The 128,116-nt window shown below is 43.9% G+C and overlaps 1 protein-coding gene across 5 annotated transcripts; it reads left to right on the top strand.

Moving 5' to 3' along the window:
- The first annotated feature begins 32,515 nt into the window (after positions 1 to 32,515).
- On the top strand, positions 32,516 to 127,785 carry Cpped1 (calcineurin like phosphoesterase domain containing 1). 5 transcript variants are annotated; one of them, XM_027940723.2, is made up of 4 exons: positions 32,516 to 32,666; positions 49,850 to 50,068; positions 97,777 to 98,199; positions 125,538 to 127,785. In XM_027940723.2, exons 1-4 carry the CDS (start codon positions 32,597 to 32,599, stop codon positions 125,762 to 125,764), a joined length of 939 nt encoding a protein of 312 aa, XP_027796524.2. In that variant the 5' UTR covers positions 32,516 to 32,596; the 3' UTR covers positions 125,765 to 127,785. The 5 variants fall into 5 exon arrangements, with proteins under 5 accessions (XP_027796524.2, XP_027796526.2, XP_027796525.2 ...); XM_027940724.2 differs by having other exon boundaries at positions 32,546 to 32,666; positions 49,855 to 50,068; XM_071605243.1 differs by lacking the exon at positions 32,516 to 32,666 and adding an exon at positions 32,684 to 33,226 and having other exon boundaries at positions 49,855 to 50,068.
- The last annotated feature ends 331 nt before the right edge of the window (positions 127,786 to 128,116 follow it).

Genomic DNA, 128,116 nt, shown 5'->3' with positions numbered 1-128,116 from the left:
GTTCAGTGTATGGACCCATCTTAATCTCTCTGTTAAGAAGCACCGGAGTCCAGGCTCAGTGGCAGAGGGCTCGCCTGGTGTGGCGTCCCATTCCCAGTGCTGCAAAACCAACAACCAAAGGGTCAGAGTTACAGCAAAGCAAGTGGGTTTTTATTGTAAATGTATCTAGGACACCTGAAAAATCTTTTATAAACATAATATTAAATGTATCATATTTTATATAATATTTACTCAATGCTGTGTTTTCGCCTCTTGAACTGTCAAGAGACGTTACTAAAAATACTTTTGTCCATTTTGGGCAAAGATAAACTTATACCAAGGAATCTTTTAAAGAAAGAATAACTCAGGAAAAACAACACGAGAAAAGCAGAGGCTTATGGTCTTTCCACTGCCTTCAAAATCCTAAAAATGTGCCTGGTGTGGCATTTATAGAGTAGCGAGAGACTATGACATCAACAGTCAGTTCTTATTAAGATGCTTTAATAAAGTTCAGAACTTCATTATCATTGCTTCGTGCTGACTTTTTAAAAATTACTTTTTCCTTATAGTGTTTTTGTGGTACAGGAAACATCATCTTGAAATGTGAAAACAGCATTTGACTTTGAAGTTTTCTTATTTTAAAAATTAAATGAGACTTACAAAACCACTTACTATCTCCTTTAGGCTTGACATTAATTTCTTAAGCCTGGTTCTCCTGGAAATTTCTAATTAGCAATGACCTCCAAATGGGTCATTTTGACTTAATTTAATCTCATTTTTTTTCCTTAAGCTATTTTTCTTGTTCTTTTTTAGTTTTGCTCTGGAAAAGAAGAGGGATTTTTCTTTTTTTTCTTTTTTTTTATTAGTTGCTCAAGACAATACAATGATCTTGACATATCATACATTTGATTCAAATAGGGTATGAATTCTCATTTTTCCAAATGTACAGATTGCAGTATCACATTGGTTATACATCCATGTGTATACATATAGCAATCCTAGTGTCAGTTGTATTCTGCTGCCCTCCATATCCCCCCTCCCCTCCCCTCCCCTCCCATCACTATTCTCTACCCATTCTACTGTAACATTTATCTCTCTCTCTCTTTTTTTCTTCCCTTCCCCCTCACACCAGCGTATGTGTATTTTGTGAACCCATGAGGGTCTCCTTCCGTCTTCCGTGCAATTCCCCTTCTCCCTCCCTTTCTCTCTCTCCTCTTTTCTTTGTTTTGTGGTTATCTTCTTCTTATGCTCTTCCTTCCTACTCTGTTTTGAGTCACCTCCCTTAAATAGAAAAAGCAATCATGAAATTCATCTGGAGAAATAAAAGACCCAGAATAGCTAAAGCGATTCTAAGCAGGAAGAGTGAAACAGGTGGTATAGCCATACCAGATTTCAAACTATACTATAGAGCAATGGTAACAAAAACAGCATGGTACTGGTACCAAAACAGGTGGGTAGACCAATGGTATAGAGTAGAGGACACAGAGACCAATCCACAAAATTACAACTACCTTATATTAGTCAAAGGTGCTAAAAGCATGCAATGGAGAAAGGATAGCATCTTCAACAAATGGTGCTGGGAGAACTGGAAATCCATATGCAACAAAATGAAATTGAATCCCTTTCTCTCACCATGCACAAAAGCTAGCTCAAAATGGATCAAGGAGCTAGAAATCAAACCACAGACTCTGCATCTAATAGAAGAAAAAGTTGGCCCTAATCTCCATCTCGTGGGGTCAGGCTCCAAATTCCTTAATAGGACACCTATAGCACAAGAGTTAAAATCAAGAATCAACAAATGGGACATATTCAAACTAAAAAGTTTTTTCTCAGCAAGAGAAATAATAAGTGAGGTAAATAGGGAGCCTACATCCTGGGAACAAATTTTTACCCCTCACACTTCAGATAGAGCGCTAATCTCCAGAGTATACAAAGAACTCAAAAAATTAAACAACAGAAAAACAAATAACCCAATCAACAAATGGGCCAAAGATCTAAACAGACACTTCACAGAGGAGGATATACAATCAATCTACAAGTACACCAAAAAATGCTCACCATCTCTAGCTATCAGAGAAATGCAAATTAAAACCACTCTAAGATACCATCTCACTCCAGTAAGAAAGGCAGCCATTATGAAGTCAAACAATAACAAGTGCTGGCGAGGATGTGGGGAAAAAGGTACACTTGTACATTGCTGGTGGGACTGCAAACTGGTGCAGCCAATTTGGAGGGCAGTATGGAGATTCCTTGGAAGAGGGATTTTTCAATAGCAAACAATAAACCCAAACCAACTATGGGCCTATGCAGGTCGGTCCCTCTCTACTTGTTCCCCAGGAACAGATCCAAATATTAGATCACATGATCGCTGTTTGATCAATTTTTGTCATCAAGATCCTTGAAAAATTATTCTAATTATGGACCAACATTCTTTTATTAATAACTTTATTTTTTGCCCTAAAACACACCAAATAAATAAATATGTTATGAGAAGTGACAAGAGTTGGGTGTGGTGGCACACTCCCATAATTCCAGTGACTTGGGAAGCTGTGGCAGGAGGATTGCAAATTTGAGGTGGCCTCAGCAACTTAGCAAGACCCTGTCTCAAAATAAAAAAATAAAATTAAAATGGCTGGGGATGTGGCTCAGTGACAGAGCACCCCTGGGTTCAATTCTCAGTTCCACAGACTTAAAAAGTGATAAGAAATAATATTTGGACATGTTGGTTTCAGGCAAAGACACACTCTCTGGTTGGAACAATACGACTGTTTCAAATCAGAAAATATAAGTGGCTTCAACCCGAACCGTGAGCCACATCTGAACAAGGCCAAAAGATTCTCTTTGTGTGCATACACCAAGACAAAGGGATGGAGAGGTGCTATTTGCTGAAACTTCTCCTGTGTGCTGCTTGCACACTGACCCTACCCACACTCATGTTCACACACACATCCTCGATGAGTTTTCTGAGCTCTATCTTTTTTTTTTTTTTTTTTTTGGTGCACAGTGAGTGCAAGATCACCAAGCCACAGGTCCCCAAATGGTTTGACAATTACTGCAGAAAATGGTGCAGAGCCTGAAAATGCCTCTTTCAAAGAATGCTGCCCTTGGGTACCTACTCTAGCAACCAGCACCCATGATGAAGTCTTCCCTCCCTCTTTTGGCAAGAACAGTACACCATTTTCATGTTACAACTTATATACAAACTGTGTTTATTTACTTTCCATTTTTTATTTATAATCTTTATTTATAAATGTATTTTTATTATTTGGCTGATAAACTTTTCCATCTCTGAAAATGGTGAGGATATGATGGATTGAAATAGAATACATCAGAAGTTTTTCCCATTCAGACTAGAACCTTAAGAATTCCCGTCTCACTGATGCTCGTGGCTTGCATGATCTCCAGTTCTGTGAAGATGAAAATATTGACCCCCATGATTATATCGGGAGGCAGAGCTATCCTTGAGAGAGGGAGTAAGGGGACTGAGCCTTGAAATGCAGGGTGTCTCCTCTGGCTAGCTACAGAAAGGAAAGTCGAGTGACTCCCAGCAACAGAGGACTTTAGCCCGAGGGAGGTCTGCCCTGCTGGGATGGAGGGGCACACGAGAACCTGTAAAGTGACTGCAGAAATTGAGAGTGGTCCAGGGCCAACAAACTCGCAGGATGGCAGGAACCTAAGTCACAGAACCACAAGGAACTACATTCTTCCAATATCCAAGGGGATTTGAAGTGGCTCTTTACCTAGTTGAACCTCTAGATTGGGGTGCAGCCCTACAGACACCTTGATTTCAGCCTTTCGGTATCTCTTGCAGAGACCCCAGCTGTCTGTGCCAGACTTCCGATTCACAGAACTGTAAGCAAAGGAAAGGGTTCATGGTAATATAGCACACAGTAATATAAAATTAATACGCCCTCTATCAGCCCAGATAGGCCAAGTTGTACTGCCTTATAAAGATTTTGATAGTCACAGAATCTCTGAATCAAAAAACAACAAAGGTACCCTTCTCACTCATACAGCATTCAAAACTGACGCTCAGGGACCAGGATGCTAGAGGCCCTGGTTTAGGATTGGCTCCCACAATTGCAGGGGGAATAACAGGATAGACGGTTTCCCACCAGCACCTGGCAGTGGTTTGGGTCCCTTCCGCCCACAGACTATTGACCGAGCTGAGTCCTGTGGCCCTGCCCAAGGTGAAGGAAGCTGGGAAGCACAGTCATCCTGGGTACTTAGAAGGAAACAGAGATCACTGTGGGCAGTGGTGATCTCCACACAGCTGGCTGGGTCTCCCCCTTCATCTCCTGACTTCCAGACCTGCATAGATTCCCACCAACAGGATGCACGTGGGTGTAAACTAAAAAGTATACCTTTCAGAGTTCTCACACTAGTAGTCTGCAGGAGGAGTCAAACCCACAGGCCTATCCGGGAAGGCTACACACTGTTCTCCAAGTTTTTGCATCAGTTGCCAACATTGATCAGAACTTTTTCCATAGAAATCTGAACCTGTGGCTACTCTCAAAATACCTGAGAGATCTTTGCAATGATACTTTTAAAAAAAGATGAGGTCAAGTCATGTTTTCTAAAGAGTACTGTTATGTTAAAAAATGAAATAAAAATTTTATAGTATAAATTCCCACATATGAATGTATAAAAAAGAACTAGAGGAACATGCACATCAAACTATAAATCAGGTACATTTGGGATATAAATAAGATGTGTGTGTGTGGGTAGGGGGAGATTCCACAGCAACCTAGAATTTAAATGAAGTATTTTATCTGGCAAGGAAGATGAGCCAAGTTTAGATGCCACCTTAATAAATATGAGAACCAGTTTAATGCCTTAAATTGAGGGAAAAATCTTACTATCATTTATTTTAAGAATATTTTATTTTCTTTAACACAGCAGAATGAAATTTCAATGTACTAGTGCCCTCATATAACCACTTTTATGAAACCTACACTCCACTTTTATAAGGAAAGTAGAACCATAAGAGAATGTCTTAGGCAGGGATACTTCAGGGTACTTTACAAGCCAGGGCAAATCTACTGTCACTCGTATTTCTGCCGGTTTAGTGCCATGTCCACTTGGTAGTCATCACAAGACTGGGCTTGGCACGCTGGAGGAACAGGAAACATCCAAGAAAGATCTGACTTCAATTTTGATCTGCCACAAACAGCAGACACAGTGGGGCTATTGTGTCTGCCCAGCAGCTGCCACATCTTCTGGAATTACTGGCCCTCCCCCTCCCCCCCCCCCAACACTTCAATTGTCCTTTGGAAATTTACTCCTCGCCCTTTGTGGTCAATACAAGCATGTGCCTCTGTGCAGGGCAGGACAGTGATGCCCCCGGAGATGTCCATGTCTAACTCCTGAATGGCACGTGGGATGCAAGGCGCAGGAAGCGAAGGCTGCAAATGGCATCACAGTGTAATTCAGAATGGAAGAAGAGACAGAAAGAGAGACTCGGAGGGAGAGGTGAGAAATGGAAAAGCAGAGACGCAGTGCTGATGGCCTGGAAGGGAGGATGGGAGAACAGGTTCAGGAGCCAAGGAGTGCAGGAGCCTCCAGAGATGGGAGTAGGCAAGGAAAGGGGTCCTAGCCTGGGTCCTGCAGGTGGACCGAGGCCCTGCCACCTGGGTTTTAGCTCACTGAGACTTGTGTCAGACTTTGGACCTCCAGAACCTGAAATAGCAGATCTGTGTGGCTCTAAGCCTGTGGTTCATTGTCAAAGCAGCCATAGGAAAACCGCCCGTGAACACCCTCTGTGCTGCAGTGTAGCCAGGGCAGTCTTTCTGGCAGAGCGCGCCTCTTGCCACCCCCGGCAGAAGCTCAGCAGCCCCCTACTCTGTTCCCACCTCCTCCTATGCAGGACTCTCAAGAATCCCTTTAAAACACAGATTTTATTAAATCTGGTTGGGATTGGACTCCTGTCCCGCCATTAAGAATCCTGATCACATCTGGTGAGTCAGATGGAGGACAACTTTTCAATAGATTTTTCATTTTCAAGGATGAACGTAAAAAGAAATGTGTGTCCTTAACCCTTGGCTAACGAGACAGTGACAGTAGTCAAGCCAAGATGGAGATGGAGGACACTTGTTTCTACAAGATGTCCTGCTTTTTTTTTTTCTTCATTATTTCTCTGAAAAAGAGAAAGGGGGAGAAGACAGTGTGATAGGTAAGCATTTGGGCTTTGGAGTCAAGTGGATCACAGTTCAAATTCCACCTCCTCTGCTTACCAGTTGTGTGACCATGAACATGGGACCTGTTCCAAGGGAGCCTGCATTCACTCAGCCGCCGGTTTCCCACATGGTGATCTGACCTTCCATGTCTATGCCAGCTGTCTCTTGATTCTCTATTTGTTTCAGGAGGGTTCATCTATTGGTCCTCAAAGACTGTAGAAGTTCCAACATTTTTCTAGCCTCACTTTCCTCATCTGTGAAATAGAGATGATGTTGCACAGGTTTTGAAGACAAAATTAAATAATACCCATGAACAAATTGTGCAGGTCCTGGCACAGAGTGGGTACTCAATAAATGCTAGTTAACCAGATGAAACAAACCAAGGACAAGGAAGCCTCTTTGAGCTTCAAAACAAGGTTGGCATCTTTCTCAAATGCAATGTTAGGATTTAAAAAGATGAAGTATTTAAAGTGCTTGCCTGGCACAGAAATCTTGGTTTCCTCAGCCCTCCTCTTCTCAGAGAAAGATAAACGTGACAGCATCAACATGAGCTGGTTTTTTTCCTTCCCTTGGGCCCAAGAGCATCTTCCTGCTATTTCTAGACTGGGGCAAGAGAGAGATCTGTGAAACAGATCTGGGCTCGCCTCTGAAGCCATTTGTCAAATACACGATCATGTAGTCTTGATGACTTTGTCTTCCATTTGAAGAACTAGAGACAATAAATACTTTCTGATTTTCCAGAGAAGCAATTCCTTAAATCTGTTCTATTCCTGCAGTTTCCTCAGAACAGATCACTTGTGGGTGTGTCTGGATTAACTGTATCTCTGAGGATGGGAGTTTAAGTACCTTGTTTTCCAATCACCGTTTTGCTGAAATTTATATAAGCTCTGAATATGAAGGTAAAGGAAAGATGATTTAAAGAAAAAAAAAACAGAAGATTCCCCATTGAGACATATTAAAAACAGTTTTTCTGGGTTAGTATCATCTTTTGCTGGCACATAAGCTATGTGGATAGATAAGATGCATCTCAAATCTATAATTACATCTTTGAGGGAAACTAAATATGTTTCATTGTACATGTATTGAAAGTGATTTTAAAATAGTTTTTGTTGGGGAAAATATTACTTTTGTTTTATTTAAGAATATTTTGCTGTGTATTAAAATACAATATAAAATTATTAGCTCTAAATGTGCAATAATATTGCACCAACTCAGCAAAAACATATGAAATTAACTAAAAGAAATATTTTGCAATCAGTGATTAATGTTCCAAAGCTAACTTAGAGTAATCATAAACTTAAATCTAATATATTAAGGAATTAACCATATTTCCCTCAGATAAGCTGTGTAGTCTGTGGCTTATTATTTTCGTTAAGAAATCTACCTTATGAAATATCTGTGCTTTAAAATAAATGGTCTCCCATCTATGGGGAAAAAAAAAAAGTGTTTCTGGGCTGTGGCGGCTTGTACTTCACAGCTCTACCACTAGGGGCAGCATAGTCTATTATTTTACACTGATTGCTGGGTAATTGGGGTGTAAAATTGTGTGTAGGGAAAATACAGAAGTTTGCTCTGTGACTTGGGAAAATCACTTCTCTTTCGGTCTCAATTTTCTTCAGAAAGTGGACTAGATAGGAAGGGCTCTAAGGTCCCATCTCGGTTAAGATTCCTTGGCTCAATAATTGGTGATTTTAAGATGGAGGAGCAGAGAAGGAAACAGAATAAAATTTTCAGATATGACATTAACTTCATTCTGTGTCTTAGAGCAAGTCAATTACTCTCTGTGTGTCTTAGTCCATTTGAATTGCTGTAACAAACGATCACAAACAGGGTTTATGAGCAACAAAATTTTTTTTTTCTCACACTTTTCTGGAGGCTGGAAAGTCCAAGGTCAAGACACTGGCAAGATTTGTAGTCTCATGAGGGTTGGCTTTCTGGTTCACAGGTGGCTGCTTCTTACTGTGTCCTCATGTGCTGAAAGGGGCTAGCTAGCTGTCTTTTATGAAGGCACTAATCCAATAAAGTCACCCCCATCTCCTCTGTGCCCCTGTCTCCAAATCACCCTGTCCTTCCTCTTGTAAAGACTCCAGTAGGTCATACTCCAACCCAAGTTGATCTCATCTTAATCGATAAGATCAAAGACCCTGTTTCTGAATAAGGTCACATTAACAGGTGCCAGGACTTGAGCATACCATATGGGTAGGGGGGTACAATTCAATCCAGTAGAATGATGATGACAAGAAGAGGAAGAAGGAAGGAAAGAAGATGACTTCTCAATTTAAAAAAAAAAAAATCTTGGGCTCTGGGAGGTTAAGACTGGTCTGAGGTCTATTTCCTGGTAAAATGAATTTGTGATTCCTTCGGTTTGGTGGGACTCAGAGCCTAGGCTAACCACGATGCTATCTTGTCCCTTACAATAAACTTAAATCTAATATATTAAAGAATTAACCATATGCATATGCTACACATTGCTCTTGAGGGGTCCACAGCCTGATTAATAAGTCTTTTAAAGTTTTGTCCCTGGAAAATGATAAACCAATTTATATGTGAAATGCTTAGTATACATGTGGATTTTAGATGGTACACAGATGCAGGCCACATGAGGGGGGCCGACATTCCCCTCCTGTTTTAACACTTTTTATTTTGAAATCACGTGGACCCACAGGAAGGTGCTGCAAAAATAACACAGAAAGTCCTATGTACTCTTCACCCAGCTAAATGATCACATCTTATGTAACTGGGGTGTCATATCAAAATCAGGAAATTGACATTGGTACAACACTTTTAACTGGATTACGGATCCTATTCTGAGTTTGTTTTTACGTGTGTGCACATGCATGGTGTGTGTGAGAGAGAGATTCCATGTAATTTCATCCCATGAATAACTCAATCTTGATGCAGAATAGATCATCACAAAGGAGCTCTTCATAGGTATTTGCATTTCAATTTAATTCACTACTTCAGAGAGAAAGCCAGCATTGGCCTTCACTATTTCTTCACCCTTAACCCTCTTCACCCTCCTCTCTTGTCAGAAAGATCTCAAGTCCTCGCCTCAGAGTTCTTAGCAGACAGCAGGAGCTACAAACACATATTGACATTATTCTGTTTTCTCCTCTAATTTTACCCAGGTCTGCGGCAGGAGATACTAGTTTGCCAGAATCATAAACACTGAGGCAATCTTTTTTTTTTCTTTTATTTGAGTAACAAAGGTGAGTTACCATGAAGAAAACCAGAAAGTGAAAAATCGCACAGGTGGTACACAGGCAGAGAGCGCAAAGAGATGAGAGAAAGGTGCCGGCAGAGACTTGAAGTCTGCAGAGCTGGGTGTAAAGACATAACTCTGAACCTTGACTCAGAGGTGTTTTAGGACATACAACAGAAGAAGGGAAGCCAGGCGAAGTCCCTGAAAATGCAGAGCATGCCCATGAAAGATGGGAACAAAAGGAGTGCGTTTTTGTTCCTGTATCATTTCAAGCCCTCCGTGTTAAAGGACATTTCGGTTTGGCTGGTTACTCACGACAGTGACTCATCCTGCCCATCTCTGTATTCCTGTATTCCTCGTGTTATTAATTATTGCTGCTGTAGGGGTGGGTGGCGCCCCAGGCTACAACCAGGCCGATGCTTTATTGCATAGGCGGCGGCCTATCTGAAAAGAGGTGATGTCACCAAAGGGCATCTTCTCTGGGAGCTGGGAGGGAACGGGGAGAGAGCTCATTGAATTGGTCCCTCCAGAACCAGATGTGCATACTGAAAGGCAAATAAACTGCAAAGGCCCGTCAGGTGCTGAACTCATCATCCCAGCTCTCATGTCTCCTAGAGTCATTCAAACAACATATTATGGTGCCTCTGGATAAATGGTTTAAGCCCACACTGCATCAGAAGAATCGATTAATTTGTAAAACCTTGCTGCTGGAAATAATGTCAGGTCTGTCCTCTTTGGGGCAGCAGATTTTTCAAGGCGATTTGGCTTATGGCCTTTGGAGATTCGCTTTGTATGTGAAATGATAGAGTTGGTTGTATGCTCACCTCATTCATCGATTTCCTTGTTTGTTCAATAACTAGTTGCTGAGACCCTACAATAACCAGAAACAGCACTGAGCCTACAGGCAAGGGGTTTCAACAAACACAAGTTCTTACGCCTGCAGCTTACATTTCATGGAAGAGGTAGAACATAAACAGATAAACCACCCATGTCATATCACACAGTGATACATCCTCCAAAAACAAAATAACAAATATACAGCAGAAGAACCAAGGAGAGAAATGAAAATCCTTCTTTTTGTTCAGATGGCAGTCTAAGGGATAAGATACTAAGCATTTATTAAGCACCTACTCTGTGCTGGGCATTCCATTAGTGGGGGAGGAGGAACAGGTCAAATAAACAGATTTAGAAGGCATCTACCCAGTGGGAAAGACATAACATAGGAATAATGAAGATTACAAAGAATCAGGTCCAGCACTTCTGGTGTCCTTCTAAGATAGGTGTTGGTATTCCTACCTTACAGTGAAGATTTGGGGATAGGAGATTTTAGATTACTTTTCACAGTAGCGAATTTGCCAGCACCAAGAATCTAACTCAGGTTTGTTTGGTTCCAAACATGTTCCCTTTTCCACCCAGACGGAACTGGTGCAGGGGTGTTGTGGATTTTGAACATTCCCAACACCCAGAAATGGTAACTGTCTGAGGTGACAGATGTGGCAATTACCCTGATCTAATCAATCCACATTGTATACATGTACTGAATTGTCAAACTGTATCCTGTAAATATGTGCAATTAGTATGCGTCAGTGAAAAGTAAAAATATAGTTAAATAAATGTCCTTCAGGTTACAGCTACCATAGGAGAGCATCAACTGTCAAATATAAACTGAAACAAAAGGCTGACCTTCACTGATAAATCGGAATATACTAAGGATCTTATGGATCTTGGGCTCGTCATTCTGAATATCAATCATTATTGACTGTAGAGGTGGGGAAGTACTGACCATTTTTTTGAAGTTGTTTAATATTCCTCTGAAAAACAGAAAATTTGACTCCTAAAAATAGAAGAAAAAGCCTGGCCTTTTGAGGATATCAAACCCAGACCTCCATCCTGAATCTGAGGTGTTCTGTCCAGCTGCCTACTGCAGTTCCACCTGACACCTAGCAGGTCCCTCAAATTGCAAGTGCCCCAAACTGAGCCTCTTCCTCCCCAGTGAACTGCCCCTCCCACTACTGTTCCCACCTCAGGTCCTGGCAACTCTGTTCTACCAGTCCCCAGGACAGAACCTCAGAACGAACCTTTCCTTTTCCTTGGCATCTAGGGTATCAGAAAATCATGCTGACGTGCTTCTTACGTAGATTCAGAATGCAACCACTTCTCACTCTCTCTACCCACTCTCACCTTGATGCCCGCAACAGCCTCATAACGGGACTCCTGGCTTCTCTCTCTCCCTCTCCAGAAGTTCTCACATGGCAGCCAAAGAAAAGCTTTCAAAATGTAAATCAAACCATGCCACTCTTCCACTCGAAATATGCAGCACCCAAGCTCAAACAATGCAAGAAAGGCCTTCTTGTTCCCACCACCTCTTGGCCTGCCCCTCCTCTCCCCTGGCCCTTGGCTCCAGGGTACTGCCTCTTTGCTGATCCTGAGCAGGCCCAGCACGCACCCAGGTCCTTGCCCCCTCTAGAGCCTTTCTCTCTACATTCTTCACCCAGATATCTTCCTAACTCTCCCATCTCTTTCAACTTTTTGCTGAAGTTTTACCTTCTCAACGAGGGTCACTCTGACCATCCAATTTAATAATGCCTGCCACCTGCCTTCTCCCTGGCCCTCTTCAATTTTGTCTTTTTTCTTCATAGCATAAATATCATCCCCCGATCCTGCTGTAGCGTCTATCTATTTTGTGTCTTGTCTGAATTTCCCTTCCAGAATGGAAGTGCCTGAGGGCAAGTGTCTGCTTTGATAATTCACATAACCCAAATACCCAGAGCATTGCCTGGCACAAGGAGACCTGCAGTTATGTTTTATAAAATGGATGAAATTACCTTCCAAAGAGGAGACATCACCCCTACTCTTCGCTCTACCTTAGGGGTTTCTGCATATTTAAGTAAGAATGACTCCTTCAGCTCCGTCTGAACAGTGAGACAATAGGATTCTACCTAGTCCATGTACTCTTTCAATCACATGCATGATAAGGATCCTGAATGTCAGACTACCGACACCTCTGGGTGCCAGAAATGGAGTCACCATGCGTAGGTAAAAAACTCACAACTTCTGTGCACACTGGGCAACATGGGCCACGGGTCCTTTGTCCCACAGGCAAAACCTCCAGCAGGACAGGACAGCTGCAGCTCATATTTCAAAGGGCCCTGGAGTCAGTTAGAAAATTTGGCAAGATGTTGCACCATGAACTTTTAAAAATTCTCTCCAGAGAATGGAAACAAGACACCTTCGTGGGGAAACTTTGGCTGTAACAAAAATCCGTCTACCACTGTGTGCCAAGTTTGGGTAGGAGAAATCCTGCCTGCTACGTGGCTGCAGAGAGCAGGATGCAGTGTGCCAGGTAAGTGGTCTATTGTGGCCATCACTTCTGTCCCCATGTTATCGCTGAGGGAGCAGGGAGGGGAGAGTGGTACAGGCACCGGGAGATGACCAATGTGTGGTATTGGTGGGAGGGAGGCAACAGAGACAGAGAAATAGTTCATGGCCTTGAGGAGCAGGAGAGAATTCACCAGGGAGTCCCCTCCATGTACCCTCCCAGGCTTGGGACCAGTTCAGGTATGTAATCCTACAGGTAAAGAAACCCCCCTAAAAATAAAGCAAAATGCTAATTGCTAAAAAACAAAACAAAGGGCTGGGGATGTGGCTCAAGCGGTAGCGCACTTACCTGGCATGCGTGCAGCCTGGGTTCGATCCTCAGCACCACATATAAACAAAGATGTTGTGTCCGCCGAAAACTAAAAAATAAATATTAAAAAAAAAACTCTCTCTCTCTAAAAAAAAAAAAAAAACACAAAACCAGCTTTCCCCACCAGTATTAACAGAGCTTCCTCATTTCCTATTTGGATTTCCCTGGTTCCTCAGTTGGCCCTGAAGAAGATGTTCAGCAGTTCATATCCCCTCACTTCTCATGTGCAAAACAACCAGAATCCAGCACAAGCCCTAAAGGAAACAAATAGGAATTGTGCCAGCATGCACCAACAGCCTGAGAAATGCCCAAGCCCTTCACCCAGTCATAACACTGTGAAGTCTTTATCTTAAAGAAATAACCCTCAATTACCCTCAAAGCTTCAGCCCGGTTGACTGCAATGCCAGTGCAGGTACCATAGCAAGAAACTGGAAATGGTCCATGTATCCTGTCCAATTGTAGCAGAATGGCCAAGTGGGTTAAGATATATCCACCAGGGGCTAGGGTTGTGACTCAGTGGTACAGCACTTGCCTAGCACATATGAGGCCCTGGGTTCCATCCTTAGCACTGCATAAAAATAAATAAATAAAGGTATGTGTCCATCCACAAAAAACAAAAGAAAACAAAACTTTTTTTAAAATGATGTATCCACCAGCATGCCTGTGATATACAGGGCTCAAAATACTGGCATGCTGATATCTACTGCAAGCTTGTTTTTAACATGCAACAAGCTGGGGACAACTTGAATATTTGTAAATGAAAATATAGTTAAATAAGTTATAGTATATCCATACCATAGAATAATAGGCATGTGTTAAGAATAAGGATAATACTGATAAATATCTAGGTACAGACATGGATGAATATCCATGTAAATGAACTCCATTGAGGGACAGATGGATGTTTTTTTTTCTGACATAGCATCAACATCTGGAAAAGTTCAAAGACATGATAGATTCTCAATCAACAGCTTTTGAATAGTAAATATATTTCTTACCAAAAAAAAAAAAAGCAAAGAAACAAAAAAGGTTACAAAAGAATGTATAGGCTACAGTCAATTAGTCTATGTGTGTCTGCATGTGTGTGTGTGTGTGTGTGTGTGTGTGTGTGCATACTTTCTTGGTAAGGAAGAACTACTTTCTTGGTAAGGATAGGACAGGTTATGCTGCTGTAATAGACAACACCTAAGTAAAACAATACATATTATTTTTCACTTATTCCACATGTCCACAGATCTCTGCTCTGTGGCACCTTCTCTCCAAACTTCTCTGATGACCAGTCACTAATTGGAACATTTCCAGTTGTTATAGCAAAGGGAACACAGGGCCCACAGGGTCTTAGATCAACTTTTAAATACTTATAGCTCATTGGCCAGAACTTATCACATGGTCTATCCTTGGGATATGACACTAATGAATACCACAAATACAACCTTGGAAAGTACACATGGAATTGTTAAGAATTATTAAAACTGAAGAAAGAGAATTTCTTTAGTGTCAATGGTTAACTTTTTTATTTTTATTTTGTATAAAAATACATTTTATATTTTTTGGTATTTTACAACTGATTTATTCAATAATGAAATGTTTTAGGTTTATAAATTTTACAAATATGCATTAATATGCTGAAATATTCTCCCACTCTAAAAATGTTGAGGAAGCATTTTTATAACATAGAGAAATTGTCATGCTGTGGTGTTAAGTGGGAAAGGTAAGATAAAAGTTTTTACATAGTCTCATTCCAAATGCTTAGCAATGCTTAGAGACAGAACACTGGGGAGAAATGTGCCAATATGTTAATAGTACTTTACTTGAGCCAATTTGAGTGGCCGGAGGATGCCCATTCTCCTCATCCCCTTCATCTCCTCAATATTCTTTAGACTCTGCAAGTTTTCCACAACGATTAAGTGTTGTTATTATGAAAGGAAAAAAATATAAACAACTAAAAAGGCTGATCTCCAAGGGAAAAGATGGCCTCATAGGCTCACTTTAACACTGAAAAATGTAAGTTTACAAATTTGTCCATAACTGTAACTCTTCAGAAAAAAAAAATCAGTGATAATTGGACATTTCCCATCTAAGAAAACCTTGAGTTTTATAAATCCCTTGGAAATAGGAATGGGATTATAGCCCAAATAGTTTCACTCTAGAGTTTTTCTTGTAATATGAAATGGGAAAAGCCAGCTCTTATAGACTATTGTCAGCTAATACTCTGAAGTATGACTTCTGCCAAACTTCAAGCTAAGGGAAAAAGATTCTTCCCTTGCACCAAAATAGATCATTGTTTTCAACTAGTCTTTGATGAAAATACTTAGAAACAAGTATTTATATCCTTGTGGCCTCACATATAGAGTTATATCTATGAGTCAAATCAGAGAATCTTAAAGCTGGAAGGACCCTTCAAAGTAATGGGGGAAAAAAACAGATGCTCCAAAAGACAGAAAATAATAATTGCTAGCATTTCTTGGACACCAGTTCTGTGTTAAGTGCCCACTCAGCAGGATTTCTCAGTGTTGGGACTACTGACATTTGGGGTCAAATGATCCCAGTTGTAGGGGGCTTCCCTGCTCACTGTGGCATATTTAGTAGCACTCCTAGTCTCTGCCCACTATGTGCCAGTAGTACCCCCATCACTAACCCTCAACTCTGACAGCCAAAATCGCTCTTGACATCAACAAGTGCAAGTGCCTCCTGGGTAACATCTGAAATTATTTCCATGCAATGTTTTAGAAGATCCCTCACAACAAGGGCAATATTAGGATGCCCATTTTACAGATAGGAAAATTGACTCTTAGAGAGAAAAGTGCCTTTCTCCTCACTATGAAACTAAGAAGTGACAGAACCAGGGCTTGAATCCAGCACTGTGTAACTCCACATGATGATTATGGTGAATGTCAGTAGATAGACAAGTGTCCATCAGGTCAGTCACTGTGTAAGCACTGTAGTTGTGCACCCACGTGAAATCCTCAGGCCAACTGTAGGAAATGGGCACACTCATTATTCCTGTTTGCTATAAGTGCAAACTGAGACTCAGCAAAGTCATATAACCTTGGCCAAGGTGACATAGCTAAAAAGCCGCAAGTCAGAACTGGATTACGACTCTGATTCCACAGTGCGCGTCCCTCACCAACATAAATACCCACAAAGCCCGAGGTCTTCTTATACTATACTCTGCCAGGGAAGGGAGGGAGAGAAAGAGAAAATACAATTTGTTCATACAACTAGAGACCTCTACTTGAGCTCATTGGTCATTTACTCATTCATTTGCCCAGACACCTGGAAGGCAGTATAACATAGTCTAAAGAGCAGGGTCTCAAATCCTGCTCTACTCGTAGTTACCTGGGTGACCTTGGGGAAGTTACTTAAGTTCCCTGCTTCATTTTCTTCATGTGTAAAATTGAAATAATTACCTATTTTTTTCAGGATTACTATGAAAACAGAATGAAATACTGCATGTATATATCAGTACAGGATAGAAGGAGCCCATAATAAGAGATCGATAAAAAATGTTTACATGCATGTTATTATTGTTATTGTTACTTCCCAGAAGAAATCGAGCTGGCTAAGTTCTGAAAGCATGCAGAGTTGAATAATACGAAAACAGCCAAAGAAAAATCACCATGCAAGGGAGAAGCAATTGAAATGCCAAGGCAATCCCCAAGCAGTGTGACATGATAGCATTTACCTGCTGCTCCATATGTTAGCTTTTGGGGGGGTGAAAATCCACATTAGCTCGTGTTTGTCATTACCTTAAAAAAAAAAAGATTTTGACTTTATGTTGGCAAATGCAATGAAATACATTTACAACACAAATTGCACTCCAAAGAAACTAAAATACACCTACAATTTTCTAGATTTCTTGTCATCATTTTTGCCTGTTTCTACTTTGAGGATTTGGGGGCGAAAAAGAAAACTACTTCTGTTGCTAGGAAAATTTCAATAAATGAAGATATATCTCTGCCCACAAAGATGCCCCATCAACCAGTCCTCCTGCTCTCCTGAAAACCAAATTACACGCAGATGTATGGCTGAGTCTAAAGATGTTTGTTAAGGCTAGTCATTTCAATTCTGAATTTAGTTACAGATTCATAACACAAAAGGGAAAAAAAAAGGTTGGATGAATAATATAAATTCTTTTCCCAAGGCAGTTTTGCTTCTCTGCTTTGAATTTAATCATCTGCCCAGTTTGTATTTATCCTTATGTAAATTGGCCAGATTTTCTAAAAATCATATGGGAAGGTTAGATCTAATAGCTAGGGGTCAGGATTTAGCATTGGAAGTCTTCTGGTCATTAGTTTTACTTTCTAATGTTACCTCTAAATAAAATCCATAGAACTTATAAATTCACCCACCTCAAAATGGCTCTTTCAGGTTCCCACTTGGAAGATTAAATTTAAAAGGATAATGCATTTAGAAAAACACTGGAGTCTATCTTAGAATAACCAGATTAATCATTCTGAGAAGGAATCAGGTTAATTTGTCGAGGAAGCAATAGAACATATCCGTTAACTGTGGGGAGTTACTGAGTGTGATGGTACTGACTTCAAATACTAGTTCTGCTTTTTAATTGCTATGGCAGGTAGACTCCTTATGACCCCCAATGATCCCTGCTTCCTTGTCTTTGTACTCTTGTTTAATCCTCTCCCTAAAATGTTGGCTAGTTTGGTGATGTCCTTCTAATCAATAGAATATGGCAAAGTTATAGGACACCACTTCTGTGATTAGGCTCCACAAAGAAGTAAGTCTTGTCCCTCACTGGCTTGGATGAAGCAAGCTTCCACATTTGAGCTGCCATGTTGGAGGGGGCCTGGGACAAGGCACTATGATAGCCTCCAGCCAACAGCCAATAGGGAACTGAGACCCTCAAGCTAACAGCCCTTGAGGAGCAGAATGCTTCTAAAAACCATATTAGTGAGCTTGAAAGCAGATCTTTACCCAGCCACATCTTCAGATGAGACCCCAGCCCTGGCTGATGCCTTGATTACGGCATCTGGAAAGCCCATGAGCAAATACATAGCTAAAGCCATACCCTGACTCCAGACTCACAGAAACTGCAAACACACACACACACACAGAGCATCAACTTATTAAGTAAAGAAAGCAGCTTACAAAATTGTTCCCCTAAGCATTTCCAAGGAGCTCTATGGCTCACAGGAAAGACTTGGGAAAAAAGTAGACAAATTTGAGTTTTGTACTAGGTCACATGTCCACGTGGAGGAATTTCTGTTTTAGCAACATTTCTGACCAATCTCCATCTTTCCCATCTGCCCCAGGAGGGGTGCAATTTCTTCTATTGGTCCCTTGCCCAGAGTGAACTGGGCATTCTGTGGCCCAGGCCCTTCTGTTTTGCCTCAGTGGGTCAGTCTTCTTCTGAAGATGGCCTGCTCTTGTGGGCTTCCTGAAGCCAGGCAAGTTTAGAAGGACAGGCCTGCTGGCCACGTCATGGCCAGGTGGGAAAGTATGTCTAATCACAGGTAGAGTGCATCAGAATATTGGCTTGGCTACCACACCAGCCACACCCTTCAAACTTTCTTTTATCAGTAGTAAAAAATATATTGATCTCCAATGTATTGATTTCTACCTGCCCGATTCCTGAGCCTACATCTCAACTGTTTGTGAACTGAAATATGTAAAAGTAGTTTTATTTCTTGGACCTTAAATTATACATGCACACACACTCATGCACACACATTCCTATAGGCATTAAAAATGTTGGGAGATAGATAGATAGATAGATATCTCAAATTTTAATGTCTTTGGAAAATTGAACTACAAGAAACTTGCATTTTCTCTTAATTTCTTTAGTATTTTATATAGACCATGACTTTATTAAGTAATTAGACATCCCTGGAAGTTCAAGAAGTCGGTTAAATTTCACACAGGCTACTACTGTATTTCCTGCAATGTTAGATTATTCAGCAGACAAAACATTAACAGAACACTAGAAAAGAAGGGTTAGAAAAGGAGGTGGGAGAGGAAATAATATGATGTATAATATTTCAAAAATCTAAACATCCAAATGCCAGTGCTACCATCAGAATGCTACCTAATCAGAATTTTGGGGGGTTTTCTCATTCTAATTTTGGAATTATTTTCAATGACAAATAAATGAGCACTATGATTTTGGTTTTCAGGCCTCAGAGTCTGGAGCCAGCAAGAGTTTCCTGGATTTTTTTCTTTTTCTGTGCTGGGGACTGAACCCAGGACCTCACACATGCAAGTGCTCTACCACTGAGTCACATACCCTGCCTGCTTCCCATGATTTTTACATAGATTTGATTTATTCAGGACACATAGTTTACAAAGAGCAGTTTCCCCTAATAAAGCAGTGTGGGATAAAACAGAAAAGGAAGGAAGGAAGGGCAGAGGGAGGGAAGGACAGAGAGGAGGAAGAGGAGGAAAAGGAGGAGGAGGTGGAAAGAAGAGAAGTAGCTACCATTATGCTGTGCTGTGCTTGAGGCTCTTTTGCACATGTTAACAGAGACAACTGGACTGTGGGTACCACAGCAGAGCCTTGGGCCAGGGAGCCAGTGCCACTCAAGAATATGACCAAGCAGCTGATCTGTAGCCAGGCCCCACCCAAGGCCTTTCATGAAACAGTCCTCAGTGCTCCAGCTTTCCTGTCCATCTGACAGGTGCTGGTGGGAAGGAAATCCTTAGGCCAGGTGGGACTAGACTCCCTGACTCTTTCCTCCCCTTCCCTGAGGCAGCTTGGTACAGTTGCACTTCCCTGCGTGGCAGAGCATCTTAGTAGTCTATGGCTGCTGTAACAAATGACCACAGATCTCATGGCTTAAAACAAGGCAAATATATTCTCTCACAGTTTTAAAGGTCAGAATGCACAGAAGGGTCCTCCAGGCTAAAATGGAGATGATGGAGGAACTGAGCTCCTTCCGGAGTCTCTGGGGAGTCTTTTCCTGCCTTTGTAGCTTCCGGGGGCCATCTGCATGCCTTGGCTTCGTACCTGTTCTCCATCTTCAGTGCTCTCTGAGTCTCTGACCTCTGTGTCTGTCCTCACATCACCTTCTCTTTCTGTATTTCCATCTTCTAGGAACCCCCGTGATTACACTGGGCCTACCTGATCATCTAGGACAACCTCCTCCTCTTGAGAGCCTTAACTCATTCACATCTGTCAAGTCTCTTTGACTAGGTAAGATAGCATATTCACAGGTCCTGGAGATTAGAACACGGACATGTTTGAAAAGCCTTCATTCACTCTACCATCGATATACAACCCAATTTTACACTCCAATGTCATATATCATCAAATCTTATAGAATGCTATTCCCTTCTCCATTCTCTTTCAACCAGGCTGATGAAACCAGGGGGAAAGTCCCAGGTAGTACTAGCATCCTTAGGTACCTGACACTTGCCAATCTTCCCGCTGTGCCCAGGGCAGGTCTCAAGCTCAGTACTTCCAGCCAGCAACATGGCCACCTGGATATCAATAATGTTTTCACCGTATTTCTTTTTGTGGTTCTTCAAGTATAAGAGTTGATAAGGATTTTGCATTTTTAGTGGTGACCATAAAATTCCTTTCAAATGTAAGTTGTTTTTTTTTTTTAAAGTCTCGACCCAAAATTATATGGAGAGGGGGGAAAGAGGAAGAAAGAGAGGGTGGGGAGGGAGGGAGGGAGAGAGAATGAGTGAGAGAATAGATCTTCAAGGAGGCAAATACAACAAAACTTGTGAAGGCTGTTCCCAAATTCCTGAAGTTTGAGAAACTAGTATAGCATAAACCCCTCTCCAAGCCAGGCATGGTGGTACATGCCTGTGATCCCAGTGACTCAGGAAACTGATCTAGGAGGATCACAAGCTCAAAGCCAGCCTCAGCAACTTAGCAAGGCCCTAAGCAACTTAGTGAGGCACTAAGCAACTCAACAAGACCCTGTCCCTAAATAAAATATGAAATAAAAGGGCTGAGGATGTGGCTCAAACAAAACAAAACAAAAGGCGGAGACATGGGGAGGGCTACATGGTACCTCCTCTGGGTGGCCTTGTGTAGCCCCATTCAGAATGTGTTTCCTACTCTGTTAAGACTTGTGTGATGCATGAAGATAATGTATGTAACCCCCAGTGGCCACCAGTTACATTATATCTCTGGTATTGATGGCTTGTCTCCTTTAGAAGATCTCTGTTACTGTATCCATTTTCCTTTGTCAGTCCAAGTACACAGACTCAATAGACAAGCTTTTCTTGGTGAAGAGTGGACTGAAATTATCCTGAATTCCCCTAGGAAACTGGTAAGGTAATTTAAAATGGAGTTTACTTAAGACATTCTCCAAACATCAGGCCTCCTGAGTAACCCTTCCCCTGGTCTGACTCTGGTGGGTTGAGATGTGAAGCTCCCATATCACCTGGTTGGGCTCAGCCAATGATGGCATCCATGGGAAAATTGGGGTATTTCTCCCCCTTCTTTTCTATCTTGAGCAATGTTTCTGGCAGGGACTATGTCTTCTCTGCGGCTTTGACTTCCAACTAGACATGCCCACCTTGGGACCCCTTTTTGCCAGGTGACCTCTGTGGGCTCTGGTAACACTACTTCTTCCCTGTGACCCCAGCCCAGGGGTGGGAATGTCTCCCTTCTGTTGAAACCTCCAGTTGCCTCACAGTTTCTCTAGCTTCTCAGCTCTTCCCTCCCCTGTTCAGTCAATGTCCTGAATTAAATTCCCTCTGTTAAAAATATTGGGAGAATGCTGTTTTCTGCTTTGACTCTTATTGACACAATGATGTCAGAAAGAAGAAAAGCAAGTCACACACTCATGTGAGATGGGACAATGTCACCTGCTGTCAACCAAAAAAGGAAGAAAATCTTGGTGTCTTCAGAAATTTACCCAAGCTTCAGTCAGAAAAATCAAATGTGTGATTAATAACTGGTGACTTGAAAATACCTCCATCAGTTATCTTTTTAAGATTAGTTATTCTTCATAGACAGTGGGCACCAGTTACCTCCATGCTTTCTTTTGCCCTCAACCCTTGGTTGGGGTTTTTTTGTCCTTGAGGACTCCTCATTCAAAAATGAGTGTCATGTTCTACTAGTTCTGGATTTCCAAGAATTGATGGGATTATATTTGACTTTTATTCTAAGAATTCTATTCTTATTTTATAGGACTTTGGGCAAGTTATCCAAATAACGTCCCCCCACATTGGGTTGCTGCAAGCATAAAATGAGCACATGCAGATGCTCAGACTGTCAGCAGTTGCTATAGTTACTGCACTGTCCCTAGATTTCCTGAAATGTCTTTGACATCCATGTCTCCTTGAGACTTCTTTTGCTTCCATCATCCTGCACTATTCCTGTTCATCTCAACTCTTCTGTCTCCTTTATTGCCTTTCACCCTCCCCATGTTCTTAACCTTAACTATCCTTAGCATGGGTGAATATGTTACCCTTGGTTCTCTGATCTTCTTTTTCTACAATTATACCCATGGTGGCTCAAGGGTGTAGCCATCATCTCTACTCATATAATCCCCAAATATGTACCATTAACTTTGACTTCTCCCCGGCCTTGTACATCCAACTAAATATGGAGGTAAAATATAGATCTATGGACCTGCTAGGACTTTAAAGAACACTGAACCCAGGGATCTCATTTTAGTCTGTTTTGTGATGCTATAATAGAACACCTGAGGTGGAGGAGTAATTTAAAAAGAACAGATTCATTTCTTACTGGAGGCTGAGATTGCCAAGATGGAGGGAACCACATCTGACTGGGGCATTTGTGCTCCTTCATCCCATGGCAGAAGGTGGAAAGCAGGAGACTGTGAGAAAGCAACAGGGAGCTGAACTCACTTTTATAATAAACCCCCTCTTGTGATATGAACCATCCTGCTACAGTGGCCCCACCTCTCCATACTGTTGCATTAGGTACTGGTTTTCAACATGTGAGCATTGGGAGACACGTGTAAAGCACAGAAAATCTCAAACTCAACTGCCTAGGGGGGTCAGGAAGGTAACCTGAAATGTGAAGCAGGCTGTATAGAGATGGCAAATGGCCCCTGATACTAGCGTCAACATCAGGAAGACAGTGGGGCATGGTGGGAGCTGTGAGAAAACAAACATGTGTCCATCTAAAGGGGGGCAGCTAGTGCTCAGCTTCCTCCAACTGCTGGAGGCTCAAATCTGGGCTTTTGTATAAAATCTCAATTTTGAAATGTTTGTAGCAAATTAAAATGTAAAACAATGTGTAAAATAAACCACATCTGCCAGTTTGCTTACTCTGGTCTAATGCAGTGCCCTTAATTCCTGAAAATCCAGGAGCTGGGGCTCAGGAGGGATATGCAATGGATTGGTACCATTTGGCATAAGCATAACCAGAATCCAGGTTTTATGATTCTTAAATTCCTCCAATTTAGCCTGTCTGAAAACACGTTTTCTTGGGCTGGGGATGTAGCTCAGTGGTCAAGCACATGTCTAGTAGGTACAAGGCCTTGGGGTCAGTCCCAGCGCTGAAAAAAAAAATTAACTTATTTATTTTTGAACCTCAAACTCGGTCTCACCTCTAACTAATTTCTAAAAGAAGAACCACTTTTTCTTCCGTTTTCTCAGACTAAAAGCCCAAGCCCTTGATTCCTAGAGTCCCTGTATTCATCAGGCCCTCTTTTCTATAACATCTTTCCCCTTGGTTTTTTCTTTCCCATGGTGTCTGCCGGGACCTTATGCCCAGCCAGTCCTCTGGTTTCAATTGTCTTCCTGTCTGTCTTGAAACCACTCCTCTGCCCAGCATCCCAGGTCCACTACCTTCTGATCCCTCTTTCCCAGTCTTTCTTCATCTTTCCCAGACGCACTCTTCCCGCTCTCCCCTTGCCAGCTCAAGGAGTGTAACCCACTCTCTCCTCTAGGGGGCGCTCAAGACCCTCCTCCCCGCCCTCCAATTGACTATTGACCAAACATAAGAATTGAGCCACATAAGAGGTGAAGCTTCAGTACAAAATCAGAATTAAATTCTGATTCCTCCTCCTTTTGAGAGCATCCCAGCCAGCTCTATCTGTTTTTTAATGCTGACAGTAATAGCAGGAACCATATCTGAGTTAGGGACCACTGGAAGATCAAGGTTTTTTTTTTTCTGTTGTTTCTCATTGACTTCTCCCCAAAACTCTTATTTTGAAGATGAAAACACTGGCTCACCAAGACTAAGGCTTGCCCAAGGTCATGTGGCTAGTGAGTAGGGAGCTGCTACCCAGGTCTGTCTGCCTCCAAGGCTCTTGAACAGCACATGACACTTTCTGACAGCCCTGGTATAAAGTCAGGTGCTGGGCCCACATCTAACTTCTTCACATCCTTCCCACGGCCTCAGTTTCCTCATCTGTCAAATGGCAAGAGCAGAAACCTGTATTCATTTCCTAGGCCTGCCATAACAAAGTACTTCAAAGTAGGTGATTTTTGCTCTGGTTTGGAGGCCAGAAATCCAGAGTCAGGGTGGCAGCAGGGCCATGCTTCTTCTAAAGGCTCCAGGGAAGAGTCTGTCCCTGTCTCCTCGCAGCTTCTAGTGTTGTGGGGGCAAGCCTGGGCTTTTCTTGGCTTATAGACTCATTGCTCCAATCTTCGAGTCTGTCTTCACCTGGCCTTCTGTTTTTGTCAGCTCTTTCACTGCTGTGATTAAAAGACCTGACCAGAACAACTGTAAAGGAGGAAAAGTTTATTTGGGGGCTCACGATTTCATTGGTCTCTGCCCATCGACAGACAGCTTCATTCCTCAGGGCTCCAGGTGAGGGAGGAACAACATGGCAGAAGAGTGTGGCAGAGGGAAACAACTCATGTGCTGATCAGGAAGCAGAGAAAGAGACTCCATTTGCCAGATACAAATATATATCCCAAAGCCATGCCCCCGATGCGCCACCTCCTCCAGCCACACCCCACCACTTCAGTTACCACTCAGTTAATCCCTATCAGGGGAGTAATGCACTGATTGGGTTAAGACTCTCACAACCCAATTATTTCTCCTCTGAACCTTCTTGCATTGTCTCACACATGAGCTTTTGAGGGACACCTAACATCCAAACCACAACACCTTCTCTATGTGTATCTCTGCATGTCCTCTACTCTCCATAAAGGGACAGATGTAGGCCTACAGCTTTGGATGTAGGCCCTACCCTAATCCAGTGTGACCTCATATTAACTCGATTACGTCTGCAAAGACAGTATTTCCAAATAAGATCATGCTCACATCAGGTTCTAGGTGGCAGGAATTTGGGGCAGGGGACATCATTCAACCCAGTGTGCAATCTTCAAGGTTGTAGTGAAACTAACATGGGACCCTGTGTTGAAAGGCTCACATCCCGGTGCTGAGGACTCAGCAAAGATTCCTTCACTCCTGTCATTGCACCTGCAGCCGCAGGTGTAATGTTCACATGCCATTGGCCTGAGTCAAGTATTGGCCTCATCATAGAGCGAACAAGCAGTTCTTCCCAGGGGCATATCAAAATCATCCAGGACGAGTTAAAGACTAGTGCTGAGGTCTCACCCAGGACTTATCAAGCAGAAACTCCAGGGTGAAGGCCAGGGGATGGATATGTTTGAAAGGTTCCCCAGGTAATTCTAACGTGCAGTCAGGCGCTAATTGAGACCGATGTGTTGAAGTCTCGAGAGAGAACATCCAGACTCCTGCTGCTGGAGTGCATCCGGGTACAGCCCTACAGCCCTCGTTTCTCCAGAACATTAACTCAATAAAAAAAACCAGGCTAGCGCTTTGAGAAGATAAAAACCAGTAAAACTTGTCGAATTCCAACTTTTGTGTGATTGTTCCTTCTCATGGGAAACAAAGCATTGTTATGACATTAGCTGTGCCCAGCAGGGGGGAAGATGGAAACACAAAATAAGGAAAGGCTGAGCTGTGAAGAGTATTTGCCAAGGAAACCAGGGATTTACCCCTTTTGTCCTGAGCCCCCCAATAACAGAAATGTCATCCAGAGAGGGCCAGGAACTGACTGCAGGTACTTTATGTGGACACATGACAAATTAAAGAAAGATGCAAGATGCGGGGGATGAAGCATGTAAAATCGTGTAGCTGTTGTTTATTGTAAAATGGTGCAACACAAGGAAGGGGGAGAATCAGATAGAATTTGAAATCTGCCCTCAGAACACTCAACATTAGCAAGTTAAATTGAGAGGCAAACTCAATCTATCACATGTTAATTAAGGGCACTACATGGATCAGGTCCTGCTCTGGACACTTAGTAGGTCCCAGTGGATATATAAGCCTCGGGGAGCTTCTATCTCTACAAACAGCTTCAACTGTACACTTAGTGTACACTTGAATCAAGAGGACTACAGCTTTAAGGAGAAAAAAAACACATTTTCTCCTTATTGAGAAAGAGGGAGGCTTTTCTTTAACAACTAAAATAAAGAATTGTAAAAATATGTAAATATTTCAGGAGGCTGGGATCGCTATCCAGATTAAGAAAATGAAGATTGGAAAGTACCAGTAACCTCTACGATCATCCAGAAGCTAATTTACAAGAGGGTGTTAATCAATGCAGGGGAGATAGAGAAGAAAGGAGACAGATGAACACAAGCCCAAGTGGATAAATGAAATCCAAGTCACTGGGTAAAAAAAGAATTGGGATGATTAGTATTATAGGATTTAAAGACCCAGGACTTCATTAGGAATGTTTGTTTGCGTTTTTGGGCAAGCCAATGATGTGCCAATGAACAGTGGAAGAGAAGTAACAGATACAGGATCATCAACTACATACAAGTTGACCATCGATGTTCTGAATCAGCACCATAGAGTAGCAATCTCTGCACAATGGAACCTTCCCTATCTCTGTTTAAGATGGCAGCCACCAGCCTAGGGTTTCCAGACATGATACAGATGTCCAGTTACATAGAATTTCAGATTATCATCCAATTATTTTTTAATGTAAATATTTGTTTAGTTATTTTTTCATCATTGTAACCATAGACCTGACAGGAGCAATGCTAGAGAAGGAAAAGTTCAGTTTGGCTGATGGTTTCAGAGGTTTGGTCCGTGGTTGGGTGACTCCATAGCTCTGGGCCTTTGGTAAGGCAGAGCATCATGGCAGAAGGATGTGGTGGAGGAGAGCAGCTCAGGATGTGACAGCCAGGAAGTACAGAGAGAGCTCTGCTTACCAATAATGAAACACAAACCCCAACTGCACACTCCCAGTGACTCATATGCTACCTGCCTACAGTTACCACCCAATAAATTCATATCAGTGGATCAATCCACTGATTAGGTTAGAAACTCTCATAACCTAATCATTTCACCTCTGAACATTCTTGCATTGTCTCGCACATGAGCTTTTGGGGGACACATATCTAAATCATAATAATGCTGGAACATAATTTATTTCATTCAAATTTAACTGGGTGTCCTGTACTCCACTCCCCCAAACTCCAACTATATAAACAGGGCCATTAAGCACTTGAAATGTGCTAGTGTGACAGAGAAACTGTTACTTAAATTTTATTTAATTTTTATTGATGGAAGTAGTCCTATGTGACCAGTGGCCACTGCATTGGACAATATAGTCTGAATAAACAGGACACAAGAAAGGACTCTGGACAGATACGATTTCTTTTCTTTTTGGTATCAGGGACTGAACCTAGGGCCACTTTCCCACAGAGCCACATCCCCATGCCTTTTTTTTTATTATTATTTTATGAAGAGACAGGGTCTCACTGAGTTGCTTAAGGCCTTGCTAAGTTGCTATGTTTGGCTTTGAATTTGTGATCCTCCTGCCTCAGCCTCCCAAGCTGCTGGGATTACAGGCATGCACCACTGTGCCCAGCCCAAGGGACAGTTGTTGAACTCAAGTTCTCTATTCCAATCTGGGTCTGCCTTTGAGCTTGAAGGTTCTGCCTAGTTGGGAAGTTGTCAGTGGCTTCTCTGAAATAATAGCCACTATAATATTAACAAGCTCTTTATTGAGCAAGTAGTATGTGCTGTGAGATATACTTTAAACAGTCTTTGTCACTGAATTCTGCCAACAACTCTGTAGTCAGACATGAAAATCCCCACTTTACTAGTGAGGCCAAGGAAACTCAGTGAAGTCCAAAGACTTGCCTAAGACCACAGTGCTAGCAACTGGACCAGTTACCTCGAGTCACATGATCTGATCTTAAACCAGGTCAGCAGTCTAACCTCTGAGTCAACTCCCAGTTGTTTCCTGAACAATGATGTCCAATGGGAACAAGTGTTCAAAGTCAAGTCATAAGAAACTCCTGAAGCCAGATGGCAGGCAGCACAGGGAGGCCTGGCAGAGTTCTAAAGAACACCACAGGCACGGAAATCAATGACCAGGGACAGAAAGCAGCAGGGAGAGAATCTCAGCTTGGTCATTTTGGAACATAGTGGGATGGTTCCTCACGGAGGCTCCATGATCTCATCTTGAAAATGAGGCGAAACTTCATTTTGTTTTTGGAATAAAAAGAGAATGTGCAGGAAACATCTTGGCGGGTGCTTGTAGGGAATGATTCTATATTGATAAGGTGTATAATTATTTTATTTCCAATAATGAAAACAAAAGGTGAGTTGGATACAACTCACTGATGAGGGACGTAGGGATGTCTGAAAGGTCCAAGGTCGTGAACCCGCTTTCCGCTGCACAGCACAGGTCTAGTTGGAATTTTCCATAAATTTTTCCTATCATCTCGCACAGAGAAAAAAGAATTGTAAGTCTTGTTTCCACCCAGTCTATGATGATATCAGCTAAGCTGGTAATTTTTTAAAAATAACATTCACATTTTGTTGTTTTGAGAGTACACATGGCATTTTGTCCTAGTCTAAAAACTCAGCCATTTAATTTTCAGGTTTTTTTTTATTTAAAAAAAAAAAAGGTAAAACACCCCTACTTTTCAGGGGCTGCCCTTTCTCCCAGACCCCTTCCCATCCCCAGCCCATCCCAAGCCTCACCTTCACAGGTGCTGGTCAGGACTAAGTAGAGGTGAGGGGCATCTGACGCCCACAGTGCTTAGCTACCTAGTGCCCTCCAGGTCCCACAAGCTCAAAGGCACTACATGGGAATATTATCCTTCCCTTCCGAACACAGATAACTATGAGCTCAGCTCTGGACACTTCCAAAGAAAGACCTCCCAGTCTGTATTAAGGTTCTCCAGAGAAACAGAATCGATGTGCTGTGTCTACATCTACAGCAAGAGGTTTAATTTAAGGAAGTGGTTCACATGATTATGGAGGCTGCCCAGTACAAAACCTGCAGGGTGGACCAGCAGGCCGATGACCCCAATATTAGCACTGATGCTCCAGTTCAAGTTCAAGGGCAGTTGGCTAGTTAAATTCCCACTTTCATCTGGGAGGTCAGGCTAATGTTCATTCAGACCTCCAACTGATTGGATGTGGCCCACCCACATTATGGAGGATAATTTGCTTGACTCAAGTCCCAATGTAAATACAAATCTCATTCAAAAAACATCCCTACAGAAATGTCCAAATAATGTTCAAACAAATATCTGGGCCCTGTGACCCAGCTAAGGTAACAGAGTCTCAGGAGGAGTGACTACACCCATTAAAGCAAAGCACCATTCTCTAAAAGAGACCTCAGGCACTTATGCCAAATTCACAAGTCACCCTGGCTCATAGTTCTGACAGCCTTAGTCATCTGGCCTCACAAACCTGGGCAGATGAGAAGCAAGGGAAGGAGGCGGGGTGGTGGGGATTTGCTAGTGGGAGATGCCAGAGCAGCCACTCATAGCCCGAGTGCAAGGAGACAGGTGATCTATGAAGGCAGACGGAAGAACTATAAAGGTCCAACAGCCCAAGGCCTTCGAGTGTGTGGACAAATTACTCTGCTCGTTTCATGGAGTGAGACTGTGCTAAAGCCCCAGACAGCAACTGATGCTCTTAATAGCAGAGCCACGTCTCCAGATAACAGAACACTCGGATTTGGTCACTGTATAAGTGTCGCTGCTGCAGGGACCAGGTGGGAGAAAAGGGTAGAGGGGGCATGGGAGTCATTGGCTGACAGCCTCCTCACTGTGCTCATTCCACACGAGAAATGGAATGGCTCGTTTCTGTCAGCTTTTTCATCACTGTGACCAAAAGACCTGACAAGAACAACTTGGAAGAAGAAAAGTTTATTTTGGCCATGATTTCAGAGCTTCGGTCCACGATCAGCCAATTCCACTGCTCTGGGCCCAAGGTGAGGCAGGGCGTCATGGCAGAAGAGCATGGAGGAGGAAAGCACCTCAGGACAGGGCACCAGGAAGCAGAGAGAGAGAGATCCGCAGGCCCTTGTGACCCACCTCCTTCAGCCACATCCTGCTGCCTACAGTTACCACCCAATTAATCCACATCAGGAGATTAATCCACTGATTAGGTTCCAGCTCTCATGACCCCATCATTTGACCTCTGAACCTTCTTACATTGTCTCACACATGAGGTTTTGGGACAGTTCATATCTAAATCATAACATGGCTTTTCTTAAAAATCAGCTTTCTCGGGGCAACAGCCTCCAGATCTCATTTTAAGAGGACTCTGCTCCTCATTCCCAGCAGTGGCTGGGGTGAGATTGATGCCCCTCCATCTCCTGGGTAGCCCTGATGGCTCGAGCCAATCTAAGTGCACCATTTACCCTTCTGACCTTGAGTCAGAGAGGAGCATGTATCTACTGGCATGCAGGGATGAACAGATGTTTGCTGGGGGCTTCTGAGAAAAAAGAGACTTCTTTCCTCTCCTCCCTGGGTGGTGTCTCCAGAGGATGTGTTCTGGAACCTCTGCAGTCCTTTTGCTCCTATGGAGGAGACAGGAGCTTACAAGTGATGAGAGGGAGTCCTTTCTGTGAAGAGCAAAGACAAAGCCAAAGTTACAAAAGGCAGAGAAGGCAAATAGAGAGAAACTGGTTTCTAACAACATCATATGGGTAACGGGGTCAAACTGCTCCTGAAGCTGCTGTCATGTTTTAATTTATGCATGCCAATGGATTTCTTTTTCCAGTTAAGCCAATTTGAACAAATTTTTTATTATCTGCAATGAAATGAAGCTCGATTGATTTAAAATGTTATGCCTGAAGAGAACATTGAAAGAGGAATAGAATTCCAACTAGAAAATAATGAATTGGAGGATATTCCAACATTAACAATTATAATGACAATAATACCAACAGTCCTAATGATATCAGCTATAGCAAAAATGTATCAGGCACTTAGATTGATCTGGAAATGCGGACTACAGATTTATTTAATCCTCAAGCAAACCGTGCAAGGTTGGTGCTATGATCATATTATTTTATATGAGGAAACTGAAGCTCAGAGAGATTGAGTGACTTGCCCAAGGTCACACTAAAAGAGAAGTGCACTAAAAACTGTATCTGCCCAATGCCCAGGACTATGCTCCTCTCAGGCTGCCTGTGTGCCTCCTCTATACCTCCAGACTGGCAAACGAAAGGGAGAACTGAAAAAGCACCTCCAGAAGACAGTGTAATCACTGCCCTGTGTAGTGATGAGAGGGCAGGTGTGAGGTTAAAGGTTGGTGCTGGGACTCAGTGGGGACAAGGTTTGGTCCCAGAGGTTATTATCATTTACCCTTGTGACCTTGGTTCAGAGAGGAGCATGTATCTACTGGCACTGCAGGGATGAACAGATGTTTGCTGGGGGCTTCTGAGAAAAATGAAATTTTCATATCTTCATCCATTTATTTATTCAAGCAACAGCAAGACAGTCACGCTAGCTACCCCCACAGATATTGAGTTGGGAAAGAAGATATTAAAGAACTCCACCTATTAACATGGAACTATCAATTATGCAAAGTTCAACGAGGGACAAGAACGGGGGAGGGGGGGCATAATGAAGCAGGAGAGAGACTTGGTTTAGAATGGGAGAGTGTTGTGAATGTGTGGGGTAAGGCCTCACCATGGCAGTGTCATTTCAGGACAGGCCTTGATCTTCCAAGGGGCTCAGCAGGAGCAGACAGAACTGCATATGCAAAGAGGGGCCTGGATTTACATGTTTAATGAACTGAAAGGCTGGTGTGGCTGCAGTGTTAGGGGGAGACAGGCAGGCTGGGGCAGAACCAGGCAAAGGTTTTTTTGTCACCTTTAGGGCTGTGCTGGGACCTTGTGATAGCGTGGCCATCAGGATACAAACCAAGACTTCCAGTTAAAATGTATTTTAGATAAACAATGAAAAACAAATTGAGCATAAGTATCTCTCAAAATTACATGGGATATACTTACACTAAATTTAAAAAAAATATCTGAAATTCCAAGTTAACGGGGTGATGGGGGGAGGGTTGCTGGACTTTTCTTTGTGAAACTTGGCAACTCTACCTTTATCCTTAAAGGTATCCTTAAAGGTATCTAACCCCAAAGACTGAAGCCAAAGGCAGCGGCTGTGCGTGGGGGCTCCAGACACCCGGCCTCCTCTCCCTAGGCGCCAAGATCGATCCCAGAGGGGCGGCTCACGCCTCGGTCCCGCCCAGGCAGCACTAGAGGCGCCCCGAGGGGCCGAGCCCCGCCCCGCCCCGCCCCCAAGAAGAGGGCACCGCCCAGAGTCGGGCACGCAGCGGTTGGGCGCTGTGGGGTTGCCGCTCCCTCCCACGTAGCGTGCGCCGGACTGGCCAGAAACTCGCTCGCCATGTCTGCTGAGGAGGCTGGGGATGTTTTCCACAGAGCCCGGGGCAGGACCCTGGACGCGTTTTCCTCAGGTACCGCTGGCCTTCGCCCAGGAAAAGATCTGCCGAGATGTGGAACCTTCCGCCAGGGGAGCCTTCGGTCCCGGCGCGCGCGCCTCCAGCCGGATCCCATCGCGGGCTGCACTCGGGACCGGGGACCGCAATAGGGGCCGCACCGCCCGCTCTCACGGCTGGAGAGGCGGGTCCGAGCGAGGCGTTCGCGCCGGCGTCCTCGGGTACCCAGGCCTGGCAGTGCGAGAGGGTGAGAGTAAGAGGAAGCGGCCGAGCGGAGTTAGAAGTAGCTCGGGCTCTGCAGTTCCAAGCCCTGCCTAGTCCACGGCCCTCAGCGGACCCGGCCTCAGTTTCCCCGTCTGTAGGACGGGAGGCCTCGTGAGGTCGTGGGCGGCGCTGGAGGAGCGCTCCTGGAGGCCGTGCCCTTCCGGAAGTCGTTCACCACGGGGCACCGTGCACCCCGCTGTAGGGGTTGCTTACTGAGATGGAGTCATTCGCTGCTGTGTTAGCAGCAGCTATCCATGCTAACTGTAGAGTGGCAGGCCGTCCAGACTCGTGGTCCCCCAGGATGCGGGACGGAGGTAATCTGCCAATTAGAGCTGTTAGGAATGTCCACAGATCAGAGTATCGGTGTAACCCACCGTCACTACATGCTAGGCGCTCAGCGAACGTCAGCCATAAGTCAAGAGGAAGCCAGGTTCCCGATTCCCCTTCCCCCCGCCCCCAGCTTTACAACCCCAGGGAGATCACCCAAATGCCCAGCATGATCTGGCTTAATGCCCATTCACCCTTGCCCAGTTTTCCTGCCTCACTGGTTTTCTTGATTTGTGCTTAAAAGGGCCAAGCCCTTTTCCTTCTGAGGATCTTGGCACCTGCCCTTCCGAGCTACCACAGACACTGGTAGTTCTGGTGGACTGGCTCCTTCTCAACTTGAAAGTTCATTTGCTTCCTTGGACTTTCCTACCTCCCTATCCAAAATAGGTGTGTCCTGTAATTCTCTACTTGAACTTCTTTCTTTTCCTTCTTTGCAACTCTTGGTGGGAGAGTGGCAAGATTCTGGAAGTTGTGTGCAGCCAGAAATTCATGTGTGGCAGATTTGGGAAAACATGCCTGCTATGGTGCCATTCTGTAGTGGGGCTTGACCTTGTTCATCAACATGACATCTTTGAGATTTATCTGTAGTGAAATAAGTACTTCCACTTATCTCATTTTCCTACTGGGGAATATTTATGTATTTATAAATGGATGCGTATATTTATAAATATATGCTTTATACATTTTATGGATGGATGTTGAGAGTCTTCAAATTTGCCTCTCTTTATTCTACCTTTGCCTTTCCAAATCTCTCCCCCTTTTCCACAGTGCTCCAGCAGGTTGACTTCTATGGGCTATTACCAGTAGACTCCCTGCACTTTAGCTTCCCTTGTGTTCAACCATCATGAAGCCCCAGCTAGAGACCAGAGGGAGGGGAAAGCCCAAGTCAGCATATTTGTTACACCACTTCCTGTGTAGTTGTGTTGCACTGGCTGTATTCCTCCCTTGAAGCTGCTGCTTCTCTCAATAGTCTTTTTTTTTTTTCTCAGACTCTTTTTCCAGATTTGGGTAGCAACACTCCCTCCCTTCTTCCTTGTAGTTATACGAGTGATAGCAGGTCTGCTTTTCTGTTTATGGAGTACTACACTGTTGTAGTTTCTCCATGCCCAACGTATCCCAAATAATTCCCTTTAAAATCTTCCTTTATTTATCCTAGTTTGAGTATGCCAGCAATTTCCTGCTTTGATCCTGACTGATACAATGTCCATTTAGTTGTTTTTTCACTCTTGTTAACAGTGCTGTTAGGAACATTCTTGTACAAGTCTTTCTGTGGACGTGTGGGAGAGTTTCTCTAGGATGTATACCCAGGAGCAGAGTTCTGGATTGTAGGATATAATCATCCCTAGCTTTACCAGTTATTATCAAATGGTCTTCCAAAGTGATTGCACCAAGTATATGTCCCCCACCTCAGTATAGGAGAGTTACGGATTACTCTGCTATTTTTCTCCGTTTAGGTTGGAGAAATATATATTATGTTCTGCGGTGTCTTGTAGAAAATAGAAAATGGCAGGGAGTGGGGTCACATACCAAACTTTCAGGGGCTCAGAATCCAGGTACAAAGCTATTACACAAAAAGTAACCCATGAGCTCTGAGAGCACTGCAGTGAGAGTTGGGATTTTAAGTACTGGTCCTGGGTGGTGGCAGGATGTTAGCTGATGCCAGGGAGGAAGGAACAGGCTTACATTTGATGAGATGGATTTGAGGTGCTGGCAACTTGTGGGGTGCAGTGCACAGCTAGTGATAAAGGTATGAGTACCATCACAGAGAGGGGAGTAAATGATATTCTTTTAGGATTCAAAGGCGTTGCTAAGGGGAACAGTGTGACATAGTGGACGGTGCATGCATAACTGTCTGTGACTTTAGTGTACATCAGTATTTAAGGTTAAGAGGACCACACTGGAGGGTTAAGAGCAGGAACAGCCAGAAATTCTGAAAGATAAAGCCAGGAGCTAGTGTGACAACATCGCTGGGTGGGAGGACATATGCAGAATGTTTTACAGGATCAGATGTTGCAGAGATCTGGGTGAATGTAAGCTGAGCCCGGCAGCTTTGATAGGTTAGAGGTATCTAAGGCCATATTGGTTCTGCAGAAACACAGCCTCTAGCCTATGGAGGTGGACTTGCCAGAGAACGCAAAGGTACTGGCTCTTCCCTTCTTTTAGAACTCACACTGCCTGTCAGAGGGGTTCATTTATCTCAAACAAGTGTCCCTAAAATCACAGCTTTGCTGACCCTGGCCTGCACTACTAGAAATCCCCTTCAGAATCAGCCATTTTGTTTCTCAAGTGAAACCTGTGCACGGAGTGAAAGAGCAGTTGCTCTGAGGCCCTTTCTCCCAGCAGTGATTTACATGAGTGACATTATTCTCAGCACTTCTTCCAGTAGTGTGATAGGTGAGGCTCTGTTTCAATCATCTGTTCCTTGTTAATATAATGGGCTAGGCTCTGCGGATGGATGTTTATAAAATATAAATTGTGCATGTCTCACCTGAGAAGAGTTGCATTCCTAAGGCATGTTCAGATATTCATTTTAATTAGACAAATTGATAATTATATTTCCTTGACACATATCCTAATTAGGACTACTTTCTCCTAGCAAGTATCTCTTTTGAGAGGCTTATCACATCTGTTCTGCAGAAATTCTCAAAGGGAAAAATATCAAGATAAAATATGTTTAAAAAATTGTGTGTAATTGTTTTTAGGTCCTAAGTCTGATTTTTCCCAGTTCATTTTACCACCAGAGTATTTTCCCCCTCAGAGAACAGGGCTCCTGGGTGGTAATCTTAAGAAGATTATTTCCCTGGACATTTTAAACGTCTGCAGCTGTTCAGAGGAGCTGACTATATTTGCTAATCCTGACTGTTTCTTCGTCTTCTCTGGAAATCCTCTCACATGGCAAGAATAAATGAATTCTCATTAAACTATAACTTTTCCCATCTCTTGCGGGTCTCACCTAAAACTCTTTTTAGAAATAGACCTGGAAATACTTACCCAGGTTTGAACAGGGTTAAAAATAATGTGATTTAAGCAAGTCTAACAAGATGAAGAAGATGATGAAATGAATGCTTCAATTGTGCTGTATGTTTAGTTGTCTTTATTTGAGGAGGCTTCTGTTAAATAAAATTTGTAGGGGGCCATGGATTTGGCCTTGGTACTTGGAATAGGCCCAATAGGCCAAATCAGCACAGAGTTTAATCACAGTAGCTAAACTTTGGTTGATTGCAGGAGGCCCTATAGCCAGTTAACTTGAGTTGTAAATAGCTAAGCTGTAGCCAACTGATTGCATGGTTGACTAAGCTGTTTTCTGTATTCCACTTATGTCTTCTGAGAATGCTGTATGATCTTCCGAGTATGCAATCTGATTTGTTGTTTGGGGTTCTCAGAACCTGCTTTCCTTCTGGGAGCTGCCCATTCACGAATCTGTTTTGTTTTGCTCAGATAACTACCAAATTTAATTGGTCTAAGGAATTTTCCTTTTAACAGTCCCTGTGATTAAACTGGAATGTTTGTTATTTTTTTATCACGTTATTGGAGTTATCAGTTAGCAGGTAGAGAGACTAGTGCATATTAGTATGTAAAAAGTTTACACTGACATTTTCAAAAGACAAACTTGCTTTTATTTCTGGAGTACATTTTTTTGCCTTTTTATTTTTTAGTAACTATTAAGATATAATTTATGTACCGTAACATGCACTCATTTTCAGTTTATAGTTAAATAGCTTTTAGTAGGTTTATAGTGATGCAGTCACAATCTAGTTTTAGAACATCTCCTGTGCCCCCCCAAAAAAGCCCATTTGCAGTCTCTGCATGTTCCCACTCCCTGCGCAAGCAGCTACCGATGACCTCCAGTGATGTGCCTCTTCTGGACCTTTCATATAAATGGAATTGTAATCTGCGGCCTTTGTGGCTGTGTCTGTGCCTTAGCATAATGTTTTTGAGTTTCCTCTACACTGCAGTATGTATTTTTTTTTCCTTTTTACTGAGTGCTGTTTGCTTGCATCAGTAAGCACATTTTGTTTATCCATTCACCCACTGCTGAACTTTTGCCCCTCGCCCTTTGATATTGATAGACATCCACCCATTTGGACCATTTTTTCTTTGTCTTTTATGAATAAAACTGTGAACAGTCACAAGGCTTTAGATGGATATATTTTTTGTTGCTGTTTCTTTAGGTAGATGCATAGGATTGAAATTACTGGGTCATTTAGTAACATTTTGAGGACATGGCAAGCTGTTTGCCAAAGCACCATGTTATATTCCAGCAGTAATGTATGAGTTCCAATTTCCCCACATCCTTGCCAATGCTTGTTATCTGTTTAATATGCCATCCAGTGGACATGAAGTGGCATCTCATTGAGCTTTTGATTTGCGTTTTCCTAATGACTGATGATGTTGAGCATCATTTTGTGTGCTTAGTGTCCACTTGTACATCTTAGAAGAAATATCTCATTAGAGCCTGTGTCTATTTTTTAATTGTGTTTTTCTTTTTATTGTTAAGCTATAGGAGTTCTCTGTGTATTCTGGATATAAGTCCCTTGTCAGATATACGATTTGCACGTATCTTTTTCCATTCTGTGGACTGTCTTTTCACTTTCTGAATGATATTATTTATAGTACCAAAATTTTAAATTTTGATGAAGTCCAATTTATCAACTTACTCTTTTATTGTAAGTTGTGCTTTTGGTGTCATATCTAAGAAATCTTTCCGTAACCCCATCGCACAAAGATTTACTCTTATGTGTTTTCTTATTAAGAATTTTTTAAAAAACGTTTTTATTTTATTTGTTTATTTTTATGTGGTTCTGAGGATTGAACCCAGTGCCTCATTCCTGTGAGGCATGCGCTCTACCCCTGAGCTACAGCCCCAGCCTTCTTATAAGAGTTTTATAGTTTGAGTTCTTCACCTTTAGATCAAATTCTCTTTTGAGTTAGTGAGTTGTATATAGAGAAAGGGTCTAATTATCGGAACATTTCCATTGTTGCTTGTTTTTTAACCACAGTGGAAACCTTATAATTGGTAAGAAAAAAAATAGTTAAAGAAGGGAACCATAAAGAATTATATTATTGCTGAGTGTAGTGGTGCACACTTGTAATCCCAGTTGGGAGGCCGAGGCAAGTTCACAGCCAGCCTCTACAACTAAGTGAGGTCCTACACAATTTAGTGAGACCCTGTCTCAAAATTCAAAAAAAAAAAAAAAAAAGGACTAGAAATGAGGCTCAGTGGTTGAGCACCTCTGTGTTCATTATTCAATTTCTGGTACAAAAAAAAAAAGAATTACATGGTTACTTTTAACATTTCATTTTAGTGTAGCCCATAAATGTGCATCTATGTACCAATCTTTAGGGGTCACCAAGGGCTTGCCTTGGGGTATGGGTTCACAGATAGGCATGCTTGTAGCTTTTCTTGCATGAACACCATACACCCATAATGAAGCTTTTCCAGTTGGGTTTTTTCCAAGGGACAGATAGTTCGTAATCACCTGGGAAACATTCCCAGTGAAGGATTCCTCTAGGCTTATATTTTCTCCTTAAGTGTTTAACACTTCTCCCTAGCACCTAATTTGATGGTATTTTATTTTTGCCAACTCGCGTTTATTGAGTCTTCCCAAAGCATTTATATTGGTTTTATTAGAAACGACCTGTTACATTCACATTTCACTGGTTTATACATTTCATTAAATCAGGTGATTAAAAAATATGTGGCAGCATCAACAGATTTGGAGACAACTCATAACAGACGTTTGGCGATCAAGCTCCTTGAGGGACAGGTGCAGAAGTTGGGGAGGGTGTAGGGCAGCCCAGCTGCCCCTGCAACGGTGCCTTTTACAGAGGCTTGGAGGCTGGTCAGAGCTTCAGGCAGCCTATTGCAAGTCTGCTCAAAGGCCTCTGCTGGAGGAGGTTTGGCTTGCAGCTGCCTGGAGGAAGGGTTCTCTCTGCATCCAGGCCTCTGTTTGCCTAGCCTTGCACCTTTAGGGCTGCATGTGCCCAGAAAGCACACCTTCCAGTTCTCCCCAAGGTCTGCCTAGGCTGACAGCCTGGGAATGGGGCAGGGGAACATGGGGAATGGGGCAGAAGTCATAGCAAGCATCCACCATTAACTCCCCAAATGGAGTCCTGCTTTTGAAAAGCCAAAGAAGGTTCTGGAAATGTCTTTTTCCCCTTTAACTATTGTCCAGAATAGTGTTGACCGAAGCCAGTGATGCTGAAAGCCACCTGGCCAAGAAGTCCTGGCCCATCTGCTTTCTTGGTTCTCTGAAGGGTTGCAGATAAAGATTTTGGCAGGTCCTCCATCCCCGGATGGCAACTGTGGCAGCCAAGCTGTGACTCAGAAGCTTTTGTGTATCTTAAAAACCACCTTTTGGATTCATTTGGACTATGAAAAGAGGCTGGGTAAATTCACCTTGATGCTTAGGACACGTAATTTAGAGACTCTGAAGGTTGCTGTCATGGTTAATTATTAGGGATAGGTATGGTTTTTAAAAACCACTCTTCTCATACCACACAATTCACCCTTTTAGAGTGTTTAATTCGATAGCTTTTAAGGTATTCAGAATTGTATAGCCATCACCACAATCAATTTTGGAATATTTCTATAACCTCAAAAAGGAACCCTGTACCCCGATAACTGTCACCAGCCCCCAAGGCCTAAGCACACACTAATGAAGGGCACTGTCATCTTCTGCATTACGTCTGACGGTTTTACAGTGGGGCTTTTAGCTTGTTAAACCAAGAAGAGTCCCAGAGTGGTAAATATTGTTTAGCTACTGGTTTTTTTTTAGACCACTAAAATAAGATTAGTCCCCTGAGAAGATGAAGGGTATTGCCGAAGACTTTTAGATTGTGATTCACTGTGCAGATTGCTACTGTGAGGAACTGCAAAAATTGCATTTCGTTGGCATTTGCTCTTTAGCCAGAAAGCCTCCAGGCAGCTGTAAAGCTACCCATCTTTGCTGTTTTGTAACCAAAGCAATATCCACAGTGTATGAAGGGAAAGATGCTAAGACAAAGCATGTAAACATGTAATCTCATCAGGTATTTTCTGAGCCTTGCTTTGTGGGAACAAAAAAATAGGTAAGACTTCAGTAGCCTTGACTTTGCTAAGACAGGGTCCAGGTGACTGAATAGTTGTCATGGTAACTACCTTTACATTTGACCACTTATCCTGTGCCTAGTCTAAATGCGTTATAGGTACTCACTCATTAATTCTTCAGAACAAGCCTTTTGAGAGAGGGGTGCTGTTATTTTTACTTTACCCATAAGAAAACTAAAGGCCAGAGAGGTTAAGGAACTCGCATGGTGTCACATAGTTGGTAAAGGTTGAAATGGGATTTAGAATGTAAGACTCAGTTCTGGACTAGGACCAGGTGAGGGTTTGGGAGTTGGAGGCCCAAAGTTGGGCAGGGGCTTTAAACCCCTCATCAAGCCTGCATGCCCTGGTGTGAGCTTATCCCTGTCTCCTCCTCCAGCCTCATATTCACACAGGGTCTGGGCACTTGTGGGGCCCCCTCCCTGGGGTGCAGTTCCAGAGGCCCCCCTGCCAATCACTGTGTCCTATGTCATCCTGATGGGTTCTGTGATCCCAGCAAGCCAGTGTGTCACTAGGCTATTTAGTTGTTTCCTGCTCGTCTTCCTCGCTATTCTGTAGGATCTTAGGGAATGGGACCCGTAACCTGCACACTGCTGAATGTCCACGACTGGCATAGCATGTGTTATAGAGCCTGAGTGGCATCTGCTCACAGGAAGGGGGCAGTCTCTGTGGTAGAGTCGGTATGGGCTGGACTGGCCTGGATAGATGTAATTTCAGCAGGAAGTTGGTAGAGTAGAGTACCCGAGGGAAGGGGTGGAAGTGGTGGGGTATGTTTGGGGAGCAGATTGTGGTTCATTCTGGAGGGATGGCGTGGCATGTCTTGAGCAGGGTTTCTCAGCCTCAGGTTTGTTGGCGTCATTGGCTGGATTGTTCTTTGTCATGTGGCTCTGCCTGTGTATTATGGGATGTTTAGCAGCATGTCTGCCCTCTACCCACTGGATTATGGTAGTACTACTCATCTCCCAGTGATATCCAAAAATGTCTGTAGACATTTAATGTCAAAATCACCCCCACTGATTTTGGATGTCCCTTGTCTAATGGGACCAGTGATACAGCTGGAAAAGCTTTAGGCTCATTTTAGCCCCCAGCGTCAGAATGAGCAGGGATTCAAGGACCTCTCCATCTGGTCAGCACATGTTTGCTGCCTGCCTGCCTCCTGCCAGAGCTGGATGATGTGGCTGGTGATATGCTGGAGTGGGCAGCAGACATGAGCCTGTCCTCGTGGAGATTCAAGGCTAGTGGCTCTTTAGCAGGGAAGAGGTTTTGGTGATCAGCGTGGGGGCAGTGCCTGCTGTGGGCAGGGGCTGCCATGAACAGTGTAGGGAGCTGTCCCCCTTGCTGGGAGTGTTGAAGACCTGACCAAAGAGAATGGCAGTGTGGGACAGGAAGTGGGACTGTTGCATGGGTGTTGTAGAAGTGGAATGCTACAGCTTGGCTGGCTGTGTGTATGTAGTGATGCACGATCCCAAGATCTGTAGATTGGGAGACTGGAGATGATGGTGGCAAAATATGAGACATCTGCAGAAGGAACCAGGGTAAATGAATGAAGGATGATGAATTTGCTTGTGAAAATATTGAATTTAGGGTAGAAATTCCAAGCTTGGAGCTCAGACCAGTCCAGAAAAATATACCTATTTTTAATTTTTGAGTTAATTCTTTAGCTTTCTACTCAAATGGAGAAATGTGGCTTCCCAGTATTCCCAATTCCTGTATTGTTTTGAATCAGACAAATTAATAGGAGCCAAAACCTTGAATTGTTAAGTATTTGTACCCTGTAATGATGTGATGTGATAATGATAGGAGCCTACTAATTAGATTGCTAAACCAATATCATTTTAAATCTGTGTTCCCAAACTGGACTTAGAAAGTGTGACTTTCTGTTACAAAAATTAACTTAAGAGAGCCATTTATCACTGTGTTCCACCTTGAACTATTTTTGGTTCTATGTAGGTAACAGGTATAGCTCTTCACAAGAGCACAGATATGACTGTTTTAGTTGTTAATGGCATGGTGACTCTCCTTGGTCTTTTCCTGGTCAGTGATGAAAACAGTGACTCATTTGCTTTGGGGTATGCATTTATTATAGTCTGTGATTAGCTGGTAATATGGAAAGGATCAATGAAATTTCTAATTCTTGGTATATATTAAAAAGTCAGCTTTCATTAACAATTGACAAATATGCCTGAGAGGTATAATAAAAATGAACGAGAGGAAATATATTGGCAGAGACAAATCCAAGAAAACATTAGTTTGTGATATTGAAACTGCAAACTGTAAAGAGAATTGCAATTGGAATGTCTGTCCTTCAGGCAGGATTTTTGGCATATAAACAGAGTCTCATAGGGAGGATTAATGGTGAGGCATTGTATGAATTCTTACAGGCTTTTAAGATTCTTCTCTGTATGCAGTTGCTTTGCACCTGATTAAATTGTTTAAAGAAAACTCACAAGTCTTTTCTGCACATAGTTTAATATTACTCCAAATCCACTGTTTAATTTCTCAATTTTGAAAGATGGTAGCTATGATAGTCTCTTAATAGTAGAAATTGGAAGTGGCCAATCTTATTTTTCAATGAAACAGATAAACAGGATTTCTAAGGCAAATTATTTCTGAAAATATATTTTAAAGTTAATTTTAAAACTTGATTTAGAGAATGGTGGTCATTCAGTATGTTTTTTTCCTGGCCTGTTTAGACAGACATAGACGCTCTAGCTAGACATGGCTTCTCTGTAATTGTGCCAGTGTTGTCATCTTGTTCTGAAATCAGCCTTGTGGCAGAATGGGCATTTCGGGCCTGTTTCTGCCCAGTTTCTGCCCCTGGCTCTTTGTTAGTTCCACTCATTTTATTTGCATTTGTTGGGTCTTCTCTTTCCCACCTTGAGCAAAAGGGAAGGGTTACCATAGATAAGGGCTATGGTTGCAGGTGCCTGCAAGGGCCAAGTGTAGTCTATGTCAATTTCAAGAGCATAAGCCCCATGTAAAGAGCCACATAGCCCCAGCCAATCCTTGGCACTGTCCATTTGGGCCCAGTGTAACCAGATTTTCCACGAGAATCCAGAAATCCAGGCATATATCAAACTCATGAATTAAAAATGTTGGCAACAAATTAAGAATTTTATAAACACTGCGTGGGCCCAGCAGAACACATCTGCTAGCCAGACCTTGAGTTTGTCATGTCTGGAGGAGATCACCAATTAGCACTCTCCAGAGATAGGTGTCTGGACCCCAGCCTGTACCCTGAATCAGCCTGTGTTTTTGGCAGAAACTGTGGACATCACAGGCGACCAGGAGAACACTCTGGGCCTTGTCAGCATTATCTTTATGAGAGTATCATTTAATTTAACAAAAAGTTCCATTTGAAAGAATATTTTTTGGAGACAAAAATGCCTGCAACAAGATGGACAACTTTTGGGCAGCCAGGGGCCTATTCCTTCTTCTTTGTGGCTCTCTCCAGCTCAACAGCACTGAGATCATGACTAGCCCTTTGGTAAAAGCTGCTGCTCACCAATAGTGTGATCTTGAACTTGAGCCCTGGGACCCCTGGCCAGGCCTCAGTATCCCACTTTGGTTAAGTGAAAGGCTGGTTACAGCAACCCTGCCAGTCTTTCCCGTAATGACAGTGTCCAGTGCCTTCTGTGAGTTAAGCTCTTTAAGGTGGTTTACAGTAAGTGGGTTACTTTGCTCAGTACTAGAATGTCAGGAGCAAACTCGGAGGTCACCTGAGTAACTTATGTTGCCATCTGTGGCTGACTCTTATCTGTGCCCCATAATCCTACCTCCTGGTGTTCAGGCCCTGTGTGTTAGAAGGAGCACAGCAGAAGTGAGGGGATGTCATATTCATCTGTGCTCCACACAGGATTGTAACTCCATTTGCTAACAGATCTCTCCTGTACTGGTGCTAATGAATCAAGTTTCCATGTTTTTGAGATGCCGAAGGAACCTGGGGGTTGCCCCTGGCTCACAGCCAGTGAGAAACTGATGCCCCCAAGTCCCACATCCCATAAGAAGCTACATCCCACCAACAACTTCAAGGGCTTGGAGCAGATCTCATCCCATGTTAGTCTTTAGCTGATTCCTCAGCACTGGCCAGTGCTTGATTGCAGCTCAGGAGACTGAGCAGTGGACAGGCTAAACCATGCCAGAGCCCTGAACCCAGGAACTGTGAGGTATTAGATGAGTATCCGTCTTCAGCTGCTCCATGTGTGCTGATTTGATGTATAGCAGTGGATAGCTAAATATCATTTCTTTGTGTTTGTTGAAAGATTAAATTCATTATGGGTATTCTTACTCATAGCTGATTTTGGTATTTTAGTTAAATGTATGCTTTACTGTGTATCAACACTAAATACACCATAGGCATCATCCAGAGCTTTGTATCAGGTGTTTCCAAAGATTACTGTCTTATTTTGGTATCATCTGTGTCAGAAATGAGATTGAAATTTAATCGACTCACTTTATGTCATTTATTTCACAAGTACTTACCTTACCTCAAAATTTGACCAGGGTCTCATCAAAGTCATCAGTTAGGGCTCCTTTATATGTTCTAAGAAAAATATGCATCTTTCTGTTGTACTTTTAAACACCTGTGTGATGCACATACATCCTTGCTTGTGGATGCATACACTATCCATCATAGTCACATATAATCAAAAGTGTCAGAACTCACTAGTACAGAATTCCCCAGTTAATTTCTTAACATTCAAAGCACCTTGACTTGATTTTGAAAGGCACATGTAAAGGGTGACAACTAGACATTCATCAACAAAACTGAGAAATGTTTAGGACCAAATACCTGAAGTGAACATAGGCAGGGCCTAAAACCAAGCAGGAAGATTGCAGACCAAAACAAAACTAACAAAAATATAACACACTAACAACAACAAAATAACCTCTAGCCAGGCACATCGGTGACACCTGTAATCCCAGCTGCTTGAGAGGCTGACAGGAGGATCCTACATTCCAAGCCAGCCTGGGCAACTTACTGAGACCCTGTCTAAAAATTAAGTGGGGGGGGGGGCACTGGGAATATAACTAAGCACTCACCTGGCATGTAGGAGGCTCTGGGTTCAATCTCCAGCACCAGCACTACCACCAACAAAATCCCTCACAGTGGAGTTTCAGTTTAGGGAAGTAGAAGTCACTCCTGTTTCTTATCCAATACACTGAAATGGCCAGGGAGCAGAGTTCCTTGATGAATTCCAGGCCCTGGCTTCCCAAACGGGTTTGCACAAAGGTCACTGGGGATTCTTTCCAATGTAGACTCCATAGGTCTGGGCCGGCTAGAGAGTCTGCCTATCTAACCTACCTTGAAAGCCTGTAGATGCTCCGGGTCTGCTGCCAGGAACCCAGCCCTGCCCCCTGTGCCTGTGAGCAGCCTTTGTCATTGCTGTCCTGTCATCCTTGCCTCTTCCCTTGCCCTTGAGCCTCCATTCCCAGGAGTTTCTTAGAGCAGTGGTCAGGATTTCCCTCTTTGTGCAGTTTCACATGCAAAGTCTTTCTCTAGGAAAAGAGGTGAAAAGCTGAATCTCTAAGTGAATTTGGTTTTGATTTTGGTTTTGGTTTTGGCAATAATGACGTGCTCTTGATTGTGCTGCTTTAGAAATGGGCCTCAACTTAGCCAAACGTGTGGCTTGAACTGCCAGAGCAATGTTTCCAGAGGGTCCCCTGAGAGTTGGACTGTGCACAGGGCAGAGGCTTGTCTTTGCCTTGAAAGGGAATGTGTGGGAAACTCACCCCAACCCTCACAGACATTGGTCAGTTGCTACCCAGGGCCTGTCCTGGGGATGACTGGTCTTTGGTGAAATAATTTAATGCACATATTGTTAAGAATTCAATTTCATAATGGAAAAAGCTATCCTTTTGAGGGATTCAAGAGTTGTTATAAAAGATTTCTCCTTTTAGAACTAAGCATGGTAAAGCCCCAAATGTTTAATTCGGCCTTGAATTAAAATTAAAATGAGGGGTTGGGGTTGTGACTCAGTGGTAGAGTGCTTGCCTCACACACCTGAGGCACTGGGTTTGATCCTTACCACCACATAAAAATAAATAAATAAAATAAAGATATTGTGTCCATCTACGACTAAAAAATATTTTTAAAAATTAAGATGAGACCAAAGACCACCAACTTCTGAGCAGGATCCAGATGCCTTGGAGAATTTAGAGCCCAGAGTCAACAAATTACCTTATTAGATAAAGTAGGTTGAGTCTGGATGTGTTAGCTGTCATTCATCTTAAATTGAATCTTTTTTGTGCCTCGTCATCCTAAAATGGACAGCCTTTCTTAAGTTTTTACTAGGTAAATAAGTAATGAAAGATTTATTTTAATAGCTCCAAAGACTATTGACTTTTTGAGGCTGTAACTATTTGTCAGAGGAAACTACTTGTTAAAATGTTTGCTGTGGGGAACGGTTTCTAAACTCTGTTGTAGAAGGTTGATTTATGCTGCGACCTTGGGTGCTGATCACCTCTCTGATCTGGTTCTGATTAATTTATACAGTTTAAATGGCTCTGCAAAGGGCCTCAGAGTCGGAACACAGCTAAAAGCATTGAGCAGTGTACAAAGGTTATTAAGCAAGTAAAATAAATAAATGTTGTTAACAACTTTAAGACATGAAGCAGAATTCAGCTTTTCTTATTTTGTGAAACACACTCAGCTCTTTTGAAGTCTCCTTGACCCTTTCACCCTTTGTCTCTTCTACCTGATTCATAGGTATCCATCTCTGTGGAACATTTTACCCTGAAACTCAGTGGCTTGAAGTAGCAAACCTGTTTTATCTCACATTTTCTGTGAGGAGTCTAGGTTCTTCTGCCCCTGAGTCTCCTAAGGCTGTTCCAGGGGGTCAGCCATGGCTCTGGTCTCATCTGACTCACTGCTCCACCTGTTGGCAGGATGCAGTTTCTGAGCTGTTGGCCCCAGGTGTCCTTGCCATGCTGGCCACTTCATAGGGCCATTTACAACATGACAGCTCATAACCTCCTGGGAGGGCAGAAGGAGGGAGATCATGGTCTTTCTCTAGCCTGCTTTGAAGGAACAGCCCATCATTGTATTCTGTTATGGGGAGCAGGTCATTAGGTCCACCCCACACTCGAGGGTTACATAAGGATGTGAATATCACCAGGTGGGATCTTTGGGGACCATTTTAGTCCCTCTGCCACACATGGTAAGGGTTGGATGAATGAGCAAACCCTTCAGTGGTGCCGTCTTGCCATCCTGTGCAACAAGACGTGCACATGTCAAACATTCCTCCTTCATACTGGGTCCTGTGCTGGTCTGTGGAACAGCCGTGCCCTTGGCTGTTGACTAGTGTGTTGATGCACGTGTGCCATTTGTTCTATAAAATGCATACAAGTAATTTTGTTCACTTATTTTTAAGCTTCTGAAAAGGGAATTAAGAAGATAGTGGTAGGCTAAAGCCAGAGGTCCGCTCTGAGATAGCCAGCTCCGTGGGAGGTTCCATGGAAGGTTCCATGGAAAGGCTCTTTGTTACAGCTCAGTCTCCCCCTTCTGGAGGCTTTCCCTGTCCACTCACCCAAACCAGGTCTTACCGCTCTGAGTTCCCTGTATAGTCCCAAGCTCTTCCTGCTTTCTCCCTGAATAGCCCCAAGCTGTTCCTGCAGCTTTCCTTGTTACTGGCTCTCTCCCAGGAGAACTGAGCTCAGTGAGAGCAGGGCCTCCTCTGTCCAGATCATCCATGTATCACCAGCTCCTCACCTGGCGCCTGGCAAACAATAGGCTCTCGGTATACTACCAGATATGTGTGAATCAAACACAAGGTCATTAAATCATTCTAAGGAGCTTTTTGGAAGCCATACTATAGCTGTGACTTTCAAAGGGGATACCATTGGTTTAGGTAGCACGTAGACTACATTAGTTTATTAAAAAAAGAAAAATAAAAACAGCATGAAGATCATGGACAGTTTTGTCCTAGCCTTTAAGGCCTAGTGGGACACTAGGAAAATCACACTGCTTCTCTGGGCCTCAGTTTCCTCAAAGGACAAGGGAGGGAACTATAAACCAAGGCTGCTCAGATGGAGCTATATCCCTGGATCCTATCTGGGAAGTGTGGGTTCTGGTTTTCATGTCTTCAACATTGGTCTGCACCTAAGATTTTGTTTGAAGAAGGAATCAGAAAAACACACACACACACACACAAGAAAACAAGCTAAACTTTTGCACAGCTAGTGGCCACACCAGTTGTGGTGTATAAGGATGGAGTTGTAGTGGCAGTTGTGGTGTATAAGAATGGAGTTGCAGTGGCAGTTGTGGTGTATAAGGATGCAGACTCCAGATCCCCAAAGCTCCGGCCTAGCAGAACCAGTCTGAAGAGCAGTCCAGGTGATTTATGCTCAGGGCACCCAAGAGAGAACCCTTTCCAAGACCAGAGGTTGATCAACCAGTAAAAAATGCAAATAAGAGAAATGCAGTAGGGTGACTATGGATAACAGTAAGTAAGTAAGCTAGAAGAAGGGATTTTTGAACATTCTCACCGCAAAGAAATGATAAACGTTCAAGAAGATAGACCTGCTCCTCCTGATTTGAACATCCCATCCACAGAATATACTTACATCAAAACATCACCCAGTGCCTCATAAGCATGTACAACAGTTATGTCTCAATTAATAAAAAAAATCTTAAAAGATGAATTGTTGTTAGGAGCCTACTGTAAAGCATGGTGACGGTTTCATAATAATGTATTATACTCAAAACTTGCTAAGAGAGTAAATCTTAGGTTTTCTCACCATCCAAACACAAAAGGAAGCTGAGGCGATGAATATGTTAATGAGTGATCCTGGTGATCTTTTCACAGTGTGTATGTGTGTTGAGTCATCAAGTTGAACATCTTAAATGTATACATTTTTCCCCCATCAATTTTACCTCAATAAAGCTGGGGAAAAAAGAATGTCAATCCCTTCCTTGCCCATGGCCACCTCACACTACCTTTGAAATTTTAGCATTGACTTTTCTTCTTTTTTTCACATTGACTTATTTCAAGATTTCATTTTTGGCACCACATTTCCCACCAGATAACCAGAGCTTCCAGCGCCAAGTTTGCTAATTAAAATTGTGTCACATCCCCAAAACAGCGCAAATGGTGCCATTAAGCCTGGCAGAAAAGTATTTGTAAGTACTTTACCTAGTAATTTAAATATAATACTTCTGGAAGCATTCAGTTTAGGGTGTTTTCAATTCTAATGAGAACCCTGTTGCAGAGTGTCCACACGGCTGCTGTTGTGGTCTGTGCTTCCTTTTGGCTACTCAGCTCTTCAGCAAGCAGCTTGGTTGCATGGCTGCAGCAGTCCATGTGGCTTCCTGTGGCCTTTGGGAATCACCAGGTCTCAGGCATAATTAGTATAAATCAAATGCTCTAGACTATGACAGGAAAATAGTATGTTTGAACAGCAGCTTATTAAAATGACCTATTTAATTTAAGAAAAATATCATATCCACTTGCATGGTAACCTGGATGCTTTCACTGACAGGTTTTATGCCATTTCTCTCTTGCCCCCTTTTCTTTTTTTTAAGAAAAGGAAAGAGAATGGAAAGGCCCATTCTACTTCATCCAGGGTGCGGACCCACAGTTTGGGCTGATGAAGGCCTGGTCCACTGGGAACTGCGACAGCAGCGGTGATGAGTGGGAGCAGGAGATCCGCCTCACTGAGCAAGCCATTCAGGCCATCAACAGGCTGAACCCCAAGCCCAGATTCTTTGTTCTTTGTGGCGACCTCATCCACGCCATGCCAGGTAAGACGGGTCCTCGCTGGGACCATTTCGCCTTCAGCCAATCATGACCACGTACATGGGCAAGGAAAGAAGTGATTTCCCCCCAGAGGCATCTCTCTGTGGTAATGGCCCCTTCCTTTTCAAGATTGGTGCAGTATCACTGCACATCAGAAAAGGCACATTCATTTTATATTTAGAATTTGGTGAGATTAATCACAGTAGTTAAGGAGAGCTACTGTCCTGATGATCTGGGTTTAATATGAAAAGTAGACCAGGCCCCCCTCACCTCCACCCCATGTCACTTTCCCACATTTCTAGGGACAAACCTGAACTGTTTCCATATTTCATATTCATAAATATAATCTGCTTTCTCTCCCCTCTTCTTACTGTTAACTTCTGTATTTGTTGGTGCTTTTTCAGTAGCAAATTAGAAAAATTTATTCTAAAGTAGTTTAAGTTGTTAGTCTTGTCCACATTGCTTTTATGGGGCTGTAAAGTTCAGGGACAGATCTGGGCTTCGGATATAGCTGGATCTAGGGGCTCTAAGGTTGTTAACTGTGCTTGGTCTCACCATTGCCCAGCTCTGTTTTCTCTAAGTTGACTTCATTTGAATGGAGGTTCTCTCTACATAGTGGCTCTTAGGAGCTCTAGGTTTATACCCTTTTTACAGAAATAACAGTGTAAAGTGCCCTATTTTTGGTGGTTCAGTCCAAGTTCCAGATCTCACTCATCTAGCTCACATGGCCCCAGGGTGTGAGGTCAGCTCCACTATAATCATGCAGTCTGAAGAACAGGATCCTTTCTCTAAAGACAACTAAAATGCTGGGAATGCAAAAACAGCAGTTGCCTTTCGGAGCTCCCCTCCCTTTTGTTTTATCTGTTCTAATGTTCTTCTCTCCCAGGCAGGGCTGAAGCCCAGTGAGCAAGTATAAGCAAGTAGAAAGTGTCCCTGCCCATCAGGGAGGCAGAGCTGGCTCCCAGGGCCTCTGCTCTTATCTGTGTCCCTATCTCTGCTTAGAGGAACAGAGATGACCTGAAGACCATGGCAAAAAACACAGCAGTGGTTGTGGACCCTCACTAAGGGCTAACTTTACCTTCTACCTGTACCCTGGGAACCTGAGTCCTGCCATGATCTCTTACTTCCCTAGAGTCCAGGGTACTTCACAGGAAGCCTGAGGCTGTTAATTTTTCTCCACCAAGGCCTACTTGTCTGGTGGCCTCTGTCTCCAAACAAAAGCCAGAGTGAAGATGTAAGAATGAAAAACGGGCAGCCAGAATTGTTCTGCCTGGTGTTCCAGGAGCACAGTCAGCAGGGAGAACCCTCAGACCTCCCCTCGTTCTCTATTTACTCATAGTTTGCATTGAGTCACGTGTGTATGTGCCCACGTCATTGCCTGTACCAGGGAGAACCCAGTGCCCTTATCCCTGGGGAGGCACCATTGATGGACCCGGTGAACACAAACCCTTCCCTCCTTAAGGCCTCAGTTTCTAAGCCAAGAACCCACTGAAGCAGCAAGAATTTGAAGCTTCCATCCATCTAGAGCCAATCTGGGACAGCAGCTTCATACCTCTGCGGCAGAGGTAAGCATCCCACTGGCTCTATATAGAAACGTATTCATGAAGATGGTCCTGAGTTTGCAGAGAGGTAAAAATCTCAGCTGCTTGTAAACTTGGCCACCCTGGGCAATGCATGGCTGAGGGCTCACAGGTGCTGAAGTTGTGCAGTACCGAAGCAACTACTCTGCCCAGGCTTCTGAAGGAGTCAGAAATCACAGAGGACTGAGTAAAAGAAGATGAAATGTTAACGAATGGATTAGTGCTACTTCCAAATGGTCTGACTTGGGATTATGTGGCCGTATGTGCACATCAGCTTGTACTTTCAGTCTGGACCACGTGTTGAGCCAACTTCTGCTTCTTCTGCACACTTGAATATAAGATTCCAAGTTACATTTTCTGTCTAGTGATTTTTTTTTCTTAAAAACAGAATATTTTGAGATTCACTGGAATTACATTAACATGTTCTCATAGATGTTTACGGATTTGTTCTGATTTATGTTAATGTATTCAGTCATATTTCAAAATCAGATTTAAAATAAAAGCTTTCCATGCAATTATATTGCTTCTTAAAAAGAATATATTGTGCATAAGTAAAATTCATACTTTTTATGATCAGTCCTACCACTTGGTCAGAAGACTTTGTAAATATGAACTGGCAAAGTTTTGAAGATGTCTCCTATATTCATTGTGACTAGAGCAGAATTCATAGTTTCTTCTGAAGATTGGACTATTTTGTGGGGTTTTAACTGAGCCAGTGAGAGGACTCTTAACTGTTTTGAATATTGTGGTTTGAGATTAAACAGAACATTTTAAAACTACTAAACTACTTATCATTTTTTTAATGTGCAATAAGTGCCTTCCCTTTCATTTAGCTTGTACACAGGGCAAATAATTAGAAAAGTAATTATTGGTTTTGACTGCTTAGCACATTGTAAATTATCAAATGCATATATTAATAGGCAGCAAAAATCAGAAAGTATGCTTTTAACTCCACCATAAATAATATCTTGGACCTAGTAGATTCAAGTTCAAAATGAAGCAAAAAATCTTTCAGAATAATGTTTTTTTTAAAATGAAAGTCATAATATCTTTTCCATTATAAATATCCATTATAATATTCATTTCCCACAAATACTCATTGTGTGCAGAGAAGGTGCTGATTGCAATACTAGATGCTGTGGACACAGTAGTGGCAGTGAGAGGCCAGGTCCTCCTTTGCAGTTTAGGAATGCAAAAATAGCAGTTGCCTTTCGGATCTCCCCTCCTGAAGGAAAGTGCAGGGGCATGGATGATAAGGGGAGCTACTGCTACCAAAGCTCATAGGGAGAAACCTGAGAAACGCGACCTTCTTCATTTTGAAAAAGCCCATTTTATTTTGAGCATGTGCTTTCATTCTACAGACATCTTTGGTGTTATCTAGGTATTTTCTTATTTTATGAAGCTTCTGTATGAGCTAAGCTATACTAAAAGTAGCATTTGTACAAAAAAAAGTAGATTTGTACAAATAAAGAGCCCATTGATATTTAGTTCTTCAGTCTTAAGCCCAAGGTCACTTTGGTCAGCCCCCTGGTGTTGAGGCATTGACTCACTGCTAGTGTCCTCATGAATATTATTATTCAAGCAATTCCATGTGGAGCTGACAAACCAGAACATGTGGCACAGTGAGGGAGCAAGAGATTCCTGTGAGCCTAGACGTTTGCTGCTAACACACATGTCCATTCCTGTTCGTTAAAACTTGCTATAACCAACCAAACAGCAGCGTGGGCAGATTCTTCCCTTCATGTAGTCTCCTTGAAGAGGTCTTTGTATACCAGCCTCCACTTTGGTAACTGGTCTGATTGAGTTTTGGGTGATGTTGTGGCCTCAGGAACTGCTCTTGTTCTGCAGAGGGAGGCCAACCTGCAGTAGCTTACTCCAGTAGATGGTGTGTTATCTCCTGGAGCTGCTATAAACAGTTACCACAGAATCATTGGCTTGAAACAACACACATTTATTGTCATACCATCCAGGCAGCCGGAAGTCCAACCTGCAGAATCTGCAGGCTATGTTCCTCTGAGGGGTTCCAGCAACAGGAGGCCACCTGCACTCCGTGGCTCTCCTCAGAGCCTGCAGCCCTGCAGCTTTTCTCCTCTTTGACCTCTGCTCCATCCTCTCACACTGTCTTTATTGCTCTTACTGTCCAGCCTCACTCCCGTATAGACCCTAGTGATCATATTAGGCCCATCCAGATAGCACAGGATGATCTGTCCGTCTCAAGATCCCTGATCACACTTGCAAATTCAAGGTAGTGTGTTGACAAGTTCTGGGAACTGGGATGTAGACCTCCTGGGGGCATCATTCAGTCCATCATAGGACAGGACGGATGGAGCACAAGGTCTGTGCTGCTCACTCACCTACTCAAAACAGTCTCCAGAGATGTTGTTGTCGTTTGCATTTTAACTAGTGGGGAACCTGCTCAGAGCAGTGAAGTAGGGCCACTTGCTCCTTAAGTGGTGGACTCAAGTTCATCTGTTTCCAAAGCTTATGCAGCCTCACTACTCAAAAGGTGGCCCCAGAGCAGTAGCAGCATCTAGAATATCAGCATCTTTATGAAATCCCAGGTAAATTTTGTGGATAATAAGATTTGAGAAGCACTTACTAGACTAAAATGTGTGGGCCCTATAGTTTTTGTTTTTCAGTGTATTATTTATAATTTCTGTATATATAGCAGTAGTGTATAAAAATTCCCTTTAGGTGAGGGTCATAGTGTTTAGCAAGAGAAGCATCTTTCCTTTAGTCTTATGGTCAGTGTTCAAAAAAAGTACTTCTAAATTTGTAGACTTTGTTTTACTTCTTGAATAGTTTGAATAACTAAAACAGGATGCCCTCTCCTATAGAAAATGTCCATAGCAGAATGGTAGCAGAATATTCAGGAAAACAAGTACACATATATGGTTTAAAAGATCTGTATGTGTAATGATCAGGGGAGCTAGAACTAGATCTTTGATTTGGGTCAGGTGCATGTACATAGTCCTTTATCTGCTATTCCAAAATTTGGAAAGCTATGAAAATTAAGATTTTTTTTTCTTAAATTTGAAACTAAGTTGGTTGATAGTAAAACTGCTCTGAGTTGATAGGAGCCTGTTTATAGTCTTTATCTAGTAGAGAGAATATTCATATGTTTTGCTAGTAAAATATTTCTAGGCTCCATTACAGACTGCTGCCTGATCCTCTGCTTAAGGTGTTATTTAGTATACACTCTGGGCCCTATATTACCATTCCAGAGTTCAAACACTCCAATTTCAAATGACATCTGGCCCAGAGCATTTTGGATAAGAATTTATGGATCTGCAGAATTGATGCTTTGGAATTTTTAGATGAAGAAACCTTTCATCCCGAGAAGCAGAGCCTTTTCCTCATTCTGATTTAATGCCATCCCCAAGTTTACTTCTGCATATCCACTGCACAGTGTTCACATTTTAGTCTCAAAGTTAAAATGGTCCTAGTTGTCTTGTGATTGATGTTTTGGGACCATTTCTGTTGGGACCAGTGTGACTCAATATGAAAATGGAATTGAATTCGTAAATGATTTCAACAAATTGGAGGAGAGGGTACATGCACAAAGGTGATGTCTGCTACAGATACAGGCAGAGTAATCCAGTTATGTAGAGAAGTCTTAACTTCAAGGTGGAGAAGGGCTGGGCTTCTGCAGATATGGCTGCAGAAGGCTGGAGAGGAGATGAAGCCAATTGATCAATGGCTTGGTAGTTAAGAGTGGCAGGTGCCATGGGAATGTAAAGTCCAATTACTGGTAAATACAATGGTGCTTTTCCACCAGGAAAAAGGCCCAAGTGAAACCTAAAAAGTGAAATTTCACCTAGTAACCTTCACCTTAAATTAGGTGTAAGGGGCTGAGCCAAACCTTGGATAAGATTATCCAAGCCCAAATGACCATCAAGGCTCTTTCCCCACTTGGAGATCTCTGATGAATGTATAGAATTGGGAAATAAAGCTGTTGAGCAAAGAAGGAATGCCTTGGTGTGCTTGGCTCTCAGCAAAGAACATAATCATGTGTCCTTCTGTGATTCATGCAGCCCAGGCTGGTTGGTACTCATTTCCTCAGGCTGGGAAGGCACAAACACATGCACGTAATTGTGGTACAAGACAGACCCTGATAAGCAAAGCCTTAGGGGTACAATTTTGAAAACCAAAGCCAGGATTAAGATCGTGGCCAGAAAGGGGCCTTATCTCATCCCTCCAATGTTTTCAAGTTCACCTACCTCCAAGCTGTGTGTGTGTGTGTGTGTGTGTGTGTGTGTGTGTCTGTGTGTGTGTGTTGTCTCCATAGTTACAGGTGCATGTACATAAACACACTTTTCTTAAATGTAAATGTGATTATACTGTACATGTTGTTCTGTGGCTTACTTTCCCTTTTCATCTGTTGGGAAAATCTCTTTTTTATATCAAGTTTCTAATCACCACTTTGTGTTCCTGGATGGGAATTTCATAGTTGGTTAAGCCCCTCTTCTGGTCATAACTATCATAACTATCATTTAGCAGTGATAATCTCCATGAGATAACTGTGGGAGGAGTTAACCTAGGTACCACGGCTCTGGTGTCCTTAGATGTGCTGTTGTGGAGCCAGCTGAGCAGAGTCTCTTTAGGCCTGAAGTTGAAGCGGGTTGTCTTGGTTTGGGATCCACTCAACCATCAGCACAGAGTGAACATTAGCCATGTTGCTCTGTGGTTCCCTGGGGGTCGTCTCTCAGGGTCAGGGACCAACCAACAGTCTCCTGTGTGAGCTTTATTGAGCAATGAAGGCCTCAGTCCCTGTCGCACAAGCCATAAGGTCCTTTTCTGCCTACTATATCTCAGATAGTTTCCCTTGAGTGGAAGCCCTTTTGTCCATATTGAAGTGGGATTTTTGTTGTGTTGTTTTGTTTTTAAAAAGCTCAGTTAATTCACATTCATTTCCTCAGCTGTGTAATTAGCCTTGGGTTTTTATTTTTAAGTGCCTACTCCAGGCTCCAAGAAATGCTAAGATTTAAAGGCAAATTTCCCGTGCAGTTTAATATACAGAAACAAAAAGGGAGTTATTTGCATGCAAAAATATGATGCCTTAGTCAGAGTATCGCCAAGCTTGAGGATGGGCTGGGCCGTCTGCTTAGTCCTTCCAGCAGGCTGTGTGCGGGCCGAGTGGGAGCAGTGCCTCAGAGCAATCAGCCAGGCCCCTTGGCTCCCTTGCCCCTTCACATCCATTATAAGCACCGTGAAAGCACCCGAGCAATCAGTGACAATACCTCTCTTCTGCCGAAGCTGATTAAAAGTGGTTCAAACTAATTTACCTAATATTACTAATTAGGGAACTTGGAGCATTACTTGAAAAGTTGTTTCTGATTAGGTGTGTGATCATCCTTCCACCCCTGCCAGCATCTGCCACATGGTGACGTGGCAAAGGAGCAGCACTGCCTGCTGGAACAGTGTCAAAATGTCTTAACCAGTTTTGTGCCTTGGATCTTTTGGCAGGTTGAAAAAGTCTTGATCTATATCACAATGATGTTTTCAGATGTGTAAAATAAAATATATAGGGTTTCCAAGGAAACCAGTTAATATTGAAATAGTCACCAAAATATTTTAGAAATTATTTGATAGAGAAATATCCATGCTTCTTTGCCAGTCTATTGCATAACACAGTCTGAGAGCACGGCTGATCACTGCCATGGTGTCAGAATGGCAGTGAACTTAACAACATTCTGTGGTCCGTGCAGCAACTGTGATATGATAGGAAAAGTCCTTATAATTTCTGTTAATGAGAAAGTCACAGAGGCTTTGATACCTCTGTGAATTTCTCCTAACCTCGTAGTAGAAGGAAGTGATAGACATCAGAGGTTGGTGGAAGTCTAGTTCTTTTCCCCTTCTAAGTTCAGAGGATAGACCACATGTCCCCATGGCCCTCAAATTAACAGCCCACATGTGTGTGCACATGTGCCTTCCTTCTTGCTCTTTGAGAAGTTAGAACTGCTTCTTCACAGTCAACACATGCACTTGTAACTGACCAAAGTACAGACTCAATGGCAGAAACTCTACTTTTAATTAAAGGCTGGAAAGTTACTTAGTTGTAGCTAGTATAATACATTTGGTTATTTAATGAAAAGAAATGATTGGAGATAAATAAAAGGGACTAGTTAATAGCTGTCCTTTAAAAAAATTTGTTCCTTTTAGTTATGCATGACAGTAGAGTGTATTTTGATATATTTATGCAAATATGAAGTATGTCTTATTCTAGTGAGGACCCCAGTCTTATGTATGTACATGATGTGAAATTTCACTGTGGTGTATTCATATATGTATAAAGGAAAGTTGTGTCAGATATATTTCACTGTCTGCTATTCCTGTCCCCTCTCCCTTCCCTTCATTCCCCTTTGTCTAATCTACTGAACTTCTATTCTCCCCCTCACCTTGTTGTGTGTAAGCATCCACATATCAGAGAGAATTTTTGAACTTTGGTTTTGGGGGGCATTGGCTTATTTCATTTAGCATAATAGTCTCCGGACCCATCCACTTACCTGCAAAAGTCATAGTCATTCTTTTTTTATAGCTGAGTAATATTCCATTGTGTATAAACAACTGTCTTTGGTGGCGGAGGGAAGCTTTTAATCTCATTCTTTCTGGTTTCCAGCATTGGGATCAAAACCTGCAAATTGAGAGCGGCTTGCCTCATTTGTTTGTTCCATGAAGCATTTGAGAAGGCTTAAAAGGAACACAGGCATACACTAGGAAAATATAAATAAGAAATTTAAGTCAGGACCAAAGAAAAATATAAGCTCATATAGGAAGCCAAGATGAGAGGCAGAAACAGATGGGTGGGTGAGTCCTAGTGGGATTCATTTAAGTGGAAAGATTAGCCAGAGAGAGTTGTTGCAGAAACACAGTTGTACCTGTATCCAAGAGGAACCAGCTTCTCCTAGAAAATCTTTAGATTTTAAAGAAAAACTTTTTTGCATATTTCCTTTTGGGGTACCAAGTAATGCAGTGTCTAAAAAGGGACTAAAGGGGAGCAGGTTTCTTAACCTGGGTCCAAGGTCTGTGGGTTGGCCTTGGCCAGCCTGTGAACCCTGTAAAACTGGGCAAAGCTCAGGGTGTTTGCATCAGTGCCTTTGGGAAGAGATGGGGAGAAGGTCCAGTTTTCATCAGATCGTTGAGACCTCTGTGATGGTTCATTTTAGGGGTCAACTTCACTGTGCTAAGCGGTCCCCAGGTAGTCAGTGAAACATTATCTTGGTGTGTCTGTGAGGATCTCTGGAGGAGATGAGCATTGGAGTCAGTGCTCTGAGTCAGGAAGGCCTGTCCTTCCCCGTATGGGTGGGCATCATCCAGCCCATCAGGGTCTGATAGAATAAAAAGGGGAAGAAGAGAAGACTGCCTCCTCTTGCCTGACGTCAGCACACCTGTCCTACTCAGACCTGGTCACACCCCAGCTCTCCTTGACCTCCAGCTTTCAGACAGTGGGTGGTGGGACCTCGTGGCCTCCAAAGTAGTGTGGGCAGGTTTCCCATAGTAAGCCTTCTCTTCTTACCTATGCACCTCCTTGTGGTTCTCTGGAGAGCTCTTATTGAAAACAGGCCTCTATGACTCTGAAGAGGACAAGAGCCCCTGAGGGAAAAGGAGCAGATAGGGCTTGTGGTCTGAATTCCCCTGTTCTGCTCTACCTGGGATGCTTCTTTTACAGCTGACAAAGACAGCAGAGGCCACTGGGCAGATGCTGGACCAGCCCTCTCAGCACAGCAGTCCTGGGCACCTTCCACACCCACCCTTCCTCAGGGTTTTATGTAGCGGGCGAATGGATGCTGTGTCCCTCGCAGAGGCCTGCAACACAGTGCTGGCAACGCCAGTGTCTTCCCAGCTTTTGTTTAGCTGACGTCTGCCCTTTATTGTTTTTGCTCTAAACACTCATTTCCTGGAATTGGAACATTTCACCTCCTTGATGGGCCTATTTTCTACCAACTAAATGAGGTACTAAAAAAGGGCATGATCCCACAGGGGTTCAATTATCAGGTAATTGGTCAAGTGATCAGAATGCAAAATGAAAAAAGTAATGAGAGGTTGGGAAATGGAGCCTTTACCTGGGGAACTGCTGGGGGCTTATGTTCTGCAACCCCTGAGGTTTGGAAATGCATCTTCATATTTCAGATTCTATATTATTCCTCCTGTTCCTAAACAGTTTATAGAAAACAGTCGCAGTTTCTATTCAATATATATTATTTGGTTTGTGTGAAAAAGGTACTATTCCTTTCCTTTTTATGTGTTATTTGGGTAAAATACTGCTGTCATAATCTATAAATATTCTTGTGAAGAAATTTTGTATTGATCTACAAGGTGGCAACTTTAGAAATTTCACTCAGATAATTTACCTTTCTTAATCTTTTTCTGTTTTTTTTCCAAAGCACATTAAAGCACATTTTGGATTATACCAAAGCCACCTATTATGTCATACAGCTAAATTCATTTTATTAATTGTATCCTAAGTTGGTTAATAGTACGTATTCAACAGTGAATTGCTATAAATGTCTGGGAGCAGCCAGTATAATAAGCTGTAGTTTTTAGAGGCAAAATTAAATGAATTTTGTCTAATAACATGTATAATTTGAAAACTGGTAGAGTCTGATTAAGTCTGATCTATTGGCAATGTGGCGCTGGATCACCATGTGAGTGATGTTGATGCCTGCAAAGTTTTAAATCAATGAGTTTACACATCTCAATTAATTAGGAAAAGATAATGAAAGCATTAGAAATGGAAGGGATTATGGCTTTCTAAATTCTCTGGGACTAGATGAAAGTAAATGTGTTTAATTGAAGGAATAACTCACCTTCTTAAGTTCCACTCGTGGCAGCTCATGCTGCCACATTCCCTAGTCCTGGTGGGCCATACTTCCTGTCACAAAGTACAGTCTCCTGGGAGGAACCCTCCTGTTCCTCAGTCCTTGACTGCTGGCAATTGAAGTCATAAGATTTTGATTCATTTACTTATTTGTTTTTCTAATAAAACCAAATATGTGTCCGTGTTCTACTTATGTGCCTGGCATTGTTTAGCAAGAAACAAGCCCAGTGTCTATCCTCAGGAGTTTTACAGGCCAGTCGGGCTAGGGTGGGGGTAGGGGGGGATGAAGCATAAGGATGCACAAGTGAAACATGACAGGGGCCCTCAGGGGCTGATGCCAGTGAGGTGCGGAGGGGATTCAGTGTGAAGCCCTGACCTGTGGGTGAGCTAGAAAAGGCTTCCTTGAAACCAACGTGGGATGAGTAGCTCCTATCTTTTCATGGTTTAAAAAATCAAATCAGGTAGTATTTAAAGGCACCCAGAGAAGAAACTAATGCTTCTGTCACCATTGACCTGCTGCTTCTCAGAGACAACTGCATTCGTGAAAAAGTGGTAGAAAATTATCATGCTTGCACACACTTGTATGTATAGCTTTTAACTTTTTAAAAACTGCAAACAGGAACAAAAAAGACACAGCATTTGATCACCTTGTTTTTGTTGTCTCCTTTCCCCAGCAGCATGTGCAGATGTGTTTTGCTCTTTTCAGGGCGTGAGGCACCACGTATTTGAACAGTCCCCATCTGGTGGAGACGACTTAGGTTGTATCCAGTGGCCTGCCATGACCAGTGCTACAAGGCCCCTCCTTGAGCCCACACCTGCAAATGTGCAGCAGTTAAAAAAGATGGTCTTGTTGATTTAGCTTATAACCTGGGCAAGTCACCCAGTCTCTAGGTAGCTGAGTTTCCTTATCTGTAATCTGGATAATTATGGTACCAACTCTACAAGTTTCTCTCAAGAATTAAATGAGATAGTCTATAATGCACAGCGTGCTTAGATTAGATCACTGGCTGGCATTTAATGCCCCCTCATTATAATTACTTCTGTTTTATTTGTAATAATGACTTTATCCATATGTATTTCCCACAAGGTGCAGTTCATTCACTTAAATCCACTGCTTGTTGGCATCTTCACAGAGCAAATATCACCACAATCAATATTAGAACACTTTCATTAACCCAAAAGGAAACTGCGGACCCACTTCCCTCCACCACCCCCTCCAGTCCCACGTGGCTGTGGACAGAGGGAAAGAGCACAGCAGCCTGTGACTCCTGCTCCTGCTCAGCTCAGCTCAACAGCTCGGGGCTTGGACCTTCTTTCCCTGGACCACTCTACCCGCTTCACTGAGTTACAGCCATCCTAGGGCAAGTCCTTATCTGCTGTCCCCGCTGAGCCAAGGCTGCACAGCAAACCAGGACAGAGCTCTGAAGAGTGACCCACGTGCACCTGATGACAGCCAACCCGAGTTGCCCTTTTGGATCCATGTGCAAAATTCTCTTTCTCCATCTACATCAGGGCAGAGCCATGTGCGCAGGTGGAAATGCAGGAAGCATGGTTACAATCTGGGCCTCCTGCCAGCCCTGGGCCACATCAGCATGGTCAGGTGTAGGTTAACATGGGAAGACACAGCATGGGAATCGCTGTTCTTTGTTTAATAGATCAGGGCAGCGGTACTCAAAGTTGTCACATCTTAAAATTTTACTCATCTGTAAATTAAAAACAGTCCCAGTGTTCCCCATCGAGGGATCTCTAAACACTTGGCACACAGTGCAGGAGGTTGGCGGCACTTGTGAGTGGAAGGCAGTTTCATCATTTTCAGTGATCAGGCCTGCTGATGGCTGTGTGAAAACAGCACATCAGAATAGCAATCCCCAGCTCTAGTGAGGACAGATGTGGTTGTCCTACCCCAACCTCAGCATTGCCCTCTTAGATTCTTTGTTTATTTTGGAGTATATAAAATTGTTTATTTTACCTATGACAAGTTTAGCATGCACTTATTTAGGAAAGATAGAACTTGACGTTTGTTGTGGACCTTGGCCTTTCTTGACCAGTGCTCTCACATTTGGGGCGTTCCTTTAGGATGTATCTGGGAGGGAGGCAGAAACTTGCTGTGATGGGAGCTAGATCCCTGACACTCTCTTCAGCTTCCCTGCAGCTGGGATTCCTTTATGTGGCCTGGCCTTGACCACCCAGACCTGATTCTTCCTCTGTGGCACTAAGAAAGGGACAGGATCCATGTGCATCCTAGAGGGAGGTGGCAGCTACATCCAATGTTCAGGCCAGGGTTAGCATCCAGCACCTGCCGCCAGCAGGGTTGCTAGGACATGCCAGGGCTCTGTGCCCAGGTATGTGTTTCTCCTTGGGGATAGTTTTACATGTGATTAGGGGGCTGCCTGCCTCAGACCTCTTCACCTCAGATCCTGATTCTCTAGCTTTCTTTAAGACTCACAAGTACCTAATATCCTTTAATGAATTGCTTCTCTGCTTTAACTCTCCTAGTTCTCCTGTTTTTTGTTTTTTTTCTAAATATTTTTCTATTTGTGGATGGACACCACATCTTCATTTTATTTACTTATTTTTTTTAATGTGCTGCTGAGGATTGAACCCAGCACCTCACACATGCTAGGCAAGCGCTGCACCACTGAGCCCCAGCTCTCCCAGTTCTCTTGTTTGCAATGAGAACCTGACTAGTGGAAATTTGCAGCACAGTCCCCAGCCACCTCCTGAGTCACCACCACAGGGCCACATTTGCTCCTGCACTCCCTGCTGGGTGTGTCTGCCTTGCTCTTCTCCTGGGATTTCCTTTGTTTGGTAGTCCACGTGTCCTGTCATTGTTCCCTTGAGCATAAAGGATGTGACCCTTTTGGATTCATACCTGAACCATCTTTCCTCCATTCCCAAACCCTGACAAGTCCCACTCAGGCTTTTTGCCAGGCAAATCCTTGCTGGCAAGCTCCTGTGTTCATTTCCTGTTGCATTTCCAGAGAGGCAGGATGAGGTGGGGACATTGCCTTCACCCCCATCCTGGAGTAGCCTTGAGACCTTAGGCTTCCTCTGTAAAAGGAGGCTAACAGCAGCCCTCTGTTAGAGGCTTGCTGTGGGGATGGGACACTGTTAGCTTGGATAAATGGTGGCTTGCATCCCCTCCTCCCTCCTGCTCCATCTTGGTGGATTCTGTAGTCGCTGCCATCATTGTCATCCCTGTCATGCCTACCTCTGAGATTCAGCTTCAATTGAATGCAACCCTGGCTTCTTGAAGATTCTACACAAGAACCAGTTGTTAGCCATTCCTTCTACTGTGGACTGCCTAATCCATCTACACTGTTAACATGGCGCAAGCTCAGGTTGTCACTGCTGCCATTGGCCTCAGGTATGGGGTTAGGTGGTTGAGAGTCTGGGTTTTAGAGTCAGAAGATGTGACTGATGAGCCTCTAATCTCAGGCAAGCGAGTGAATAAAGCATGGAGCATGACATCTCTATCAGTGGGCAGGCTGACAGATGATGGGGAATGCATGGCACATGCCCGGCTTGTGCTCAGAAGTTGTGGTGGTGGGGACTGCAGGTGCTTCTCATATCCTGACCAGCCTGAGGGCCTGGGTAGGTTCTCTCCATTTATCCTTGTGTGTCCCAAGTACTAACTCCATATCAGATAAGTGATAGGTTCTTAGGCTTTTGGGAGACAGATGGACCTGTGATTAAAACTTGAGTGTCATTTAGGAGCCAGTTGCCATGGGCAGGTTGCTCAACCTCGCTGAGACTCTGCGTCCTTATCTGCAAGCCATGGGTGATGCTGTCTGCTCTCCTGGGTTGTTTGAGAACTAGAGAAGGTCATACACTACAGGACCCATGACAGATGCAGGCACTGGCTGTAATGGGGTAATGTCATTGTTTTCCTTTCTCTTCATTTAACATCATGCTGGACCATAGGTACATGAAGCAGAAATGTGAAGGATAAAAATGAGTTTCTGTTTCTTTGACTCTCCAGTTCTCATTCCAGATACTCTAAGAGCCGTGTGAAGCCACGGCAGTAGCCACAGCACCCTGTGGAAATGGTGGATATTTGCACAGCTCACCTGTAACTTGTTCAGTTCTGATACCACGTATTTTGCTGTTGTAGAGCAGTCCTAGAGAGTGAACAAGTTTATTTGGAAACATGGTCTTTTCAGCCAAATGCTCTGACACACTACTGTCTCCTGTAAATGATTGCACAGTGTTTAATCTGACGTCATCTGGCAGTGTGTGAGGAGGACTCAGGCCTCTTTTAAAAGGTTGCCATTAGTACTGGTTTGGCAGATCATCTGAAGAAACAAAGCCCGTCATGGATGCAATATTTTTCTCTCAACACCTCTACTGCTGGGGTCCCCAGAGGGGAGAAAGTGTGCAGGTAGAGTAGAGGGCCCTTGTCCAGCATGATTGTCTTCATTTTGCAGTTTCCCCAACACAGACCCATGAGGTGTCAACAGGACCTATGTAGGGTGTCAATGCCCAGGACGTGAGCTCAGTCTGTAAAACACCAGATGTTCAAAGGGAAGCCAGTGGAAGTGTTCAGTTATGTGGGCTTTATTTTCCAACATGGTGAAGTCTTCTCTGTGATTCAGGGAGGCAGACTGCATTATATCAGGCAGGAATATTCGTGGCTGCATATGGAATTCTGCCTGCTCCGGGTTCAGGCGGCCATCCACCTGGCTCACTGGGCATGGTCCTGGGCAAACCCTGGTGTGCATCATGGGGCCCTGCTGACTTTGCATCATGGTTCGTGAAGGAAAATGTTTATTAGGAAATCAAACCTAACAATTTTAGAGGCGAGACACGGAAAATGGTTGATACAGTCATTTAACATGAATGTTCACTCTGTGGGGACATATTTTGGGAGTGAACTTGGCAGTTGGTCTGCAACTTTGATCTCAGGTTTAAATTGTGCACTCCACTTGCCTGGATTCCCCTTATAGTTGCTTACTTCTGTCTAATTTGTTTTTTGCTGGTCAGCCTTCCTGGCATTCTGGATCACTGCCTGTCATTAATGAATACATCTCTGCTGCTACCTCCCTGGGAAGTTTGCATGAAACTGCCCACAGTAGATGCAACTCAGTCACTAGTTGCTCCTATAATTGGTAGCAGTTGCCCTGTGGTTTTCAGTTTGGGACTCATATTTAAAACTGTAGCTGTCATCCGCAGCTTCTTAGTGTGGACAGCATGTCTTTCCCAAGGGGTAATCCTGTAGATCTGCTGCGGTGCTTGTTTTAGCTGCTCAGGAACAGAATCAATTTCTGCTTCCTGAGGTCCCTTCTAGAGTACTCTTCCCAACTCACTCTCCCACCTGCTTGCATGCAAATTTTACTCAGTGTCCAAGGCACTCTCGGCAGGGGGTGGGGGTAGTTCTAGGACCCCCACTGATGCTCAAGTTCCTTATAAAAGAAGCATGTTATTTGCATGTAACCTATGCACACCTGCCTATATATTTCAAATAATGTCTTTTACTTACGATACCTAATACAATGTGAGTGCTGTGTAAAGAGTTGTTATACTATAGTGTTTATAATGACCAAAAAAAAAATGTACCTTTTCAGTACAGACACAGATTCTTTAAAAAATATTTTTATCCACATTTGGTTGAATCTATGGATGCTAAACCCACAGGTATGGAGGGCCAACTATGTGCCACTTAACCTGGATTCTGTGTCACACTGTCATGTCTTTCAGATTTGCTGAAAGTGTCTAGCTGATTTCATATGGTAAAGCAAATGAGTGAGTTAATGTTGTCTGGATACTGGCCTTCTCCAAAGTATTATTATTATGTCCTAGCATCCTAGCAAGTAGACAGGTAAACATACATGCTGAAAAGCTTGCAAGACATTCACCCTGAAAGAATGGCAGTGATTAATGCTCACTCATCACTGGTATAGCAGTCATAGAAGGGATAGGATTCCAGGCCAAAGAGCCTCTCCAGAGGCCATTTGACCCTATTTTTGCTGCTTCCCATCCAGAAGAGGAAGCCACTCATCTAGGTCAAATATGCCTCATTGCCTGCATCTCCCTGCAAGCACAGGTGTACAGTGAGTCCCACCCACCTTCTCCTGCTACACTTTAATATTTTCCTTAATTTGGTCCATGGTGGGGTCAAAAGAAATCTGGCATTCTCCCTTTGGGCCTCTTCTTCTCAGCAGTGGAAGAGTTCCTGCAAAATTAGATTTTTATAAATAGAATGTGCCAGAGGAACCTGGGGAAGCTCTACAATGAATCCTTTTGTAGAGGGAAGAGTCTGCTTGTTAGGTACACTCACCCTTCAGTTTGTTTCATCAGATTTGTGTAGACCAGATTTAGAATTGTGCCCCTGCTCCAGTGGACCAAATGTGACTGCTCTGGGGGTGGAGGGGCTGCCCTGAGGGGAAGAGAGTCCCTGGGTATGTGCTCACTGCAGTGAGCAGGCAGTGCAGTGAGCACTGCAGTGCAGTGGCCAGCAGGCAGTAGCTCATCAGAATCACCTGGAGCTTGGAGGGCTCCATCTGCCTTTGGCTTGGCTGGAAAACATCTTGTCCAAGTGATGTAAAGATGGGCCAGCTTTACAATCCACATTCATTCTCTCCTTGGCTATTAAAAAGAGACTGGAACAGACTTGGAACAGGTGGGTTCAAGGGCCACAGTGTCACTGGGTATGACTGTCCCTTCCTGAGCTACAGTGTGGAGCCTGAACACTCCCGTTTGCTTCCACTTGAAAAAGCTGTACCATTCAAGGAAACATCTGTTCCTAGAGATCCTCAGAGGGCTGGTAGCCAGAGGAAGCTGTGTAGACCAGAAAGGCCACCTTTGTCAGCATGTGATGATAGAGATACCCTTTCAGTCACGTAGAGCTCATTTTTGGCATTTCGGTTGTCATTTTGACCCAGGTTCTGTGCTATCTGCCCTAGTGAGCCTGAGATGAGACTTTTCCTCTTTTCTAGGGTTGGTCTCGATGGAGCTGGAGTTCCCGGGAGGCAGGGAGTAGGAGAAGTCCCACTGGGGGAGGATCCAGTAGCAGGGGATCCTCAGACACCAAGATGCTCAAGTTAGCCCTGTCTTGGGGGCAGGATGGAGCCCAGGGGATTCTGGGAAAGAGGACTGCTGAGGCTCTTGAAGAGAAAAGATTCGACTATAAAAAATAACCCTACTCAGAGTAATTTATATGGAAAAAAAAAAAGAAAGTGAAGAGTTGAGAAAATTTCACAGAACCCAGGGGCAGAATGAGGAGGGGAGGTCTGAACAAGGGCATTAGAGGCAGTGACTAGTGCCTTCTGCCATCTTTCTGGCCACATGGCTTCTCTCTCCTGCTGCTACTGCTGCTCCTCTTCCTCTTTCTCCTCCTCATGCTTCTTCTTTTCTTTTCCCTTGTTTGAAGATCAGCTTTTTTTTTTTTTGGTTTTGGAGGCACAAATGAGTCATTCCTACCCTACCTTCATGTTTTTCACAGCTCAGCTCTATATGAAGTGGACTGTTATCAAAAGGTCCAATGCCTAATCCCCAAAGAGAAAATGGGATTGGCCCAGCTGGAGTTAGATGTCTTCTGAGGCCAGCCTACAGAACGTGATGGTGTGTACACCTCCCTACAGATGGAGGGCATAGGCCGGTGTCTGCTCCCAGTAGGATCTACTATACTTTGCCTGGAGGAGAAAAGGTCATTTCAGATATTGCTTAGGACTTTTTGGATGCAAGCAACAGAAAACAAGTGGCTATTTTTTTTTTAAAGGAATAATTGAAAGGGTCAGAGGTGGTTCATTAATTGAAGGGGACTAAAGGATGCACTGGGAAGCAGGCCTCTGGGAATCAGAGCTCAGGAAAGGCCTCCCACAGCCGTATCCTTGGGGATCCACTGAGGCTGCTGCTTGTTCTTGTATCACCCTGCTCAAGAGAGTTCCAGAGAACGGAAGTCTGATTGACCCCATGGATGTACACACCTATGTCTAGGCCTGGAAAGGAATGCCATTTCAAGGGACAGTCCATGGAGCCCCTGAACAACTGAGGGCAGTGACTGCAAACATTGGTGGCACAGGCACAACAAAAAGGAGACCCGAGTACAGAGCTTGTGACACTAATGGATTCTGCCACCACCAGATCACAGAAATGACACAGGCAAACCCCAAAGGTGGTCAAAGTGCAGGCTGGACAGTGAAGTGGGAGGGAAGGACAGAGTCTTGGATCTCTCTCTCTTTGTCTCTCTCTTTGTCTCTCTCCCTCTCTTCCTCTGCTGGGTCCCCAGGGCCTTGCACATGCTAGGCAAGCCACACCCTGTTCCTTTTTCGGCACTGATCCCATCTATAGGCTCCACCTTCATCTCCAAGTTACCCCCACGAAGGCCCCCAGCCCAATACTACCACTTTGGGGGTTAGGGTTTCAACATATTGATTTTTTTTCAAAGAAATGGTTTTGGTGATTGATAGACTAACAGAATAATAAGGGAAAAAGTTTCAGCCTGAGCTCGCACTGTGCCGGATGGGTGATGTGTAGGGTATTGAATTTGCTGACGGAAACTTCATCTTGCTTTCTTCAGCTTGTCCATCTGAGGCAAGAGGCCTTGGAGCCAGGGCAGCCACACAGGCAGGAAGACTGCATATTAGATTTTTTTATCATTACATTCAGTCTTGCTCATCATCCATTTGTTTGTTTACCTGCCAGGATAGCCCTCAAGTAACTGATTGCGGAATTTAATACATTTGATCTACTCAAAACTGACACACATTGATTTACTCCCTCCAATCTGCAGGCAGCTGTGGCTGAGCAGAAGGTAGTTAGCGAGGATTAAGTGGGTGCTGTTGAGACCAAACGAAGCTTCCTGATTTTGTGTGCAGAGCGGAAGATAACTCTAGAGTTCCCTATCAAGTGTGGGTACCCCGCAAGCCCCAGCTGGCCACTCAGGTGTGCGTTATGCCGTAAACTAGCATCAGCTGGACTCTGAGATGCAAGGAACGCTTTTCACCAAAACCCAGTCAGAGCCTATGATGCACTTTTAATAGACTTGCTTAAAGAAAGAATGGGCCTTTTTGTTTTAAAAGAGTACCTTCGCATCTGCTGTATTCCCACTGTGTTCGTTTGGAGACGGAACTCATTCACTGTGAGCAGGCTTTGTCTTCAAGGCAGGCTTGTGCTTTTGTCGAGTCGTTTCGAGTGTCCTGGGAGATGCCTGGCCTCGGGTCAGACAAGACTGGATTTGAGTTCTGGCACCATAACTATTACCTTGGTGACTCGAGGGAACTTTCTTTTTATTTCCAATTCAGTGTTATTTATTGAGTTGCCTAGCATAGGCATTTCTCATGTATTTTATCATTAAGTCTTCCAAATCTTACTGAGGATTAGGTATTGGACTTCATTTATTAAAAGTTTTAAATGTTGCAGTACATTAGAAAAACTAAAGAGCATAAAGAAAACCAAAAATAGACTAAAGATTAATATAATGAGTCCACATATATCTACCAGCCAGCTTAGGAAATAAAGCATTATCAATTCTGTTGAAGCCTCTTGTGTGCCAGTTTCAGCTAGGAATTAAGGACATGTGACAGAAAATCCAAATACAAGTGGCACATAGAAGAGTTTATTTTTCTTTCAGGTATGAAAAGTTTGGAGGTAGTTATTTCGATGACCCAGGCTTTTTGAGTTTCTGTTCCTTCATTTTGGGGACATGGCCCTTACCTTCATGCTTACAAAATGGCTACAGAATCTGCAATCATCACGTCTGCATTCCACAGAGAAGGAAGGGCCAGGCCACAGGGCTTTTCAAGGAGTCCCCTTCAGTAAATCTAGAGACCAGAATTGAACTAGAAAGTGTAGTTATTAACAGACCATTTTGCTGTCGACATAACATAGGTTCTGTTGGTACGGACAAGAGGAAGGGTTATTAGGTGGGCAGCTAGCAGCGTTCCCTGAGGGCACCTCTGACCCCTACTAAGATCATTACTCTCCTAATTTAAGAGAGTTTTTTTTTTCCCCCTGCATCTCTTTCTAGTCTTATTATCTATATATATTTCCCTCACAAATACCTAGGCTCCTTCCTCGAGGTTTTGAAGCTGGTGTTCCTCCACAGCTTGCCCGCCCCAGTTGTGCTTACCACATCAGCCTGGCCGTCTTCATTGCCGTGAGCCCTCCAGCTTAGGGCCTCACACACTTCACTTCTCCATGGGCTTTTTTGGACATGCGGGTTTTCAGTTTTCCCTGAACACAGATCTTGTTGCTGGGAACTTCCTCCTTTGTTCCTGTGCCCAGAGCTGCAGCCTAGAGTCGTGGCTTGGGAGTGGACTTGCTGGCTTTTCGCCTGCAGGTGTTCCTCAGCACTCCTGGACAGTGCCTGGAGAGTGCCAGCTTCTCTACACAATGCACACATTGATCTATAAGGTCAGCACAATGTGTGAGTGCTCCCTGCCTGTTTTCTGTCCAGCGTTTGGAATTATGGGGCTTCCAGACCAGTCTCTTGGGTGTGAAATGGCACTGCCTTGTGGTTTTTGTTTTGTTTTGTTTTGTTTTGTTTTTTTAGTTTTATTGAGATAGAATTGGCATACATTTTTGAAATTTCCATACTTTCAGTGTGCATATCTAAACAGCTTTGTTGGGGTATGATTAATACACAATAAACTGCAGATATTTAAAGTGTGCAGTTTGAGAGCTTCACGTATGCATGCACCATGAAACGGTCACAGCCCCAGTAATGAACATAGCCTCACCCAAGTTCCTCAGTCCTCTCTCATTCCTCCCTCCCGAGACCTCCTGTCGGCAGGTAACCACGGATCTGCTTTCTCTCACTGCAGACTAATTACATCTTTTAGTTTTGATATAACAAATCAGAAGATGTGTCTTCTTTTTCAGTCTGGTCTTTCTCATCCAGTGTGACGGTTTTGAGATTTGTCCGTGAATCTGTGCACATTTGCAGCTGATCCCTCTTTCTGACTAAGTAGTTTTCCCATGTATGGCATTTCCACCATGTGTTTATCCATGGCCCCATGGATGGCTGTTTGGTTGTGGTCAGTTTTGACTGACAGATCAGGCTTCTGTGAACATTCACATACCAGTGTTTGGTCTTGCGCTTTCACTGCTCTGGGGTCCGTGCCTGAGGGAATGGCTGGGGAGAATTGGAATGCTTTCTTCATCAAATGCTGGGTAGAATTTTGCCAGTGAACCATCTGGACCTGGAGTTTTCGTAGCTGCAGGCTGGTGTTCAGGTTGTCTGTCCTCCCCATGTGTGAGGAGGGACGTTGTCATTGGCGGGTGGTGTGACTGTCCGTATTTATACCGGCAGGGCTCAGCTTGGCAGGCTGCTCTTCTTGGTCTTTTGTTTTTCTGTCTCCTTCGCACCCCCTCTTCTCTCCTCTTTAAAGTCTTTCTGAGACCTCCTGGCTTCTTTCTCTGCCTCTTGGTTGCAGCATCTTGGTGGCTGCACTGGTGCCTGGTGCTCATCTCTGCCTGTCACTGTCCACCCTCACCTGGGCTAAGTCCTTCCTCCACGAAACAACCCCCCTTCCTTCCTGGTCTTCTGCTGGTGTCACATGCTTTACCTCTGAAGATATTTAAATCTTGCTGTATGTTATTGTTACCTTTGCTTTAAACAACCAGGTCCCCCTACCCCCCAAAAATTAGGTAAATAATAAGGGGAAATGTATTCTGTATTTGCCATGGAGCTCCATTTCTGGTGGCTTCCTGCCTTTCTCTACAGATTTACATCCAGCTCAGTTTCCTTCTGCCTCATGGACTTTACCTCTTACCTTTTGCTTAACCAGCCTTCTGCTAGGAATGCATTTGTATCTGTCTGTGAAGGTTTTCATTTTATCTTTGCTTTTGAAAGTGATTTTCACTGGGCATAGAGTTACAATTTAGCAGTTACAGTTACATTTTGTTTTCTTTTTTCTTTTGGTACCAGAGATCAAACCTAGAGGTGCTTTACCACTGAGCAACATCCCCAGCCTTTTTTATTTTTTTATTCTGAGACAAGGTCTGGGCTGCCTCAGCCTCCATGGTTGCTGGAATCACAGGCCTCCTGTTTCCTCTCAGTTCTTCCAGTGGGTTGATAGGTTGCTTCCTGTCTTCTGGCTTCTGCTGCTTCTAGCAGATCTGCTGTGAGCCTCACCCTTGTTCCTCTGAATTGTCTTCCCTCTCTGGCTGCTTTTACAATCTGCACTTGTTCCTTGGTTCTCCCGACCAAGGAACCTACCCGGGTGTTGTTTTCCTTATGTTTTTTCATTTGCATTCTGCTTTTTTCTTGGGTCTGTCAGTTTATGGTTTTTGTCATATTTGGAAATATGACATCCAGCATTTCTTCCTGTCTCTACCTCCATTTCAGGGTTTCTATTGCACATTTGTTAGTCTGTTGAAGTCACAGACTCTCTATTCTCACAGTTGTCTTCTCCTTTTGCTTCATTTTGGATTATCAGGCTCACTGATCTTTTCCTTTGTAGTGCTTTTGCTCTGGTCCTTTCAATGTAGTTTTTACTTTAGACACTGTATTTTCAATCTCTAGAACTTCAGTTTAGGTCTCTGAAATCTTTTCCACTTCCACTCATCTTTCCTCTGTGCCCTTCAAGCCCTTGATCCCTTCTCACCTGGACTCCCAGCTCTGCCTTCTCTACTCGAGGAGGGTCCTGGGCTGTACCTGTGCCCCTTTCCTGTAGCATGGCCTGGAGACTCTTGGGCTGCAGGCTGGCAGCTGAAGGGCCCTTCTCATCATGTCCTGCCCTTAACAGGGTCACTGACTGCTGTGCCTGCTAGTCAGCATCCCGAGTGCTGTTGTTTCATATATCTGTCCAGTATTTTAATTGCTTCACATGGGAGGTGAGTCCAGTGTGTGTCCCTGCTCCTCAAGTAGAAGCAGAAACTCATCCTCACTGTAGTTTTAATTTCCTTTTTGTAATTACTAGAGAAGCTAGGCTTTTTTTCATATGTTTCTGAGCACTTGGATTTGTTTCTTGGTTCATCTCAGCCTGTTTGTTCCATTGAGACATCTGTCTTTTTCTTAGTAACCTGGAGTATTTATTTATATATTTTACAGGTTCATCTTTTACCAACTTGTATTGATTGTAGCTATCTTTCTTAGATTTAATTTTCTTGTTTAGAAGTATGCTGTTTCAACTAATTTTCAATTTTTAATGAAGTGTTTGTCTTAAGTCAACCTCTCTCGTGACCGCTGCTCACAGAATCCATGTTGTGGTAGTAGTCTCTGGGTGCTGGGGATGGACCCCAGTTGCACTCAGCTGTGGCCCAAACATAAGGACACTTTCTCTGTGTTGAGGTCAGTAAGGTATTCTACTTTATTTTCTTCTAAAGCTTAAAAGGTCTTTTATTTGCAGGTCTTTAATGCATTTTGGAATTGACTTTTGTCTGTGACAGGGATCAGCATCCAGCTTTGTTTCATTTCTTTCCAGTTAGATTTCTAGGTCCTCTAGCACCATTCACTGAATCATCTACCTGTGCAGAAAAGAACTAGGACATCAGCCGAGTTCTGCCTCAGCAAGGCCTGTGCTCAGGCTGGCCCTTCCTTGGCATCTGGGAACTGGGATTTGGGAGGGTTTCACCATTCTAGTGCTGACAAGTGGGACTCATTGCACCTCGACTGTTTGTAGTGTCAGTCTGCTCTGTGCTGAGCATCTGCCTGCTCTGGGAGGCTAGACCTTTGGTACACATAGGCAAAGGCTGCAGGTGTGTCCATCCACCACTGAAAACCCCAGCTGCTAGGTCTCTGGGTTTCTTTGATAGAAGAGTGACAACGTGCAGGAGCTCAGCACATGCTGTGTGACACCCTGGGAGAGGACGTGACACCAGTGTTTGGTCCCCTACATGCTTCCCTCTCAGCAGCCATTCTTTTTACTGATTTGCTCTGTATCCTTTTGCCAAGCTGAGTCGCAACCATGAATCTAACTACACCATGAATCCTCCTAGCAAAAATCAACCAAATGGTCTTGGAGACCCCAACACACCTCCTTTTCCCTCTGATATTAAAACAAACCTGAGAATTAGCTTTGTGCGGTGTTCTTAACACACTTGGACATCAGCCTCTTTATGTGTCCCACTTCCCTCAGGCACAAGCCCCTTATCCTTCAGCATGTGACCGCTGATGATACTCCAGGGAGTGAAAACCGTTAAGGAACCGGGGTAGTTTAGAGAAGGGTATTAAATATTCATCAGTAAATCTTTTGAGCCAGTATATTTTATGTTTTTGCAATTGGTAAAATAAATTTTTCCATATCTATTTAAAGTTGGCAAAATCACAGTTTTTTTTATCATCTTGGAACATTTATAAGATCTTTAGTTAGGGATTTTCTACCTTCCCTCTCTTCGGTGAGAATGAAAACCCAAGGTCATTTAGTGGGCTGGACACTCCTGGCCGTGTGTGATTTCTGACCCACCAAGCTGTTAAGCCAGGTGCTCCTGTTCATGCAGCATTCATTATTGGTTTTGTGGTTACACTGAGATGTCTTCGAGACTTGCCTGCAGTTATTTAGAATGCTATTTCCTAAAAGTGTTGCAGTCATTAATACACAGTTCTCTCGTTGTGTATTTATTTATTAGAGTGTCTCTGTTCTGCAGTGTTTACATGCTGTTGTCTTTGATGTAAGGAGCAGAACAGCATGCCTGCACACTGACTGTTGACCCCCTGGAACAGGACGTGAACGTGGCGGCGTAGTTAACTGTGCACTGCTTATGAGACTCCAAGTACCCTGTTTGCTCAGTGGTGTCTTCTGCCCTGCTGTCCAGTGGTGGTTTTCTTTGGGGCTTGGGTGCATTAAAAAAAAAAAAAATCTAAAAGGGAATTTGATTTTCCTGCTGATTTTTAAACATCATAAGACCATTTTGAGCATCTCTGGTGCCATTTGTGAGCCAGACCCATTGTTTCTGATGATTTCCCTCTCCATCCTGTCTGCAACATCGCACGTGCCATCTAGCTGGCTGGCTTGAAGTCACTGTGCATGTGGTCGTCGGTTATCCCCATCACATTGCTGTGCTGGACGGCTCTCTTGGTATAGAGATAGAAATGTCACCTAGCGTGGTGCTGGCTCCTTGGGGCTACTGAGAATGTCACTTACCAAGTGTGTTAGGTCAAATCAGACCCTCAGCCTTTTCTCTTTGATCAAGCAGGAAAGCTAGTATATCAGTTAGGGGAGGGGTTTTCTCTTTTTCATAATTAATAGAAAAGTAAAATAAAAATTGCACATATGAATGAAGTGCCCTACAATCTTTCAGCATGTGTATTCAGAGGTTAATGTTGAAGTCAGGTTGAATGTATCCATATTCTCAAACACCATTTCTTTATGATGAAAACATGCAGAATCCTCTTTCCAGCCCTTGGAGGTAGATGGCACATATTGCTCTTTAGAGTCATTCTCGTGCCCTGCAAACGGAGCTTCTTGTTCCTCTCTGTGACACTGGCTGCGACGGGCCTCCCCAGTAGTGCCGTCAGGGACCAGGGTCTTCCTGACACTGAGAACCCTTGCTGAGTGTGTCGGATTCGTCTCAGGACATGGTGTCTCAGGTGCTATGTTGGCCACGTGCAGGTCTCCTTCCATCAGAAAGCAGACACTTCCTTTGCTGTGCTCACCCAGCCCACCTGGGACTTCTGCCGAGGTCCCCTGAGTCAGATCTGGATGCATGGTCATTGCTCCAGGAGTCAAGAAAGGCCAGGAGAGAAATGTGCGTATCAGCCTAGGCCAATCTGAGGCCTTCCCTAGTGTCCCTATCACTGCCCTAAGCCAGTGGCTCTGCTGGCCAGGAGGGAGGGAGGTAGAGCACCAGTACTGCCTGGCAGTTTGGCTCCAGGTGCCTGCTCCCCTCCCTTCCTCAGAGACTTCCAGCTACCAGAACCCAGCCTGAGCAGGCCACCTCTTGGCCACATCATCCTAGGCAGCTTCCCCTGCTCTTGGGGAGAGGGGGCTGGACAGGTAAAATAAACAGAGTCCAGAGTGCTCTGTCCCTGCCCACCTCTGCAGCCTGGCTTGTTCTGTGCTTTTCCATGCCCTCTGCACCAGTGGTCTGGCCTCCTGAAGGTCCTCCCCTCCCCTCCCCTCCCACAGGGCCCTACATCTGCTGTTCACTCTGCTTCAAGTTCTGTCTTCAGTTCTTCCCCAGCTTCATTGGCTCCCACTGAGGGAAGCTGCCCTTGGCCTCCTAGCTGGCTCAGAACCCTTGACCGAAGAAGGACGGTTTCAAGTCCTTGCTTCTTCACAACCCTCACATTCATACTTTACATTTATTTGTGAAGTCCTCTTATTGCCCTCATCCTCAGTGGACAGTAAGACTCATGTGACCAAGAACCAAACATGATTATGGTCATGATTTGTATTCTTTAGGAATGCTTTTGTTTGCAGGTTTAAAAAAGAGAAGCTCTTAAACAAAGCAGTGCTTCTTTTTCTCACATAACAAGGCTAAAGGTAGGCAGCTTTGGCATTGGCTCAGTTGCTAACACTCATCATGATCAGTGTCTACCATTTTCTTATTATTTTCCTCATGATTGAAATAAGACTGCTGGAAACCAGCCATCATTCTTTCTTTAAGTAGCAAGAAAGGGAGGCACTGACACCTGACTAAAGTTTTCACCAGCCAATTTCTGCTGTGTCCCCTTGTCCCCTGGTCCCTTTTAACTAGAAAGGAAGCTGGAAACCACACAGAGAGTTTTTCCAGCCTCTGAACTGGAGATGGACTCGCCTGCTTTGATTGATTTTCCTTCACTCATTGATTCAGTGTTCATTGTAAACCAGTCTTTGACCTAGGCACTCTGCACACACATTTTGTTATTTTTATGACAGTTCTGGCATGTTCTTCTTTTACAATTAGAAACACATCCTCAGGAAGAATAAATAACTTGCTTAAGGTTATACATTTCTGAAAGAAGCAGAACCAAGATGCAGACCCAGACCTGCACTCCTAAGCCCCTCCAACCTTCCAGGGTGCAACACTGTCTCCTCAAATAATTATCACTGATGCTGTAATCAAAGTGGGAAAATTCCTGTATTTGACTTTTTCCTGCCAGAGGAAAATGATTGCTTGCCTGTGAGACTATAGCTTCTATTCTAAACATGTTCTGGCAAAACAGTTTACTAATCATATTGCAACTGAAAAAAAAATAATGTGACTATAATTTGGAGTAATTTTTATATTGGGGGTCTAACAAAGTGCCATTCATTGTACAAGCAGGGTTATAATTTTTAGCACAGGGACTTGTGTGGTAGGCTACTTAATAAGCATTTACCCAGCCGTTAGGCCATACTCTTAGGACTCAAATTTGCATAATCTTTTCCTATGTAAGGAGGTAAAGCACTTTGCCAGGAGTTTTTGCCCTTTATTATTTCTGGAAAATCCCAGCATTCTTGTTTCAGAATAAATGAAAAAGTGATCATCTATATTCATATCCACAGCTTACAGTTAATGCATCTGAGAGCCGAAATATTCAGAGACATTTCAACCCCGCAACATGTTTTTTTAATAGTATGCAGGGTTTTTTTGTGTGTGATTATAAAAGTAATAGATTCCCAATTGAAAGAAATTTGGGAAGAAGAATGAAAAAAATCACTCATAATTCTGTACTACCCAGAGGCAATAACTATTAACATTTTTAGTGTATTTCCTTCCTAATATTTTTATTTTTATGATTTTTTTCATAGCTGAATTCATGCATTATTTCCAGTGGTGTGCTGCGGCTTTTCCTGTAACATAAACAAACCTCCTTGTTATTACAGGCATCACTGTGAACAGCTGCATAATGTTGCTTCATTAAGAACATACCGTCCTTGGCTGGGCTCTTTTCCTGGTGGACCTGGGATTATCTCATGGGTTCATGACATGTGCCTTGAATTGCTAAATATTATAAAGAAAGAATAAAACACCTGTAATTCCAGTGTCTTGGGAGGCTAAGGCAGGATTGCAAGTTCAGGACCAGCCTGGGCAACATACAGAGACCCTGTCTCCAAGTAAAAAATCAAAAGTGCTGGGGATGTAGCTCAGTGGGAGAGCATCCCTGGATTCAATCCCTAGTACCAAGAAGAAGAGGAAGAGGAATCCACATTCACAAAGTGCTGCCCCAGGCCCTGTTACACCTATGTCAGGTACCACATTAGCATTTCCACATTGGAAGTGTCAGTCACGATGGTCATCATGGTGGTTTTGCCTAGGTGGAGCAAGATACCTGCCACCTTTGTATTTTAAAAAAATGATCAAATCTTTTAGTCTTGCAGGCAAATGTCCCCTGACCTAGAGGATGAATTTCAAGACAAAAAGTGTCCCCAGCTGGCCCCTTCCATTGTTCCATATCTGGCCACCAGTCCAACGTCTTGCCTCTTTTCTTCCTGAGGCCCAGTGGCCTCTGTGGTCACTGTAGCCTGAAATGGTTCACAGAATCCAGCAGTAGGGCAAGGCTAAACTCCTTATACCATCTGTTAACTCTCCATTCTTCAAAAGAATTGTGGCCATAAGAGCATTGTAAAGAGAGGTTGTTTGAAAGCTCAGCCCTGAGTGCATCCATGCTTGCTTAATCCACCAGGGGCTGCCATTGCTCTCAGGATCCTGACAGGTCCCTGGTGGTGTCTACCAGGCTCAGCCTGTGCCCCTCCTGTCGTTCACTTCTGAGTGCTCTTGACCCCCTGAACCGGCAGCTCCTCAGAACTTGCTGTTCCCGCTTCCTGCACACTGTTCCCTCTCCTCCTTCCCTCTTCCCATTGGGTCTTTTCATTGCATCTGGGCTGCTTAGATAGCACTGTGACGTACCTTGATGTGAGTCTGTTTGATCTGTCTAGTCTCCTGTCCTTCCATTCTGGGACATCTTTTTGCATTATTTCATTTATTTCCGCCCCCTCCCCACCATGTTTTTTTTTTTCTTGCTGTATTTTCTTGTACTCAAAATGTTGGACCTTTGGTTGTCAAATTTTCTCTTTTCCCCCATTTACTTATTCATTCTACTCTTTGAATAATTCCCAAAGTATATCTTCTAAGCCTTCTGTGGCTTTCATTTCTGCTACCATAGTTTTAATTTCCAAGTTTTTTTTTTTTATTACTTCTTTTAAAAATACCATCCTGTACTTGTTTCATGAGCATGGTATGGTGCTGCTCTTCTCTAAGACTGTTAATAGTGGTTGTTTTCTTCTTCCCCCCATTGTTTCTTCCCACTTAGGTTGTTTGGGTCAGTTTTCCACATTGGACACTTTCCATAGGTGTCCACTGATCATTGGCTGCTTGCTCCAAGGTCAGTGTAGCACTTAAAGAGAGAGAAGAGGAGAAAGAACATCAAGATTGGGGTCTTAATGCCCATGATCTTCACCTTGTATACTGGTATCTTTAGGTCATTTATTTTGACTCTCAGTTCCCCAGAGCCCCCAGATGGACTCCTGTTGGAGGCTGGGCCTGGCCCCTTTGACTCTGAGATCCCTGGAGGCAGAGAAAAAAGGCTACACCGTGGAGTGCAGGGTAAGGCCTTCCCTGTGTACACTCTGGGCCTCTGTCCCGCGGTGCCTTAGGGTCTCAAGATCCTGTGATACTCTGCGAGGTTGAAGTCGCTGTCTTTTCCCAGATTCTGCAGTGTCAGGCCAACATGCTGTATCAGCCCATCTTGGACTCATTTTCCAGGTCTGAAGGGAAGAGCTTGAACAGGTGGGATCACCTTAACTGTCACTTAGACACAACACAGGATATTTGCCATGCCCCAGAGGATCCCTCAGGCCTCTTCTCTGTCCGGCACTTTTCTATCACTGTGAGTTGCTTATGCTTGTTCTTAAACTTCATAAAAATGGAATCACATAGTATATAATATCTAAAATCCATTCATGTTGTTACGCATAACAGCAATTAGTTCTGTTAGTTGAACCAACAACGTGCCGTCTAACGAAGGCATCAGGTTATTTACCTTCTCACTAGTGATGGACATCTGTTACTCCTCTTTGGGAACTGGTTGTGAATAAAGCCACTAGGAACATTGTCATCTGTGTCATTTGCTCATTTGCTAGACCTATGTGCTGGTTTCTTTGGGTATGTTCTGAGCAGTGGAGTTCCTGCATCATGGTGAAGATGTGGGTTTGTCTGGTAAATATTGCCAAGAAGTTTTCCAGAATCACTGTACCAGGCCAGCTGATGTGTGATTTTTCTTGCTGCCAGCTGAATATTCACTTTTATAAGTCAGCCAAGTCCGTGACCACTTGTCCACCTGCTTCCTTGTCTTCAGATTCTGTGGCTTTTGTTTCCTATGTCAGCTGTGACCTTCTATTATTTGTCCTTGAGCATTGCCTGCCTTTGCAGCAGGATATGGAAGGAGCAAAGCTGAGGGTGTTTTCAACCCACCATCTCTCACTGGAAGCCCCTCAGGGTTTTAAGGTGGACTTCAGTCCTCCCAGTTTCACCAAACATAATTACTGTGTTTCCTCAGAGTCACTTCTGCTTAATGGCTTTTTAAAAACAAGGTCTTAACACTCTCAGCCCTTCACCACGTATCCAGAGGCTGTTTTCTGTGTTCCGCATTGCCAACATAATTATTATTTTGATTCCATGCCCTTATCAAATGCAGTAACTTATAAACACCACAAATTGAAGGCATAGTGTGTGGGATTCTCTCTCCTAAATTTCTTTCCCTGAGTTTACAAGTCTCTGAGTATACTCATGTGGGTTTTTAAGCTGATCAAGTTTAAGTCTAGGCAACTCTGAATGCCCTAACCTTTACCCTTGTAACGTCTCAAACTCAGTCCCAGGAGTTCCCCTGGAGCCATCTTCACCATTTTGGTTTGGGTTCACCAGGAATAGGAGAGGGGGTTGGACAGATCATGGCACCTTGATGCAAAAGTCAGGTCAGGTTTTGAACTCTGCACCCCTACCCCTGTGCTCCCCTGGCTTCTTTACTACAGAGGTGGCCATAAGCTAGGGAGGGAGGACAAGGAGGAGTCACAGTACCTTTCCTGTTCACAGTGGGGGGATGGTTCCAGAGACAGAACACGGGCACGTTCCTTTATAAGATGCTCCTGAGCTCATAGACTGGACATTTGCCCATTTCCCACTCTGGTCCACCCCAATGAGCTCACCCTGTGTCTTCTACTTCAGATCCACTTGAACTTCATCCATTCATCCTGTACCACAGACCCACTAGCAAGGCCATGCTACTGCTCTCCTGGTTGCAATTCATCTGAGGAGGGGCCCCAGTCACCTGGTTAACCAGAAATGTGGCATCTTGTACAGTAACAGACTGATCAAGTAAAGTATGAATCTCAGGGCCTAGCATGTGCTGGGAATTCCATGAATGTCAGCTAGTGTCATATTTATTCTTATGGAATGAATTTTCAAGCAACCCATGAAGGTTATTTGCTTCCCTTGATCAAACCCAAACTGTGATTAGCTTATGTTATCATTCCTTAGAGTTCTCAAGAATCAAAGCAACCCTGCTTCTTCATGAATCCAGTCCACCAGTTGGGTACATTTTATTTCTATTACCGTAACAGCGTTTTTGAGCATAGATAACCACGTAATTATCTCTCTCTTTTTTTTTTTGCGTATGATCTTTTAAATTTATTTATTTTTATTAATTTATTTGTTTTAACTAGTTATACATGACAATAGAATGCATTTATGCACTTTGCTATATCATACATAGATGGGATGTAATTTCACATTTTTCTGAGTTTACATGTTATAGAATCATATTGGTCGTGCAGTCACATATATACATAAAGTAATAATGACTGTTTCATTCTACTATCTTTCCTAACCCCACATCTTTACCCACCCTCTAGTCAGATACACTCAATATACTTATGACTCTACATAATACACTTCTCTCCTTTGTAACATTGTATTCCCTTATGATCATTGCTACCTCTGGGTATATGTAGTGGTTAGGTTTCTAGGCTAGTGGATAAGAGCAGGTTTGAAAGGGGAAAAAATGCAAAACCTGGCAATAATAACAGATGTTTTGCTGGGGAAGTAAATAATGTGGCCAGGGACAGTTTCGCGAAGCTTGAGCGTGACCTTCGAGAGGTTGAAATAGTGTGTCCTCTGCACTGTGGGTGGAGTCAGTGTGTTTGAGTCAGCCTGGGAGCCGACCAAAGTTGCAGTGTGATTTCTGTGACAGACTAGTTGCATCCCAAGGAGCCAAGGTGTGTGCCGTACACCTGAGGGGAAGACTACTCTAGGAGAATAATACAGCTCCTAATTTGGGGGCCTTTGTCTTTCCTTTTAATACTGCTGGGTGCTATGAGGAGAGATGATTTATGGGGTGACAAGCCTTTTCAGGTTAATATATTCGTATTCCCATATTCTCAAGGGCAGAATTATGGTGAATTTCGAAAATGTAGAGCCTCGTTATTATTTGAAGAAGCAGCATCACTCCTTTAGATGGGCATGCTCAAAGATGGCTTCACACCCTGAATCCTCCTGCAGGGTTGACCTCCCTGCTGGCCTCTGGGCAGGCTGGGTGGCTAGTGCTGCTGTGTCCCCATCACCACTTGCTGCAAGGCCCCCTAAACCAGATATGTCTCACAGTGTCTGAAACTCCCCTGTGCTGGGGACACATTTGGTCATAATAAACATACCTAGTAAGCCATATGTGGAGTTGTATATCCTGGAGAGCCCAGGGATGGGGGGCTGCTTGCTCTGCACCATCACCTGGTTCTGCCTCGGGGTCCCTAGCATCGAGTGGCACTGTCTTTCCCCTACAAGCACTTGTTTGAAACCATGTGCACACTCCATCTTCATGGGGAAGAGACCCTCCTATTTGTCACAGGATCCCAGGCACACAGCCTCATACACAGAGCACCTTTGTTTTTGGTTTTTCTCTATTCTTTGACGATAGGCCTGAGTTTCATTGTTCTTTTTCATTCCACTTATGTTGGGCCAGGAAGTCCATTCTGTCTCCCTCTGAAGCGTGGAGGCCCGTTAGCAGTCCACCACATCACCCGAATGTTCCTCTGCTTGCTAAAGTTGTCCTGGAATTTAATTTAAAGTCTTCTGGCAGTGGTGGAGTGTATCCTCATCAGTTCTCGTTTAAGTACTTGTGCCTACAGGGAATCGGGATTAGAGGTCTTGTTTTCTTTAACTAAGCAACATCCCTTTCTTGTCTTTTAGCTACAGAGAACATTAGTTTGCTTGTTCTTGTTGTGGGGAAAATTACCCTGACTTATTACTGAAACAGTGAGTGGCTTCATAACACTGTGAAGTGTGGTGTCTGTTGTTTAGACACCCTCCATAGGGAAGGGAGACACACACGGCGAAGATCTAGGAGATGGATTTGTTTTTAACAATAGCTTGCTGGTGGGGTTTTGCCATCCATATATTGCTGGCCCAGGTAGGGCTGGGTAAGAGGGGAGAGAGGCACAGGGTTCACTTCTCCTTCTTTGTTCTTTCTTTTCTATAAGAGGGTTGCATTCCTTAATTGTGGCAGCGTCCTCCCTCCTGCACCCTGGAGGGGAAGATGAGCTGCTGGTTGTCGTGGTGCTCTGTGCTTAGCAGGTAAGCACTACGTTTCTGCAGTATCTGCCCATATTTCTGATTGAGACAGACTTAAGTGGAGCATAATGTTGATTTTTCCACTCAGAAGATGCAGCCCTGAGGTGGGAGGAGATGACAGTAATGTGGACACCCATGTTCTTGGAAATTAAGTAACCCATTTGGATTCTTAATAAACCATAAATTATGGTGCATTAAAATCCTAAGAAAAGCATCATAGCCAAGAGTTCATCTCTACTGCTTCTGACTATCCTGGTGATATGCCACAGTGGCCATCCTGTTCCATTCCACAGCCATTCACTTTCCATCTGTCTTGGCCAAAAATATTGAACTATGGATAAATGTAACAGGTGTGTGATTTTTATCCTAATAACCACATGTGACTTATTTGTGTTGAGTTGTAAATGAAGTTTTCCCAGAACCTGTATAAATTCAGAAGCCCATGTTTGTATTACAGGTACAGAAAACAGGAAGGCCCTTGGCTGAAACCTGGGTCACCAGGAGGGAGCAGGGTACACAGAGCAGAGCCCCTCTCTGGAGGAGGCCTGCTGGCCTGGAAGCCAGGCACGCACAGGCAGTTCCTTGCATCTGTCATTCTTATATTTCTAGGCAAAGGCTTCCTTCTCCACAGTGGGCAGAGCCATGATGAGAAGAGCCTGGTCCACACTGCTCTGACCCATTATCTCTCTGAGAGCCAGTCCCAGGGGAGAAAAAACGAGGCCACACAGTCGCAAACCAAGAGCTCACTGCAGAGAGATGACGAGCTCTGCAGAGACATCCACCCTCTCTTCTCCACGCTTGTCCAGGGCTATTTGAAGTCACTCAGCTTTGTCCAGTTCCAGGATCTGTTAAAGCACACGCATTCATGTGCACATCAGGTGTGCTGCATGTGTAATGAAGTGTGTATGATCTTTAAGGTCCTATGTGTGCCTGGGGGAGGATGTCTGATCCTGTATATGGGTAGGCAGTGAGTTCCAAGCCCACCTCTCCCTGCGCCTGGATGCATTTCTCTACTGAAAGACGACTGCCAGTTTTCTGGATGTCCTCCCCAGAAACTACTTAGCATTATTAGCACATTTTTCTCCATATCTTTTATTTTCATAATTTTGTTTATATCTTTAATAGAGAATCTATTTCCATGAACCAAAATTCAAAAGATAAAAAAATGTATAATATTCTGTCCAAACCCAGTTTCCTCTCCAGAGGCAGCACAGTACCAGTTTTAAGGCATCCGTCCTGAGATGCTATTAACACTTATAAATGTGTTTCTTTGTATTATGTGCATAAATACGTGGTAGCAAATCATGTGCACTATATTGATCTTGTTTGTTTCCCTTAGTGTAGACATCTGTTCGCCTTTTATGCTGTGTAGCATTCCAGCATATGGACAGCCCGATTCCTTCCCCAGCCTCCTGTCTGTGTCCACTGGCCTTTTTGCTGATGTGCTGCAGGGTTGGAGGTGTGATGAGAAGAGCTGGGGCGTCAGCAGCAGGGACATGCAAATCCAGGACCAGCACTGCACATGCCTGAATGTGAGGGCCACCATGAGTTCTCTTCCTCACGCCCCTCATCCCACTCCCATTCAGATGTGCTACAATTTGTAAATGAAACCATTCGCATAAATGAAACCGTTTGCACCCATTGCATGTAAGAGAGCACCTGTTTCCCCAGGTCCTCACCAGCAAATGGTATCATCTATAGAAAACTCAGGGAGCTCACTGCCACTGCTCCACTCCATGGTGTTGGCCTTGTATCTGCTGTTGGTGCCAGCAGGAGATGGTCCCTTTCCCATTCATGGCTGAGAACAACAGTCAAGCTGGCACCTGACTTTAGGGTCTGTAGACTTAGAAAATAATATAAGAACTTCAATATTTCATGGGATATACTAAAATGGGTGCCCCACACTTTATCTGATGGCCTTATCTTGGTTAAAATCCAGCCAGATCTTTTCTGAAATCTGTGACCTTCAATGCGATGCTCAGCCCATGCATCAGTTTCCTCACTTGTCTACTGGTTCTCCACACAGGTTCCTGTGGAGTGAGGCTGCTGCAGCTGTAAAGTGCACATGCGTAGAGACCTCAGCTCCCCTCACCCCTGGTTCACATGCCTTCACTCCCCAAGGGCTCCCTGGTCTTCTGACGTCCCCTCACTGCCTGCTGTTCCCATGACTAGGAAAGGCCCTGCTCTCCTCCTTCCCTCTCCAGCCAGCCCTAGTTCCTCCCGAGCCTTTTGACGTTTGTGGGAAAGTTGCCTCTGGGAAGGTGCCTCCTGCAGGCTGTTTTCCCCACCCAGGCTTTCCCCCAGGGGCCCATCACCCAGCATTCAGACAGCACCTCATGGTGATCACCCATTTCCACGTCTGGCTCCCCTGTTCACCTTGAGCTCCCTGAAAGCTGAGGTAATTACTGTTGGTGTGGCTGTGACCTCACAGAGGGCCATCACATGATTACACAGTGGTCATGTCAGGTGAACGCCAGCCTGAAGCAGATGCTCCATTCCTGCAGCCTGCCATCGCTGGGGCTTTTAATTCCTGCTTCTGGCTTTGGAAGTACACCTGCAGTTAAACTGGGAAGCTCCTCTGGACTTCTCATTAGGTCATGCATTGAAAATCCCAAATGGCAAGCCAGGCATGGTGGCACATGCCCATAGTCCCAGCTACTCGGGAGGCAGAGGCAGAAGGGTCACTTGAGCCCAGGAGCTCAGTACCAGCCTGAGCAACACAGTGAGACAATCAGGACAGACAAAACCCTAAGATCACCAGTGGTGCCAAAGGTTTAGGGCTCAGCCTGAGTTGAAGACAGTGTGATGGAATCTTAAAGTGACACCAGGGGCCCTAACCAGAAGTGAACTGCACATGTTCCTTCCACTGGAGGGACTGGCTAGAGCCAGAGGCGAATCTGCATGTAACCATCCTGGGACTTCTCTGCCCCTGAATGGTGCTTTGACTGCCATTAGCCTTGAGCAGTGTTTGCCTGTTCCAAGTGCCCAGTGTTACATTGAGCATCCCCTCATTCTGTGTGTCCATATCTCACAGCAGGGTAGAGGTTCACTCTAGAGAAGACACAAAAGAGGTGACTATGGGGCAGTAATCACGGAAGCCCTTGACCACCAGCAGCATGTTCAGACAGCAACTGTTCACATTTATGTATTTTTATCCTCTGAGTTTTCTCAAACAGGGCAAAGCCTACACATGATTACACAGTGGTCTCCTTTCTTCCCATTCTTAGTTTCACACCTTGTTCCAGTCTTTCTTACCTCTTGGCTGAAAACCATAAAATCGCCTCTTTCCTTCCTCTCCCTTTCTTCCCTCTAGAGCATCCCACTGCCCTCAGCCAGTGAGCCCTCAGAAGATACAGTCTTCCTCACTGGTGCCCCAGCACCGAGGGCTGTACGTTCTGAGGGCTTGTGCTCTGGTCAGGATGTTATTTTTTGGAGCCTACCTCAGCTTCCATCTCTGGCTGTGGGCCAGCCCTGCTAGCCCAGGCCCAGAACAGTCAGAATGCTGCAGGTGCATCTGAAGTGACAGAAACCCTAGTCACAGTGGCTTGAGCAAAATGGAAGCTTTTTCCTCTCTCACACTGCAGTCTTGCTGTAGTCCAAGGTGGCCCAGGGGACCACTGTGTGATAGTCCCATCTGTGGTTGCACTGGCTGTGATCAGATTGGAGGTTCAGAAAGTGCACAGCAGGTTGGGATGGAGGACCATTTGGGGATGAGCAGCAGAGATGAGTGATTAAGAATCCCTTGCAGTGACAAGAGGCGGTGCAGATCTGAACCCATGAGCTGTCAAGGGTTGGGGACAAGTGCCTGGGTTCCAGTGGCACCTGGCTGAAGTGTGAAGGCCACTGACTTCAGAGCCCTCATCATCCTCTTCACGGAGGGAGCTTGCCTTTTGAACCACAGGATCATGGTACTTGAAGAATGTCTCAGGGCACTTTTCACTAGTTTTCTGATAAGAATTTGTCCTAGAAGCTAGCTTGCCCTAAGAAGCTGTGAGCTTTTTCAGTGGTGGGCCTCCATCGTAGCACACCTCCATTCCACAGTTACCACAGACCCTAAAATTCATATGGGGGACCCAGAATAGCCAAAAACAAACTTGAAGGGGAAAAACAAAGTTGGAGGACTCACACTTCCTTATTCGGAGCTTACTAGAAGTCTCTAGCAATTTTTAAAAGTATGCTCCTGGCATAGGATAGACATAAAGATCATTGGACTGGATTTGAGAATCCAGAAATAAACCCTCACCTTTTGGGCCAATTGATGACACAGGTGCCAAGACAATTCGATAGGGAAAGGATGGTCTTTCTTAGAAGTGCAGGGTTGACTGGATATCCACAGGCAAGAGAGTTAGTGGAGACTCCCACCTCACACCATGTTCAGAAATGAATTCCAACTGTGTCAGAAGAACGAAAACTATAAAACCATTAGAAGAGGGCTGCACTTGCCTGGCATGTTTGAGGCATTGGGTTCAAACCTTAGCACCACATAAACACAAAAAAAGTTATTTTAACTTTTAAAAAGTTATCTTAACTTTTTAAAAAACCACAAGAAGAAAATATAGGCATAAATCTTTGAGACCTTGTATTAAGCAGAGATTTCAACATGTGATAAAAGATAAAATGGTAAATTGGGCTTCATGAAATTTGACAACTTTTTTGTGTTTCAAAGGACGAGTAACCAAAAAAATGAAGACAACCCCACAGAATGGGAGAAAATACTCAGAAATCCTTTACCTGCAACTCAATAATGAAAAGGTATATAACCAAATTTAAAAATGGGCAAAGGATCTGAATAGACATTCTCCAGAAGAAGATCAGTAAGAGATGCTTGGCATCATTTGTCATTGGAGAATGCAAATGAAAACCATGGAAGGTCCCATTTCACACTAGCTTGGCTACAATAAACAAGTGAAAAACAGCAAGTATTGGTGGATTGTGGGTCACTGGGACCATCATTCAAGCTGGTAGGATGTAAAATGGTGCTTTTGGAAGACAAGTACGATTATAGCACGACCCAGCAATTTTATTCCTAAATGTGTACCAAGAGAATGTGCACATATGCACAAAAACTTGTTCATAGCACCAAAATACAAACAACCCTAATGCCATCACCTAAACAGAATGCAGTATGTCCTTATAGTAAATATTGTTCAGCAGTGGAGGAAAGAAGCAGGGACAACAAATGAACCTTGAAAACGTGGTGTACAGGGAGAAATGGGTCACAAAACGTCACGTATTAAATGACTTTATTTCTGTGAAATGTCCAGAGTGGGCAATCTATAGAAAACAGATTAGTGATCACTTGGGATTAGCGAGATGGGAGTTGTGGGGGATGGGGAATGGTGCTGATGGGTAAAGCTTCTTTTTTGGGGTGTTGGAGATGTCCTGTGATTGATTTTGCTGATGGTCCATAGCTGTGATTTTTCTAAATACCATTGAGTAGTGCCCTTTGAAAGTGAATTGTGTGGTATGTGCAGTTAAATCTCAGGCTGTTATAAAAATATCTATTGGAGGGAAAAGTTGTAATTTTTTTTAGACTCTTTAAGGGGGGGGGCAGTAATAATAATAATAATTATTATTATTATTAGTAGTAGTAGTAGTAGTATTTAAAATTATTTAAAAACACACACATCCACTGGGAATACTAAACTAATTGCAGGAGACCCAGGCCAGCCCTTTCTTTTTCAGTGCTGGATTTCATTCAGATCTTTATGGAAATGTTTGTTTGAGAAGAACACAATTTGTCCTGAGCACAATCTTATTATACATTTTTTTAATTGAATTTAGTCATTGTGAATGTTCAAACATCACCTTTCTGGTGCTTTCTCTTTTCCTTTCCCCACTTTCTCTCTCTGACATTGAAGAACTGGATTTACACGTCAGCCTTGGCATTTGTATTGTATTTGTTCCCCTTAAAATTATATTTATGTTTGTTTACCTAAAAAGATTTAATTTGAGCACATTTGTGACTATTTTAGATGTCTTGATTATTTTTCTGATTATGAAAGTAATCTATGCTCATAAAAAATCCAGACTTTAAAGGAAACTGAAATGTTTTCTGTCCTTCCGACTCAGCTGTGGGTAATCACTGAACAGTTTTGCCATATTATTTTTTTTAGCTATTTCTATCTCAACATAATAGCTTGTTGCTTTATTTTCAACAAAATAGTGTCTACATACCAACTCCTACCACTTCCTGTTTTCACTTAACCCCCTCCTCCAACACCCTCAGGGCAGAGTATGCATGGGTTCCCACTGCTGCTGGTTCTGCATCTACTTCCTGCTTGTAAGGGCCCCTTAATTACTCCATAGTAAGAACACAACCTCAATTCCCTATGAACCAACACTTAATCCAATTCAGGTTTTACCTTCTCAGCAAACACTGCAGTGAATAGTTCTGTTTAACATCCTTTTTTTTTTTTTTTTGAATGTTCATTTTTTTAATTGATTAAAAAAAATAAATAAATGACAGCCGAATGCATTACAATTCTTATTACACATGTACAGCACAATTTTTCATATCTCTGGGGTTTTTTCTTTCTTTAATTTTTTAATTTTTTTATTTGTTTTAATTAGTTACACATGACAGTACAATGACCTTGACATATCATACATTTGAATCAGATGGGATATAATATCTCATTTTTCTGAGTATACAGGTTGCAGAATCACATTGGTCATGCATTCACATATATACATGCAGTAATAATAATGTTTGTTTCATTCTCTATCCTTCCTATCTCCCCAACCCCTCCCCTCCCCTCCCATCACTTCTCTCTACCTAATCTAGGGTAATGCTATTCTTTTTTTTTTCTCACATCTTCATACATGTATTTTGTATAACAATGAGGGTCTCCTTCCACCATCCATACAATTCCCTTTCTCCTTCCCTTTCCCTCCCACCCCTCTTCCCTATGTAGAGGTAATCTTCTTCCCATGCTCTTCCTCTCTTCCCCATTTTGAGTCACCCCGCCTTATATCAGAGAAGACATTCGGCATTTGTTTTTTGGGGATTGGCTAACTTTACTTAGCATAATCTGCTCTAATGCTATCTGTTTCCCTGCAAATGCCATGATCATCTTATTTTTTAGTGCTGAGTAATATTTCATTGTGTATATATGCCACATATAAAGTATGTTGACACCAATTCGTGTCTTCATACATGTACTTTGGAAATGATGTCTATCACATTCCACCATCCTTGCTAATCCCCTGCCTCTTCCCTTTCCCTCCCACCCCTCTGCCCTATCTAGAATTCATCTGTTCCTCCCATGCTCCCCCTCCCTGCCCCACTGTGAGTCAGCCTTTTTATATCAGAGAAAACATTCGGCATTTATTTTTTGGGGATTGGCTAACTTCACTTAGCATTATCTTCTCCAATGCCATCCATTTACCTGCAAATGCCATGATTTTGTTCTCTTTTATTACTGAGTAAACATTCCTATGTATGTTTTTTTTCGGGTGAAGACTTAGGAATGCTGAGTCACTGGATATAATGAGATTATTGAAGTCTGAATCAATATTTCCTGATTGCCCCCTAAAAGTTGTGGTGATGATCTAAAAACCATGTGGTTGATGCCCTGACTATTCTATTTTCAACCTACACATGAGGAAGGGACCCCACGGGTTCCCTTTCCAGAGACTTCTTGGGCTGGCACTGGAATTTCTTGTCTTTGGCACGAGTCTTAGCCCTGTTCCATCCATTTCTCCACTGTCTACAGGACAGTACGGCCTTCCAAGTACCACAGCAGGCAGACTGCCAGATAAATGTGCACTGATGTCACTCACCCTGTGCTAGGATATCAGCACACCTAGCGTGCCTTTTTTTCCTGCATGGCTCAGGGGCGCAGCACCAGGGACCAAGTACCCAGAGAGTAAGAGAGGTACAAGGGAGATCTCAGATAACCAAAGACCTGCTTCCCTCCTGTTCTTCATCTCCTAGGAAGGGAAAGGACGGGGAGCTACATCTAAGCACCTAAACACATGATCTCATTTGTCTTAACAGCATTTCCATAATTGAGGTGACAAGATTTCCACTTTAGGGACAAGAGAACTGAAGCTCTGAGGATAGTGCCCAGAGGACTCTCCCCCCAAAAAGGCCACTGATGGTCCTTGAATTCAGAGGGCCCCCTTCTTACCCTGAAATGGCAACCCCAAGAGCACCACCAGGGGTCCTGCAGCACCTGCAGACTGATGGTGGGTGTGGCTTCACTCTGCCCCACCCTCCCGACATTCCTGCCTGCAGCTGCTCTCAACATCCCAGCTTGGAGGGGTTGAAGGTGCATCATTTTGGTTTTGTTTTGGCAGTTCTTTTGTCTCTTACAGTGATAAAATAAACATAAGAGCTATCATTTGACTAGTTTAAAGTATGCAGTTCAATGGTATTAAGTATATTCATTTTTCTGTGCAAACCCTCACCCCATCCATCTCCATAACACTTTCTATCTTGTAAAACGGGAACTGTACCCATTAAACACCAACTCCTCATCCTCCCTTCATTGAAGCTGGTGACAGCCAACATCAGCTCTCTGAATTTAACCACTCTGAGCCTCATATAAAAAGTAGAATCACACAATATTTGTCTTTTGTGACTGGCTTATTTAACTTATTTAACTTGTTAAAATTCAGTCAATGAATGATGTGGAATGTGATAGACATCATTATCCAAAGTACATGTTGTAGCATATGTCAGAATTCCCTTCCTATGTGTGTGCGCATGCACATGTGCTCACATGCACACTGCAGTCTGTCAGTGGATGCTTGGGTTACTCACATGTTCAGCTATTGTGAATAATGCTGTCATGAACATAGGTGTGCAAATATCTCTTCAGACCCTGTTCAGTTCTTTCAGGCACTTAACTAGAAGGAGGATGTGCAGGTCATCTGGTAATTCGATTTTTGGTGTAGTGAGGAACTGTCATCATGTCCCTCAGCAGCTGTGCCATTTGACATCAGCAGTGCCCAAGGTTTCCATTTCTCCATGTTGTCACCAACACCTGCTGTTTTCTGCCACCATCCTTATGAGTGGGAGGTGGTCCCATTGTGGTTTTGATGTGTTTTCCTGATGTCTGGTGGTGTTGAGCCTCTCTCAGTGTGCTTTCTGGCCATATGTTTATCTTCTTTGGAGAAGTATCTCTGCAGGTCCTCTGCCCTCTTCTAGATACACTTCAGTCCTTCATCGCTAAGATATAGAAATGGACTTATTTTTGTATATTGACCTTGTATCCAAGCTAATTTTACTAGTGCTAGGAACCTGTTTGTTTTTGGAGATTCTCCAGATTTTCTATGGAGACAGTCATGTCCTCAGAGTAGCTAGACTTATTTCTTCCTTCTCAATTTCTCTGCCTTTTCTCATTGTTGCACTGGCTAGGACTTGCCAGAGTGCTGGGCCAGCCTGCTCGCCTCTTTCCTTGTCTGGGCAGGGAGGGGAGCCGTGGACTTAACACCATCAAGTGTGCCGTTTGTTGGTCCTGAGTTTCTTACAGTCCTTCATTAAATGTAAGGGTATTTGTTTTTCCTGCCATGGTAAGAGATTTTATTAGATGGTGTAAATTAGGGCTATTAGGAACACAACCAAAATAATAATCTGTGCTTTAATGGCTATCCACAGCAATAAATGATACATTTCTTGATACCATATCTTGTTAAAATTCAGTCAATGAATGATGTGAATATTTTGTAATTATTATAATATTTTTGCTTCCTGTTTTTTTTTTAATATCCATTTTTTAGTTGTAGTTGGACCACAATACCTTTACTTTATTTATTTTTATGTGGTGCTGACGATCGACCCAGGGCCTCGCACGTGCTAGGTGAGGGCTCTACCGCTGAGCCACAACCCCAGCCACTGCTTCCTGGTTCTATTTTATCTCATCACACTTTGAAAAAGAAAAGTTTTAAGGTTTTGAACACCTCGTGGCTTGCCCCTGTCAGCCCACCCAGGCTTCTGCTCAACCAGGGGCAGGAGGGGGTTGACATCGGGGTCCCTGTTCTCTAGCCACCCCCTAGACAAGGGCCTCTCATCCACCTTAAAGACCTTCCCAGGAAAATCCTTTTCTTCCCCTCCTGGAAGTCCTTTCTTGTAACCTTGCCCATCCTTTCTTTGTGTGTCTCCTTTCTGGGAAGCGCAGGGCCTGCTGGGAACAGGTCCTGGGCCAGGTTCCCATCTTCCCATTCATGATGCTGGTGAGGTTTGGCTTAGACTCCTCACGTGTGCAAGACTGTGACTGTTTTCAGGAAGCTGTACTAAGATACACTAGGAGCTGTGTTAATAATGCTAAGGTGGTGTTAATAGTTCTGACCCTAAAGAGATTCTGATATACACAAATAAGAGCTTGTTAAACACGGTGTATTTTCATTAAAGTTGGCTTTTTGTAATCCAAAATTCACTTCTTTACTTCTAAATTCCTAATTAAAAATTATCTCTATCCCTGGGAAATGCTTTCATTCCTTCAGAATGATTCATTCATTGTTATGCACACTCAGTGATAAAAGGAAGGAGTCCTATCTGGTGGGGGAGGGGAGGGAGGTACCTGGTGTTTTTTCACAGCCTTATTTAGAGCCAACTCTGAACACATTATCTGGGTCTACCCTATGGCTGTTCCAGGGCTTGGAAATTGTCATCTTCATTTCACACATGATTGGACATAGACTGAGACCTTCCCCAAAGCCACTCAACTCAGAATTCTGGGACATAAGCCAGAGACCAAGCCCGGGTCTCATGGGCTCCACTGCCAGCATTTTTACATGGGAAACATGCAAAGTGCTGGCAAAGCTGTGGAGGAAAGGCTGGTCTCGGGGCGAGGAGACACAGTGGGCTCCATGTTTTCGATGGGTTGGAGTGTTATGGTTTCTCCCAGAGCAGCAGTCTCCTGGATGTGAAGCAAGCATCCCATTCATGTAATTTCCAGCTCTCACTGTAGAGTGCGTCGCAGGCAAGGCTCCTCCCTGAGTGTTGAGTTGGCCTTTCTTTCCTGCTTATGGTCATTAACTCACATGCAAACCCAGATGCCCTTGAAAGAAAGGAATGGGAGAATCTTTGCACCCTGGAATATCATGGAGTCCTGTGAATTAAGGTGACTGAGAAAAGTCACCTTTGCTTGTTACCAGGATTCCATAATGGGCAATGCCCTGAGCCAGACTGCGGGTTCAAACCCAGCGAACCTAGCTTCTGCACCTGCATCAAGCAAGGTCTTAGAACAGGACCTGGTCCACATAACCACTAGGGGGATCAGCTGCCATTGAGCATCACAGAACCCCCTGGTCAGACTGGAAGTTAGGGGTGCTTTGGGGTGTTTTTTTAAAAAAAAAAAAAAACAATAAGGAAAGGAGAGATGATTTTACTTGAATTTATGGAGTGCCCTTTAGGTGGGTCAGCACAGGAAGGAACTGCCCAGTGGTGTCTCAGGGGATCACCTGAGTGAACACAGATGTTCACTCAGTCCAGTTTCAGCTAAGAAGCCACATCGTTCATGGCACAGCAGACCCCAGGGGAGTCTGGACCAGCTTAAGGCAGAAGCTGACCACAGGCAGAGCCCCAGCACCACTGCCAGAGAGGTCTCCTGGTCTCCCATGCCAGGCCGGACCTGCTTCTCCCAGGCTGAGAAGATTGGTCTGCAGGCTTCTGCAGTGTGGGTCTGCTGGCCTTTCCCAAGCAAATTCTACTAGTTCCTAGATAGTTCCTAGAGATCCGTGGCTTACCTCCTCTGAGTCTTTAGGATCTGGGGCAAGAAACACCTCTTAAAAAAAAAAAAAAAAAAAAAAGCCCTGATATTTTCTCTCATTTCTACTCCTCCCCCCCGCCCCTCCCTCCCTCTCTCCATCTTGCCCTCTCTTTTTCTCCACAAGCTTGGGAAAGGGAAGGAGGGAAGAAAAAGATAAAAGGTCTCCATACCCCCCACTCCACTTCCCATAATTATCCAGAGTTAGATCCTTTGTCTCTTTCAAGGTGTTTTTATCCAAAGTACATAAATATCTGTGAGCCTTAAAAAAATTCATGTGATTTTACTCTGCTTTGTTTCATATTTTTAACTTAATATATATTAAGGATCTTTCTGTAGCATCAATATAGCTCTGCCTCTTTCTCTTTTCTTTATTTATGCATTTGATTAGGATTATATATAAAAAACATTTTGGTGAGGTATTGAAACTCTGAGCTCTTCTTCATCTAATACTGTAACTAAAAGTAAATGAATGAAACTTGGCAAAATTACAGGGAGGAATGATTGATCCACAGTTGCAGTGGTGACTTAACCGAGTCTCTCAGAAGCTAATACACGTCAACAGGCCAAAAGAAAGGAGGAATGACACGGGAGGTTGGAACTTCACTGTTAAGGAGTTTTCATGGAAATATGGGAGCTTGCTGCTCACCAGGTGGGGCATGCATTCTTCACAAGTTCACCTGGGGTTTTCAGAGCACCTGGACAATGAACTCTCACTAACGGCCATCTCCTTGTAGGTGCCATTTCCAAAATAGTTTTGTCCTTCTCCATTTCTTTCCTGATCTTACTGAACCCTATTTCTCATCTACTGCTGAGACTCGGTTCCTTTGTTTCTGCATTGTGGTCATAGCTGTGATTGCTTCGTGAGGACTTTTCCCCCCTTATATTTATTTTTAACTGAGATATAATGATTGTGCCTTTTTGTAGAGTACCTTGTGATATTTTAACCAAATTGGGGTAGTGAGCATATCCGTCACCACGAACATTCATTGGTTCTTTGTGGGGGAATGTTCATAAAACATTTGTACATTTATTTTGAAATGTACAACAATCCTCTCCCTCTGCCCCCACCTTTCTGTTTAGTCCACGTGCAGTGTTATTGGGTTTAATGTCATCTTGTCTTATGTAACCCTTTCTCTGGTGGGTTTTCCTCCCCTTAGGGAAATGCTTTTTGTCACTTTTCTTATGCTGTCTGCCTGACAGCAGTCACAATCCTCAGGACTGATGTGGTCCTGAGGTGTGTCCTTGCCTGCTTCATCGCTTTTCTCAATAATGCTTAACAACACTAAAGACAGATGGGTGTGATTTACCCCACTGGTTGTCTGACTCTGGGTTTGGGATGGGCCCTGTGCCTGCTGACTCCCAGCTCACCCACACTAAGTCAGTGCCTCCACTGCCTGTCCTCAGTGCACAGTTGTCGGATGAATTCACAGGGAGGCTCCAAAAAATAGATGTGCAATTGGATAAATTCTGAAATCCATTTATGAAAGCTTTAGTAGGTTATTATAGAAATTAAGGAAATGAGCAGTCTGAAGGAGGAAGGTCCTGCCCGCCCACACATTTTTCACCTTTGTCAAAATAATCATTCCCGGGTGCTGGGGGCAGAGAACGCCCTACAGTGAGGTGTGGAGCCCTGTGCCTCACACTGTGGTGGGGTACAAAATGCCTCTTCCTGTGTCCAGGGAGTTTGGCACGATGTAGGTTCCCATCAATCTAGCCACTCGGTTTCAAAGGATTTTTCCCACGAGGATGTGGCACAATCTGTAAGGCTACGTGGATGATAAGAAGACCTTACATAGCCACCAGTGCCGGACTGGTATTCAGGGTTGGGTCCACTGTCACAGGATGCCCATGATGCTCCACTGATGTAGCAGAGAAGGTGGGATATATTCAGTGTGCATAGAAATGAAAGATAGAAATTTAGCTTCACTGATATTTAATGTTAGGATCAACTCCACAACACCACTTAGCAATGGGGGGCAAATGGCCAGGTGAACATTGAATTTCTGAGGTGTCCTGAGGAGGGACTGGGACTCCTAGCTCCCCTATTGATTTGCTTTTAGCAGGTGACTACTTTGCAGTTTCCATGTGCCTGGTGAGGTGAATCTGGACTTCGTCTCTGGCTTAGTTGTATGTTAGTAAAGACCTCAGTAGTCTCCAGCCAGCTCAGGATGTGGCCTTCACTCTTCCAGGGATGCCCTTCCAGAGGGAGCAGACCAAGGACCTTCAGCGAGTTCTGGGAGCCATTGACAGGGCGATCCCATTGGTCTTCGTCAGTGGCAACCATGACGTGGGCAATGTCCCCACGGCGGAGACTATCGAAGAGTTCTGCCAGACTTGGGGTGATGACTACTTCAGCTTCTGGGTCGGGGGTGTCCTGTTCCTGGTACTCAACTCCCAGCTCTTGTATGACGCCTCCAGCTGCCCTGCCCTGAAGCAGGCCCAGGACCTGTGGCTGGACCAGCAGCTGAGCCTCGCTGTGCAGCAGAAGTGCCAGCACGCCATCATCTTCCAGCACATCCCGCTGTTCTTACAGAGCATTGACGAGGACGATGACTACTTCAACCTCACCAGGTCTGTGCGGAAGGAGATGGCAGACAAGTTCACCAAAGCAGGTAGGCCCTAAGGGCTGGAGAGGGCCTGGCAGAGGGGAGAGGGGACAGGGCTGTGGATGAGCCTGGGTTCCCATCCAGGCTCTGCCACTTGCTGGCTGTGGCTGTGGTCAGGCTGCAGATTCTCCAGCCTCAGCGCGCTCCCCTGTAAGGAGCAGCAGGCGTCGCCCTCCACAGGGCAGTTGCCAGTAGAAGAGCAGGCTGTGGAGCGTTCCAGAGGGTCCCTGGCCTGCCAAACAGCAGCACGTGGCAGCTTCTCACAGCTGGAGATGGGGCTCCTGGAGGCAGGGTCATGGGGAATGGTATGCCTCAGGAGGTGGAGGAGAGGGCCATCTTCCTTCATTTCTCTGGGAAGCAGAGACTACCTGGAGAACAGGTGGTCCTTAAGAGTCAGGCTCCCACAGTGTAACCCAGGAAGTCCTGAGATGAGGCTTTGGTGAGCAGGTCTAAGGGCCCATCAGTTTGCCCCAGACAAGGGGCATGGCATTCTCTTCCTGAGTCAGGGTAAAGAGAGGCGCATGGTATAGTCTACCCTGCTGTAGACTCCTAGTCCCTCACACGTATAGCATGCGTTTGCACACACAAAATGAAGACACCCCATTTTTTAAAGTTTTTATTTTTTAGTTGTAGTTGGACACATTTCTTTATTTATTTATGTGGTGCTGAGGATCGAACACCCCATTTTTGAAGGTGAGACCTCAGCTTCCAAAGGATGATTTACTTGGTGACTCTAGCCCTGGCCTAATTTCTCCTCCTGGGAGTCCCTCCAGGGCCTTCTCCAGAGGAAGAACGTCAGCCAACTCCCCGAGTTACCCCAGGGCTTTGGCAGGGTTCCAGCTTTGACAACTGTTGTGAATCTCTCCTTGGCCCTAGTTCCTCCTTTCCAATCTTTCCAAGGCTTACTTGTATCAAATATTCTAAAATGTAAATATCTTCACTTGTTTGTTTCGAGAGAGGGAAAGGCATTGACCTGACCCAGGAGCAGGCATTCCTTAAAAAAATACCCTGCTACTCTTCATTTCATCTTTGAGTATTAAATATTTGTACTTATGAAAGATACAAAGCCCTTCTGTGTTTTTGAGACATTTTACAAAAAGCTTCTATATTTGGAGACATTTTCCAACTGTTCCATGGAGATGAAGTTGGAAAGCGTCTATTAAAGACCTTTGAAATGTTACGCCATGCTTGAATTGGTGAAGAAAACTGTTCTGATGCCAAGGAGGCAGTGTCAGGACAGCATCAGCTCTGCCACAGTGACTGTTTTATAACAGAATAAAGCCAGGAAGCCATTTAATGCCACCAAGATGATTTCCTTTCACAGCAAGCGGTGATCAGTGCAGGCGCCACCCGACTGCTCGGTGTCCCTGTTCTTGACAGCCAGGTCTTGAGCGGCATGTGGTTCTGAGTTTCCCATCCTAGGGCAGAGTGTGTGCTGCCCACAGGCACCCCAATACTGAGTAGACCCTGGCCATCACCAAGAACCCCCCTGGCCATCACCAAGAGCCCCAGAGAGGAATGAAATGTCCAGACCACAGTCTTCCGCCCCCTACCCCAGAGCTGGTGTGCGTTGCCAAGGTGGACGCCAGTCACCCCAGCTCACAGAGGCTAATAACCACAACTTCAGTGCTTGTGGGCTAACAAGGGCAAGATGGAGCCCTATCCCCAGCCACATAGCAGCCTCTCCTGTAGGGGGCTATGTTGGAAGCCACATCGTAATCAGGAGGTGGCTTGGTAGCACTAGATAGCAGAGGGGGTCCTTGGTCCACTCTTCCGAGGCATCAGGCCCTGGCATTTGGACGGTCTTGCATCCAGTAGGGACCATGAGGGGAGCTCTGACATTCCAAGTCCCTTTAATTCCCCCTCCTTCATCTCTCCAGCCGGGTCACTTCTTCAGGCCATCATGTTCATCTGGTCCCAGCGTCAGCTCTGAACCGGGCTCACTTTTCCACTCATGTATTCACCACCCAGCAGCCATGGGGGTGTACAGCTTCACAGCCTGACTCTCTGGGAACCCCTCACCCCAGCACATGGCCCAGCGCCTGTCCATGCCCTTCCCAGAGTCCCTGCCTCCTTCAGCCTCTTCCCTGCACTCGGCCAAGCTTACTCAGTCCCTTTGGTGTGACAGCCCCTACCCAGTTCTTCCTCAGCTATCTCAACCCCAGCACCGAATGCCTCCCTGGGCAGTCAGCGCTCCAGGCAGCCTTCTATCTCAGATGTCCCTTCACCTCTGTGCTTGGGAGGCCAGCTCAGGCAGTCAGTCACAGCCACCTTCCACCAGTGCTTGCAGAGTGAGGAAGGCTCATGCTGGCTCACGTTCCTGCAGCTAGACTGACATGCTCACTTCTTGTGCAGCCCCATCCTGGGCTCAGCAAGGCATAGGCAAGCCTGGGCCCCCACAGAGCTCTGGCCCAGCTTCCTGAGGTGTTTCCAGACTCTCAGTCCTGTCCCACGGCCTCCCTGGTCTTGGAGAAGCCTGTGTGCATCTCTCTACCAGCGTCCACCCTGGGGCCTTCAAGGGCCACTCAGACATCTATTCCCCCCCGCCCAAGTGTTCCCCTCCCCACTTCTCCCCCAGGCACCGCCTTTGGGGATGAGAAGCTGCCTCGTCTTGGCCACTAAGCCTTAGAATCTTCCCCTGAACCTGCTGTACAGGAAAAGCCCGAAGTGGGTCCCCTTCCTGCCATCCCCTGCCTGTCTGAATGGCTGGCCAAGCCAGGCCCTTTGCTCAGTGACCTTTAGACACAGAACAAGACTGAGCACCCTGAGCGGAAAGATGCCATTTAGGTGCTGATGCAGGGGCCACAGGCTATGACCTGCTGGGCTGGGAGGCACAAGTGAGCGCGCCCTCGTGGGCACATGCACATCCAGGGCTCAGAATCTGGGGAAACAGCAACAGAATTAGAACTTACTGTGGAAAGCCAAAGTTCAGCTGATGTTTTGTAAATTCATTAACTTAAAGACCATGATAGAATCGAGGTGGTGATAGCAGATGGTATTCAGTGTTGCCTTCAGTTGCCCACAGCAGTATTATCCCCTAATACCATTTCAGTCTCATTTATCTCCTTGTGCTGAAATGCCAGTGCTCAAAAATATGTCAACCACTCATCAGACTATCAGGGTAGCTTTTAATTATGATAATTGTGTTGTTATAAAATATCCTTTTAAAGAACACATCCCTCCCCAAGCCATTATGGAGGCAGAACCCTGCTTCCTTCCAGCAAGTTTAATGAATAATTCTGAATCATTGTGTGGGATGAATAAATGATTTAATAATGAGCATCAACAATCATCTCCCATTGTTGCATTAATTTTTTTAAATGGGATAGGGTAAATGAAGAGGAAGGGATGTCACTGTACAATGGGCCACCATGTGTGTAGGAATGCACTCTGTGATTCAAAACCCAACAGTTTCCAAGCTCAGGTTTCCCTAGAAACAGATGCATCCTGTTTCTACTTTTGAAGCTCAATAAAAAAACCTTTTTTGTGTGATACAAAAACGTTGTCAATAACTGGTACAAATAAACAGATCTCAGGGTAGAGAGATACGCAGATGTGAAGTGGCACCTGTTATTTTCTGTCTTCTTTTGCTCTGCCTGAGGATAATCAATTTCATCACATCCAAGGGATGTAGAAATTGGTTTTCCCCTTAATTCACCTGATACCTAGTTGGAGTTGCAAAGACGGATAGGAGATAATGAAATCCTGGTGGAAACTGGATTCATCTCCATTCCTCATGTTCCTTGCTGTGGAAGGTTAATATGTAACCCAGTTAATGTGGATTGACATTTAAAAACTCAATCTTAAAATAACAAATGTCCATGAGCCAGAAAACAGATGTCCACAGGAATTCATAACTTACAATGGTGATTGTGATTTGATCATTAAACGGGGTGTCAGAAAGGCAGAGATGCATGACTCTGAGGTCCTCTCTAACTGCATTCTTCAACCTAGTTCTTATGATTCCCCTGATTTAGGCTGCATTTAATTTGGTGACTTGTAGTAACCAGCACCTGATAGTGTTATCAAACTCAATAATTTGTAATAAAAATTTTTTCCGATAAAAATAAAATGTCCAGCTCTTTAACTGACAGTGTTTCCCCTGATGTCTCAATACTTGTTCTTTTTTTCATTCTCAACATGGAGATTAGAACTGTGTATTAAAGAGTCCGGAGTAAATTTGGGAATTGGGGGTGGGGGGTGGGAGGGATCCCTGTAAGTTGATCTTTCCGACAAAAGTTAATGGGTAGCTTCACAGAATGAGAGTTTCATCTCTAGTATTTATGCTTTTAAAACAAAAATGAGAGAAAATGAGCTTGATAGAGAGAAATCCTAGCCCATGGTTATGGTTTTAGAATTTCAAAGTTTTAAAGAACATAAAGGTCAGGGTGTGCTTTATAGGAGGAATAAAACATCAACTCCTACTCTAATGTCTCACCAAGTCATATTGAAATTGTTTCTATCCTCTTGGCTCCTCTAGGCAGTAGGTCTCAGCTTTATTCACCTCTGTAAGCCCAGACCTGAGCCAAGACTTTCACACAATAGCACCCCCATAATAAAGAAATATTGGTTGAATAGGGAAGAATTAGGCTTGACTCAAATCTGCTTCAGCAAAACACACGTCATGTCCACATCCTCTATGGCTTAGGGTTTACCAGCTAACCCTCATATGGGAAACGCATCCCTAGGTACAGAGGTTCACATACTTTTCTTGAACAGGATCAGGCAGTAAATATCAGGCCCTGCAGTCTCTGTAGCAGCTACTCAATTCTGCATGTATAATGTGAAAGCAACCAGAGACAACAGGATATGGCCACATTCCAATAAAACTTTATTTATAAAAACATGTGTAGGACCTGCATACTGTAGCACTACAACTCAGGCTTAGAGGAACGTTCCCATTGCAGTGTGGTGCTCTTGCTCCCCTTGAAAGCTTGTGCACACATATGCACACTGGGTATACTGTGTATATGTCTGATCCCAGTAGGCATCTGGTGGCCGCACTGTGGCAATGGCCTGGCTCACTAAAGGGTCTGCCCAACACAGGCGCCTCTGATCCTCAGTTGAGGGTGAGTCAGATGAGGCACACATTGCCCTGGAGGCCCACGATGCAATTTAGGGGTGGAGATGGGATGGGAAGATCTGTGGGGCAAATAAAATACCTAATGCTTTGGTGTTCATTTTAACACATAAAGTTACAGACAGAGTATCTGAGTGGTATTCAGAGAAAGGAAAGCTTACAGAGTGGCACAGGTGACAGTGTGCAGCTGACAGGAGGAGAGAGGCCAGGTCACATAGCAGGGTTGTACACAGGCCTCAGCTTCCTAAGGACCTTCCTCCTTGTCCCAGATATGCGCCTTGGACCAGAGCATGGGACACGCTGCTGAATGTTTTGTCTTTCTCACTCATCCCAGACTCAAAGGGTTCGTGTGGGAATCAAAGTGGCAAGTAAAGAAGTACCTGGCACCACACCCAGCTTGTAGCAAGCTCTTGGTGCAGGCATGTTTGTGGTTATATGACCCTGAACTTAGTTGAGGGTCATATACAGTGGGCAGATTGCCTTACCTGTTAGCTAGATTGGTCTTCTCACACCAAAGGTGCTGGCATCCTTCTTCCAGGGGGCTGACATGAGACTTCAGGCAGAGAGAGGCAGGTCTGCTTCCAGGACTGGCCAGGAGTTTGCTAACACAACACTGCAAACTGGAGAAGGAAGAATTATAAACTCCATGCACCATGCAGACTACAGGAATAGAAGCCAGAAGAAATTCCTCTTGGCTCCTGGGATGTGCAGGAAAATGGACTGGGTTTTTGAGTCCAGGATTCCTCAGTGTAGATGTAGAACACATATACTTTTAGCCATATGAATAGGAGCTACTAGTTTAAAAAAGTGGGAACCACTATACTAGATGAAAAATTGTTAGGGAACTTATCTATAGAACTTGATTATATCTTTTTAAAACACATATCTCACCATTTAATGTGTTGGTCAGCAACCTTTGAATGCATAATTTCATAGGGTTTTTCAAAATATGATAAATAGTACCCTCATTTAAAGGGTGGTTTTGTTAAAAAAAGAAAAACACTCCTGATAGTTCCTATTTTAACCAGCTTTGTAGTGAGAGCTCAACAATGATTCCTTTTTAAGTATCCATAGAATCAAGGGTATATGGGGACATATCGACCAAAGGAATTTTGTGCTCTTTATTTTCTAGGGCTTGGCATGAATTCATTTTCCCAGGTTTGGTCTATTCCCTGTTTTGATCCCTTCCCCAGAGAACATTATGCTCTCATCACTGGATGCCTGCGTCTGATTCACTATAAACCCAGATAAGAGACTAACTGCCGCAGCTACATCTGGTGTGAGTGATGGATTATGTTTCTCACTTTGGAGGTATCCTTAACAGTTGGGCTAATTAAAGTTAAAATCAAGTCCTGATGGTAAATATTTATAAATTAAGAATCTGGCATGTGCAAATGTGTGCTGCTGATTCCTGAAGTTAAGTCGGCATTTATTCATACAGCAAAGAGCATGGACCCCACGCTACACACTGAGCCAGAGGGATGGTTGCTAGAGATGTTGAGTATTTTTCATGTGTGTGTTGGTCATTTGTGTTTCTCCTTTGAAGAAGTTAATGTTGGGTTCTTTTGACACTTTTTGGTTGGGCTATTTAGTTTTTTTGGCATTAAGTTAAGATCTTGAGTTCCCCTGCCAGAGGAGTAGTTGGCCAAGATTATCTGCCACTACTCTTCACACTCTTAGTCATTTCCTTTACTGTGCAGAAGCTTTTCCACTTGATGGCATCTCCCTCATTGTTTCTGGGTTTAATTTTTTGGACTTTGGGGGTCTTGTTGAGGAAGTCAGTGCCTGCACCTATATGATGGAGTGTTGACTCTCTGTTTTCTTTTTGCAGTTGCAAGGTTTCTGGTCTAATTCCTAAGTCTGATCCATTTTGATTTGAGTTTTGTGCAGGATGAGAGAGAGAGAGAGAGATCTAACTTCATTCTTCTGCATGTGGATATCCAGTTTTCCTAGCACCATTTGTTAAAAGTCTGTCTTTTCTCCAACACATATTTTTGGCACCTTTGTCAAGTATAAGATGACTGTCTGTGTGGACTTATCTCTGTGTCTTCTGTTGCAGTGGTCTTCATGTCTGCTTTGATGCCAACACTGTGCTGTTTTTGCTACATGGCTCTGTAGTATAATTTGAGGTCGGGTATTGTGATGCCTCCTGCATCACTCTTCTTGTTCAGAATTCCTGGGTCTCTTATTCTTCCAAATGAATTTGAGGACTGTTTTTCCTAGTTCTGTAAAGACTGTCATTGGTATTTGGTTGGGTATTGCATTGAATCTGTAGATTACTTTTGATAGCATGGCCATTTTAAAAGACAAGGAAGATGAGGCCCAGGACGTCAGATCAGCTTCCTGGGCAGGGAAGTGGCAGCCTGTGCTCAGGGCCCAGCCTTAGCCATGGGCCACGTATAGTGATGCTGCTGTGGAGCTAACAAAAACATGTGGATGAGCGGAATGTGCCTGGACCAAGCACTGAACGCAAGCAGGAAGGACTAGCACACCTGTGCGGGGAAGGGTCCACCTGCCCTCCCACTGGGCCCCTGTTCACCCTCATTGTGCAGGGACCTGAGGAGAAGGAGTGCTCCAGCCAGTCAGGAAGGCTTGGCAGCTAAACGTCCAAAAGGGTCCGTGCTAAGGGAGGCTCCAAGGAGCCCGCTCAGGGCTGGATTACTCCTTGGCCTCCAGAGTAAGCCTCTCGGGTCATCCTTTCAGAAACCTTCGCATGTGAGTTGTGCCTTCTGCAACCAAAAGGCTGTTTGTGATCTTTCCTAAGACCAAGGTCTGTGCAGCCTCTGCATTCTGGTCAGCTCCCTGGGATACAAGGCCAGGGGGCACATTAGCAGAGGATTGTGGCCCCCAGAAAAAAACTCAATTGACAGGGTGGGGACTGTGGCTCCAGAAAGTGGTGATTAAAGGAATCATAACATTAAAGGAATGATTAAAGGAATCTTGAGGAAAGAGAAAAATTACGACAGCCAGTTTATTATTCCAGCTCGTGTCTGTAAAGTGTTGGCTCTTAACTGTGGTGTGCACCAACTCTGACTGAACAGAGAAGTGTTGCCTGTTCCCTGCCTGAATTGCCAGGGAAGAAGTCTTGGACAGCGGTCTGTGCTTGACACTGGAAACAGCAGCATTATGACTGTCTGCAGATTCCATTAAGGGTCTCTTCAGGAATCCGAGTTTGTGTTTACTATGCCAGCACCTTATTCACCAATGACCCCACACATACTCACACACCATGCCACGTTCACGGGCTTCATCTTTAGCATAGTTCGTGGTTTCACATGCAGAGGCCACCTCTGGTTGCACAGGTGGGAGGGTTTCAGGTGGCCTGGTTTCTGAGCAACCTTTCATCCACATTTTCTTGTTATTGAGAACTACCTTCTTCTCATATAGCCAGCACCATTTCATACGAGCATTGTGAAAGACAAGATGATGGCATACAAACATTCTCTCATGTCATTAAAAAACATTCCCCAAACTACTGCTATGACATGCCATGTTCCTTTAACTCTCTGGCCATTATTGGACAGTTAGGCCATTTCCACCTGTTTGTGTGTGTGTGTGTGTGTGTGTGTGTGTGTGTGATAAATGCTATTGCCACAAACTTCACTTTGTGCCTACATCTGTTTGCATAGTTTTTATGGAACTAGGGCCTGAAGTTGGCTTGGTAAGGTTGCACGAGACTGAGTATCATATCTTTTCTTTTCTTTTTTTGGTGGTGCTGGGGATTGAACCCAGAGCCTTGTGCATGTGAGGCAAGCACTCTACCAACTGAGCTTTATCCCCAGATCTAGAGTCATATCTTGTTGGCTAGATCCGGCATCCCTTGGGAGCTCTCTGCGTGGATCAGGTACATTGCTTACTGTCAAATTGACCTCTTGGTGTTTTCAGATTCATTGTACCTGTTTTCTGTGTTTGGAAATTAAGGGCCTAACCCCCAGGGTCCTGGAGCTTGGGGACAGTCAGTAGGGGACAGACAGAATCCTGGATTAGGACTTCCTGATGTCTTACAGCCTTTTTTGATTTTCAAGCTTCTTTCCCCATAAACCATGGTGGGGACAGGAATGCTCTTTGCTTGCTCCCTGTGTGATAGGCACGTGGCTCCTCATAGTATAAGCCTTGCCTGGTATCTGTGGCCTTGGTGACTCCCAGGACAGTGTCATTTCATGCTTCCTTCCTTCTTTTCTTCCTTTACTTTATAATTCACAGCAGCCTCAACCTCCTGGCTCTGTCTTCACAAAACTACCTTGACATCTGCTTTGGGGGCACCTAAAATTCAGTCAACCCAGCAGATTTCTGGTTGGCCTCCTCTGGGCCAAGGCCACTGATCTATCTATGGAACAACTGTTTTCAGCAGAAAGCAAGCCTTGTTGATGGGGTTGATCCACCTGCATGCTGGAGCACCGTGGTGGTGGGCACTTGCCTCCCATCTCCTGGTCAGGACCACAGAGTCACCCTTCTCAGCCTTGCAAGGCTGCTGAACCTCTTGCCCAAGTTCTGGCTTAGCCTTAAATGTGAAGGGACTTTGGCTGTAATCTCAGCATTGCTTTTTTTTTAAACAGTAAGAGTAGATCTTAACACACATTATCTTTGGGTCATGGGACTATGAATGTTATGTTATTTTTTTATACTCATTTGTATCTTTTAAGCTTTTTATAAGATGAAAAGAGTAATAAGAGGGATCCCTATAATGAAGTCTGGGTCAAGGATGAGCAAACTGCTTCTGTAAAAAGCAGGATTATGAAAATCTTAGTGAAAATTGTGGGTATTACATAGGTGCTTACCCAGACCTAAATGTGGCCTTGTAGAGCCTGGCATGGTGGTACACACCTATAATATCAGCAGCCAGGGAGGCTGTTATAAGAGGATCGCAAGTTCAAGTCCAGCCTCAGCAACTTAGTGAGACCCTGTCTCAAAATAAAAAATAAAATGGGCTGGGGACGTAGCTCATTGGAAAGCACCCCTGGGTTCAATTCTCAGTACAAAAAGAGGAGGGGGAAAGTAGCTATAGAAATGAAAGGGGTGTTCTTAACTCAGGCCACAGAAGAAAAAAGTGGCAGCAGCTCAGCAACCTCTGGCCCTGTACTCAAGAGCAATCACCATTGACACTCTGGATAATATTAAGAGCCATTGATTCTTCTAGAAATTATTATGCACGTAGCATCTTCTATGTGTAGTCTTTTTCAGCCACAGAGAAAGGCTGCAGTGTAAGTCAAAGTGAGGAAAGATTTTCTTTGTTTTCCATTGACACATTTAGGGGTGTTTTGATAACGCACACTCTGCTTCATGCATGTTGTCTGTTTCTCACTTCCAAATTGCTTCCCAGTTGTCATAGGTGTGGTTTGAGGTCACACCTTTGTTTCCTTCATTCACTGATGGAAAATGACCACATACCGCCTTTGGGTCTGTATCTGGTCCTGTTGAACATCCACAAGGTGCTTCAGAAGGCAGAAATAACTTTAAGGTCATGGACAAAGCAGTACTTCCAGAGCCTTACTGATTCCCACCCCAGCAAGGAAACTTCTAGACCTCTTGAACAATAGGTAAATTGTTGGTGTGTAAGAGCTTCCAAAGACCAGTTTATATAGTGTTCACAACTGCATGGTCGGTCACCCTAAAAGGAGAGTCACTCTTGTAATAAGCAAAAGGTCACATTGGTGCCTTTGCGCTCCACAAAATAGGACACTACAAGTTGTCCTGTTCGAGAATGAGGAGACCTGTCACATAAACAGAAGGCCAAGGTAATTGGTAGCACCCAGAACTACACCAGCTCCTGATCTGCCTCCTGGCATGGTTCTCTGCCAAGGCCAGACCTTTTCCAGTGGCTGCCATGGCTCTGGTCATCACACAAGGAATGACAACAGAGGCAGAAGAGGGGGGGTTAAAGCGAATCAAAATCATTCCCAGAGTGGCCCTTTCCTCTTCTTCCTGCTTGGAGCCTAGATGCAATGCTGGAAGTCCTATGGCGGTTTTGCATTCCTGAGAATAAAAGCTGAAGTCCAAGGATGCAAAGCAAAAATGTAGAAGGAGCTGGATTCGTGATGGATTCCTGGACCAGCACCCTTCCTGGAATGCTCACCTCCTTTCTTTTTATGGCATAAATAAATCAACCTTGCTTGGTTAATCCGTCATAGCTACTGTGAGCTGAATGTCATCTGGGCACATCTGAAGACAGAAGATGACAGGCTGGAAGGCACAGGGCAGGAAACCAGGCCCCACAAAGACTGCAGAGGACAAAAGGATAGAGGGACAATGGGATAGACAGGATAGACAGACAAACCAACCCCAGCACAAATGGATTAGGAGAAGGGAGAGAGTCTAGGCTAGCCCTTGTCCCTGGTTGAGTCACTGTGCGTGATGGTCAGTTCAACCCACAGGAGGAGGGGCAAGCGCTGAGGAAGACATAAGCTCAGTTGGCAGTACTCAAAGGGATGTCAGAAGAGAGGTGCTCGACGCCACAGAGTTGAGTCTGGGAGGTGATGTAGTCATCAGTAGGTGTCTGAGGTGACAGCAGTGAGAGGGAAGGTGAGAAAAGAAGCACGTGGACAGAGCGGGGGGGGGGGGGGCCTGCATGTAAAGGACTCATGGAGGAAGACGGCCCGCCCATCAAGGCTGGGCTGGAATGGAGAGGGGCCCAGGGGCCCAAGGTAGGGAAGAGCCAGCTCACCTGGCTGCTGTGTTAAAGGTTCACTACCTGGTGAGAATGTCTCTTTGCCCAGTTTTAAAACAGAAATGTACTGACCAAGGTGCTCACATTTGAGTGGCTGCAGCAGTGCCTTCTTGGACTCTCTGGCTCCAGGCAGAGGCAGGCACCTTCTGCCCAGCAGATTTCATCTTTAACATTCTGCAAAACAGTTCCCTTCTGCGGCTCGCCACCACCTCTGTCTACCTCCCTCGAGTATTTTTGGCTGGATTTCCAATTTGATACATGAGCATTCCATCAGTCAAAACAATCTTTTTAATGAGCCTCTTGTCCTGACAGCTGTGTTTAAGATAGGGCATGGGAAGCGGGTAATGGAAAGCTGGAAAATTGTCCATTTTGGATTGAACCTTAATGTGTGCCCGCGCTCCTTCTCACACACAAGCCTGCCATCTTCTTTTAAAAATAAAGAGGAAATTATGAATAGCAAGAAAGATGTAATTTGTGCAAATGAAAAAAAAAGATCTTCTGATCAGATACTCAGAGAAAGATGAGAGGGAAGTATAATTATTGGGTGCCGCCTGAGTACATACCACACAGCTTCCTGCCGGGTGACCCTGGCCATATCACTGATTCTCGCTTGATCTTCTCACAGCCCTGGAGTGGTTGACACTCACTCTGTCTTCCAGATGAGGACACTGAGGCTCAGAGATGTGTAGGTACACTTGATGCCCACACAGATTGGCAGCAGCAGAGCCAAGCATCAAGCCTGTGTCCCTTACCACCTGGCTGCCCTTGCTATTCTGGCAATCAAATATTAATATTAATAAAATACAGCCTCCTTGCATATTCCACACACAGGTTTTGAATGCCCAACTCATCAGGAAGGGAGAAAATAAATTAAAAAGCTAAGCATAGCCACCCATGGAGAAAAGGAATAAGGGGCATTGGGGCCACAAGCTGAGGACTGTGATTAATACTGGAGACCAGGCAGGAAAAAAATTCGAGGCTGTGATCACTCCCAGGTCATGGATACAATGGACAGCCAGGCATCTCTGGTCCCTGAGAATAGTTACTGTTTACCCTGGAGCATGGGAGCATGGCTCTGAAGAGCATCATAAGCAGGCTGTGGCTGCAGTGGTGTGGCAGTTATAGACAAGAACAGGGTCCCTCTTGGCTACCCCAGGGTTGGTGTGATGGTTCTGACCATGAACTCTTCCATTCATTCTTTTCTGGGAACTTCTGCCCCAGAACCAGTTCATTCCAGTTAAGCTGCAATGCTCCAGACTGGCTATTATCTAGGCCACTCCTCTGCCACCAAGAATTGTATGTCATCCCCTTCTCCTGCCTTCTAGTTTCAATTAAAATATGGCTTTTGTCATGTAATATTTAGATTAGGTAAAACAAGTGTGATTTATGTGACTTTTTTTTGTAGGTTAGAAAAATCCTTAAAATGAAACAAAAGATTCTCTTTGGGTTGTACAGGATGAGCTGGCCTTGAGTGAAGGTCCTGGCAACAACTGGATCATTGCTTCCTAGTGAAGCAAAACAGGTGGCGGGAGAGAGGGAGATGAGACCCAAGAGGAAACTGCAAATCTAGACAAGCCAGATGTTTCACATATATGGGCCAGACATCTGGTCAGATGCCTGAGGTGACCAGATGTTTGGGTGTAAGTGGAGCACCCACCAGAGGGGAGGCATGACCCAGGCTTCCAGCAGGGCCAACCCAACAGCACCCAAGTGCTGTCATGGTGAAGACTTCAGTGGTTCAGCTTCTGAAGTAGATGGTGCCCCCCAGCCCCCCGCAGGTCACACATCAGCAGAGCAGTCAGCTGGGCATCCCCCAACACCTAGAGAGTCTAGTGCTGAAGAGAGCAGCTGAGACCTCCCTGGGACCCCGCTGCAGGGGCTGCAGACCTCAGCACACCTAGGGACAGGAGCAGTCTCTGTCCAGGGTCCTGAAGCTTACGAGGGAGCAGCACTGAGTGGGTCGCCTATGCCTGGCCAGTCCCTGGAGGGCTGAAAGGCTCTGAAACCACCTGTCCTCCCAGGTTAGGGCATTTATTATCAAAATACAGAAAGATATCCAACCATATAGATTTTACCTAGCAGAAATAGTTTTCAGGATTTCAGAGTTCCTCCGACAGACTCCTGTGTGAGGAGTGAACGTGAGCCTGGTGTAGATCCTTGGTGGGGTACCATTGCAGGGGTGCATATGTGTTTATCATCTAGAATATACATATTAACAGTGAATCTGTGAAGGACACCTGAACTCCCAAGTGGGAGGAGGGCTTTCCAGCAATTTCCTTCCCTCTCCCATTTTTTACTTGATATTCTATATTTTCACAATATTTCCTTGTATTTTTAGCAATCTTGTATTGTTTTTCCTCTACTTTTTATTCAGAAATGTTTTTAAGTTTACAGAAGAGTTGCAAGAGTGTGGATAGTGAATAGAACAAATGTGTACCCTTCACCCACGTTTACTTGTTGTTAACACTTGACCCCAACTGCTTCAGCCCTTGTTTGTGACAGCTGCTGTCTACATGTTTATCCTTTTCTGATCTGTTTGAGGGTAAGCTGTGTGCATCATGTGTCTTCTTATTTCTCTTACAAAACATACCCCACAACATGAATATACTTTCTTTTACTTGGTTCATTTAACCATTTATCTCAGAAATCACTCCACTCTCAGTATGTAGATTGTCCTTGTTCTTTTTCATGACTGCAGTGTGTTTACTCACACTGCTATAGTTTATTCATCTGCTGTCTTAAGATATGCATTACTTTTTTTTTTCAGAGCAGATACTGGGGATTGAAGCAAGAGGTGCTCTACCACTGAATACCAGCACTTTATTTTTTGAGAAGGGTCTTGCTAAGTTGCTCAAGCTGACCTTAAACTTTTGAGCCTCTTTCTTCAGCCTCCTGAATTTCTGGGGTTACAGGTGTGTCACCGCAATGCTAAACATGCATTAGTTTTGAAGGCAGCAAAGCAATAAAGGAAAGAGCAAGTAGCTCCAGCCACAGGTCTTTGTTATATTTAGTGGATGTGGCAGTGGAGAAATCAGGTGGCTAAGGAGCCCTCAGTCTTGTTACTTAGCTCCCATTAGGATCTTTCTACATTTTATCATTAGAATAATGAAATATCATGAGGTCCAGCCAAAGTAACTGTTAGGTTGGGGTCCCTAGCAGGAAACCCAGAGACAGGGATTGGGGTTGGCTCTCAGGGACAGAGAGTGAGGAAATAAGACAGAGAAAAAGCACAGGAAGTTTGGTCTTAACCATCACATGAGTGCAGCCTGATCCACAGGGCTCTAGAACACTAATGAAACCATACAGGTGGTCCCACCAGAGGGCAAGGACTGACCCCAGCCCCGCCCCATGCACAATAATACATTTTAGAAATGTTGGAAGAATTTTAAATAATATAGACTGGCCCATAGCACGTCTTCAGTAAATGATAGCTATTATTGTTGCTATTCCTTTTTGATGGTTTATTTGGGTACCAGATTCAGTTTATCTGTCTAAAATTTACAATTCAGTGGTTTTTAATCTATTTACAGAGCTGTACATTAACACCAGGATCTATTTTACAGTATTTCCATTACTTCATAAAGCAATCCTATACTCTTTGGTAGTCACTCTCCAGTTTCCTCCCAAACTTCTCTCTCTGGCTCTAGAAATGTGTCTCTATGGTTTGCCTGTTCTCGACATTTCCTATGAGTGGAGTCATTCATTATACTGTTTGAGGACTGGCCTTTTTGCCTGTCATTTAGTCATTGGTGTGGCCTCCCCATCCCCTTCAGTAGGAGAGCGCTTCTGAGAAAAAGGCAGCTGTGGGCCCATGGCAGCCAATCCTCCCAGCAGCAGGAGGGTGGCTACACCAGCCTCCACAGAGGGCCTGGCAGGGACGCCAACAGTGCCCACCTTAGTAAGCCACATGAAAGGGCTGTGTTAAGAGTAAGACAGAAAATTTATCCAGTGTCGTGAAAGAACAAAGGGTAACAGTTTCTCAGAAGTCTATAAAAAATTAAGAACTAATAAATGATTTAGCAAGGTATAAGATTAACAGGCGAAAATCAATTGTATTCTTATATGCTATCAGCAGACAGTTGTTACTAGAAATTGTGAAAACAGTTGAATCTTCAGTGGCACCAAAAGACATAAAATCTTAGGAAGAACAAATAATGTCAAAGCCCTCCACCCTAAAAACTACAAAACACTGATAAATAATGAAAGAAGGCCTAAGTAAATGGAAAGATAGACCATGCTCATGGATTGGAAGACAAGGTTCTTAATAAGCATTTTCCCCAAGGTGATCAAAATTCCAGCCACTTCACTTATTGTCTGAGTTGACAAGCTGATCTAAGCAACCATAATAGCCAAAATAGTTGGATTGGATCAAAGTCCACCACCTCCCCCGCTTATTTTCTGGCAACAATAGGGATTGAACCACAAGCAATAGGCCTTGTGCACACCAAGCAGGTGCTTACCACTGAGCTAGACTCCAGCCCTTGAGTTATTTTTTTAAGCGGTAGGATTTTGACACTCTTTATTTAAAGTAGATAAAGAAGTCCGACCTTCAGGCAGTTGCTCTTATTTGTAGAATAAATGAACTGCCTTGTGTTTCTTTCAGTAGTATTCCTTGCATGGCAGATACACTCCTCATCTCACCCAGTTGGAATGGCATCCATAGTTTTATAAACTAAATTACAAGTCACTCTGTTGTTGTTTTTATTTTTGAGATGCAGAGAAGCTTCCATTTTTTTGAAGAATCTGGAAATTTGGGCTAAACTTTGATGGACCAAACATAAATTTTTAATGGCATACTTTTCTCCACTGCTACCATTGGCCCTCCTCTTGTTCTTGTAAAGCTTAAGTGGCTCACAGCCGTGTCCACAAGGTTGCATTTTTTCCACATGTTCACTCTGTAGAAGAGGGCAGAGTTTCATAGCTGAGACAGAGCCTGAAAAGAGGAATGACCCTCAAAAGAGGTCTCATGGAAATGTCTGTAAGGTCCCATTCAAGTGCACACACATGTGGAGCTGGGAGGTTTAGACCAGGGAAAGCTGGACCGGAAGTGCTGAGATGCTTGGTGCTCAGGGCAGGCAGGAGGACACACCTGCTCCAGCACTTTTTAAAGTCATTTCCATTTCAGCCAGTCTTAGCTCTCTGCGGCCCTGGCCTCCCTTTTTCTGTGCCCCTGCCTCCCCTGTCCTTTAGCCCAGCTAGAATCCAAACTGGAATCCCATGTGCAGACTTTCACTCTCCTCCCCTTGAAAGTGCTCAGAGAGTCCGTCAGAGGATTGAAATGCTAGAGAGAGAATGTGGGTGCTTGGCTGTGACAGGCAGCAGGAGCCTCTGTTCATGTTTGGCTCCCCTGCTTCCGAAGCACACCTGGCACTCCTGCTTCACTCGTGGTGTTCCTCAGGCCTGGTGTGTCTGTTTTGCCTCCACTGGGCAGCCATTTCAGTTAAGAGCCCTGACTGGGGCCAGACCCTGGGTTCAGATCCTTGCCCTGCCTTTCACAGTCCCAGTTAAGCACCAAATGTCTCTCAATGTCCATTTTCTCATCTGTGAACCTGGGATAACAACCACACCCCTTCAGAGGGAAATTGTGGGGAACAAATGAGTTAGAAATATGTTAAGTGTCTAGAATGATGCTTGGCAGATAATGAACACCCCAATATTATTATTACTACTGCCACAGTCACGATCTCCTTCAGGTCAGTCAGAGAACTGGAAGAAGTGAGTGTACCTTTAGGTCAAAGCCTCATCCTCCAGGGAGCCTTCTAACAGGCCTGCAGCACCATGGTCTTTGGCACTTTGCACCTTTAACATGATGGACAGGGTGGGCGTGTACTTCTGAGTCAGCCTGATCCCAACACACATCCTATCTATGTGACCTTGTAAGGCACCTAACCTCTCTGTTCATCATGCCTTCATCCATGTCGTGGGGATAATTTCTTCATTGAGGGGTCCTCATGAGGCTTAAGTGAGATATTGCACATGCCAAGTGCTCAGCTCATCAGAGATGTTCAGCAAATAAAGCACTTTGAAATTGTGTTGTCCCTTTCTGTATCTGTTATGCAGAGTTCTTTCCATCACTACCGGGCTTCAGACCTTGAGGGGTTTGTTTTGTTGTTTGGGGGGATTTTTTGTGTGTGTGTGCCAGGGACTGACCACAGGGGCTCTTAATCACTGAGCCATATCCCAGCCCAACTTTGAGCTCTTGACTGCTAGGAAAGGTGGGTCTCGCTGCACTTTACTCACCCTGGCACCAGAAAGGGGTTCAACACTAAAGACACAGCCTCCTGCCTTCCCCAGAGAACCTGGAAGGGCCCCTCCTCCCTGCACACTCCTAGCCCCAGGCAGTGGGGCTCCAGGAAAGGCACATAGCAGGGAGACTCTGATGAGAGTGGTTATGCTGAGATGTAGAGCCCCAGATGGTGAAGAACCCCGCCTAATGGGGCCGAACCGGGCTTAGCCAGATCTCATGTTGGCGGCCTGTGCCTCCCAAAACTGAGATCACCCGCCACTCCCTTGCCTCATGGCCATTGCTGGCAGCTGGCCAGGATTGCCTCATGCCTACCCCCTGGCTCCCTGCTGAGCAGACAGACTCCTCTCCACAGTATTTATACCCACTTTCTATAGGGTCACATCCAAACTCTCTTTTTCTTTCTCTTTAAATGAGTCACATGCTTTTTCCTTACAACTGAGGCGGAATAAATGAGTGCAACTAATGATTTACAACACAATTTTCACTTCTGTAGCTGGCAATGTAAAGATACATAACATTTCCATAAATGTGTACTCATGCTGGATAAAAATAAAAGGTGTCCAATTAGAACTTGCTTACATTTTTCAGGCCCAAGTCAGTTTTTCACATCAGAATTCTACTAAGCAAATTTCTGATATTAGAATAATAAATTATACGGAGATGATATCCCAATCCTCTGACTGGTTTGAAGTGAGTTTGAATCAGGGTGGCTTAAAAATGGCTTTTTGGTATCTTCCTGACATGATACCATGAAGAAATAAATATGAAGCTGATGCCATAGAAAGCCATCCCCTGCGGACACAGCAGCTGTCTTTGCAGGAAATTCTTCTGGCAGTAATTTAAGATGTTTGTCATCTCCTTACAGCAGTTCATAATTCAAAGACAATCTATCTGTAATACTCAATTACGGAACCACAGAGGCGTGTCGGCCACAGATGACCGATCAACAGCCCAAATGGAAATTTTGCTCAACTGCTGAAAACACCACTAAAATCCATCCCCGTCAGGGAGGCCACGATTGATTAACACATTCCGGACTTCATTTGGTCATGAATCAGTGCTTCTCTCTCAGAGGCTGGTAGGAAGCTGAGGTGGGTGAAACGTCCTAACAAAGCGAGGTCCCTGTGCCTGGAAGTCACAGGAGTGTAACCTGGACAAGAGCCTGCATGTTGCAGAGCTCAGAGCCAGGCTGGACCTGGGCCCTACTCCAGCAGTGAGAAGCTGGCCCTGCCCTGAGAAGCCTCCTGGGGGGAAGATGGGTTGTCAGCATGTTCCTGCTCCCCTATAGACCTCTGCCACCCTTGAGAGGCATTGTCATTATTCATCTAATAGACAGGAAACAGTAGCTCTCAAGGTGAGAGATGTATCCAAGGTCCCAAAACAGAACAGAGCCTGAGTCTGCACTGCCAGTCAAGGGCAAGGCTTCCGACATCCTGGTGCCCAAGTTCTGAGCTAGCTATGTGGCTTCATGTTGGTTTCTGAGCTTCTGTGGGCCTCAGTTTTCTCACCTAAATAGTACAGATACGAGCCCTGAGACCAAGGTCCATTGGAAGGATGCAGTGGGATGAAGGCTGGAAAGGATTTCATGTCCTGCATGACACGGGATATGGCTGCTGCTCTGCTCCATCCAGGCCCACTCGTGGTCTGCTCTGCCTTGGTACCTGACCATAAGGAGTAATGGAGGCCAGACAAGAACATGTTCAGGTTCAAAACTCCTGGGCTTTCTAGAAGGTTAGAGATAGACCCAGAAACTCCTATCACCAGATACTGGTTCCAACCCAAGAAGCAGCTCCTTCACTCCCCCACGCAAAATTGTGTTTATACTAGACCAGCCAGGAACATGCCAGAACCTTGAAAGTAGCACCAGAGTCCAGGAGAATGGGTGTATCAATCTTCCAACTTTTGAGACCAATTTCAGCCTTCAGCCTGACCATTCCTTTGTAAACCTGTCACATGTTCATTGCTTGATTTCTCATTCAGGACCCAAAATGTTAGTTCCTTATTGTAGAAAGGAGAAATCTCTTCTGTGAAGAGGCAGAAGGATCTGAATACCTGTGGTACGTACTAGCAACTTGACCCAGCCCTCCTCAGGCATGCTTGCTACTCTGAGGATCCTCATCTGGTCATATTGTCTGTGTCTTAGGACTTAACAACAAGTTGTGAGCCTAAAAGGAAGAAGGCAGGACATGTTCTTGCAGAGGAGCGCAGCAGTCCAAGATCCAGGGAGCTCTGCCCTGACCATTTTTGGCCACCTGACCAGTTACCTCTAATGCTCCATCTCTATCAGTGCCAGTGAACATGAAATTAAAATGAGTTTTTGACATTAATTCCTGCTAATGTGCACTTATTTCAAAATTGCCAGGCATTCTTTCCAAAATAGTGCAGTTTACAACTATGAGTTAGGCATAAAGAGACAAATTTCATAAGCATAATTTAGCATACAAAAAAATTACTAATGCTAAGTGTTTTCCATCTAGCCACTCACAGCTCCCCAGGGCAAGTGTCATCTCACTCCCACTGGGGCCTCAGACAACACAGGCCTGAGGCTTTGACACCCCAGAAAGACTACCAAGGAAGCAGTCATTTACACACACACACACACACCCTGTGCAATCAGGAGCTGTTCTCCTTCTGTGGCAGGGACTCAGCAGGCACCCAGCCCAGCAGTTCCAGCTGCGCTTTTGAACCACCCAGCTCTGGCCCTAGTGTGATGTGCCTGCATGACCCCTTTCCTTGGTTCCTCGGGCTGCCCCATCTTGTTCATGTCTCCTCGATGTTTTGCTCCTGCTCATTGATCAACTTGTGATCACAGTAAGCATTACAGTAATAAAGGCAGAAAGTGGTACCCTTTGCTGGGCTCGCCTGTCCCACTGGAGGCACAGATGCATGCCTGCACCCTCTTCCATAGACATTGTCTTTATTTTGCAAACATAGGAACACTTTTTTTTTTTTTTGCAGCTTGCTATTCATACATAATATCATTGGTGCCTTGCAATGCCAGTGCATGTAAATCTATCTCTTTCCTTATCTGAAGTTTTGCTTTCCACAGTTTTTAGTTACTGTGGTAAACTGCAGTCTGAATTATGAAATGGAAAATTCTAGGAATAAACAATTTATAAGTTTTAATTTCCTGCCGTCCTGAGTAGCATGATGAAATCTTGTCTGGCACTGTTCTGCTCTGTCCCAATCTGGATGTGAATTGTCCCTTTTTCCAGTATCCACACTACATATGCCACCCAGACATTAGTCATTTAGTGGATTTCTTGGCTGTAAGCTCAACTGTTATGCTACTGTAGTGCTTATGTTCAGGTAACCCTTGTGCAAGGATGCAAAGGGGGCACCAGGACATAAAACATGGAAGGACAAATGGTGGCTCTGGCACTACATGGCAGCGCTGCTGGGCATGTGGGAAAAAACCTATTGTGTATACAGCTCAGTTTCAGGTACCCACTGGGGGTCTTGGGATACACCCCCTCGAGTAAGAGGGGACTGTGAGCATTCAGCGGTATCCCCTAAGTGAGCTGCACAGACAGTGGATGTTGTCCTGTTTATGCCCACGGACCTGACACACACCTCGGGGCTCTTCTCCAGGAATGTCTGAAGAATAAATTGCCACTGAGGTGACTTTGCTGGGTGAAGGGGAGATAGTAAACTGTGAAGCGGTGTTGCCACCTTGCCCCCTGGAGTGGGTTGCGGTGGGTTGCGGTCTAGTAAGTGTAGACAGCCCTTCTCTCCACCCTGGCTGTTTCAAGTAGGGAAACTGAGTTACCTTCCTCTGCACCTGCAGGGTTGCACCTCAGCGCCACACATCTACACCTGCCTGCAGGAGAGGTTCCCGGCCTTGCTAAATGGCAAACATGGCTGCAGCCCCAACAACTCTGTTTCAGGTCTCCCGATTCCTACCGCAGAGCAAGGGCTGCAAGCCGCTCAGCATACTTGCCTCACGCCCTTTTCTCTTTCTCCTCTCACTCTCCTTTTTTCTCCTTCCTTTCTCCCTGGTCTTTTTGTCTTTTTTTTTTTTTAAACCAGCGTTCTCAATCTCTTATCTGCTTTCTTGTTCCACAGAGTGGAACTTGTGAAAATTCTTCCAATCCTGAATTAGAAAAAGAACATGAGAAAAAAACTAAGGACATCCGTTTATGGACTTGAGTTAATGTCTTCCATGTTGATTCGTTCACTGGAAAGCATGCACCACCCTAGCACAAGATATTCATAAATGGGGAGACAGGGTGGGAGAGAGATTGGGATTTTCTGTGTTATCTTTGTAACTTTCATGTAAATCTGAAGTTGTTCTATTTTTCAATTTTAATTTTTAAAAGCCTGGATAAATTACATTTGGTCATCATGTCTCCTTAGGCTTCTGCTGGCATGGTTTCTCAGACTTCCTTGTATTTGATGGTGACTCTGATGGTTTGGAGGAGGACCCTGTTGGTTTGGTTTGGTCAGGTGTTTCACAGGATGTCTACCTTCTGGAATTTTCTGTTTCTGGTGACTTGAGTGGAGTGGTGGGCTTACAGGAAGAGGACCCAGAGGTGGAGTGCCACTTCATCACAGCCTTGCTGGAGTGCACAGAACCCCCGTGAGCTGTGCTGCGGGTGTCGTCTAGCTTCTCCACCATGGGTACTTTTTTTTAACCCCCTCTTTGTACTTTGTGAAAGGAAGTCAGCACATAGCCCACTCCAAAGGGGTGAGGAGCTAGGCTTTCCTCCCAGAGTGAGGAGTATCTACATAAAACATTTGCCTTTCCATATGGGAAATTTGTTCTTCTTTCTCCCACTTATTTATTCAGTCATTCATGTCAGCATGGACTTGTGGAATTTTTTAATACTTTGGGTCGTAATTTAATACTAATGTATTTTGTTGCTCAAATTGTTAAGCCTAGACTTGAGGCTCCTTCACTGATTGCTGTGTCCCTTTGACACACCCCAGCATTGTGGGGTGTGAGTCTTGAGCACTTCCTTGCTAATGGCAGTGCAGGATGCCTGGCTCATCTCACATGTTTCCTGCCCTGGTCCTGTCAGGGGTCCAGAGTTCTTTTTATTGGGGAATGGTTATAGTAGCCAGGATCTGTGTACTAAGTATGCTCATTGCCCTGTGTCCTTACTTCCCACAGTCTCAGTAGACAGCAAGGAAGTGGATCCTGGATCCTGGCCTGAGTTTATATACTTCTATAAATGTTTCTGTGTGCAGCCATCTGCATTGATTTCAGGCAAACGTGAATTTATACTGATGTTTCCAGCTCTAATCCATAACCACGTGGATCATTTTAGCCTCCTCTCCCATAAATTTTTTCTGCATTTTTTTATTGAGCTATAATCCATATGCTATAAAATTTACCCTTTAAATTCAGTGGTTTTAGTACATTCACAAGGTTATGTAACCATCACCACTCTCTAATTGCAGGCCATTTTTACAATTTCATAAAGAAACTCTATACTCATTAGCAGTCATTCCCCACTGCCTCCACTTCTGGCAGCAGTGATCTAATTACTGCCTCTGTACGTTTGCCTGTTCCGGACCTTTCATTTACATGGGACTATGTATTTTGTGGCCTTTTATGTCTGGCTTCTTTCACTTAGCATGATGTTTCCAAGGTTCCTCCTTGGAAACAGGAGGCATCAGGCATTGTAACAGACATCAGTACTTCATCTCTTTTGATAGCTAAATACTCTCCCATTGTATAGGCAGATCGCTTGTTTATCCATCGTCATTTAGTGGGCATGTGGTCTGCTTCCACTTTTTAGGTATTATGAACACTGCTGCTATAAACTTATGTACAAATTTTTGCATAAATGTATTTTCTCATTTCTCGTGGGTCCATACCTAGGAGTGAAACACTGGATTGTGGCAACTGTATACTTCATATTTTGAGGAATTGCCAGAGTGTTTTCCACAATTGCTGTACCATCTTACGTTCCCACCAGCATTTTACAAGGGTTCAAATTTCTCCAAAGCCATGTGAATACTTGCTTTCTATCGGTTTTATTATAGGCATCCTAATGGATATAAAGTGGTTATCTCATTGTGGTTGTGATTTCCTTATTAAGTATCTCCAGTGTCTTTTCTTGTGCCTATTGGCCATTTGTATTTTTTTTTTTTTTTAGAGAAATGTCTGTTCACATCCTCTGCCCATTTGTTAATTGGATTGTCTTTGTAGCATTAAAGTTGCAAGATTTTTTCATATTTTCTGGATATTAGACCCTTATGATTTGCAAATAGTTTCTCCTATTCCTTGATCGTCTTTTCTTCCTTTCTCCCTTTCCTTGGTAATGTATTTTGAATTACAAAAATTTTTAATTTTGACAAAAATGTAGCATATTTACTAATTTACCAATTTAGCCAATTTACCTAGTGTGCTAATTTGGTTGCTTATGCACAAATATTTTTTTAAGAATATGACTATACATTTTTTTCTAACATACTACCAAGTTATTCAGTATTTTCTAACAAAGATGATCCTTTATACCTTTAATTTTCCTTTGAACTTTCAATCTTGACCATGTTGTTTGAGTTTTTAATTTCACTTTTAATATTAAATAAATAGGGATTTTTTTAAAATCAGTAGTTAATTCAGTTTGCCAAAATATTTTATTAGAATTAACTCCTTGTGTTTTAATACTTCATCCTTTCCTTTGCTGAAATAGATCTCTTAATAATTCTTTTAGTGATGATTTGGGAGTATTAAACTCTTAGTCTTTGTATTTATAAACATATCCTTATTTTGCCCTCAGACTTAAATGATAGTTAAGCTAGGTATGAAATTTTAGGTTCATAGTTATTTGCCCTGAGCAATTTGAAGGTATTATTCCTTGATTCTGTCATTGCCGAGGTATCTACTCTCTAACTGCCATTCCTGTGTAATATTTTCACCATAATATCTTCTTAAGGTTTTTCTTTTTTCTCTTTGATATACCATAATTTTACTACATTACATGTCAATATGAAATAATTTTTGTCTCCTACCTAGTACTTTTTATCTGAGGACCCACATGTTCCTCCCTTCTGGAAAATTCTCCGGTATTATTTTTTAAAATTCTTCTCACTGTTATTTCCTCCTTTCCCTTTTTCCAATTCCTCTTAATCATCTGTTGGTACCTCATTCCTTTCCTCACGTTCTTTGAACAGCTTCTTCATATTGCTTGTGTCTGGGTCTCTCTGTTGTCTTCTAGCTCATTTTCCCCATTCTCCATTTTGGTTCACTAATTTTCCCCTTTGACTAGTGTCCAATCTGTAATTTATCCCATTTATTGAGGGTTGTTTTTATTTAAATTTTTAATGGATATCTTTTATGTCCACCATTTTAAAATTGTTATTGCCTATTGTTTTCATTCAGTTTTTCCTGTTTTGTTTCATAACATTTTCTTTTTATGGATATTAGTCCTTCATTAAGGATTCTTGGATATCAACATATTGATTTTAAATACTTTCCAGACAGATTCATGTAGTTAATTTCATTTGAAGTTCGTGATGGAAGAGTTTATGGATTGTCTTGTTTAGCAAGAGATTGCTTCACAGGTGATAGAATGTTTTATTGCAGGTTTAATTTGAGGACTAGATATTCTTTTGTTGCTGTTGTTGTTGTTTTTGGTTTTGTTTGTTTGTTTTTCTCTCATTCTCTCTTGACTAACATCTCCATGTCTGGGGTTTTGGTCACATTCTCCTGACCCCTTCCCAGAACAGGCCTCATAGTGGAAGTGGAGTAATATCAGGGACACATGGGTCCGTTCCTAGATGTGAATCTGTGTCTGTCCTTCCTCAGGTGGTGAGGAGCCCTGGCGAAATGGTGTGCTGCAGTCACTTCCTGCCAGCTTGTTAGAACCAATTGTTAATTTTATATGTGGGAGGGGGATTGAACCTGGGGCATCACCCATGCTAACATGTGTTCCGCCACCGAGCTACACCCCCAGTCCCATGATTATTAGAGCTTAAGGGATTTTGCAAACTGGTTGTTAAACAGCTTTTAATTTAAGAGTAAATTATTTAACTTCTCCATTAAATTACAGTTAGCCCTCTGTACTTAACCAACCACAGATCAAAAAATAGTTTTTGGAAAATTACATCTATACAGAACATATACAGATTTGTCTCTTGTCATTCTCCTACAAACAATACAGTATGACTATTTACATAACATTTACACTGTACTAGGTGTTACATGTTATCAGGAGATGCTTTAAACTATGCAGGATGTGCGTTGATTAAACAAAGACACCATGCGGCTCCATGTGAGGGACTCGAGCATCCTGGATATTGGTATCCCTGGGGGATCCTGAACCAAGCCCCCATGGATATTGAGAGATACTTGTAGATTAAAAGGCAAAGGTCATAAATACTCAGAATTCATCATACACTCTAGTTCTGTTGCTACTACGACTTGTCTCCACTGCCAGGGTGGTTTACAGCTTCTGCAGCTGTGTGGTGGAGACACTGTAATGGTGCGATGCTGAGTATCCGTCCCTCCCCACCCCAGTGCAGTGACATCGAGTTGGCAACCCGACAACCTTGACTGGAGTATTTACACTGGAAATTCTCAGACCTGGCTAACAGGTCTCCCCACTCACACAGCTTCTGAGCACTGCCCAGCATAGCACTGCCCAGCATGCCACTGCCCCATCCCTGAGTGGCCGGTCCTTCCATCTCCTGTAAGCAGAGCTCCCCCACCAGCCCGTGTCAAGCAAAGGCCTGTGTCATTCCCCTTCTCAAGAAGGTGCTTTCTGCCTCTGACCTTCAAGAGCTTAATTCCAGCCACATTTTTGTCTCACTCATACTTGCCTTTTTGTATGGATATTTACTGTGTTGCTGAGCCTACTCATGTCCTTTGGTTTTCTTGGGTTTCATCTATCGTGGCTGTAAGTTTGGAGAGGAGGAGGGACATCAAATATTGAGTGTGTTCTGCTCTCTTGATTAGAACATGATAAACATTTTCTGAAGTTTTCGTTATCTTTGCAGTGCCAGGCATTGAAACCAGGCCTCACACGCGCTGGGCAATGCGCTCCACTAAGCTCCCAGCCTGTCAGCACTGTGGCTGTGCACGCATGGCCACTGTCATGGGGATATCAACTTGGGTTTTCTTCTCTCCTTTGTCTCTTCCCAAAGTCACTCACCTTATCTTTCTTCTCTCATCATGTTCATTCTTGTCCTAGTTACAATAAACTTAATAATACATTGTTTGTATGAATTATCCTTGAAAATATTCTGGAGGTCACATAGGCTGTTTCCTTAATTACACACAAAATAATGTTATGCATTTAATGTAACAATGTTCACAGAATAACACACCGGCACCCCCCCACCCCACCCATGACCCACATGGGAATCCTGGGCCCCCTAATGTCCTGTTTCCTTCCTTGCAGGTGTCAGAGCTGTGTTCTCAGGACACTACCACAGGAATGCCGGGGGCACCTACAAGAACCTGGACATGGTGGTATCATCTGCCATTGGATGCCAGCTGGGCAAAGACACCCATGGGCTCCGAGTCGTGGTTGTCACCGCTGAGAAAATTGTTCACCGATACTACAGTTTAGATGAGCTGAATGAGAAAGGAATAGAAGACGATCTCATGGAGCTGATGAAGCAGTAGTGAGCCTCCCTTGGTGGTCTGTCCACCTTACTCTTCTATAATATTTTGATTTTGTTTTGTTTTTACCAGAATCAGCAGCAGCACATAAGTCAGCCCCTGCTGGAATGTAAAAGTGGACCAGGCAGGGTTGTGAATTTACATCCTTTGGCATAAACCAGAGAGCGGGAGCCCATCCTAAATTATATTAAAATAGAGCTGCCCTCTGTTGAAAAGGAGAGAGGGAGCCTGGAAATAATTTTTAGTTATTATGACATTAGACTGTCTCTGGCTGTTTGTGTAAGCTCTCCTAATGGTGTATTTCTCAGCTCTGCTTTTGAATTAGATTGTTTCTGGCAGTGCCTGATCAATGTTTACCTATTGACCTCAGTCCCAACTTGGTATTCACATGTGATCTTTGATAATTCCTTGAACAAACTGCATCTGATTATATTAAATTGTGGTCATGACTCCCCAAAATGCTAGGCAAAGCAAAGGTCATCTCCTTCCCTTCCTGGCAAAACAAATAGCTGTTTTGTTTCTCATATTACAAGCCATGGAGAGTTATTTTAACAAGGAATCGAGTACCCCTTCTCACTGTTAAATTCTAAGACTTCTGGTATTGCTGACAGTAGAACTAGAATACAGTCAGCACACATCAGGACTTGAGTTGGCCTCCCTGGTGGCTCCAGAAGTCACCTTTGCACATACATTGCCATTTACGAAACTCATCCAAAAGACGAGCACCAAGGCATGTGAGGTCATCCACAGCTCCTTGTGTTCCTCCACATTCGCACTCGGTGCTGCAGTGGGTCTGCAGATGGGTGTTTCGTGAGACCGGAATGCCCCGCAATTAATGAACCTCTTAATTGCATCTGCCTCAGCAGAAAAATTGATGCAAAGATCTCAGAAGAAACAAACCAGAAATTCTGGTGGGGCCAAAACAGTGTGTCCAGCCACACCACATTGACACTGACTTCGATTCGGTGCACCAGGCAAGTACCCTTGACCAAAGAGCCAGGGTACCTAAAATGAGCATCCTTTTCACATAATCTGCTCTGCTGCATCTTTGCACTACTCCTGGCCACTGTGTACTTTCACCCACATATTCTTTCTCAGCAGTTGTCCTTGTAGACACATAGCCAGGTACTCCAAGTTCTGCCAGGGAACTTTTATAGTATTCTGCAATAGCATTTAACAGTCCTGAACTGACTTTAAAAACTGACTGGTTACAAATGAACTGCAAAGTCCATTAAATTAAAAAACTTTCCTGTTAAAAAGTTTTAGTCAATGTAGCAAAACTGTGAGAAATTAAATAGAAAGATAATTGGATATGTAAATTCATAAGGAACAAAAGACGAGAAGTTAATTATACCACACGTTGGTGACACACCATAGCTCATTGTTATGCAGCACAAGAAAATTGAAAAATGTTCAAAACTAGAATGCTCTTGTAGTGTTTTGCTGCGTTCTTGTTTTGTGTTCATTTTTCTTTACGACAGATGTGGATAGAAGGTCAGAAGGTGAGTTCAACCTGGGACATAACTAGTAAGCCACTTGTTTGAGACCTGGGACCTGGGGACTCTTAGACTATAAACACAGGGGGCTTTGACTCCCCAGGAAAAATGGGAAGAGTCTGATCACAATGGACTGTAGTCTTGTTCTCCGTCCTGTTCCATGTGCTGAATGGGGGAGATGTAAAGTAATGGGCAATGATGTAAAGTAATGGACGTGCAGCTTGGTAAATCCCCATCCCCAAAATTGGATAAGTAGAAGAACTGGTTCACAACACTCCAAGCATATATGCTAAGTAAGAGGAGTACTGTGAAATCCCCACTATCTTTCAAGTTATGAGACCACGAGTCCCACAGTGGTGAGACGTTCATCATGAAGTCAGGAAGTATCCCCATGGGTGCACATGTGTCCACATATCAGATAATTCATTGTCAATTCACTTGGAATATAAAAATGAAGGAAGAACTGTGGGAGAAGAAAAAAACAGATGCTTTATCCTGTGAAAAATAATAAAAGGCTTGACGAGCATGCGTGCTGTTGTTCTGAGTGTTTATGTGTTTAGGGGGCTTTGGTTCAAAAGGGTGGAGCGTGTGGCCCAGGCCACCAGCTCAGCAGTGGGAACAGAAGGACCAGAATGCAAGCAGTCCACCTCTGCAGCCCATGCTCCTTCACTACCCTCTCCTTGGAGAATGTTTTTCACAGCCGAGCAGTTGGCACCTGCTCAACCGTACCACACACCACTGTGTTCAGGGCCCTGACCACCTTTCCTGGGCAAGAATCCAGCATCAGCTGGAGGCCTGGGATTTCACACTGGGATCTGCAGAGCTCAGACCAGGCCCAGAAGCCCTTCTCTGGTTACAC

This window comes from Marmota flaviventris, chromosome 19 (genome assembly GCF_047511675.1).
Source record: "Marmota flaviventris isolate mMarFla1 chromosome 19, mMarFla1.hap1, whole genome shotgun sequence".
In the NCBI taxonomy this organism is placed as follows: domain Eukaryota; kingdom Metazoa; phylum Chordata; class Mammalia; order Rodentia; family Sciuridae; genus Marmota; species Marmota flaviventris.
The sequence above is the reverse complement of the archived record's forward strand: the minus strand, read 5'-3'. Positions and strand labels throughout refer to the sequence as shown.

Coding starts and splice junctions, on each gene's coding strand:
- Cpped1 (XM_027940722.2), top strand. CDS start 33,130: ATGGAGTCATTCGCTGCTGTGTTAGCAGCAGCTATCCATGCTAACTGT. Junction 33,227..49,849: donor CCCCAGGATGCGGGACGGAG/GTAATCTGCCAA, acceptor CTTTTTTTTAAG/AAAAGGAAAGAGAATGGAAA. Junction 50,069..97,776: donor CCTCATCCACGCCATGCCAG/GTAAGACGGGTC, acceptor TCACTCTTCCAG/GGATGCCCTTCCAGAGGGAG.